The sequence below is a fragment of the Ascaphus truei genome, chromosome 12 (genome assembly GCF_040206685.1).
Source record: "Ascaphus truei isolate aAscTru1 chromosome 12, aAscTru1.hap1, whole genome shotgun sequence".
Taxonomy (NCBI): Eukaryota; Metazoa; Chordata; class Amphibia; order Anura; family Ascaphidae; genus Ascaphus; species Ascaphus truei.
In genome coordinates this window covers 45249168-45393346 of record NC_134494.1, presented here as the reverse complement: position 1 = coordinate 45393346, position 144179 = coordinate 45249168, and the positions used below count along the sequence as shown (strand labels likewise).

At 50.1% G+C, this 144179-nt stretch overlaps 3 protein-coding genes and 1 long non-coding RNA gene across 5 annotated transcripts in view; 2 read left to right on the top strand and 2 right to left on the bottom strand.

Moving 5' to 3' along the window:
- LOC142464209 (catalase) overlaps positions 1-15719 on the top strand; it is a 31208-nt gene extending 15489 nt beyond the window's left edge. Inside the window, exons 7-13 of the mRNA XM_075567575.1 lie at positions 7661-7852; positions 8386-8538; positions 8890-9028; positions 10136-10266; positions 10826-10933; positions 11223-11309; positions 14855-15719. Of these exons, the coding sequence (XP_075423690.1) occupies positions 7661-7852; positions 8386-8538; positions 8890-9028; positions 10136-10266; positions 10826-10933; positions 11223-11309; positions 14855-14920 (876 nt within the window). The 3' untranslated portion in view covers positions 14921-15719. The remainder of the gene's footprint in view (positions 1-7660; positions 7853-8385; positions 8539-8889; positions 9029-10135; positions 10267-10825; positions 10934-11222; positions 11310-14854) is intronic.
- Positions 15720-33588: 17869 nt separating this feature from the next.
- On the top strand, positions 33589-70786 carry LOC142464210 (catalase-like). The gene is made up of 13 exons (XM_075567576.1): positions 33589-33698; positions 45552-45723; positions 49046-49156; positions 50277-50407; positions 50876-50980; positions 59873-59998; positions 60981-61172; positions 62124-62276; positions 62691-62829; positions 67178-67308; positions 67566-67673; positions 68936-69022; positions 70221-70786. The coding sequence occupies exons 1-13, from the start codon at positions 33672-33674 to the stop codon at positions 70260-70262; spliced, it is 1524 nt and encodes a 507-aa protein (XP_075423691.1). The 5' UTR covers positions 33589-33671; the 3' UTR covers positions 70263-70786.
- Positions 70787-84977: 14191 nt separating this feature from the next.
- ELF5 (E74 like ETS transcription factor 5) lies at positions 84978-112092 on the bottom strand. Its single transcript, XM_075567574.1, has 7 exons — positions 111952-112092; positions 108064-108184; positions 101543-101776; positions 101299-101349; positions 96785-96853; positions 88922-89117; positions 84978-86489 (listed from the first exon to the last, which is right to left on the bottom strand). Exons 2-7 carry the CDS (start codon positions 108179-108181, stop codon positions 86405-86407), a joined length of 753 nt encoding a protein of 250 aa, XP_075423689.1. The 5' UTR covers positions 108182-108184; positions 111952-112092; the 3' UTR covers positions 84978-86404.
- Positions 92180-93421, bottom strand: LOC142464208 (uncharacterized). 2 transcript variants are annotated; one of them, XR_012787619.1, is made up of 2 exons: positions 93341-93421; positions 92180-92254 (listed from the first exon to the last, which is right to left on the bottom strand). It is a non-coding gene; the product is annotated as an uncharacterized LOC142464208 (long non-coding RNA). The 2 variants fall into 2 exon arrangements; XR_012787618.1 differs by lacking the exon at positions 93341-93421 and adding an exon at positions 92433-92497.
- Positions 112093-144179: the final 32087 nt, after the last annotated feature.

The window sequence follows — 144179 nt, the reverse complement described above, 5'->3', positions numbered from 1 at the left end:
TCGCCTTCGCTTCCGCAAGCGTAGGTCTTATCCAGATTTTAGATTTCGCGCTCATGGGAGCGCAGAGCCGGTCACGTGAGCGGTTCGCCCAATGAGGGCGAACCAGCTCCGTGACGTCACTGGCCCGCCCCCGGACGTCGTGCTAACCAAGGCCAGGGAAAGCACCCGCTTTCCCTCAGCCTCAGCGCGCCTCCGCACGGGCTGAGTCACGATGGACTCAGCTTTAGGTTCAGTACCTGGCGGCGACCCCTTGAGCAGCAATGACTTTAGCTAAGAGTTTCCTGTAACTGCTGGTCAGTCTCACACATCGGGTTTGGGGAATTTTGTCCCATTCCTCCTTACAGAACTGCTTCAACTCAGTGCCATTTGAGGGCTTACTTGCACGGACAGCTCGCTTCAGGTCCTGCCACACCATTTCAATGGGGTTTAGATCCGGACTTTGACTAGGCCATCCTAAAACGCAGATTTTCTTCTGCAGCCATTCTTCTGTAGATCTGCTTGTATGTTTAGGATCATTGTCTTTCTGCATCACCCACTTTGGCTTCAGCTCATGGACGGCTGGCCTGACATTCTCCTCTCGAATCTTCTGATACAAAGCAGAATTCATGGTGGTCAGTGATGGCAAGCCATCCAGTACCTGAGGCATCAAAGCAGCCCCAAACCATCACACTCCCACCACCATGCTTGATGGTTGTGATGAGGTTCTTCTGTTCGAATGCAGTTTTGGTTTTCTCCAAACATAACGTTTCTCATTGAGGCCAAAAAGTTCTACCTTTTGAATCGTTTGTCTAGAGAACAAGTGTTCCAGAAGTCTTGTGGATCATCTGTGCTTTTTGGCGAACTTCTGATGGCAGCAATGCTTCTTTTTTTTTTTTTTTTTCTTTTTTTAAAGAGCAGTGATTTCTCTTGGCTATCCTTCCATGAACACCATTCTTGTTCGTTCTCTTTCTGATAGTTTAGTCATGAACACTCACATTAGCCAGGGCGAGAGTGGCCTGCAGATCCTTGGATGTTACTCTGGGATTCTTTGTGACTTCCTGGATGATTTGCCGCTTTGGTCTTGGAGAGATTTTAGTAGGACAAACGCTCCTGGGTAGAGTGACTGGTCTTGAACTTTCTCCATTTGTCTGACAGTGGATTGGTGGGGCCCCAAATCGTTAGCAATGGTTTTGTAACCCTTTCTAGACTGATGAACATCAATAACTGATTTTCTGAGGTCCTTACATTTCTTTTGATCGTGGCATGACGTGTTTTCACACACCTGCATAGTGAAGACCAAATTCGCAAAGGTTCTGATCTGTATATAGGGTGGGGCCTCCCAAACCCACCTGAAGATCTACCTAATTATTTAAACACCTGATTCTAATTATCCCCTGTAATTTAGCTGATAAAACCAGGGTTTTACTTACTTTCTCACGTACCCTGACTTCTTAATAACTCATTGTTTGTCTAATATATCATTTTGTGTCAAAAGACATGAATTGTTTAATATAAATCCTATTGGATATTTAAGAAAAGACTGGTTTTTATTCAAGACTGTTATCATGGAAACTGACATTTCCATAATTATCATTGCGGTCACAAACTTTTTCTCGCCACTGTACAGCAGCGGCAGCTTTTATTCTTACAAATCACCGGCTTGTACCTGGCATGTTCCTGGAATGCCACGCTGTTCACCCGGAGCATGCCGCGCTCCTTTTGCCTTCCCAGCCAGGCGCATGCCCGGCTGACGCGCGGTTGATGTGTTAATTGATAATGGTTCAGGATTTACTAGGCTGCAATGCTTCGCGTACATGTATATATATCTATATGTGTGTGTGTGTTCGACAAACCTATACATTTGCTCGCCCCGGGCGAGTGGATTTAACCCCCGGCCGAGTAAATATTGGCCGAAGCAGCACACGTAGATTTGTCAACCAGTGTGTGTGTCATATATATATATATATATATATATTTATTTATTTATTTATTTAGGGAAATGACATGCAAATGAGCACACAGTGCTAAATGGTTATTGAGGCAAAAAGTGACACTGTGTGCTCATTTGCATGTCATTTCCCAGAATCCCTTGCTGCAGTGGAAGTGCTGTATGCTGGGTGATAATGGGGAAAGGCGGGGTTGCAGACCTGTCTAAGACATGCAGATGAGCATACAGCTATATTTGCATATTTGCTTTCCTGTGGAGGGTTTTTGTCACTTTTTTTACTCACCATAACTTAACTCAGTATTATGGTTTATATATATATATGTGTGTGTGTATATATATGTAGGGATGAATCTCCGGGAAGCGCAGGGATATGTGAAAACAAAAATGTATATAGATAGTGCAATATTGCTGTGACAAATTAAATAAATTGGCTGATCTAATGCAGATATACTCACAAGTGTGAGAAGGTTAAAGGCACATAAAGGTATCTTTCCCAGAGTATGGATGTCACACTGTATTCAGGAAATCAATCTCAGCCCCATATAGAATCCAAGAGACCTTAGAAAAGAAGACTGGACATAGCGCAGACTGTATACCAAGAATTTATAAAAGGTAAGTGAAAGGTATTACACTCACATGATTTCAAAAGTTTAAGAGCATTTCGATCACACGCAGTGGATCTCAGCAGCCGGATAGATGGTGTATCTGGTTCCCCTCCTTCCGTGGCGTGCGTGTCACTGGTTTGCGTTCCAACTGCACAGGAAGTGATGTCATCGGCTTCCAGGGGTTCCGGCCAGTAGTACAAACGTCACTCTACGCGTTTCATCTCATCGATTTCATAACTTAACTCAGTATTATGGTTTATATATATATGTATGTGTGTGTATATATATATATATATATATATATATATATATATATATATATATATATATATATATATGTATATATATATATATATATGTGTGTGTATATATATATATATATGTGTGTGTGTGTGTGTGTGTGTATATATGTGTGTGTATATATATATATATATATATATGTGTGTGTGTGTGTATAATATATATATATATATATATATATATATATATATATATATTGTGTATATATATATATATATATATATTGTGTATATATATATATGTGTGTATATATATTATATATAACAACAACCCCTAACATACACATACAGTACTGTATATGCACATCAATGATACTATAGGCCGGCGGGGGCGAGATGTGTTTGCAGCAGAGAGAGATCCGCTGCTCTCTCTGCGCAAACATCGGCACATTAAAAATTATTTAAAATACATTTTTATTCATAGTGTAGATGTGCAGGGGGTCTCCGGAGCTGAACCGCGTTGGTTTCAGGTCCGGGGACCCCCTGCTCCCCGAGATACAACCCCCTTTATGAGGTGCCGGTATCCCTCTGCATTTAAAGGTCCCGATCACGTGACCGCGGCATGTAAACAAAGCAGAGGGATACCAGCACCCCCTAAAGGGGCCTGTATCTCGGGAAGCAGGGGGTCCCCGGACCTAAAACCACAGCGGTTCAGCTCCGGAGACCCTCTGCACATGTACAGTATAAATAAAACACATATATAAATAAACAATCGTTCCTTACCTTAGCGGCTATGTGCTATGGTAACGAAGCAGCATTTCTGTATTTTAATAATATTGTACAGTGAGCAGGGGGTTCCCTGAGCCAGAAATTAATGCTCAGGGGACCCCCTGCTCCTGCACAATATTATTAAAATACAGAAATGCTGCTTCATTACCATAGCTGATAGCCGCTAAGGCAATGAAGGGGTTAACCCACCGTGCCCGCTTTATTGTGGGTGAAGGGGGTATTTGGCCCTTGGTGTGAGTTTAGGACTTGCGGGGGGGGTTGCGGGTGCACTTAACCCCTTCACGGCCGTAGCAGTTAATACCGCTACGGTCATGAAGGGGTTAACCCCTACCGCTACCCCCCCGCAAAGCCCTAAACAACCACCGTTGGGGCTAATACCCCCTTCACCCACCCCCACTACCCACAATAAAAAAAATTCACACACAGCAGCAGCACAATTAATAAATAAATCTAAATAAATACATGAATATAAATAAATACATTTAAAATACATTTTTATTCCTAGTGTAGATGTGCAGGGGGTCTCCGGAGCTGAACCGCTGTGGTTTTAGGTCCGGGGACCCCCTGCTCCCCGAGATACAGGCCCCTTTAGGGGGTGCCGGTATCCCTCTGCTTGGTTTACAGGCCGCGGTCACGTGATCGGGACCTTTAAATGCAGAGGGATACCGGCACCTCATAAAGGGGGCTGTATCTCGGGGGCTGTATCTGCACATCTACACTATGAATAAAAATGTATTTTAAATAATTTTTAATGTGCCGATGTTTGCGCAGAGAGAGCAGCGGTTCTCTCTCTGCTGCAAACACATCTCGCCAGGGGACGGCCTATAGTATCATTGATGTGCATATACAGTACTGTATGTGTATGTTAGGGGTTATAGGGGTTGTTGTTATACAGTATATACTGTATATATACAATATATACTGTATATATACAGTATATATATACTGCATTACAATTCATGAATTTCTCGGCTTCAAAGACAACAGCTCGCAAACGCCCCCATGCGTTTTTACACGGCATTGCAGTATTGCAGTATTGCAGTATTGCAGCCAGCGGGAATAAAATGCTTAAATCACGGGCGCGATATAACGCAATACACCCCGGGAGAAAACGACACAAAACCGCAGATAACCGGGATACTCCGAAATTCGCGGAGCTAGCCAAGTAAGAATAAAGTTGGTCGGTACTGTATGTTTTGCATGTCAGTGTAAGGTCTCCTGCAGAGGAGAGATGTTCTGCATGTCCGTGTAAGGTCTCCTGCAGAGGAGAGATGTTCTGCATGTCCGTGTAAGGTCTCCTGCAGGGGAGAGATGTTCTGCATGTCCGTGTAAGGTCTCCTGCAGAGGAGAGATGTTCTGCATGTAAGTGTAAGGTCTCCTGCAGAGGATAGATGTTCTGCATGTCAGTGTAAGGTCTCCTGCACAGGAGAGATGCTCTGCATGTCAGTGTAAGGTCTCCTGCATGTCCGTGTAAGGTCTCCTGCAGAGGAGAGATGTTCTGCGTCTCAGTGTAAGGTCTCCTGCACAGGAGAGATGCTCTGCATGTCCGTGTAAGGTCTCCTGCAGGGGAGAGATGTTCTGCATGTCCGTGTAGGGTCTCCTGCAGAGGAGAGATGTTCTCTACAAGTAACAGGGATGGGAGCCCACTCCTACGGTCAAGTTTATAGTCTGAATCTGGGCTTATAGATCGGGGGTTCCCAAGTCCAGACCTAAAGAGCCCTTAGCAGGCTCAGTATTAAGGATATCCCTGCTTCAGCACAGGTGGCTAAATCAAAATGACTGAGCCACCTGTACGGAAGTGTGAATGGCCTTAATACCTGACCTGTTGGGGGCTCTTGAGGTCTGAGTTTGGCCACCCCTTTTATAGATGATTGGATGGCACAGTCACCGTGTCACTACAGTCCTATGTAGGGCCTAAAAAGACTTGTGCCCAGACTCGCTGAGCAGTGATTCCTAACCCCGCGGATGTGCCATGTCTTCGCACCGTTTAGTCATTCTTTTCCTATTTTGTTTATTTTCCTGGGATTTTTCATCCCTACATCAGCCCGATACACATCTTGCTTGATCTTACACTGCTGTGTGTATGTACCAGGGCCACACCTCAAAGACTAAGTAAAACAAAATCTAGTCTCAAATGTTACATCACTGTTACATAAAACACCGTTCTATCTTTGTCACCAGTCACTCTGCTATTTAGTAGGTTTCATCCATCGGCATGAGACTTGGCGCTCAAAAGTTGCTGCTGGAAAAACTCAGTTGGACACGTCGCCACCATCTTTAAATGTCCCAGCTGCCGCTCCTAATGCGAAAGCGCCCGCTAACCAGGACCGTTGTGAACGCGCACCCGGAAATCAGGACACTAGACGGGCGCATTCACGTTCTGAGCAGCGGCGACCGGTATATTTAAAGATGCTCCCGAAATGGCAACAAGAAGCGGCAAGTTTTTCTGGTGGCGACTTGCAATGTGGCGAAGCACCGGTGGTGGTTTGGTCGTGGCGGAGCAACCGCCGTCCATTCCCTTTAAATGTAGGAGTATATGGTGGCTTCCCGTAGGGACTCGAAAGATTGGAGACAAACCGCAGATGTAATTCTCTGTTTATAAGTATCCCATCCACATTCCCACACGTGGGGGGGGGGGGGGTGGAGGTCGCCCCACTTTCCAAAGCCTTATACCCTAGGTTTTAATTAGCCGTTTTTAATAAGTAATTAGAGCTCAACCATTTACAAGTTCAATCTATCTTTCTGTGCCGATTTTGGAAGCAATACGACCGTTGGATGGGGGTCGTATTTATGAGTCTTGGAGAAAACCGCACGGTATATTGGACATGGTCCTGGGTGTTTTGTCTCATTGATTGGGACACAGTATTATTAAAACTTTCCCATATCTCGCCGTTGCCTTTGTATTAATCTTTGTCTGTTTCTATAAACAAAAAAGAAATGTAAAAGCTGTGAAAATGTTACAACAAAAATTTTAGTTATCAAATGAGTTTATTCAGAGTGGAGACGGCTTCAAAACAAAAAGCTCTCCCCCAGATAACACGGTATGCCATTATATTTATACCCTAAAAACTAAAGCTTCACCCCTTTATGGGGGGCTTGCACGTCACTAAATATGACATCATTTTGTAATGCATAACAATACTGGATAAATGTATGTAAGCTAAAAATCATTATGGGGTTAAATGTGATGTCTGTTCAGCCACCTGGCATATTAGTATGAGAAACAGTTTCACTGTAAGAATCTGAGCTTATCTTAGACTGCGCTAACAAGGCTTCTCATAACTTCTGGCCTGTTTACACTTTAATTTGGAATTGATTGGATGAGGAAAGATCAATAAAATCAGCTAGGAGCGAAAACCTTCCATTCCCTGTTTCACACGTTCGTTCACACAGATTTCTTCACATAGAAAGATGACATAAAAACTTACAAAGACAAGACAAGATGGCGGACTAAAATAGTCAAACAAAATGGCTTCTTAGATCCTAATGCTGTTACGTCAGACCCCCTAATGTCTCAACTTTGTCAGAAACCAGTTTAGTAAATCTGACTGTTTAAACCAAACCATTTAGTGCATTTTTTATACCCAGTTAAGCTCCATTAAATAAGGAAAAAAATAACATGTTACCTAAAACCCGTACCGGATGTAATTTTCACTGAAGGTAACTCCTATCCACAAAATACATTTTATGCACAGAACCAACAGCCGTTGTATCCTTCAATAGCAAACGCCTGTCCTGTTGCTGTAACATAGCGTGAGATCACAGTAACGTGGCATTGTCTCCCATCCAGACCCTGAGAAAGGGCTGTGCTTTGGGCCGTGAGCCTTTTCTGGCTCTGCAGTAACACCAAGTTCAATACCAATGTAACGTCCATACGTTAACCTCTTGCAGACTTTAGTGGATATGTGATATTGGGGTAAACGCCGCCTTTTTCCGTCTTACTCCGATTGTCCGTACAAAGGAACTATTGAGCTATTTCAACGAGTAAACTGGGTTAACGTTACATTGACTTTGGTGAATAGTGTTACTAATAACGTGTGTGTGTGTGTGTGTGTGTCTGTGTCACAAATTCTTTGCATGATTGTACTGTGTAATTTCAGACTGACCAAGGCATCAGAAACCTCACCGTGGAAGAAGCAAACCACCTGGCCGCCACTGTCCCCGACTACGGGATTCACGACCTGTATGAAGCCATCGCAACCGGGAACTTCCCATCCTGGTCTTTCTACATCCAAGTCATGACCTTTGAGGAAGCAGAGAAATTCGCGTTTAATCCGTTCGATATGACCAAAGTGAGTTGGGGATTTTTCTCCGGTGAAACCGGGGGCGCCGGCCTTTCTTATTCGGCAGAACATCGGTCTAGTGTTACTAACTATTCACCCGGTTATCCGGTCACACGAGAATGAATTGCAGATAACCCGTTTATCAGTCTCCTGGCACCAAACTCGTGCACAGGGAGAAAAACAATCCCGCTGTTTTCACACTACTTTTGTGATGAATCTGTTTTCTTTGCGCTAATTATTTTGGATATACATTAGCTGTCTTGTCTTTTTGCGGTGATAACGATGTTAAACTCTTATAGCAGTGAAGGGGTTAAGACAGAACAAAATTATGCATTTCTGAGTCTCGAGCATAACGTTTGCCTGCAGTTCTTGTGATTTCGGTTTTGATTGTCCGCTTTTGGGTCAGGGAGCCTCTTGCCTATCGCACTTCCACATGGGAACTGTGTGACTCGCACTGTGCCACGCTATGGAACGCGTTTGCGCCATATCAAGAAACATTGTTAAATGCCATATCGAACGGAACCTTCCTTTTTATGTCCCAGGTCTGGCCCCACGGAGATTATCCGCTCATCCCTGTGGGCAAACTGGTACTGAACCGGAACCCGGTGAATTATTTTGCGGAAGTGGAGCAGATGGCGTTTGACCCGAGTAACATGCCCCCGGGAATTGAGCCGAGCCCCGATAAAATGCTGCAGGTAAGAGGGGGGGTTTCGATGCTGTGGTTTGGGGAAAATAATGCAGAGCGAGAATTCTGTTCCGCAGCGGTGATTGCGAGCTGGCGTTACCCTGTTATAACACCTTAAATACAGCCCAAGTGTGGGAGCGCACGTGACTTATCAAGTGTTTGTCCCGCACTGATGGTAAAAGTAGCAGACCGCGCCCGGGGTTACGTGGGTTGAGTATATTCCACGATGTGAAGAGAGGGTACTTCTCAAAACGTTTAGGGGGTTATTCAATATGTTCTGAAAACGATAGACCCGATCCTTTCGCGTACCCCCTAATTTCTTGTTACATCCGCGCTGTACATAATCCGTAACCTGTTTCAGGGCCGCCTCTTCGCGTACCCGGACACGCACAGACACCGCTTGGGAGCAAATTACCTGCAAATCCCGGTGAACTGCCCGTACAAAGCTCGTGTGGCTAATTACCAGCGGGACGGCCCCATGTGCATGTTTGATAACCAGGGTAAGAACAGAGCTGTTCTGTCATACTGCTACATTATCACTGAGGATGCAATGTAAAACCCCGGAGCAAAGTGCGACGGTACAAGATGATGCAGAGTATCACTGCTTTGTATTCATATTTCTGGAGTATTTCTGCTTTTATACTTTAAATACCCTTTCTGTTTTCTGTTGAGTATAAATATTGCATAAACCGTTGTAAATGTCCCATTTTGTATTGGGTGTGGGGATTTCTTTAGGCTTTCAGTGACTTCGATACAGGTTGTGTTTCCGTTCTGTTATTAATGTAAAATTTACTCTCTTTCCTAAAGAAATCCTACGCCAGATTCCCTAATGAGACAAACCTGCAATTACTGGTCATATGCCCTATATTTTTTTTACACCCTTGGAGCTGAAGATAAATCTTCTATTTCCTTCACCACAGAGCTGCTGTGTGGCTTTGTTTTTCTTAACACCTGCCTGAACCCTCCCCCAAACTCCCCCCCAGCTCATTTCTGGTCCCCCGATTTCTAAAGTACCCCTCCTCCCCCCCACCCCCCAGACTTGTTAATTCGTTTAAAAAAAACAAAAACTTACAATCTGACCGCTGGGTGACATTAGACATCGCGGTCTCTGTAAGTTCTTCTCACTTAGATTGTAAGCTCTTCGGGGCAGGGAAGCCTTTTGCTAAAGTGACTTTTATGTCTGAAGTGCTTATGCCTATTATGTTGTGTATGACTGCTGTGTTTTTTTTGGGGGGGGGTGGCATTTTAGCGCTTGTGCTCTTTTAGTGTACTCTGTACTGGAACAAATTAGCAGTGGGGCACCAATTGCTGTCGGGTCTGATCCTGCGCTGGATCCCATTGTGTGGATAGTTTCAATAGTAGGAAGGCATCAGGCCAGCCGGAACCGAAACGCGTCGGAAATATTCAATTCAAAAACCTGCTGAAATCCTACTATTGAATCTATGAGTACCCTGCCACCCTACTACTGAACCTATACAACTATATACATTTTTTTTAAAATGCTTGGCTTGGGTTGGATTGCTGCTTTATTTCATTGAAGGGTAATGTTTGCTGCTATAACCAGAGCATGGATCATATGGTAACATTGTCTCCCCTTTTACACCTAGGTGGCGCTCCAAACTACTTTCCAAACAGCTTCACCGCCCCTGACAGCCAGCCGCACCTGAGGGAACATAAATTCAGGGTGTCTGCTGATGTGGCACGTTACAACGACAATGACCTTGACAATGTCATGCAGGTAACGAACAGCTTGATGTCGGGATCCACCGTCTAATGTAACATTACTCTTTAAGTCGGCGACGCCTTAATACAGAGGCAGTTCTAATCTTCGTTATACAGCTCGTTACATCATGAGCCAACTGGCTCTTCACTATCTGAGCTGCCAGCCACGTGGCAATCTCCATGATCTGAAGCATGTGCAGCCGGGGTGGAACATGGAAACATTAGCTGCAAGAAGTATTTCCAGCTGACTGTCCCCCTGCAGCAGGATTATATATCGGGCTCCCCAACTCCCCTTTCAATGAATGAGATATTAAAGCAGAAATAAGATGGATCACCTGGTTAACGGTTATATGGATGGGAGTAAAGACATACTACAGCGTAGCACTGGTTTGTGCGCCTGAGCCTTGGTGCTGGAGGCTTTCGTGCCTACAGCACAAAGGGTTAACACCGGAGATGTAGCTGGCAGTCATGTTACAATGTAACAGTCCTGCTGGTAGAACCGTTCTAGTCATTTTGCTCTAGAGGTACAGCCACAAAGTGCTATAAGTGGCTACAACTTCTATACCCTCCCACAGGTGCGGGACTTTTATACTAAAGTGCTGAGCGAGGAGCAGCGTCGGCGTTTGTGCGAGAACATCGCTGGACACCTGAAGGATGCTCAGCTGTTTATTCAGAAGAGAGCAGTAAGTATAGCAATGTTCTGCCTGACCTGAACACAGAACTTGTCATGTCCCCCCACTCCCCCCCCCCCCCCCCAGCGCCTGGGAGCTCCCCCCCTGCTACTTCCCCCTCATTTTGTATCATTGCTTATAAAGTGGAACAAGTAGAACAACAAAGTGGTGCATAAAAAAATATATATATTTGTGCATTTGGAAAGCTTGATAAGAGGCTCGCTGCCTGCATGAGGTGACTATGCAAGATATTCTTATTGCTGATACCATGTGACCCTCAAAATATTCCTCCTTCTCCTAGGTGAAAAACTTCAGTGACGTTCACCCTGAATACGGCTCGCGTATCCAGGCCCTGCTGGATAAATACAATGCTGAGGACCGAAAGAAGGTACAGTTCCCTTTAAATCGGATGCCTGCAACACGCTGCTTGTCATGTAATGCAGATGCCCGTGGCTCTGCAGGGTTACTGACCCTTCTAGCGGGGAAGGGGTTAACTTGATGTGACATTATCCATCTCATTTTTTCTTCTGCAATTTTTGCAGCTTACTTCAGCTCGCGCCGTATTTCCTATTTTCCCAATTCTTTTCCCGCCTTTTGCAAGTCTTCCTATAATAATATTTTGCACGTGAGTTCGGTCATTACGGTCCCTCCTGGCAGTCGTTGGACTCGGAGCAGAGTCTTGCACAGAAGTTCCATCTCGGGTTTCTTATCGCCGTCCCGAGAGATCCCCAGTGTGGCCCTGATGTGATTACAGCATTAAAGCCTGGGTTGGATGGGCTTGTGATCTACAGCAGCGGTTCCGAACTCCTGTCCTCCAGAACCTCCAACAGGTATTAAGGATATCCCTGCTTCAGCGCAGGTGGTGCAGTCAAAATTGACGGTGCACCTGTGCTGAAGCAGGGATATCCTTAATACTTGTTGGGGGTTCTTGAGAACTGGAGTTGGAACCGCTGCTCTAGACCGATTAACCTTCCTAAGGCAGCGTTTATAGTGCCGGCGACGCGACCGATGACGTCGCTGTCGCCACTGGCGAAAGTGGGTTTGGAGCAACGTCGTTGGCGACAAGGCCAGTAACGTCATGAAGGCGGAGTGCAGTAGGCGCTCTGTGATTGGTGTAGAGACGGTTACATGTGGCGACTGTCTCTCCCAAAATAAAATTTCAATGGCTTCAAAAAAATTTGCAGCTCCGGCGCACTTACTATAAGCGCTTGCGACAGATCCAATGTATATTGTTTAGTCTGGTATAGGGTGACCAGGTGTCCCGGTTTTGCCGGGACAGTCCCGTTTTTTTCTCCCTTGTCCCGGTTGCTGGTCCGTCCCGGTAATGTCCCGGATTTTCTCCCTGGTCCCGTTTTCTGTGTCGGCGCTGCACGAGTCGGCGGCGAGGAGGAGGATGCGGCGGCAGCAGCGGGTATTTTGAGAATACCTGGGGGTTGGGCTTCTTTAGTTAAACATGCTGGGCCGCAGGGGATTGGATGGGATGCTGGGGGCGGGGCTCTAGAATGCCGGGCCGCAGGGGATTGGATGAGATGCCGGGGCGGGGCTTTGTCAAAAAAAGCAGTCGCAGGGCCGGCCACGTGGCCTCCCGCTCTCCCTTGCCTTCCCTCCCCCGGCACTCTGGCTGCACGGCCTTCCCTCCCCCGGCACTCTGGCTGCACGGCCTTCCCTCCCCCGGCACTCTGGCTGCACGGCCTTCCCTCCCCCGGCACTCTGGCTGCACGGCCTTCCCTCCCCCGGCACTCTGGCTGCACGGCCTTCCCTCCCCCGGCACTCTGGCTGCACGGCCTTCCCTCCCCCGGCACTCTGGCTGCACGGCCTTCCCTCCCCCGGCACTCTGGCTGCACGGCCTTCCCTCCCCCGGCACTCTGGCTGCACGGCCTTCCCTCCCCCGGCACTCTGGCTGCACGGCCTTCCCTCCCCCGGCACTCTGGCTGCACGGCCTTCCCTCCCCCGGCACTCTGGCTGCACGGCCTTCCCTCCCCCGGCACTCTGGCTCCCCGGCCTTCCCTCCCCCGGCACTCTGGCTCCCCGGCCTTCCCTCCCCCGGCACTCTGGCTCCCCGGCCTTCCCTCCCCCGGCACTCTGGCGCCCCAGCCCTCCCTCTGGCTCCCGGGTCCTTCCTCTGGCTCCCCGGCTCTCCCTCCGGCACCCGCCCCCCGGCTCTCCCTCCAAGGCATCTCGGCTTTCCCTCCCCCTGGCTTGCTCTCCCCCTGGCACCCCGGCTCGCTCCCCCCCCCCCCCCCAAGAGCCCGCTCACACCCGTTTGCTAGCAGTGCTGCTAGTGAGCGCGTGCCGAATCAGCCGAACCTGCAGCAATCTGAGGTAGGATATGGGGGGAGAGGGCTGTAAGATGCAGGGGTGGGGGGAGAGAGATGGAAGATGCAAGGGTAGGGGAAGAGAGATGGAAGATGCAGGGGTGGGAGGAGAGAGATAGAAGATGCAGGGGTGGGAGGAGAGAGATGGAAGATGCAGGGGTGGGGGGAGAGAGATGGGAGATGCTGGGGTGGGGGGAGAGAGATGGGAGATGCTGGGGTGGGAGGAGAGAGATAGAAGATGCAGGGGTGGGAGGAGAGAGATGGAAGATGCAGGGGTGGGGGGAGAGAGCTGGAAGATGCAGGGGTGGGGGGAGAGAGATGGGAGATGCTGGGGTGGGGGGAGAGAGATGGGAGATGCTGGGGTGGGAGGAGAGAGATGGAAGATGCAGGGGTGGGAGGAGAGAGATGGAAGATGCAGGGGTGGGGGGAGAGAGCTGGAAGATGCAGGGGTGGGGGGAGAGCTGGAAGATGCAGGGGTGGGGGGAAAGCTGGAAGATGCAGGGGTGGGGGAGAGAGATGGGAGATGCTGGGGTGGGGGGAGAGAGATGGGAGATGCTGGGGTGGGGGGAGAGAGATGGGAGATGCTGGGGTGGGGGGAGAGATGGGAGATGCTGGGGTGGGGGGAGAGAGATGGGAGATGCAGGGGTGGGGGGAGAGAGATGGGAGATGCAGAGGAGGGGGGTAGAGACCTGTGCGGCACAATTTTTTAAAATATTTATGGGGAGTGGAAGTCTTTTAAAAATGTATTGGCGGGGTCGGGTATTTTTATTATGTATTGCGGGGTGGGGTTTTTTGGTATGTATTTTGTGGGGATTGAGTGAGCAGAGTGGGGTAATTGATGGAAGGTAGGGGTGAGTGAGAGGAGAGAGGGGGAGTGAGTGAGGAAAAGAAGGGAGTAAGACAGGGGAGATAAATACATGTGAGGCGGAAGTGGGGAAGAGTGAGTGAGACGGAGGGGAGAGAGAAATTCATGGGTAGAGGGTGGAAAATAAAGGGGGCTCGTGAGGTGTGAAATTAACCTAAGGCCTCGGACATGGTGATAAGAAGAGCGCTGAGCAGCACTGACGCTCATGCTCTCCTGCTCAAGCAGGAGCTTTTTTGTGTCCTTGCATGAGCGTCAGTGTGCGCGCTTGGGAGCCGGGGCTAGCGCGCCGACGTCACGGACTGCCATTGGCTTTTGGCAGTCACGTGACAGGCCCTGCGCTTCCCTCAGCGGAAAAACGTAAATTTGTCTGTCGGCTGCAATTCCACACGCCTGCGGAGGCGCCGTCTAAAGCCATGTTGATGGGGATAATGTTTCCCCTCAGCGCGGTTCAGCACGGTCTTTTTGACCATGGCCCCCCCGCCGGGCGCGCGTGCCACAGTGAAGACTGGGGACTCAGCCTTATGGTGATGAGGCATCACGTGATGCCTCATTGTCGTGGCAACATGTCACCGCCTGACGTTAGTGTCTTGTTGTCATGGCAACGGGGGCGTGATGTACATTGTTTTATAAATAATTTTTTTAAGTGTCCCGGTTTTTCATTTTGAAAATCTGGTCACCCTAGTGTGGTACCACGCACTAAAGCCTGGTACCACGCACTAAAGCCTGGTTTGACTGTTTTCCTTTATTTTATAGAGATCTGTGAAGACCTACACCCAGCATTCCTCTTACGTGACTGCCAAGGACAAGTCCAACCTGTGATCTTTTGCTGGAATAATCATCCGTCCACAAGCTTACATTTACCTCGCCTACAACTGTGGCGCATAGCTCCGAAAATGTACCAAAAATCCGCGCCAGACCGCATCTTCCGGCTAATTCTTCTGATGGCAGACTAATTAATACGATTTGTACTAGATAAGTGTTCAAATGCTACTAATGGTCACTAAATGGTTCTGATGAGACGTTTTTGCTACTTGCATGTTCAGTGATTTTATGGGGGGTTTTTTGTTTTAGAAAATAACGAGTTGTAATATTCAATGTCAACACTAAAAAATGCTTAACTGTGAAACTGATGGTTAAAACACTTCAGTTCTATAATTTCATCTGACATTAAAAAAAAATCTTTTTTAATAACTAGCCATGCTTATCCAACCGTGGATAAATGGAAAGCAGAATATGCCGTTTTTACATTTCATAAGCATCAGATACGTGGAATTTTTTTGCGCCTGTAGGTGTGACCTTCCAGTGCCTTATAATAAATAAATAAATCTCGCTAATGGCAAGAAGTGCAGGTCAGAAGATGACATTGTTATGTTTAGTTTTCCAATGTCGAAGTGCGACAGGGAAACTCTTCTCCTGCTCTGTGTCAGAGGCGTGTGACACATGCAGAGGCTTCTGGGACTGCAGGTTCATTAGAGACGCAGAACGGTGGGTATAGCTGCCCGGCCGTTTCGGTTTGGGATGTATGATGTATGATGTGTGACGCAGAGCGTTGGGAGATGCTCGCACCCGCGATGCTGTGATTTCTTTGCTGCAATAAACCGGCCTGCAGTTAACACAATCTGTGTCTTTATTTATAAGCACAAATACATTTTCTTTTCCGCATTCGGTGAAGGTAATATTGTTTTGCCCCTGGGACAACTAGCCACGGATGTTTCGTGGCTGCCGCAGGTAATCGTTACCCTGACCTTTAACTCCTAGCTATGTCACTGGAGGCAAGGACTAACACCAGGGATCAATATCGCCAGACAGAAACACGAGTTTATACAATTAATTGGAAAAGTGTATCCACAACAGTACAAATACAGACAACACCCATAACTAAACTGGGGATACCCTGCAGGCGTAGTTACTTCTTGCATAGGTTTCCCCCTGTTCTGCTTCCTGCACAGGGCCTACTTGTCAGGCCTGAGACCAGCACTGGAGCTTTCCACCTGAACTCGGAACTAGAGCCAGAGCTACAGCCAAGATAAACTAACCAGGGGTCTCTACCCCCCCCCCCCCACATGTTTACCCCAGCCCACCAGATTGCAACACTCAGGGCCAGGTGCTGCCTACATGTCCAGGCCCTGATTGGTGGATAGGAACTGCAACATAACATTTGCAACATAAACTTACAGGAGAAGGTCCCAGCCAACATCTGCCACACATTAACCCCCTGATTCCTGAGGTGCTGGAACCAAGTAAAATACAGAACATGAAATACAATACCAATGTATTACTGACAGGTAGGGGTAATGGCAGACTTAACCGTTTATTAGCAGCAGCCATATTTACCCCCTACTGTCACACCATAACACCTACATCAGGGCTGAAACATCATCTAAATGGCCCTTTCTGATATTGGATCATGTTTGGTGTCCTGTGGTGCTGCAGTAACTCCTTTACTGGCCTTGCTGGGACTGTTGGACACAGCTGTACTGGCTTTCAGGGTGATAGCTAGTTCTTTCTCACTCTGGTGTCGGCGCCTCCGTCTTCTGCAGGCCCCAGGAGAGCTGGAGGCAATCCGCGCAGAAGAACTCTCTCCTACTCCCCCTGATAGGCTGCAAACTCAGGCAGGCGTATGTTTATAACAGGAACAGTCTTTATTCTTGCAGCATACACTGGATACACCGCATACTCTCTGGTCTCCAGCCTCTGGGTGGTACCTGGACTCACACTCCCAGCCTTGGGCACCAAGGGCTGCCTAGCTCTTTCTTTACTCCCTGATAGAGTAAGTGGTATAGTCCTCACACCCACTTACGGTTGCCAGGTGTCCGGTATTTGGTTACTCTGTGCGTACGTGCGTACGTACAGTACATGCAGTACTGACAACTTTGTTTAATTGCTCACTCGCCCTCACTTTTCTTTTACTATACTAACATTCTTCCCATTTTCAAGATCTATTAAAAATAACCCGCATTGTAAATTCTCAGGAAGGTTCCATAACTCAGCTCTCATCCCAGCAGCATTGCAATCTCTGCAGCACCCTTACTTACTGATCTCATCCCAGCAGCATTGCAATCTCTGCAGCACCCTTACTTACTGATCATCCCAGCAGCATTGCAATCTCTGCAGCACCCTTACTTACTGATCATCCCAGCAGCATTGCAATCTCTGCAGCACCCTTACTTACATATCTCAGCCCTCATCCCAGCAGCATTGCAATCTCTGCAGCACTCTTACTTACTGATCTCAGCTCTCATCCCAGCAGCATTGTAATCTCTGCAGCACCCTTACTTACTGATCTCAGCTCTCATCCCAGCAGCATTGCAATCTCTGCAGCACCCTTACTTACAGATCATCCCCAAGAAGGCAGAGCAGGTTACTTATTCACTGGAATGATTTAATATGCAATTTAATGCTGGATTTTGAAGTCTAAAATTGAAAGCCACTGTACTGATAAAGAGGGGAGAGAGAGAGGATGAGGAGGTTTTCAACAATCTTGGAATTTGTGGGAGCAGCAGTAAGATCAGTATTGCTCGCCATGTACAGTATGACTGCAGGTCAGTTATGTATAAATGATCTGACCATTACGTCATTTGTTCTAAATTTCACTCCAACCATGCACTTAATTTGCACCATTTCATATTCTATTTCCTAAAACAATCCTCGGAAGAGCGCTCCCTCCCAAAACTCCACCCCAGATTTTTTACGAAATAGAATATAAATTGGTGCAAATTGGTGAATACTTGGAGTGAAATTTAGAACAAATAACATAAGTCGGGTCATTTATAAATAACATTCTTCCCCACCAACGATTCTCGAGTGCGTCGCACCTTTCACCATTGTGTCCAGTATTTTTGGACAAGCCACCTGGCCACCCTAGTCACACGCCATGTTTCCTGAACATTTACTCAAACTGATTCCCTTACATTGTTCTTCCTCCCCCTTCTCTTCACCCTTCCATCCTCTTCCCCCCATCTCTTTTCCCCCTCCCCTTCCTCCTCTTTCACCTCCCTTTCCTCCTCCTCTTTCACCCTTCCTTCTTCCCCCCCCTCCTCTTTCACCTTTCTTCCTCCTCTTTCCCCCCTCCCCCTCTTTCACCCATCCTTCTCTTCCCCCCTCCTCCTCTTTCACCCTTCCTCCTCTTTCCCCTTCCCCCCCCTCTCCCTCTTTCACCTTTCCTTCTCCTATTTCCCCCTCCACCTTCCCCCCCTCCTCATCTTTTCCCCCTCCATCTCTTCCCCCCTTTTCCTCCACCCCTATCCCTCCATCTCCTCTTTCCCCCTCCTCTTCCTCCCCTCTTTCACCCCTCCTCTTCCCCCCCTCCATCTCCTCCCTACCCATCTCCTCTTCCTCCCCTCCTCTTTCACCCCCTCTTCTTTCCCTACCCTCCACCTCCCTACTCCAGCTCTTCTTTTCCTCCCCCTCCTTCATCCCTCCCCCTTCATCTCCTCTTTCCCCCTTCCCCTTCCCCATCTCCTCTTTCCTCTTTGCCTCTCCCCCCCCCCGTCTCCTCTTTCCTCTTTGCCTCTCCCCCCCCCATCTCCTCTTTTCTCCCCCCCCCCCCATCTCCTCTTTTCTCCCCCCCCCCCCCATCTCCTCTTTTCTCCCCCCCCCCCCCCCATCTCCTCTTTCCTCTTCTCCCTGCCCCTCCTCTTTCCTCCTGGCCCTCATGTGATGTTCAGTTACTCCCCAAGTAGCCAACTGATAAATCAATCATTTCTCCCCAGCAATGTGTGTGTATTCCTTGGCAAACAGTTACAGATGTAGGGGCCTATGCAGAGAGCAGCGCTAGTATAAATTGGAGAGTTTAAGAAAAAGTAGCTTTAATGGAGAGTTTTATTCTCCATATGCAGAAATGGGCAAAATCCGCTATTTTTAGCATTACTGCATGTGGAGAATTGTAAATGAGGAGATGCGCGCAGCTGAAAGGGAGAAAAAAAAAATCGCGCATTTTTTTTTTTTTCCCTATAGCCGGCGAGCTCCTGCTTCTTGCCAACTTTAGTTGGCGGAGAAAATTGAAGAAAATCGCGCCAAAAACAGCCGCTAGATGGCGAGCGCACCTTTCTGAATTTGGATATTTTTCAGACTGGCGAGATGTAGTTTCTCGCCAGCCGCGCGGCGAGATTTTCAAATAGAAAAAAAAAATGGCGCTTTTTTCCTACCTCGCTATTTTCAGCTGTTTTTTGCGCGATTTTCGCCGGAAAATGGCGAGATTGTAAATAGGGCCTCATGCAGAGAGCAGCGCTATGTCTCGCATAAACTTGTCAACGAAAGCCCAACGGAGTCTAACTGGCTTTGTTTGAGAAAGATTGTGTTCCCCTCATATATTTATTTGTATCCTGTGACGATGAACACGCTGTTTGTTCTCTGGGTCTGCCGAATTCATACTTATCAGATCATTCTTTTATTTTATAATGATGACTTTAGAATAACTTTGCAAACCAAAATAATGTACCTATGGATTTAAGGGCTGAGTCTGATCAAAAGAAATGGCATACGGATTATTAAAAAAAAAAACCTGAGTTTTGTTTACAATAGAAATGTTAAATGTTATATATATATATATATATATATATAGATATATATATATATATATATCTATATATATATATATATATATATATATATACAGTGTTCGACAAACCTATACATTTGCACGCCCCGGGCGAGTGGATTTAACATCGTGGCGAGCTCCTTGGTTGTCGACCACTGTATATATATATATGTAACGGGTATTCCACCCCACCCAATCTCATATATAGTGTGGGTGAGTAGAACATGCGGTGTTACCGGTGTGGTGCGTATACCTGCAGGCTCACAGGAAGTCTGAGCCTCCGCTAGTGAGAGCCTGGGGTGAATCCTCTGGAACGAATCTTCTTTCAGCGCCTCTTCTTTCAGCGCCTCCACCTGTGTAGGATTCTATGGAAGTGTAGAATGACCCTACATAGGAACCCAATCAGAAACCACACACACAGTGATTATATAACTAAGGACTTTACTAACGAATAATAATGATAACCTGTGTCTCTCTCACGGTGAGACACTAACAGTGACGTCTCGCAGGACGATTCCCAAACACTAGGTGATCCCACCCAGTGTCCCAAGAACCCCACCCAATGTCCCGTACTCCTACAGAGATAGTCAATGGGTGACTGCGCAGTCACTAAGAACCTCTAGGCCTGTTGGTGCACATGTGATGGTATAATACCTGCCGAGCACTCCGGTGCTCGGGTCAGCAACAAACTTCTCAAAGGGTCAGACGTGTGATGAGCCCGTCTGATCCTCCAACCGAACTCCTTACACGTGCGGACCACTAGGGCGGTCCCACTCTGGAATCGTCTCTGTGGACCCCAACGTGGGTCTAACCGCTTCCACAGGAACAACAGCAGCCGCTGTGTCCCTATCTATATAAATGGTACTAACGTGACAGGAACCCTAACCTAGGGCCTGTCCCTGTAGTACAGCAACCTGTAGTGGCTTGGGGAACTCCTAGGGCCTGCAGGGGTAATGACCTGTCCCACTCCCCCAACTACCCAAGTCCCTTCGGTAAGTGATCTGGAATGGACTAGAGTACTCTTCCATGCAGTACTTGGGCGTCTACCTACTGTTGGCTAGCCTAGTGCAGATCCTCTCCAGAATTCCTGACCTCGTTAACAGGCTATCCCTTCAGGCATCCTACCCCTAACGCTACCTCAAGGTGACTAGAACAGCTATAGCCCTTCTCCAGACCCACTACTCTCTGACTAGTCCCAGCGCCTACCGCAGCAAGCTGTAACTCACTGGAGGCTGCAGCCAACGTGCTGCGCAACAAGGTGCCTGCCTATCAGACCTCACAGCACTGCTCGCTGTGACCCTGACAATGCAGCACTCTAAACAACACTAAGGGCAGCGTCCCTATCTTGGGCCTCCCTCAGTACTTAACCCACTACGCTAGCGGGGGGGGGTTGGGGCCTACCTGGGGTGTGGGTACCTATGGGGTGCAGGAGCTGCTCTCACTCCCCGCACCCTTCTTCCCTCACAGCTCCCTAGCTCCAACTCTCTATCACCTTCTGAACAGTTACCCACCCAACTAGTGGGGAGTTGGGGTCTACCTGGAGTGTAGGTACCTATATGGGGCAGAAGCTGCACTCGCTCCCTACACCCTACTTCCCTAACAGCTCCCTGACTCCAACTCTCTAACTGCAGACTCCCTTCTCTCAGCTCCCACTAATGTAAGTGGCAGGGTCCCTAACCTGAGGGCTGCCCCTGGCAACACTCACCTTACTGGGGAGCTGAGCTATCCTGGACCAAAGGGGGTGCTGGCCTAATACAGGGGAATCCCTCTCTCCTGTACCCTACCTCCTTCCCTTGTCTGCCTCCTTGCTCTGCTTCTTCCTGACTGACGTGACTCATGCAAAGCCCGGGAAATGTATCTCTTTTCCTCCAGGGCAGTCCTACATCTCTATTGGCTCCTATCAAGCACCTGGTGCCTGCCTCGCTATGCCTCATGGGAATTGTAGTCCCGAGGCCCCTACAATAACATTGGGACCGCGTGCGTTCCTCCCCTCTGCCTACACTAACTCCTAATGGCCGCCTCAAGCTCTCCCTATGCTTCCCTACTCTCGCGCGACCTCCTAAGAGCTGCCTTAGCTCCCTACCCCTATCTGCGCATGCGCGACCTATCTGGGGCTCTCCTGCCCTCGCGCGATCACTGCGCATGCGCGACTTGAAGCGCAATGGCGGCGCTCTCCTCGCCGGCCGCCGGGACCTTAGAGACGCGACCGCGGCCTTAGCAACGGCCCGATCGCGTCCCCGGCAACCGGCCTGCTCGCGGAGACAGCGCACCGCTCCCTGCAACGGCCCCCACCCTTGGGATGGCCGTCGGGTCTGCCGCTGGCCTCCGGCAGTACCCAGCATCGCTTGTGCCCACGGAGGCTCCCGAGGGGGTTGCAGGGGGCAAAGGGTGACTTGGCTACACTCTCCCCCTGGTGAAACACCCAACGCCCTCGCTTGGGGAACGACATAACAGGGCACAATTTCACACACTGACAAATGGCATGGCATACCCCGTACACTTAACAGATCGGCTTTAACCTCACCAACACATGTCACATCACACCCCATAATTCCCGAGGCTAGCTGAGACCATTTGTGGGGTGCCCCTAACTGATCAGGTGGGGGTACCTCACTTTTGCGTCCGTGAGCCTCTCCCAGAAAATTCTCTTGAAGAGCACACTCTGGGGTGACAGTCACTGGTTCAGTACTACTTCCTCCCCCTGGTGGAAGGAATAGCACAGTGTCTTTCAACCCGGTCTTTACCTGGTCATCCACGCCTTGGAAACAGCAGGCCAGGCGGCCAAGACCTTTCCCACGGTCCACTACTTGGCGGATGGGCCGCTTCTCTTTCAGCAAAGTCTCTGTTTCACCTGGCAGGGGGTAAAGGGTAGATACCTTACCACTGCGGTGATTCACGGTGTCCAACAGGTCCTCGGGGACGCTGTCAGTTCCCACCTTGGTAGTATCGGGACCTGTCCCCAACTCTTCTGGGACAGTCCACTCACTGACTCGAACTTCGGGAGCGTTGGATCCCAGTCCTGGGACCACTTGTGTCGGAGCACACGGGCTCACACTCCGCTCAGAAGCCGCAACTCTGGCCTTCTTCACGGCCACCTCCATCGGAGCCTGGGGGGGGCAAGGGGGTTCCTTACCACTCGGCTGGCTTGCGATGGGTTTCTCTTCTTCTGGCACGATAGGCAGTGGGTACTGGTCCACTCGCACCACTGGACAGCTATCTTCTAATGAGGACACCTCCGCCAGGACGCGATGCAGAGGGGAGCCCTTCGCCCGGGCGACCAGACTTAAGGAGCCATCGTGCTCCGCGGTCACCTGGAGGCTCACCCCCAACACCCCTGGGGCAGTCAACTCACCCTTGTTGTCTGTAGGTACTGGTCCCAAGCCTAGGACCGATGGTACCTCTGCAGTAGGTCTGACTGACCATCGAAGGGCACACGGGCCCACAGCAGGGTCCGCAACATCGGAATACACCTCTTCAGAGATCAAACAGTCTAGCACGGCGTCAACGTATGGTTGCAGATTACAGTGTTTGCTCCCCCTGGTGGAATCTGTAGGAAGGGCACTTTCTACAAGTGAGTAGTTCTGGCTCTGCTCTGAGTCACTCACATCACTGGGGAGGGGCTCTGATTTTCGCGCCAATCCCGGACAGATTGTTGCAACATCTTGCTGTGCAGGTTGGCAGTCAGCAGCACGTGCGCTCTCCTGATTTGGCGGGAAACGCCATCCTGCTTGGTCTGCGTAGACTAGGGGGTACCCTTCTGAGGGGCCCCCGGGCATGAACAGTGCAGACGGTGCCTTTGCCAGGCATATATTCTCAATGTGGGTTACTACAAAAAGAATGGTCTTCCATGTGGACGTGGGATCTTGCTCCTCATCTAAGACACATGTCCATGGCCACTCAAGAATTTTACACATATACTCCCGAACCTTCATTTTGGGTATAGTTACGGGAATGCCTCCTACCGCCACTACCTGTCCAGGGTCTAGGTATTGCCTCAAAGCCCAGGCCAGGACCTCGTCTCCGGACTTCACAAACATGGCGACAAAAATAGGGACGGGACAATTTGTAAAAATGGACAGGGCACCCCAGGTGTATCTCAGCAGCGCCTCCAAATGTAACGGGTATTCCACCCCACCCAATCTCATATATAGTGTGGGTGAGTAGAACATGCGGTGTTACCGGTGTGGTGCGTATACCTGCAGGCTCACAGGAAGTCTGAGCCTCCGCTAGTGAGAGCCTGGGGTGAATCCTCTGGAACGAATCTTCTTTCAGCCTCCACCTGTGTAGGATTCTATGGAAGTGTAGAATGACCCTACATAGGAACCCAATCAGAAACCACACACACAGTGATTATATAACTAAGGACTTTACTAACGAATAATAATGATAACCTGTGTCTCTCTCACGGTGAGACACTAACAGTGACGTCTCGCAGGACGATTCCCAAACACTAGGTGATCCCACCCAGTGTCCCAAGAACCCCACCCAATGTCCCGTACTCCTACAGAGATAGTCAATGGGTGACTGCGCAGTCACTAAGAACCTCTAGGCCTGTTGGTGCACATGTGATGGTATAATACCTGCCGAGCACTCCGGTGCTCGGGTCAGCAACAAACTTCTCAAAGGGTCAGACGTGTGATGAGCCCGTCTTATCCTCCAACCGAACTCCTTACACGTGCGGACCACTAGGGCGGTCCCACTCTGGAATCGTCTCTGTGGACCCCAACGTGGGTCCAACCGCTTCCACAGGAACAACAGCAGCCGCTGTGTCCCTATCTATATAAATGGTACTAACGTGACAGGAACCCTAACCTAGGGCCTGTCCCTGTAGTACAGCAACCTGTAGTGGCTTGGGGAACTCCTAGGGCCTGCAGGGGTAATGACCTGTCCCACTCCCCCAACTACCCAAGTCCCTTCGGTAAGTGATCTGGAATGGACTAGAGTACTCTTCCATGCAGTACTTGGGCGTCTACCTACTGTTGGCTAGCCTAGTGCAGATCCTCTCCAGAATTCCTGACCTCGTTAACAGGCTATCCCTTCAGGCATCCTACCCCTAACGCTACCTCAAGGTGACTAGAACAGCTATAGCCCTTCTCCAGACCCACTACTCTCTGACTAGTCCCAGCGCCTACCGCAGCAAGCTGTAACTCACTGGAGGCTGCAGCCAACGTGCTGCGCAACAAGGTGCCTGCCTGTCAGACCTCACAGCACTGCTCGCTGTGACCCTGACAATGCAGCACTCTAAACAACACTAAGGGCAGCGTCCCTATCTTGGGCCTCCCTCAGTACTTAACCCACTACGCTAGCGGGGGGGGGTTGGGGCCTACCTGGGGTGTGGGTACCTATGGGGTGCAGGAGCTGCTCTCACTCCCCGCACCCTTCTTCCCTCACAGCTCCCTAGCTCCAACTCTCTATCACCTTCTGAACAGTTACCCACCCAACTAGTGGGGAGTTGGGGTCTACCTGGAGTGTAGGTACCTATATGGGGCAGAAGCTGCACTCGCTCCCTACACCCTACTTCCCTAACAGCTCCCTGACTCCAACTCTCTAACTGCAGACTCCCTTCTCTCAGCTCCCACTAATGTAAGTGGCAGGGTCCCTAACCTGAGGGCTGCCCCTGGCAACACTCACCTTACTGGGGAGCTGAGCTATCCTGGACCAAAGGGGGTGCTGGCCTAATACAGGGGAATCCTTCTCTCCTGTACCCTACCTCCTTCCCTTGTCTGCCTCCTTGCTCTGCTTCTTCCTGACTGACGTGACTCATGCAAAGCCCGGGAAATGTATCTCTTTTCCTCCAGGGCAGTCCTACATCTCTATTGGCTCCTATCAAGCACCTGGTGCCTGCCTCGCTATGCCTCATGGAAATTGTAGTCCCGAGGCCCCTACAATAACATTGGGACCGCGTGCGTTCCTCCCCCCTTAGCAACGGCCCGATCGCGTCCCCGGCAACCGGCCTGCTCGCGGAGACAGCGCACCGCTCCCTGCAACGGCCCCCACCCTTGGGATGGCCGTCGGGTCTGCCGCTGGCCTCCGGCAGTACCCAGCATCGCTTGTGCCCACGGAGGCTCCCGAGGGGGTCGCAGGGGGCAAAGGGTGACCTGGCTACATATATATATAGGAAAGAGGTGTCAGTGAGTTTATTTAACCATTTGATCATGGCTCTGTCCTTCACTCACCTTGGTCCCATGAGGGGCTACTGTCCAGGACAATTCAGGGGGATCAAGGCACCAGACAAAGGCGTAAAATAAAGGATATTTATTCCGCCCGGAGCCAGCAGACATGGCTCAAATCATAAACAGAGCTTACACTCGCCCAACGGGATTACGAGGGGGAATCCTAGCTAACTGTGCTGGGCGCTGCTTCAGAAGGCTTAGTCCAGATCTTTAGTAAGCGCGTGACGTCACACGCACCTGTACTTGACGCGATCAGTGGCCTGCGGGGATTGCGCGATGGGGGGCGTGCCCGTGACGTCACGTGAGCGGTGCGCCCTCATTGGCCGAACCACGGACGTGATCCGGCCGTCGCGCTGCAAATTCAAACAAATTTGTCTCGCCGTGCATCGCCCGCCTCGGCGCTCTCGTGCACGCGTACGCACTATGGACATCATTGCCTTCCTGCCTTTTGTTTTCGGCAGCTTTTGCTATGGCCGCGGCCTTACCCAGGAGTACTTCCATGTCCGCTGGGGTTTCATGTCTCCCAGACCTCGGGGATGATCTTTGCACAGTAGCTGTTTCCAATGTCCCGCTCTCAAGTCTCGTTCTCGGTATCTCCGGCAAAGCTCCTCGGAGATACTCCAGCCAGCCCAAAGTCTCAGGGCACAGAGCAAGTTTCAATCTCCCGCTTGGATCGGCCCCCGAGCCTCGTTCTGGGGTGTCTCCGGCAAAGCCGCGGAGCACGCTGCTTACACGCTAACTCCAGGACAGTCTCTGGAGCTCGGAACAGCTCACCGTTCCTGTTTTCCTGTCTTTATAGGAAAGCATGGAAGATGGAGCTATGACCAATCACAGCGCAGATGCGAGGGCTCACCTTTGGTGCCCAATCCTGGTTGGGGATGTGCCTGTGCGGCCAGGTTGTCTCCAGGGGCGGGATTACAAGATAGTGGGAATTTGTCATACCTTGCTGTCTTCACCACAGTGTATCCTGCAGGGTGTGGATTTTCCAATAGATATTTTTGGCATATACCTCTTGTCCATATCTTTCTTATATTAGAGTGCTGGGAACCCAGTTGGGTGTTCTATTTATATATTGGGAGGGTTAAGGGTCCCTCCATTGTTCTCTTGGCACCTACTCCACCTTTTCGTTCATTGCAATATACCCGGAGTACTGCAAATACACTATACTTTTAGTACACAGGAATATATTGAATAAAGGTTTCCCCATACAGTGATACATAGTAGCACACAGAGGTTAGGGGCCAGATGAGCCACATGATATGGATCTGCAGATCCAGATGGATAGGGTCAATGGCTAGTCTTATCCTTTAATATGCTGGCCATTCTGCCCCTACCCTCACAGCCGCCCCGTCATGTAATACAGGAAGGCCGCAGTGGAAAACAGAGAAAGCATTATTCACATTTCATGTCAAACCACCACAATTTTGCAATAATTTCCCCTCAGTGTCTTCCTGCGCAACGAGACGGAGAAATGACCACGCGCTATGTACAGACCCCTCCTTCCCTGGACACACGTAACGAAGGTGTGTGACAAGAGTTCACCAGCTCAGAAACCGCTGCTAAAGAGGAAGAGAAACCCCGTTCCTCTTCCTGCTGCTGTGACTATGACCAAACTGCTCTAAAAGGGATCTGACCGGGTCGGAGGGTAAAAACCCGCACAGAACTGCGCTTAACCCCTTCCGTGCTCGAGGGGCGAACACGTTGTGACATTTGAGCAATTATAGGTGCGATGCGTGAAAGTAAAACTTTGCTTTTCCAAGATACCGACTCCACACCGCGTGCTCCACCCAGAGATATCGAACCGCGCCGAAGATATCCCGCCGTCAGCGAGGGGCGGCATTTAATGTGGGTTATGTCTATCCTTGCTTTTCATATCCCGCAGGCAGGTTATTCGCTAATTAGATACCTCGTTTTGTTGAGAAGGTGATCTCGTTAACGTTTGCTGAGTCACTCGTGAGTAAGAGGGTTAAAAACTGGAGCTGATCTTCAAGGCCAGCCATGTGCTGCTCAGCTGTGTATGTGCGCCAAGCGGCTGTTAGAAAACAATGAGGTTTTATAAGAACATTAACCCTGGGGCAATCCTGTATCCACGCCCGGCGTGCGGTTTGTGAGTACGGCTGAGCGGAATGAGCTTCGTGGGCACACATGATGCGCAGAAGGGTACCGCATGACTAAGAGTGTGACCCCCCTGGAGTGATGCCAGGAAAGTCTCTAGGGGATAAATCAGAGGGGGAATGGGATGAAAATTCAGATAAGTGGAAATCAGAACGGTGCTAGGATTGGTGCGATTAAAAAGCTGGGAAAGGAATTCTGCCCACTGTGAGACCCGGGTGGGAAAGTATGATACATCAATGTAAGAACCATGTAACCCCTTTATACCAGATATCTGTGATAACGAAAATGATGTGCAAATGGTTATTCCAGCAGGTGTGGTTAGAGGTGAATGAGGTCTGAAGACCTCAAATGTGCTTGTCATGTAGAAAACTTGCTGAGGTTTTTAGATGTTTTCTTACCTTTACAATCCATGTTTTGGTGCCTGAGGCACAGGGAGATAAAGTGACTTGCCCAAGGTCACAAGGAGCCGACACCAGGAATTGAACCAGGTTCCCCTGCTTCAAACTCAGTGCCAGTCAGTGTCTTTACTCCCTGAGCCGCTCCTTCTCCCAGGCTGCCCTGCTTCACACTCAGTGCCAGTCAGTGTCTTTACTCACTGAGCCGCTCCTTCTCCCAGGTTCCCCTGCTTCACACTCAGTGCCAGTCAGTGTCTTTACTCAATGAGTTGCTCCTTCTCCCTTATATATATATAATATAGTATTTCTGAAAAGCTGCCTAATTTACACCTCTGGTTGTAAACGTATTATATACTATTATATATAATAAGGCTCTACTGTACAGATCATCAAATCAGGTTGCTGACTGCCTGGGCTGTCTCACATTCTCTCCCACTTCTTATCTAGGGTTTCATTGTTTTATACCTTCTGCAGTGAATATTCCATGACATGCTTTTGCAATCACAGTCTGGAAACATCTGCTTGTACATTTTCAGAGCCAGCTTTGACGACACACACTGTTTCCTATCGTAGATGTCTTACGTATGAGGCCTGCATGATGAAATGTTGGTTCTAGGTTGGAGGTGGGGAACGGGGTACTAGGATCTGGTCGCAGAGATTATAATAGCGGTGTGGAAATCCGCTCGGCTCTGGGCTCTTCCCTGACTGTAGCCCTTTAATTACTTTCTCTATCTCTTCTATAGTGATGGGTTTCTCCAATGCAAGTTTGGCTTCAGCCCCCCATGTGCTAAGTTTCACTTTGCTTACAAAATCACCAATGGCTGTTGTGTGTAAGTTTGTGTTCTCCTTTTGGTCTGCATCCAAGTTACATAGTTTTTCGTAACATTTCCCAAATTGTTCTCTTATTTTGATAGGGTCGTAAGTTCAGCAAGTGAGCGATTTCCCTTCTCAGGCAATTTATATTAAATAGGTTCTGTTTACTTTTAAGCCTGACAGCTAAGCTAGCGTTTTGTCTATATTATTCCTCTTCTCATAACATTTGTGTTTGAGCCGTGATAGTGATTTCTGGATTTTATGCGAGGTAACCACATTTATTTGCCTCTAGCATTAGTCAGCTCTAAAAGTTTTGATGCATCTGCTGTAGGCTTATGTTTTATCTCTTCTTCGTACAGTTGCTTACGGTATTATGTTATGAGCAGCCCACAGCGTAGCGGGTGCTATATCCTCCACATCATTTTCCATGAAATAATTTCCTACGGCCTCTTTATCTTTTAATGTAACATTGCTATCTTTCTGTATATGGACTAATTTAGTTTCCAGGACCATTTTTACGAGTGATATCCCCTCTCATCTAGTTTAATCTAGTCTGTCCATGTGATGCTACCAATATTAACTTTTTTTTTGTGATTTTATTAAAATTGTATCGATCTATAAAAATACCATCGATTCTCGAGTACTTACAGTATTATGTGGGTGTGAGTAGAATGTGAAATCTTTACCCGATGGATTCGTAACTCTCCACATTTCCGTTAGCGGTATGTGACTCAAAGTGGTGTTTACTGTACATATTTGCTACATTTAACGTGACCACTTCATGTATCCATCACTGGGTTTAGTGCGATATTGAAGTCACATCTCAGGAATATTGCTCCTTCTCGGAATACATTCAGTTGTTTTAACATAGTTTCCATAAAGCCACTTGACCCTAGTTTGGGGCATATCTGTTAGCAAAGGTCATAGTTTATGCTTTGCCTGTTACAACGACGGATCTGCTCTCTGTATCTCTTCACAATTACATTTTGGAGTTAAATGTTCTTATGTGATAATATTCCACCTCCATTTTTTTTCGTGCAGGAGGAACTAAATTACGTCTCGGTGTAATGTGTGTCGAGCATCTTGGGCTTTTTACCCTTTTTGAAACTAGTCTCTTATATAAAGATAACCTCACCCTTGAGTTGTTTGAATTTTCCCAGAGCTGTTTTCCTTTTAGCAAAGGAGTTTAACCCTCTACTTTCGGTGACATGTCTGATGTAGAAGGTGAAAAAGAAAACTTATCAAATAGTGGCGCTCTAAATAAATCAAAGTGTACAGAATAGTATAGTGATAATTAAATGATTAAATGGTGATACTTATACAAACACATGTGGAAATGCTGCTGTAACCCGGTGCAGGATTGCTCTGTCAATCCTCGTGGTAAGTAGAAGGAAATGGATCATCGGGAAGCGCAAAATATGTGGAAACAAAAAATATTGATAGTGCAATATTGTATGTGTTAGGATCAAAAAATGTGTTGACTGGTCTATTTAGAGAATACTCACAAACGTGAGAGAGTTAAAGGCACGTAAGGGTATCTTTAGGTGCTGTAGATGCCACAAAACGATCAGGAAATCAGTCTTTGCCGCAAATATGTAGACTCCAAAAGACCTTAAGTTTTATTCTTTATTAAGGTCTTTTGGAGTCTACATATTTGCGGCAAAGACTGATTTCCTGATCGTTTTGTGGCATCTACAGCACCTAAAGATACCCTTACGTGCCTTTAACTCTCTCACGTTTGTGAGTATTCTCTAAATAGACCAGTCAACACATTTTTTGATCCTAACACATACAATATTGCACTATCAATATTTTTTGTTTCCACATATTTTGCGCTTCCCGATGATCCATTTCCTTCTGATGTAGAAGGTGAAGCACTCACATACTGGTATATTCTGGGACATTCTGTGCTCTGAGGTCAGGGGGTCCCTGCTTTCTTAGATTTGTCATAAGGACTCTGACCAAAACCAGATCATCGTATGGTTTGAATGAATCTTACTACTGTGAAGCGCTATGTACATTAATGGCGCTATATAAATAAATATAAATAAAGACATACAATACAATACAATATCTTCAGTTATTGTGACACTATCAACAGTCTCCAGGCTTTTTGCTTCAGAAACAATGGGTCATGTCGCCGTTTTCTTTTTCTGGATTTTGCATATACTCCTGCGAGTCCGTTAGATTAGTTTTTTTTAATATAGTTTAATATCTGTATATTTGCTTATGATTCCCCCGTTGGAGCGGAGCGCAGACCTCAGGCGGCCATCTTGTTTGCCTGCTACCCACGCCACCATGATGTCCTTTTCTAACGTTCCTTTGGTATTGTGTTAACGCATTCATCCAACTTAAAACACATCAACCCAGATTCTGACTCTTCGGCCCTCCTATTAACTCAGCCCTGATCTCTGCATCCTTCTCTTGCTCAGTTTGATGAAAGACGTAGGTGTCACCATGATCCCCAAAGAGAGGCAGGAGGGACACTCAGCGATACTTACCCCGAACATCCACATCGATCTATACATCTCTGTGTGTGAGGCCTGTCTCTCCCTAGAACCACATGCCAGCTCGGAGCGGTTTATTGGGACTGAGCGACTCATCGTTGGAATGTAAAAGGCAGCAGGTCCCCCCATACGTGAAAACACGCCTGTGTTTAGCAGCCAGCGGTTAAGGGCCTGTCAGAGCTTGTGCAGATTATCAGGAGCAGGCTGCAGCGGGGAGACCCGTACAATGGGGCACAGGAGGTTCTGGCACCACGGTGGCAGAGAACCCCTAGGACCCTCGCTGTGAGCGGGCAGTAGTACTGTAATGGGCAGGAGGGAAACACACGGCGGGCATCGTTTAGTTTGTATCTCACTCTGTCTCCTGTGGGCAAAGAAATGTCGGGCGCTGTTATTACAACCCGCCCCCCCCCCATTGCCATTAACCGCCCACTCAGTGCTGGACGGAGTGCCCACTCCTTGGGATAAGAGGAGGCAGTGAAGGGAATGAGGGAAAGTACAGATCCACATTAACCAGTTACTGTCCCTTGTATCAGCGGAGATGAAGAGGTTAAACCTGAAGCTGAAATAGCTGCAGTTGGTAGGGTAGGCAGGAAGAGACTCCTTGGTGTGTGCAGGAAGGGAGGGAGGTCTGGGGGGATAGGGAGGGAGACCTGGGGGGGGATAGAGGAGGGAGGCATGGGGGGGGGGATTGGGGGGAAGGTCTGGGGGGGATAGGGAGGGAAGGAGGTCTGGGGGGATAGGGAGGGAGATCTGGGGGGGGGGGATAGAGGGAGGCATGGGGGGGGGATAGGGGGGAAGGTCTGGGGGGATAGGGAGGGAAGGAGGTCTGGGGGGATAGGGAGGGAGACATGGAGGGGGGATAGGGGAGGAAGGCATGGGGGGGAGGTCTGGGGGGATAGGGGAGGGAGGTATGGGAGGAGGTGAGGAGGGGGGGGGGTGATAGGGATGGAGGTTTGGGGGGTGATAGGGAAGGAGGTCTGGGGGGAACAGGGGGGAGGTAGGTCTGGGGGGTGATAGGGATGGAGGTTTGGGGGGTGATAGGGAGGGAGGTCTGTTGGGGGGAATAGGGGGGAAGGTCTGGGGGAGGGAGGAAGGTCTAGGAGGTAGGGAAGGGAGCCATGGGGTGGGCAGTTGGCAGTGAGAGAGCTCTGGGGCGGGAGGAAAGTGAGTGCTGAGAGGGGGCAGTTAGAGAGCTCTGGAGTGGGAGGGAAGTGAGGGAGCCCTGAGGTGGGAAAGCAGTGAGTGGGGGGTGGGGGCAAGGGGGCAGTGAGTGCTGAGGAGAGGGGGGTGGGGCAGTGAGGGAGCCCTGGGGTGTGAGGGAGGAGTGACAGAACCTTGGAGTGGGGGGCAGTGAGGAAGCCCTGAAATGGGAGGAAGGTAGGGACTGGGTGGAAGGAGGGTAGGATGAACAGAGAGATACAGGCACACGGACTTAAACAAATGAGTTTGCAGCAGGGGAACTGGTTCAATTCCTTGTGTCGGCTCCTTGTGACCTTGGGCAAGTCACTTTATCTCACTGTGCCCCAGGTACCAAAATAATGGATTGTAAGCTCCACGGGGCAGGGACCTGTGCCTGCAAAATGTACATAAAACTAGCAGGCTATACAAGAACATGCTATTAATAAATTATATTTAATGTGCCAAATAGACCGAAGTTGGCAGAATAGTCCTGCCTTTCTCCTTTGTGTACGTCCATGTGCCTGCATCTCTCTGCTCATGCACTGCATCTTCTGGGACCCTTGGACTCTCTTTGACACAGTGCACTGGCAGCTAAGTACCCCCCTAGCACCCTTATTATTGAGTGCTTGCATTCCCCCTTGTGTCCGTGGGAGGAGGGCAGGGACGGGGTGGGAGGAGGGCAGGGACTGGGTGGGAGGAGGGCAGGGACTGGGTGGGAGGAGGGCAGGGACAGGGTGGGAGGGGGCAGGGAGGGACTTTATTCTACTTACTGTACTATAAACTACAAACCCTCCCCGCCCGGAGATCACATCACAGCGCCTGCCTTTACATCCCAGACAGAGCATCAGGATGTCCCGGAACCGCAGCTCCCCACAGGTACCCCTCTTCCTGGCAGTAGGTGGGCACTCTTAGTGGGGGGGACAAGCTCATACAGGGGGGATCCCACAGAGAGGATAATTCTATCATGGGAACTTCACAGGGATGGAGAGGATCTCTGGGAAGGCTTGGCAGAGCATTGCCGCCCATGCAGAGCATTGCCGCCCATGCAGAGCATTGCCGCCCATGCAGAGCATTACACCCCATGCAGAGCATTGCCGCCCATGCAGAGCATTACACCCCATGCAGAGCATTGCCGCCCATGCAGAGCATTGCCGCCCATGCAGAGCATTACACCCCATGCAGAGCATTGCACCCCATGCAGAGCATTACACCCCATGCAGAGCATTGCCGCCCATGCAGAGCATTGCCGCCCATGCAGAGCGTTACACCCCATGCAGAGCATTGCAGTCCATGCAGAGCATTGCAGTCCATGCAGAGCATTACACCCCATGCAGAGCATTGCACCCCATGCAAAGCATTGCACCCCATGCAGAGCATTGCCGCCCATGCAGAGCATTGCACCCCATGCAAAGCATTGCACCCCATGCAGAGCATTGCACCCCATGCAGAGCATTGCAGTCCATGCAGAGCATTGCACCCCATGCAGAGCATTGCACCCCATGCAAAGCATTGCAGTCCATGCAGAGCATTACACCCCATGCAGAGCATTGCACCCCATGCAGAGCATTACACCCCATGCAGAGCAGTGCAGTCCATGCAGAGCATTGCACCCCATGCAGAGCATTGTACCCCATGCAAAGCATTGCAGTCCATGCAGAGCATTACACCCCATGCAGAGCATTGCATCCCATGCAAAGCATTGCAGCCCATACAGAGCATTGCACCCCATGCAGAGCATTGCACCCCATGCAGAGCATTGCACCCCATGCAGAGCATTGCACCCCATGCAGAGCATTGCCGTCCATGGAGAGCATTGCATCCCATGAAGAGCATTGCCGTCCATGCAGAGCATTGCATCCCATGCAGAGCATTGCATCCCATGAAGAGCATTGCCGTCCATGCAGAGCATTGCATCCCATGCAGAGCATTGCATCCCATGAAGAGCATTGCCGTCCATGCAGAGCATTACACCCCATGCAGAGCATTGCCGCCCATGCAGAGCATTGCCGCCCATGCAGAGCATTACACCCCATGCAGAGCATTGCAGTCCATGCAGAGCATTGCAGTCCATGCAGAGCATTACACCCCATGCAGAGCATTGCACCCCATGCAAAGCATTGCACCCCATGCAGAGCATTGCCGCCCATGCAGAGCATTGCACCCCATGCAAAGCATTGCACCCCATGCAGAGCATTGCACCCCATGCAGAGCATTGCAGTCCATGCAGAGCATTGCACCCCATGCAGAGCATTGCACCCCATGCAAAGCATTGCAGTCCATGCAGAGCATTACACCCCATGCAGAGCATTGCACCCCATGCAGAGCATTACACCCCATGCAGAGCATTGCAGTCCATGCAGAGCATTGCACCCCATGCAGAGCATTGTACCCCATGCAAAGCATTGCAGTCCATGCAGAGCATTACACCCCATGCAGAGCATTGCATCCCATGCAAAGCATTGCAGCCCATACAGAGCATTGCACCCCATGCAGAGCATTGCACCCCATGCAGAGCATTGCACCCCATGCAGAGCATTGCACCCCATGCAGAGCATTGCCGTCCATGGAGAGCATTGCATCCCATGAAGAGCATTGCCGTCCATGCAGAGCATTGCATCCCATGCAGAGCATTGCATCCCATGAAGAGCATTGCCGTCCATGCAGAGCATTGCATCCCATGCAGAGCATTGCATCCCATGAAGAGCATTGCCGTCCATGCAGAGCATTGCATCCCATGCAGAGCATTGCCGTCCATGCAGAGCATTGCATCCCATGCAGAGCATTGCCGTCCATGCAGAGCATTGCATCCCATGCAGAGTATTGCACCTATACAGTTTAAGGTTGTTGATTGGTTGTGAACATTTTCTGCAGTTCCTTGGTATGTTTTGGGGGAAGGAATGAATTAGTGAAGGAAGGAGGGAGGATGAATGCAGAAACATGAGACCCCTGTGTGCGCTGTGTGGAGGAGGAAGCAGAGGGAGCTGAGTGTGTGCCAAGTATGTGTTTCTGTGGAGCTATGTGTGTGCTAAGTGTGAGTGCATGTCGAGTTATGTGTGTCAAGTGTGAGTGCATGTGGAGCCCAGTGTGTACCAAGTGTGTGTGTGCGCACATGTGGAACTGTGTGTGCCAAGTGTGAGTGTGCATGTGGAGCTGAGTGTGTGCCAGGTGAGTGGATGTAGAGCAGAGTATGTCAAGTGTGACTGTGTGTTGATCTGAGTGTGTACCAAATATCACAGATCTGAGGTGACATTCTGTAAGCGCTCTCTGTCACAGGTCTGAGGTGACATCCTGTAAGCGCTCTCTGTCACAGGTCTGAGGTGACATTCTGTAAGCGCTCTCTGTCACAGATGTGAGGTGACATTCTGTAAGCGCTCTGTCACAGGACTGAGGTGACATTCTGTAAGCGCTCTCTGTCACAGGTCTGAGGTGACATTCTGTAAGCACTCTGTCACAGGTCTGAGGTGACATTCTTTAAGCGCTCTGTCACAGGACTGAGGTGACATCCTGTAAGCGCTCTCTGTCACAGGTCTGAGGTGGCATTCTTTAAGCGCTCTGTCACAGATCTGAGGTGACATCCTGTAAGCGCTCTGTCACAGGTCTGAGGTGACATTCTGTAAGCGCTCTGTCACAGGACTGAGGTGACATTCTGTAAGCGCTCTCTGTCACAGGTCTGAGGTGACATTCTGTAAGCGCTCTCTGTCACAGATGTGAGGTGACATTCTGTAAGCGCTCTCTGTCACAGATCTGAGGTGACATTCTGTAAGCGCTCTGTCACAGATCTGAGGTGACATTCTGTAAGCGCTCTGTCACAGATGTGAGGGGACATTCTGTAAGCGCTCTGTCACAGATCTGAGGTGACATTCTGTAAGCGCTCTGTCACAGATGTGAGGTGACATTCTGTAAGCGCTCTGTCACAGGTCTGAGGTGACATCCTGTAAGCGCTCTCTGTCACAGGTCTGAGGTGACATTCTGTAAGCGCTCTCTGTCACAGGACTGAGGTGACATCCTGTAAGTGCTCTCTGTCACAGGTCTGAGGTGACATCCTGTAAGCGCTCTCTGTCACAGGACTGAGGTGACATCATGTAAGCGCTCTCTGTCACAGGACTGAGGTGACATCCTGTAAGCGCTCTCTGTCACAGGTCTGAGGTGACATCCTATAAGCGCTCTCTGTCACAGGTCTGAGGTGACATCCTGTAAGCGCTCTCTGTCACAGGACTGAGCTCTCTGTCACAGGTCTGAGGTGACATCCTGTAAGCGCTCTGTCACAGGTCTGAGGTGACATCCTGTAAGCGCTCTGTGTCACAGGTCTGAGGTGACATCCTGTAAGCGCTCTCTGTCACAGGTCTGAGGTGACATTCTGTAAGCGCTCTCTGTCACAGGTCTGAGGTGACATTCTGTAAGCGCTCTCTGTCACAGGTCTGAGGTGACATCCTGTAAGCGCTCTGTCACAGGTCTGAGGTGACATCCTGTAAGCGCTCTCTGTCACAGGACTGAGGTGACATCCTGTAAGCGCTCTGTGTCACAGGTCTGAGGTGACATCCTGTAAGCGCTCTAGGTCACAGGTCTGAGGTGACATCCTGTAAGCGCTCTCTGTCACAGGTCTGAGGTGACATCCTGTAAGCGCTCTGTCACAGGTCTGAGGTGACATCCTGTAAGCGCTCTAGGTCACAGGTCTGAGGTGACATCCTGTAAGCGCTCTGTGTCACAGGTCTGAGGTGACATCCTGTAAGCGCTCTAGGTCACAGGTCTGAGGTGACATCCTGTAAGGTCTGAACCCCCTTTGTTTGATGCCTCTGTAAGCACAATACATTGAGTTGGGTGTGTGGCACCCAATGAGTTGCATCCTCTGTTTTCCTCCCAGTTGTTGCTGCGCTGTATCCTGCGTGTGAAATGTAATGTGCTCACACGCCGCTGTGTGTTATCACATATAACATCCCACATCATGTCCATGTCAGCACAGTGTGTGTGATAAGGAGTGACACCCTGCTGTGTCACCCCCCGGAAAGGCAAGACATTAACCCCTTCGTTGCTGGAATGTCCTGTTATTCTGGCTTCCCACCTGCATTTGTCTAGACGATCACATTAAAGATGGCTACCTGTATGATAGTTTTTCTTTCTGTATATCCTCATAAACACTCACAATAGCCTCCCCTCTGTGTGTTTAATAGCCTCCCCTCTGTGTGTTTAATACACGGCTTCTTATTTTATCGTGTGTTTTTATTCTGGCTTTGCTTGGGGGTTATTGGGGGTTAGTGAGGGCGTTTTTGACCTGGGCACAGGTTCTTCCTGCACAAATCCCCAGATTAGCTGCATTTACATACATTACAGTAATCATATGTATCGGCCTGTGTGTGATCTGCCATCCGACCTTCCCATAAAGGGATGGGCGGGAAGAGGGAATGTTCCATTAACACAACACACACACACACAGCAGACTGGCTCAGATACACACACACACAGAGCAGACTGGCTCGGATGCACACACACTGATACACACTCACACACAGACACACACGTAACCCTCCTTGCCCATCTCTAATTTTACATGGAGTTGGATATATATACATGGCATTGCTCAAACTCTCACACCTCCTCAGGGTGCTCGGTCAGCGCAGGCTGGGCTCAGGCTCTCACACCAACGGGGTGCTGGGTGCAGGCTGGGCTCAGTCTCTCACACCTCAGGGTGCTGGGCAGGTGCAGGCTGAGCTCACTTTCTCACACCTCCTCAGGGTGCTGGGCAGGTGCAGGCTGAGCTCACTTTCTCACACCTCCTCAGGGTGCTGGGCAGGTGCAGGCTGAGCTCACTTTCTCACACCTCCTCAGGGTGCTGGGCAGGTGCAGGCTGAGCTCGCTTTCTCACACCTCCTCAGGGTGCTGGGCAGGTGCAGGCTGGGCTCAGTCTCTCCACTTCCTCAGGGTGCTGGGCAGGTGCAGGCTGGGCTCAGTCTCTCCACTTCCTCAGGGTGCTGGGTGCAGGCTGTGCTCAGTCTCTCATACCTGGTCAGGGTGCTGGGTGCAGGCTGGGTTCAGTCTCTCACACCTGGTCAGGGTGCTGGGTCAGTGCAGGCTGGGCTCAGTCTCATACCTGCTCATGGTGCTGGGGAAGTGCAGGCTGGGCTCAGTCTCTCAGACCTGCTCAGGGTGCTGGGTGCAGGCTGGGCTCAGTCTCTCATACCTCCTCAGGGTGCTGGGTCAGTGCAGGCTGGGCTCAGTCTCTCAGACATGGTCAGGGTGCTGGGTCAGTGCAGGCTGGGCTCAGTCTCTTAGACCTGCTCCGGGTGCTGGGTCAGTGCAGGCTTTGCTCAGTCTCTCATACCTCCTCAGGGTGCTGGGTCAGTGCAGGCTGGGCTCAGTCTCTCAGACATGGTCAGGGTGCTGGGTCAGTGCAGGCTGGGCTCAGTCTCTTAGACCTGCTCCGGGTGCTGGGTCAGTGCAGGCTTTGCTCAGTCTCTCACACCTCCTCAGGGTGCTGGGTCAGTGCAGGCTGGGCTCAGTCTCTCACACCTGGTCAGGGTGATGGGTGCAGGCTGGGCTCAGTCTCTCACACCTGGTCAGGGTGATGGGTCAGTGCAGGCTGGGCTCAGTCTCTCATACCTGGTCAGGGTGATGGCTCAGTGCAGGCTGAGCTCAGTCTCTCACACCTGGTCAGGGTGATGGGTGCAGGCTGGGCTCAGTCTCTCAGACCTGGTCAGGGTGCTGGGTCAGCGCAGGCTGGGCTCAGTATCTCAGACCTGCTCAGGGTGCTGGGTGCAGGCTGGGCTCAGTCTCTCATACCTCCTCAGGGTGCTGGGTCAGTGCAGGCTGGGCTCAGTCTCTCAGACATGGTCAGGGTGCTGGGTCAGTGCAGGCTGGGCTCAGTCTCTTAGACCTGCTCCGGGTGCTGGGTCAGTGCAGGCTTTGCTCAGTCTCTCACACCTCCTCAGGGTGCTGGGTCAGTGCAGGCTGGGCTCAGTCTCTCACACCTGGTCAGGGTGATGGGTCAGTGCAGGCTGGGCTCAGTCTCTCACACCTGGTCAGGGTGATGGGTCAGTGCAGGCTGGGCTCAGTCTCTCATACCTGGTCAGGGTGATGGCTCAGTGCAGGCTGAGCTCAGTCTCTCACACCTGGTCAGGGTGATGGGTGCAGGCTGGGCTCAGTCTCTCAGACCTGGTCAGGGTGCTGGGTCAGCGCAGGCTGGGCTCAGTCTCTCAGACCTGCTCAGGGTGCTGGGTGCAGGCTGGGCTCAGTCTCTCATACCTCCTCAGGGTGCTGGGTCAGTGCAGGCTGGGCTCAGTCTCTCACACTTGGTCAGGGTGCTGGGCAGGTGCAGGCTGAGCTCAGTCTCTCACACCTGGTCAGGGTGCTGGGTGCAGGCTGGGCTCAGTCTCTCATACCTGGTCAGGGTACTGGCTCAGTGCAGGCCGGGTGGGGATATGCAGATAGACTAAGGATGGGCGCCAGGAACTTTCCTAGTACAAACAAGAGCTTTATTCACAGCCGTTCCTAATTCTCACCGTATAACAGACAGACATCACACCATAAATTAACCAGTGTCACACAATACGCCCTCTCTGTGCTTCTTCCCCTGGCAGCTCTCCCTCCTACGCTGGGGAGGTACTTATGGAAGTTTCCCTTAGTATTGGTTAGATTGGCAATCTCTTGCATAGTGTCCGTAATGCCCCGTCTCAGGTGGGCCTATGTGGGGGGACACACTTCTCTGGGATCACTATCCCGTTTTGGTGCACGACATTCTTAGTCTTTACTTGTCGGATCGGGAGTTTACTTAGGGGCGTCCGGTGGTGCTGATCCGATTATGCTCCAGAGCTACTTCTCTGAGAAACTCCCTGCTGAGCACACCCTCGCTCCTCTTCAGGCCAGAAAACATTACTATGAGCGCTAACTATATAGGGCTCGTTCCTTAACTGAACACAATAAAGGGTCACAAGACATCCTTAATACACATAACTATACACAAACTAAGATACAGGACTCACAGTGAGGAACTTACCAGAACTTCAAAGAACCTGCTTCTAGAACATTGGGTCGAGCTACATATACCCTTCTATCTCCCTAAGGTGACATCACTGGTCACCAGACATTCTGCGTAACATGACTGGGAGGGGAAAAACCAGAGTGATCCCACCTGGTTAACCCATTAATGCCGTTTATCCCTTATATTAACTAGTAGTACCCAGAGGGAGGGCAACACTCTCCTCTATCGAAACATGATGTCCCCAACATTCTCTACATTTATAACGGGGACAACATTACAATATTTAAATATATACAGTCTAAGCACATAGCATAGTACATGCAGACACATGCATTCGCTTTATTCCTCTGTGCATAAGGTAACCACAATTACGCAAGGTGTAATACTAACAACATACAGTACCCACATATTCAGCAGATACAAAATGGCAATACTTAAGCCATACCCTTCGTAGGCCGTGATTATACCTATAAACGCCGGCGGGGTCGCGTTGTGCAACGCCGCGCGGCTCAAAACCAAGAAAAATGAATGTACACATACCTGTAGTGAGGTGCGCGCCGCCTGGCGCTGCCGGGCGCCAGACCCCTGAAGAGTTTTTCAAAATTGTTTCTGGCAGTCACATGAGCGGTTCAGCCAATGATGGCGAACCGCTCACGGCCACGCCTCCTTGTCTCCTCTCTCTACATCCTCTCCTTGATCAAGATGCCGCTCGGCGGCTGCGTGACAGTGACGTCATCGGATCGCGCTGCCGCTCAGCGGCATCTGGTATAATCGTAGCCTTAGGCCTGGGACATAGACACTTTGTCCGTGCGGATGCGCGCTGAGGCTCAGGGAAAGCGGTGCCTTCCCTGGTCTTAGAGCGAGCGCCGTCCGTGGGCGTGTCTGGGGGCGGGCCAGTGACGTCACGGAGCTGGTTCGCCAACATTGGGCAGGATCAGGATTCCGACACATCCCCCTTTTCCATCGGGCGCCTCCACATAATTGGCCCCTTTAAACCCCGAATTGTACACATATCTAACCCGATCTTTATAGCTACTGCATTAGTTGAACCACACGGCCTTCCATAGTAGCAGTGGATGCATGACCATGGCGGGTGATATGTGCTTTCCACTGGCCCCGGAAACATCGGAAACATACTGTATCAACCACATCCATAACCACGCCTGCCACATAAGGATAGTCAGGTACAGTTTGATCCACAGCTTTCTCCACATGACTTGGGTAGGGGCCTGACCACAAGAGTCGGTGCCTCCAGCGTGCCCAATCTCTTCTGGGGATTGACCCACAGACCCGACCGCACAGCCAGAGCCTCTCTACCTTATATTTCCCGGCACCCTTAGGCTGGCTGGTGTGACGCATTAAGGCCACTTACTGGGGCAGAACCCCCCACCCAAGCATTGACCCTGCACTCCCCTAGATGGATGGATTACGTCTGGCTTACTCTGGCTTGTGCCGGGATTGGCAGCAAGTCTACCCGATGCATTCCTCTCTCACCCGGCCATCGTACGTTCATTCTTGCTCTATGCCTCGTTGCAGACCGCAAAGTCTGTCCCGATCCCGGTGAATAAAAGACATATTAGCCAAACTTTGTGCCCTTTGCTAGTTTTTTGTAGAAAGAAAAACCTGTCAGTATGGTACTGTACACAAGTCCATCACTTCCCTGCCCTGACCCAATATCCCTTCTGTATGAGTTATATTTCCACCGCCCCAATTCCTTCATCTGCGCCGCCGGTCACCCTTTCTCTGCCACTGCTGTTGTGGGGCCTAACTTAAGTCGGCGCTTAAAGATGCGGTGAAATTGGAAGCGTGTTAGTGGGGTAACCTCACCCTTGTGGCTGTGGATCGGCCATCGCTTTGCCGGCCTTACCGGGCACCCCCTCTTATTTTGTGCTTTAGATACACCCAGGGCCCTTCACCCCCGGATCAGTTTTTGATGTGTGTATTCAGCGTACTATCGAGTTGCTGCTAATGATCCCGTTTCTGAGCAGCATGTCCCTGCCTGCGACGCTGACACTTATTCCCCGAACGCCCTGAGGCAGAAACAAAGGCAGCTTTTATATAACAGGATTTCGGAAAGCCCTGTGCATATTGACTCTGCTGCTTCTTTATTTAGCCCAGCAACGGTTTCTGTCTCCCTTTGTCCCCCTTGTTTGCGTTGCCCTCCGCCCCTCCCCAACACAATGCACCCGATGCCAACATCTTTATCTATGTATTTCTGTCTCTGAACCCGCGTGCCACCTGCTTCTGCGCGGGACATTCCTGCGAGATTTGGGGTCATTAGGAAGTTAATGAGTGCCGTCCGCCTGACCCGATTTGAGCCGGCGTGACTGGCGCTGCCGGCCTTACCGCTAAATAATTAAAGCGGGACAGTGCTTCAGCCATTTTGTTTGTCGCAGGGACATGCTGCGCCTTGCTTCGGTCATGCTGCTTTCCGTGCAGGACCCGCCAGCGCAGTAACCTCATCTGTTGCGGTGATTTTGCCGATAGGCCATTTATCGCATTGTCTGCCCCTATTATCTGACCAGAACTTGCTGTGTTTGTTCCTAAGTTTGCGGGCCCATAAAGTCACTGCCACTAATATATTTTGACCCTTTGGAGAGACTGACAACATGTCACTGCCATTAGGGTGACCATATTTTCCCTGGGACAGATTTCGCGCATGCGCAACGGCAAGTGTCGGGAAAAAATGGGACAATTTAAAAAAAAAAAAAGTCAGGACCTAGGACAAAGTCCAAAAAAACAGGACTGTCCTGGCTAAACCGGGATGTCTGGTCAACGTACAATTAGTTCAGTTTGCTTCTAGGAGGGACTGACCCCTTAACCATGTCACTGCCATTAGTACACTTTGTACGTAGGAGGGACTGACCCCTTAACCCTGTCACTGCCATTAGTACACTTTGTACGTAGGCGGGACTGACCCCTTAACCCTGTCACTGCCATTAGTACACTTTGTACGTAGGCGGGACTGACCCCTTAACCCTGTCACTGCCATTAGTACACTTTGTACGTAGGCGGGACTGACCCCTTAACCCTGTCACTGCCATTAGTACACTTTGTACGTAGGCGGGACTGACCCCTTAACCCTGTCACTGCCATTAGTACACTTTGTACGTAGGCGGGACTGACCCCTTAACCCTGTCACTGCCATTAGTACACTTTGTACGTAGGCGGGACCGACCCCTTAACCCTGTCACTGCCATTAGTACACTTTGTACGTAGGCGGGACTGACCCCTTAACCCTGTCACTGCCATTAGTACACTTTGTACGTAGGCGGGACTGACCCCTTAACCCTGTCACTGCCATTAGTACACTTTGCTCCTGACCTTTGAAAGTTTTGGAAACGATTTAAATATATTTACTCCCACAAATGTCAACATGTAATCATCAACACATCTGAGCTATAAGATATATATGCAATATATAACAGATCAGCGCCAGAGACTAATACACCATGAAAACAATCACAGGGCAGGTGATCCAGTATTAAAACCAGCAGACACGGAGACACGCACCGACATCAGGCAGCTTTATATGGAGGGAAGGATATACAGCTGTGTATAAGACACAATTCATGACAAAACATATATTTATGACCGTTATTAAACCGTTAATCCAAAGGACGGCAAAACAAATATTTTCTAAAACCTAGAATTATAAAAGGCCCCCGGGTATCTCCTGCAACCCCAGAAGGAGCGGTAAGGATCACTGCAGACATCGTGACAAACGGTTTCTGTTGTGTTGCAAAAGTTAACAAATAAAAACAACAAAAAATAGATTTTTTACAAATGATGGATCATGGATTCAAAGGCCTGGTCCCGCACGGAACCAAGATAAAAAAGGCAGGCACTTACAGCTGGGTTTTGTTCTCCGAAAGGACATATCCAGACATAGTTTAAATAATGTTTTAATGTTGGTTGGACCCAGGATTTTCGGAGACTTGGGCGCAGTTTGCTTTCTCTTTTCTCCCTGCGGGCCATATTTGCTAAGTGATGCTACTATGCTATTAGACACCCTACAGCCGATTGACTTGAATGACCCATCCAGTGTATTCTGGTGCTGGACGGGGTCTTATCGGAACAGCGCTCAGTAACTATGACCCTATGTGCGGCTCATGCGTTTGCACGGGCAAACCCCGCTATGCCCCCTGTATAAGCCTCAGACAGGGGGGCTGGAGACTGAGTAGAACGCTGCCCGCTAGCCCCTCTCACTCAGAGGCGCAGAGGAAGCGCAAATCTCTTTTCATTTGCATGGAAACTAACACAGCCGTGTGTTTGCCAAACGCCCCTCGCCAGCCGCCCAAGTCACCCTTTGAAGGCCCGTGGCACTCGTCTGGCAGACAATGGCATTTTTTTGATAACTAACCTTTAATTGGACCTTTCACCCCCCCACCAAATCCAACTGACTACCCCAAATCCTGCTGGGCACCCCAAATCCTGGTGAGCACCCCAAATCCTGGTGAGCACCCCAAATCCTGGTGAGCACCCCAAATCCTGCTGGGCACCCCAAATCCTGCTGAGCACCCCAAATCCTGCTGGGCACCCCAAATCCTGCTGAGCACCCCAAATCCTGCTGGGCACCCCACATCCTGCTGAGCACCCCAAATCCTGCTGGGCACCCCAAATCCTGCTGAGCACCCCAAATCCTGCTGGGCACCCCAAATCCTGCTGGGCACCCCAAATCCTGCTGAGCACCCCAAATCCTGCTGGGCACCCCAAATCCTGCTGGGCATTGAGCATATGTTTTATTTATTTTGTAGGGTCCCTCTGTCCTGACCACAGCCGCCGGGATCCCTACGGGGGACAAGCTGAATGTCCTGACGGCCGGTCCCCGCGGCCCGCTGCTGGTGCAGGATGCGGTGTTCGCCGACGAGATGGCGCATTTTGACCGGGAGAGGATCCCCGAGAGAGTGGTCCACGCTAAGGGGGCCGGTGAGTTTTTGGGAGATGGGATTATTCGGAGATGGTTGATAACAGCCATTTTTTTAACCCCTGCTGTGCCCCCCTCCTCTCTGTCAGTATCCCCCCTCCTCTCTGTCAGTATCCCCCCTCCTCTCTGTCAGTATCACCCCCTCCTCTCTGTCAGTATCACCCCCTCCTCTCTGTCAGTATCCCCCCTCCTCTCTGTCAGTATCCCCCTCCTCTCTGTCAGTATCACCCCCTCCTCTCTGTCAGTATCACCCCCTCCTCTCTGTCAGTATCCCCCCTCCTCTCTGTCAGTATCACCCCCTCCTCTCTGTCAGTATCCCCCCTCCTCTCTGTCAGTATCCCCCCTCCTCTCTGTCAGTATCCCCCCTCCTCTCTGTCAGTATCCCCCCTCCTCTCTGTCAGTATCCCCCCTCCTTTCTGTCAGTATCCCCTCCTCTGTCAGTATCCCCCCTCCTCTGTCAGTATCCCCTCCTTTCTGTCAGTATCCCCCCTCCTCTCTGTCAGTATCCCCCTCCTCTCTGTCAGTATCCCCCTTCCTCTCTGTCAGTACCCCTCTCCTCTGTCAGTATCCCCCCTCCTCTCTGTCAGTATCCCCCCCTCCTCTCTGTCAGTATCCCCCCCTCCTCTGTCAGTATCCCCCCTCCTCTCTGTCAGTATCCCCCCTCCTCTGTCAGTACTCCCCTCCTCTGTCAGTATCCCCCCTCCTCTCTGTCAGTATCCCCCCGTCCTCTCTGTCAGTATCCCCCCTCCTCTCTGTCAGTATCCCCCTCCTCTCTGTCAGTATCCCCCCTCCTCTCTGTCAGTACCCCCCTCCTCTCTGTCAGTATCCCCCCTCCTCTCTGTCAGTATCACCCCCTCCTCTCTGTCAGTATCCCCCCATCCTCTCTGTCAGTATCCCCCCTCCTCTCTGTCAGTAACCCCCCCTCCTCTCTGTCAGTATCCCCCCTCCTCTGTCAGTATCCCCCCTCCTCTCTGTCAGTATCACCCCCTCCTCTGTCAGTATCCCCCCTCCTCTCTGTCAGTATCCCCCCTCCTCTCTGTCAGTACCCCCCCTCCTCTCTGTCAGTACCCCCCCCTCCTCTCTGTCAGTATCCCCCCCTCCTCTCTGTCAGTATCCCCCCCTCCTCTCTGTCAGTATCCCCCCTCCTCTCTGTCAGTACCCCCCTCCTCTCTGTCAGTATCCCCCCTCCTCTCTGTCAGTATCACCCCCTCCTCTCTGTCAGTATCCCCCCATCCTCTCTGTCAGTATCCCCCCTCCTCTCTGTCAGTAACCCCCCTCCTCTCTGTCAGTATCCCCCCCTCCTCTGTCAGTATCCCCCTCCTCTCTGTCAGTATCCCCCTCCCTCTCTGTCAGTATCCCCCCTCCTCTCTGTCAGTATCACCCCCTCCTCTCTGTCGGTATCACGCCCTCCTCTATGTCAGTATCCCCCCTCCTCTCTGTCAGTATCCCCCCTCCTCTCTGTCAGTATCCCCCCTCCTCTCTGTCAGTATCCCCCCTCCTCTCTGTCAGTATCCCCCCTCCTCTCTGTCAGTATCCCCCCTCCTCTCTGTCAGTAACCCCCCCTCCTCTCTGTCAGTATCCCCCCATCCTCTCTGTCAGTATCCCCCCTCCTCTCTGTCAGTAACCCCCCTCCTCTCTGTCAGTATCCCCCCTCCTCTCTGTCAGTATCCCCCCTCCTCTCTGTCAGTATCCCCCCTCCTCTCTGTCAGTAACCCCCCCTCCTCTCTGTCAGTATCCCCCCATCCTCTCTGTCAGTATCCCCCCTCCTCTCTGTCAGTATCCCCCTCCCTCTCTGTCAGTATCCCCCCTCCTCTCTGTCAGTATCACCCCCTCCTCTCTGTCGGTATCACGCCCTCCTCTATGTCAGTATCCCCCCTCCTCTCTGTCAGTATCCCCCCTCCTCTCTGTCAGTATCCCCCCTCCTCTCTGTCAGTATCCCCCCTCCTCTCTGTCAGTAACCCCCCCTCCTCTGCCAGTATCCCCCCTCCTCTCTGTCAGTATCCCCCCCTCCTCTCTGTCAGTATCCCCCCTCCTCTGTCAGTATCCCCCCCTCCTCTCTGCCAGTATCCCCCCCTCCTCTCTGTCAGTATCCCCCCCTCCTCTCTGTCAGTATCCCCCCTCCTCTCTGTCAGTACCCCATATCTGTCAGTAAACCCGCCTTCACTCTATCAGTATCTCCCCCCCCCACTCCCCTATCATTACCCCCCCCCCCCCCAACCCTGTCAGTATCTTCCCCCCGCCTGTTTCCGGTCCCATTCCTAATAATCACTAAACTCGGTTGCTTGTTCATTTAAACTCCCCCCCCCCCCCCCCCGCCCCCTGCTGGAATCAGTCGCCAGAAACGTGATCAAACCTGCAGACAGGTAACAGTGTTACAGTATATGCAACCTCTCCCTAATCCCCCTAATCTGGCAGCCCCAGTAAGGGTGCACTCTGTTTGCTCATCTTATTCAATTTCTGGGTGTAACCTAAGTGTAACAAAGAGGCACAATAATGGATACCACAGCGGAGTAACGTTACTCAGGTAATGAGAGCAGAATGTGGAACTGAAGCTGCCACTACGAGCACATAGCAAACACATCGCTTCCTATCGCCTGTAGTATAGAAAGTATTACACAACTCACCCGCCCTTCCTCTCATTAACCCCTCCATTCAATGCGGGGAGAAGTCGTTAACACGCCGCTAACAAGTGGTACCGAGTCCGTGATGTCACACTGTCCGTGATGTCCCCCTGTCCGTGATGTCACGCTGTCCGTGATGTCACACTGTCCGTGATGTCACCCTGTCCGTGATGTCACCCTGTCCGTGATGTCACCCTGTCCGTGATGTCACCCTGTCCGTGATGTCACACTGTCCGTGATGTCACACTGTCCGTGATGTCACCCTGTCCGGGATGTCACACTGTCCGTGATGTCACCCTGTCCGTGATGTCACCCTGTCCGTGATGTCACCCTGTCCGTGATGTCACGCTGTCCGGCATGTCACCCTGTCCGTGATGTCACGCTGTCCGGCATGTCACCCTGTCCGTGATGTCACGCTGTCCGTGATGTCACACTGTCTGAGGTCTGCGCATTGCATATAACTTTAATACCTTCTTATATAAACTGGCAGTGTACTTACCAAGCACATAAAGCCCTGCCCCAAAGAGCTTACGATCTAATGGAGATAAAACACGTAGCCCTACGTCATGTGATCGCTGACACGGGTTATAAAGCAGGTCCCCCCACTTCAAAGACCAGTGATTTTTGCTGATTGTCCCCTGCTCCTCTGTTCTTCGGGCCACGCTGACTGGTCAGTGTAATTAACACGTTTCCCCTATTTCAGGAGCCTTCGGATACTTGGAAGTCACTCACGACATCACAAAATACACCAAGGCCAAAGTGTTCAGCCAGATCGGCAAAAAAACCAACCTCGCCGTGCGGTTCTCCACAGTAGGTGAGAGCGGAGTATCTCATCTCCGCCCCTTCCTGTGCGTGCGATATAGCCGCGGGATCATTTACCGACGGACTGTGACACACAGGTTTCAGGGGTTTGTTAGATAGTGAAGTGTGTCGCTGCAGGCTGTAATGTATTGCAGTGTATTACAGTGCATTGTTGTGCGTTGCTGTGGGCTGCAGTGTGTTACAGTGTGTTGTGTTTTGCAGTGCATTAGTGTGTTGCAGTGCTTTTGTGTTTTGCTGTGTGTTACTGTGCATCAGTGTGTTGCAGTGTTAGTGTGTTGCTGTGTGTTGCAGTGCATTAGTGTGTTGCAGTGCATTAGTGTGTTGCAGTGCATTAGTGTGTTGCAGTGTGTTGCACTGTATAGTGTGTTGCAGTGTGTTGCAGTGCATTAGTGTTTTGCAGTGCATAGTGTGTTGCAGTGTGTTGCAGTGCATTGCTGTGTTGCAGTGCATTACTGTGTTGCAGTGTGTTACATTGCATTGCGGTGTTGCAGTGCATTACTGTGTTGCAGTGCATTAGTGTGTTACAGTGCATTGCTGTTTTGCAGTGCATTACTGTGTTGCAGTGTGTTGCAGTGCATTACTGTGTTGCAGTGTGTTGTTGTGTGTTGCAGTGCATTACTGTGTTGCAGTGTGTTGTTGTGTGTTGCAGTGCATTACTGTGTTGCAGTGCATTACTGTGTTGCAGTGTGTTGTTGTGTGTTGCAGTGCATTACTGTGTTGCAGTGGGCTGAAAGTTGTTGACAAATTGTCACAAAACTAGCAATGAAAAAATCTGCAAATATCTCCCATTTCCCACAAAGGAATCCAGTTGTCGCCTGGACCCGCACAGCCGGGATTCTCCTTTCCTCCTTATACGCCCGGTACCACCTTACCCACATTGAACCCAAAGAACTTACAATCAGATGTTTATTATCCGAGTCACAGGGAAATAAAAGTGATAGTTTAGTGTTACAAGAAGTGAGTGGCAATGGGATATGGGCACTGCCACTTATCTCCGCTCCATGACACCAGGAGCGCAGATAATATTCCTCAATTCCTCAGCTCGGGTGTGGGACGTCACTGCCAGTGTCCCTGCCTTTGTGCGTCACTGTCACGTCGCTCTCTCTCTGCAGCCGGAGAAGCTGGATCAGCTGACACTGTCCGTGATCCCCGAGGCTTCGCGGTGAAATTCTACACGGAGGAGGGAATCTGGGATCTGACGGGGAACAACACACCCATATTCTTCATCAGGGACCCCATACTGGTCAGTTCTGGGACACTTTCCCCCGTACTGCGGCCCCAACTGCTTGCGACTTACCTCGGTGTCATCAGCAAAGTTTGCATTTTGTGGGTCACCGCGTCACTAAACGGCGCCGTCTGTGTGGTCCCTCTCCCCGTGAGGAGTCGCAGTGCGGGGGGTCGGGATGTAGCCGATGTTTTTTGTTCTTCTGTGAATATTCGGAGGTTTTGTAAATATCGGGGTAATTTCCCCTAAACCCCGGATCCCAATACTGGGACGTAACTCCTTCACTGCCACTGAGGTGTGCAAAGAATGTTGTTATATCGTGAAACAATGTGCTTGATAATAACCCCTAACCCCCTCAATCCCCCTGAAATAAATGACATTACCGCCCCTGAAGTAAATGACGATACCCTGCCCAGTGTGCAGTTATGACTAATAACATGTGCTGCTCCGATAAGACTGAGACGTGACGAGCTGTTTTCTGTGCAGTTCCCGTCCTTCATTCACAGCCAGAAGAGGAACCCGCAGACTCACCTGAAGGACCCGGACATGGTGTGGGATTTCTGGGGTCTCCGGCCCGAGAGTCTCCACCAGGTGAGTGTTATATCCCTAATATTACCCTGCCAGGCGGGCCAGCAATACGTTATTATATCGCTCGGCGTGTTAGTATATATATCCCTAATATTACCCTGCCAGGCGGGCCAGCAATACGTTATTATATCGCTCGGCGTGTTAGTATATATCCCTAATATTACCCTAACAGGCGGGCCAGCAATACGTTATCATATCGCTCGGCGTGTTAGTATATATATCCCTAATATTACCCTGCCAGGCGGGCCAGCAATATGTTATTATATCGCTCGGCGTGTTAGTATAAATATCCCTAATATTACCCTGCCAGGCGGGCCAGCAATACGTTATCATATCGCTCGGCGTGTTAGTATATATCCCTAATATTACCCTGCCAGGCGGGCCAGCAATACGTTATTATATCGCTCGGCGTGTTAGTATATATATCCTTAATATTACCCTGCCAGGCGGGCCAGCAATACGTTATCATATCGCTCGGCGTGTTAGTATATATCCCTAATATTACCCTGCCAGGCGGGCCAGCAATACGTTATCATATCGCTCGGCGTGTTAGTATATATATCCCTAATATTACCCTGCCAGGCGGGCCAGCAATACGTTATTATATCGCTCGGCGTGTTAGTATATATATCCCTAATATTACCCTGCCAGGCGGGCCAGCAATACATTATTATATCGCTCGGCGTGTTAGTATATATATCCCTAATATTACCCTGCCAGGCGGGCCAGCAATACGTTATTATATCGCTCGGCGTGTTAGTATATATATCCCTAATATTACCCTGCCAGGCGGGCCAGCAATACGTTATCATATCGCTCGGCGTGTTAGTATATATATCCCTAATATTACCCTGCCAGGCGGGCCAGCAATACGTTATTATATCGCTCGGCGTGTTAGTATATATATCCCTAATATTACCCTGCCAGGCGGGCCAGCAATACGTTATCATATCGCTCGGCGTGTTAGTATATATATCCCTAATATTACCCTGCCAGGCGGGCCAGCAATACGTTATCATATCGCTTGGCGTGTTAGTATATATATCCCTAATATTACCCTGCCAGGCGGGCCAGCAATACGTTATCATATCGCTCGGCGTGTTAGTATATATATCCCTAATATTGCCCTGCCAGGCGGGCCAGCAATACGTTATTATATCGCTCGGCGTGTTAGTATATATATCCCTAATATTACCCTGCCAGGCGGGCCAGCAATACGTTATCATATCGCTCGGCGTGTTAGTATATATATCCCTAATATGACTCTGCCAGGCGGGCCAGCAATACGTTATCATATCGCTCGGCGTGTTAGTATATATATCCCTAATATTACCCTGCCAGGCGGGCCAGCAATACGTTATTATATCGCTCCGCGTGTTAGTATATATCCCTAATATTACCCTGCCAGGCGGGCCAGCAATACGTTATTATATTGCTCGGCGTGTTAGTATATATATCCCTAATATTACCCTGCCAGGCGGGCCAGCAATACGTTATCATATCGCTCTGCATGTTAGTATATATATCCCTAATATTACCCTGCCAGGCGGGCCAGCAATACGTTATTATATCGCTCGGCGTGTTAGTATATATCCCTAATATTACCCTGCCAGGCGGGCCAGCAATACGTTATTATATCGCTCGGCGTGTTAGTATATATATCCCTAATATTACCCTGCCAGGCGGGCCAGCAATACGTTATTATATCGCTCGGCGTGTTAGTATATATATCCCTAATATTACCCTGCCAGACGGGCCAGCAATACGTTATTATATCGCTCTGCGTGTTAGTATATATATCCCTAATATTACCCTGCCAGGCGGGCCAGCAATACGTTATTATATCGCTCGGCGTGTTAGTATATATATCCCTAATATTACCCTGCCAGGCGGGCCAGCAATACGTTATCATATCGCTCGGCGTGTTAGTATAACTATCCCTAATATTACCCTGCCAGGCGGGCCAGCAATACGTTATTATATCGCTCGGCGTGTTAGTATATATATCCCCAATATTACCCTGCCAGGCAGGCCAGCAATACGTTATTATATCGCTCGGCGTGTTAGTATATATCCCTAATATTACCCTGCCAGGCGGGCCAGCAATACGTTATCATATCGCTCGGCGTGTTAGTATATATATCCCTAATATTACCCTGCCAGGTGGGCCAGCAATGCGTTATTATATCGCTCGGCGTGTTAGTATATATATCCCTAATATTACCCTGCCAGGCGGGCCAGCAATACGTTATCATATCGCTCGGCGTGTTAGTATATATATATCCCTAATATTACCCTGCCAGGCGGGCCAGCAATACGTTATTATATCGCTCGGCGTGTTAGTATATATATCCCTAATATTACCCTGCCAGGCGGGCCAGCAATACGTTATTATATCGCTCGGCGTGTTAGTATATATATCCCTAATATTACCCTGCCAGACGGGCCAGCAATACGTTATTATATCGCTCTGCGTGTTAGTATATATATCCCTAATATTACCCTGCCAGGCGGGCCAGCAATACGTTATTATATCGCTCGGCGTGTTAGTATATATATCCCTAATATTACCCTGCCAGGCGGGCCAGCAATACGTTATCATATCGCTCGGCGTGTTAGTATAACTATCCCTAATATTACCCTGCCAGGCGGGCCAGCAATACGTTATTATATCGCTCGGCGTGTTAGTATATATATCCCCAATATTACCCTGCCAGGCAGGCCAGCAATACGTTATTATATCGCTCGGCGTGTTAGTATATATCCCTAATATTACCCTGCCAGGCGGGCCAGCAATACGTTATCATATCGCTCGGCGTGTTAGTATATATATCCCTAATATTACCCTGCCAGGTGGGCCAGCAATGCGTTATTATATCGCTCGGCGTGTTAGTATATATATCCCTAATATTACCCTGCCAGGCGGGCCAGCAATACGTTATCATATCGCTCGGCGTGTTAGTATATATATATCCCTAATATTACCCTGCCAGGCGGGCCAGCAATACGTTATTATATCGCTCGGCGTGTTGGTATATATCCCTAATATTACCCTGCCAGGCGGGCCAGCAATACGTTATTATATCGCTCGGCGTGTTAGTAGATATATCCCTAATATTGCCCATGCAGGCGGGCCAGCAATACGTTATTATATCGCTTGGCGTGTTAGTATATATATCCCTAATATTACCCTGCCAGGCGGGCCAGCAATACGTTATCATATCGCTCGGCGTGTTAGTATATATCCCTAATATTACCCTGCCAGGCGGGCCAGCAATACGTTATTATATCGCTCGGCGTGTTAGTATATATATCCCTAATATTATCCTGCCAGGCGGGCCAGCAATACGTTATCATATCGCTCGGCGTATTAGTATATATATCCCTAATATTACCCTGCCAGGCGGGCCAGCAATACGTTATTATATCGCTCGGCGTGTTAGTAGATATATCCCTAATATTGCCCATGCAGGCGGGCCAGCAATACGTTATTATATCGCTTGGCGTGTTAGTATATATATCCCTAATATTACCCTGCCAGGCGGGCCAGCAATACGTTATTATATCGCTCGGCGTGTTAGTATATATCCCTAATATTACCCTGCCAGGCGGGCCAGCAATACGTTATTATATCGCTCGGCGTGTTAGTATATATATCCCTAATATTACCCTGCCAGGCGGGCCAGCAATACGTTATCATATCGCTCGGCGTGTTAGTATATATATCCCTAATATTACCCTGCCAGGCGGGCCAGCAATACGTTATTATATCGCTCGGTGTGTTAGTATATATATCCCTAATATTACCCTGCCAGGCGGGCCAGCAATACGTTATCATATCGCTCGGCGTGTTAGTATATATATCCCTAATATTACCCTGCCAGGCGGGCCAGCAATACGTTATTATATCGCTCGCCGTGTTAGTATATATCCCTAATATTACCCTGCCAGGCGGGCCAGCAATACGTTATTATATCGCTCGGCGTGTTAGTATATATATCCCTAATATTACCCTGCCAGGCGGGCCAGCAATACGTTATCATATCGCTCGGCGTGTTAGTATATATATCCCTAATATTACCCTGCCAGGCGGGCCAGCAATACGTTATTATATCGCTCGGCGTGTTAGTAGATATATCCCTAATATTGCCCATGCAGGCGGGCCAGCAATTCGTTATTATATCGCTTGGCGTGTTAGTATATATATCCCTAATATTACCCTGCCAGGCGGGCCAGCAATACGTTATTATATCGCTCGGCGTGTTAGTATATATCCCTAATATTACCCTGCCAGGCGGGCCAGCAATACGTTATTATATCGCTCGGCGTGTTAGTATATATATCCCTAATATTACCCTGCCAGGCGGGCCAGCAATACGTTACCATATCGCTCGGCGTGTTAGTATATATATCCCTAATATTACCCTGCCAGGCGGGCCAGCAATACGTTATTATATCGCTCGGTGTGTTAGTATATATATCCCTAATATTACCCTGCCAGGCGGGCCAGCAATACGTTATCATATCGCTCGGCGTGTTAGTATATATATCCCTAATATTACCCTGCCAGGCGGGCCAGCAATACGTTATTATATCGCTCGGCGTGTTAGTATATATCCCTAATATTACCCTGCCAGGCGGGCCAGCAATACGTTATTATATCGCTCGGCGTGTTAGTATATATATCCCTAATATTATCCTGCCAGGCGGGCCAGCAATACGTTATCATATCGCTCGGCGTGTTAGTATATATATCCCTAATATTACCCTGCCAGGCGGGCCAGCAATACGTTATTATATCGCTCGGCGTGTTAGTAGATATATCCCTAATATTGCCCATGCAGGCGGGCCAGCAATACGTTATTATATCGCTTGGCGTGTTAGTATATATATCCCTAATATTACCCTGCCAGGCGGGCCAGCAATACGTTATTATATCGCTCGGCGTGTTAGTATATATCCCTAATATTACCCTGCCAGGCGGGCCAGCAATACGTTATTATATCGCTCGGCGTGTTAGTATATATATCCCTAATATTACCCTGCCAGGCGGGCCAGCAATACGTTATCATATCGCTCGGCGTGTTAGTATATATATCCCTAATATTACCCTGCCAGGCGGGCCAGCAATACGTTATTATATCGCTCGGTGTGTTAGTATATATATCCCTAATATTACCCTGCCAGGCGGGCCAGCAATACGTTATCATATCGCTCGGCGTGTTAGTATATATATCCCTAATATTACCCTGCCAGGCGGGCCAGCAATACGTTATTATATCGCTCGGCGTGATAGTATATATATCCCTAGTATTACCCTGCCAGGCGGGCCAGCAATACGTAATTATATCGCTCGGCGTGTTAGTATATATATCCCTAATATTACCCTGCCAGGCGGGGCCAGCAATACGTTATTATATCGCTCGGCGTGTTAGTATATATATCCCTAATATTACCCTGCCAGGCGGGCCAGCAATACGTTATTATATCGCTCGGCGTGTTAGTATATATATATATCTCTGTTATTATATCGCTCGGCGTGTTAGTATATATATATATATATATCTCTGCTATTATATCTGTCTGTTATTATATCGCTCTGTGTGGTATATCTCTCTGCTATTATATCTCTCTGCGTGTTATTACAGTATATCTCTCTGTTATTATACTGTTCTGCATGTTTTTATATCGCTCTGTTATTATACTGTTCTGCGTGTTTTTATATCGCTCTGCGATTATATCTCTGTTATTATATCGCTCTGCGTGGTATATCTCTCTGCTATTATATCTCTGTTATTATATCTCTCTGTTATTATATCTCTGCGTGTTATTATATCTCTCTGTTATTATCTCTCTGCGTGTTATTATATCTCTCTGCGTGTTATTATATCTCTTTGCGTGTTATTATATCTGCGTGTTATTATACAGTATCTCTCTGCGTGTTATATCTCTGCGTGTTATTATATCTCTGCGTGTTATATCTCAGCGTGTTATTATATCTCTCTGCGTGTTATATCTCTGCGTGTTATATCTCTGCATGTTATTATACTGTTCTGCGTGTTATTATATCTCTGTTATTATATCTCTCTGTGTGTTATTATATCTCTGCGTGTTATTATACTGTTCTGCGTGTTATTATATCGCTCGGCGTGTTATTATATCTCTGAGTGTTATTATATCTCACTGCGTGTTATTATATCTCTCTGCGTGTTATTATATCTCTGCGTGTTATTATATCTCTCTGCGTGTTATTGTATCTCTCTGCGTGTTATTATATCTCTGCGTGTTATTATATCTCTGCGTGTTATAATATCTCTCTGCGTGTTATTATATCTCTGCGTGTTATTATATCTCTCTGCGTGTTATTGTATCTCTCTGCGTGTTATTATATCTCTGCGTGTTATTATATCTCTCTGCGTGTTATTATATCTCTGCGTGTTATAATATCTCTCTGCGTGTTATTGTATCTCTCTGCGTGTTATAATATCTCTCTGCGTGTTATTATATCTCTCTGCGTGTTATTATATCTCTCTGCGTGTTATTATATCTCTGCATGTTATTATACAGTTCTGCGTGTTATTATATCGCTCTGCGTGTTATTATACTCTGCACGTTATTATATCATCAATCGTCTTATTATAACGCTTGAGTGTTATTATATCACTTTGCGTGGTTTTATTTCGCTCTGCGTGTTACTGTATCTCTCTGTGTGTTATACATAAATATAATATCTTTATATAGCACACACAGCGGTACTTAGCGCGGTACAAGAGAGACAACACAGTACAGGGAATTACAGTCTAATAAGTGCAACAAATAAGATCAGACAATAGGGAAGGAAATCCCTGCCCCGGAGAGCTTACAATCTAAGTGGTATGATGGGAGAGTTACAGAGACAGCAGGTGAGGGGGGCAGCAGGTGGCAGTCGTTGGTAGGGGTCACTGTGGGTGTGGGACAGCAGCTATGGGTCTGGCCTATTGGGAGGCTTCATTTAAGAGGTGAGTTTTTAGGGTTAATCTTGAAGGTGGGGGGAGATGGTGCTCGGCATATACGGAGTGTGAGGGAGTCTCACAGGGTAAGGGGCAGTGAGGGGGAAAGGGATCAGGGTGAGAGAGCAGTAGAGGTGAAAGGAGACATTTGTGGGTAGAGCGCAGGAGACGAGCAGGGGAATAGCGAGAGATCAGAGCGGATATGCAGGGAGGAGCAGGTGAGAGGAGAGCTTTGAAGGTAAGGAGGAGAACTTTGTGGGTGAGGAGGAGAACTTTGTGGGTGATCCGAAACTTGCTGGGAAGCCGGGAGAGGGATTTAAGGAGGAGATGAGCAGAGACTCTTCTGGGAGAAAGTGACATTATTCTAGCAGCCGTATTGTGAATAGATTGGAAAGGAGAAAGCTGTGAGGCAGGGAGGCCTGTTAGCAGCATGTTACACTAATCCAGACGGGAGAGGATAAGGGCATGTGTTAGAGTTCTAGCAGTAGTGTGACAGAGGAAACACTGCTTTTTATTATATAGCCCTGCGTGTTTTTATATCACGCTGCGTGTTGTATTATGCTGCAACGCATTACAGATCCGTCTCGCAGTCCTTCCCCTCCCTCTGGCAGTGTCCCCCCTCTGGCAGTGTCCCCCTCCCCCCTCTGGTAGTCTTCCCCCCCTCCCTGGCAGTGTCCTCCCTCTGGCAGTGCCCTCCCCCCCCTCCTCTGGCAGTGTCCCCCCCCCCCTCCTCTGGCAGTGTCCCCCCTCCCCTCCTCTGGCAGTGTCCCCCCTCTGGCAGTGCCCTTCCCCCCTCCTCTGGGAGTGTCCCTCCCTCCCCCCCTCCCCCTCCTCCTCTGGCAGTGTCCCGTCCCCCCACTCCTCTGGCATTGTCCCCCCTCTGGCAGTGCCCTCCCTCTGGCAGTGCCCCTCCCCCTCTGGCAGTGCCCCTCCCTCTGGCAGTGTCCCTCCCCCTGGCAATTGTCCCTCCCCTCTGGCAGTGCCCCCCCCCCCCCCTCTGGCAGGGCCCCTCCCCTCTGGCAGTGCCCCCCCCCTCTGGCAGTGCCCCCCCCTCTAGCAGTGCCCCCCCCCGGCAGTGCCGCCCCCCCCCCCCCGGCAGTGCCGCCCCCCCCCCCCCCCCGGCAGTGCCGCCCCCCCCCCCCCCCCGGCAGTGCCGCCCCCCCTGGCAGTGCTGGGGTTACACTGGCAGTGCTGGGGTTAATGTTCGCTCCCTCACCTTGGCACGGATGGATACGCTGGGTGTTTTCTGGCTTGGATGGGTGTGTGATGGGATGAGGCCAGAATCCACACCCAGGCTTAGAAACCGTATCAGATACAAGCACCTGTCTCCGCTTAAAGGGACCACCCCACATAGCAACATTTACTAGCGCTCCAATAAAGCCAGAGCACTCATCCATGTAACGGCTTCTCCTCTAACTATAACATTCGTTCCATCGTTTCAAACTGGGGGGTGCAAGATTTCCTGGGGGGGGGGAGCGACGGTTACAGAGGCCCCGCGCCCTATTGCTGGCCCGCCTGGCAGGGGAGGCGTGAGGCCTCTGTAACATCACTTACCTGCTGCTAGCCGGGTCTTCAGCGACGCGTCGCCATGACAAAGCGCGTCAAATGACGCGGCGGGGTCACGTGACGTCACATGACCAGCGCCGTCATTTGACGCCGGGTTCTTACCGAGGGGGGGGGGGCGAAAGCTTTGCGCACCTCTGCTCTAGATAATGGATAAGTAAGGGGACAGTAACCCCATGAAATATTTTAGGGCCACATGTAGCCCCCCTCTCCCCTCACTACATTGTTCTGGGCCCAGACTAAGCTTGGGGTAGTTACGGGATACTAGAGTCGCCCTGTAGAGCGATACATCGCCCGGTTAACCCCTTCACGGCTGCCTGTACTTATCTGCTCCATTTCCCAGGTCTCGTTCCTGTTCAGTGATCGGGGGATCCCGGACGGACACAGACACATGAACGGGTACGGGTCCCACACCTTCAAACTGGTGAACGCGGAAGGAAAGGCCGTGTACTGCAAGTTCCACTACAAGGTGCGTGCGGCTGGGGGGGTTCCTCTACTCGCAGTGTGTGTTACCGGGGGGGGGGCTCACGCAGTGGGGGCTCACACGGGGGGCTCACGCTGGGGGAAAGGCTCGCACGGGGGGCTCACGCAGGGGGGGGGGCTCACGCTGAGGGAAAGGCTCACACGGGGGGCTCACGCAGGGGGGGGGGTCACGCTTGGGGGGCTCCCGGAGGGAGAGGGGCTCACACAGGGGGGCTCACGCTGGGAGAAAGGCTCACACGGGGGGCTCACGCAGGGGGAGGGGCTCAGAAGGGAGGGTTCACGCAGGGGGATGGGCTCAGATGGGGGGGGGAGGGCTCACCCAGTATCTCGCTTCCTTTCTGTTCTCGGAGAATGGATACGCGGAACGGGTTAAATACTGGGGCAGCGACTTCAATCTGATACATTTATACAATGTATGTAAATGCGGAAGCACTGGTTCTCTGTTCTCCCCAGTAACATCGCACGCTCAGTGCTGGGTGAGAGGTGTTTGGGGCAGGGAATGAGGGGGGTTGTAGTAGTCTTGGGGGAAACAGAAGACTTAAAATGAGTAAATAGTTTGAAGTCAGTTTTACTACAGGTGACACAGCCCCAGCCTTAGTCTGGGAACACCCAGTGTGGGGTCACTCGCTGTGGGGTCACGCTATGGGGTCACTTTCTGTGACGTCACTGTGCGATTACTCTGTGAGGTCACTATGGGGTCACCCGCTGTGAGGTCACTCAGTGCGATTACTCTGTGAGGTTACCCGCTATGAGGTCACTTGCTGTGAGGTCACTGTGCGATTACTCGGTGAGGTCACTATGGGGTCACCCGCTGTGAGGTCACTTGCTGTGAGGTCACTTGCTGTGAGGTCACTGTGCGATTACTCGGTGAGGTCACTATGGGGTCACCCGCTGTGAGGTCACTCTGTGCGATTACTCTGTGAGGTCACTCGCTGTGCTGATCTTCGGCTGTTATACTTTTGTGGTAGACGGATCAGGGCATCAGGAACCTGTCTCCAGCAGAAGCAGACAGACTGGTGGTCAGTGACCCCGACTATGGCATCCGAGACCTGTTCCAATCCATCGCCAAGAAGAACTTCCCCTCCTGGACTCTCTACATCCAGGTCATGACCTTCGCGGAAGCCGAGAAATGTCCGTTCAATCCTTTCGACTTAACCAAAGTGAGTGAGTCCTACACCGGCCCTGCTTAACCGTGCTATTAACTCCTTAACAGCCAAGAGGGCCCACAATGCATTGCAGCATTAACCCGTTGCATACTTTGTGCTCTCTCCAGTGTGAAGAGGAGAGATACGCTGGATCCTGGCACATATATCCTGGCACACATATCCTGGCACACACATCCTGGCACACATATCCTGGCACACACATCCTGGCACACACATCCTGGCACACACATCCTGGCACACACATCCTGGCACACACATCCTGGCACACATATCACAAGGTCAGGTCTAGTACATAGTCATCCTTGGTTATGGGAAAGCACGAGGGGGCTTAATAGATATTATATGGAGAGAACTCTTCAGGACAGACAAGACCGCTCTGTACATACCCGGTCACAGGGACTTGTGAGGTCTGGGTAGGGCATGTGCAAAATACACCTAGGACTCTTACGCTGATCCACAAAAAGGTATCACAACTTGCAACAACCATACATTTCTTCAGGAATATATATATATATATATATATATAGATGTTAATGGATTTCTGGCTTGATGATAGCTTGTAAGTAAGATCCTTGCAGCTGCTTATTATATATGGTTTTTATGATATTCCCAGCTCGTCCCTGGGGATTAGTATCACAGCAGTGCAGGAGTTAAACATTTATTGCAGTATTTAGGGGTCGGGTGTTTGGAAACTTTTCTCCTAAAGGTTTAAGTTATTTCGCTCTGTGAAGGGGGCATATTCATCTCTCTCTCTCTCCCCCTCTCTCCCTCCCCCCTCTCTCTTTCCCTCCCTTCCCCTCTCTTCTATTTGTTCCCCTCTAGCTCTCTGAACGGGGCGCCTCTTGTGCTGAAATAAGACCGCGCTCAGAGCTTTTGATTGGCTGTTCGCTTGCCCCTGGTGTATAGTATGCATGGAAGTTACCGTATAATGTGTGACACCCCCAGGTCTGGCCCCACGGAGATTATCCGCTCATCCCCGTGGGCAAACTGGTGCTGAACCGGAACCCGGAGAATTATTTTGCGGAAGTGGAGCAGTTGGCGTTTGACCCGAGTAACATGCCCCCGGGAATTGAGCCGAGCCCCGATAAAATGCTGCAGGTAAGAGGGGGGGGGCTTATTTTACAGACGCTTGTCTACCTATCTGCCCCATGTGTTATACATGGCGTTAAAAGAAGAATTTCACAGGTTCAGAACTAAGGTCCAGTTCTCCATGCGAGAGGCGCAGTTTCCCGCCGTTCGCAGACTTATATACCTAATAACACCGGCTGTCTCCTTCTCTAGTAAAAGGACAAGAACATTTATTTATTTATCTTAACAATGGTTTCACCAGTAAAGATCTCCATTGGGATCTTGTGTGTTATGCCGCAGGGGTGCACAAACTTTAGGCGCTGCGCCCCCTTGCCAGCACTCCTCCCGTGTTCGCGCCCCCTTCCTAGAGCGTCATGTGGTGCTACGTGGCGCCATTTGTGAGATTTGTTTTTTTTCTGACTCTGTATTATAACTCTGTTCCAGGGTCGCCTCTTCTCGTACCCGGACACACACCGATACCGGCTGGGAGCCAATTATATGCACATCCCCGTCAACTGCCCCGCCGTGGCACATGTGGCCAACTACCAGAGAGACGGCCCCATGTGCATTTTTAGTACTCCAGGTAAGGGTTAAACTGTCAGTGACATGTGAAGGGGATGCACGTTGTATATGCATAGTGTATAGTCATGCTATAATATACCGTCGTTTTTTCCTCCGTAACATTGCAAAGATTTGCCCTTTCCTCTTCCCTTCTACAGCTAAAACTCTGACTCAGGCCCTCATTCTCTCCCGTCTTGATTACTGTAACCTCCTGCTGTCCGGCCTTCCTGCCTCTCACCTGTCTCCCCTACAATCTATCCTAAACGCTGCTGCCAGAATCACTCTACTCTTTCCTACAGTAAATCTGTCTCAGCGTCTCCCCTCATGAAATCCCTCTCCTGGCTTCCAATCAAATCCCGCATCTCACACACATTCTCCTCCTCACTTTTAAAGCTTTACACTCCTCTGCCCCTCCTTACATCTCAGCCCTAATTTCTCGTTATGCACCACCCCGACACTTGCGTTCTTCTTAAGGATGTCTTCTCTCTACCCCCTTTGTATCTAAAGCCCTCTCCCGCCTTAAACCTTTCTCACTTACTGCCCCACACCTCTGGAATGATCATATTCACGCTGTATATTCACACTTTACATGCACGTTGTATATTCACACTTTACACGCACACTGTATATTCACACGTTACACGCACGCTGTATGTTCACACGTTACACGCACGCTGTATATTCACACTTTACACGCACGCTGTATGTTCACACGTTACACGCACGCTGTATATTCACACTTTACATGCACGTTGTATATTCACACTTTACACGCACGCTGTATATTCACACGTTACACGCACGCTGTATATTCACACGTTACACGCACGCTGTATATTCACACTTTACATGCACGCTGTATATTCACACTTTACATGCACGCTGTATATTCACACGTTACACGCACGCTGTATATTCACACTTTACATGCACGTTGTATATTCACACTTTACACGCACGCTGTATATTCACACTTTACATGCACGTTGTATATTCACACTTTACACGCACGCTGTATATTCACACGTTACACGCACGCTGTATATTCACACTTTACATGCACGCTGTATATTCACACTTTACATGCACGCTGTATATTCACACGTTACACGCACGCTGTATATTCACACGTTACACGCACGCTGTATATTCACACGTTACACGCACGCTGTATATTCACACGTTACACGCACGCTGTATATTCACACGTTACACGCACGCTGTATATTCACACGTTACACGCACGCTGTATATTCACACGTTACACGCACGCTGTATATTCACACGTTACACGCACGCTGTATATTCACACGTTACACGCACGCTGTATATTCACACTTTACACGCACGCTGTATATTCACACGTTACACGCACGCTGTATATTCACACGTTACACGCACGCTGTATATTCACACGTTACACGCACGCTGTATATTCACACGTTACACGCACGCTGTATGTTCACACTTTACACGCACGCTGTATATTCACACGTTACACGCACGCTGTATATTCACACGTTACACGCACGCTGTATATTCACACGTTACACGCACGCTGTATGTTCACACGTTACACGCACGCTGTATATTCACACTTTACACGCACGCTGTATATTCACACGTTACACGCACGCTGTATATTCACACGTTACACGCACGCTGTATATTCACACTTTACACGCACGCTGTATATTCACACGTTACACGCACGCTGTATATTCACACTTTACACGCACGCTGTATATTCACACGTTACACGCACGCTGTATGTTCACACGTTACACGCACGCTGTATATTCACACGTTACACGCACGCTGTATGTTCACACGTTACACGCACGCTGTATATTCACACGTTACACGCACGCTGTATGTTCACACGTTACACGCACGCTGTATATTCACACGTTACACGCACGCTGTATATTCACACGTTACACGCACGCTGTATGTTCACACGTTACACGCACGCTGTATATTCACACTTTACACGCACGCTGTATATTCACACGTTACACGCACGCTGTATATTCACATGTTACACGCACGCTGTATATTCACACGTTACACGCACGCTGTATATTCACACTTTACACGCACGCTGTATATTCACACTTTACACGCACGCTGTATATTCACACATTACACGCACGCTGTATATTCACACGTTACACGCACGCTCCCTGTATATTCACACGTTACACGCACGCTGTATATTCACACTTTACACGCACGCTGTATGTTCACACGTTACACGCACGCTGTATATTCACACTTTACACGCACGCTGTATGTTCACACGTTACACGCACGCTGTATGTTCACACGTTACACACACGCTGTATATTCACACGTTACACGCACGCTGTATATTCACACTGATGTGCCTCAGTTTGCACCAGATGTTAAGATGTTAATGGTGCAATCTCTCTCACGAGCTGAGGTTGCAATTCGCTGGACCCGGTGTCAGTGAAATAAATAAATCCCTCGAGGGTTTAACACTCGCACTACCAGTGGCAGCAGTCATGGGCGTCAAAGGGTTAACACGCGTACAATTTCTGAGCAGATTTTCACCCGCCCCCAAATCTGTGCCATTCCTCCCGGAGGTTTTCCCTGCGCCTCTGATCTCTGCCCAGACACGCTCCCGGGCGTGAAGCAAATTCTCTGTAACCTACTTCCACAATTTATATAATTATCACAAGACTCCTCATTAAATAAACAATTAGGGCTTATTATTATTATTATAATTATTAGGGACTCGCCTGCGCTTTCCTTGGCAGACTGTGAGCGCTCCTGTCACAGGTTACATAAGGGCAGCGGTTCCGTACACTTATTACACTGCGCACCCTGCTAGCAGATATTATTTCGGCGAACCCCTAATTAATCTTCTTGACTACCCATCAGGCTATCGCTAGCCGAACGTGTGTGACCGTTCCCAGGCAGTATAGGGTGCTATAGTAAGTAGCTTCTGTCCTGCTGTAATGGGGGTTACTGCAGCCCCCTGTGCACCATATATTATATAGGGCAGGGGTTCCCAATGTTTGTTACACTGCTCCCCACCTGCTAGAGTTCAGTGAACCCCTAATTATGAAATCTTCGCCAACAAACCCGTGTGACCGATCCCAGGCAGTGTAGTGTCCTGAGCCCGTGGGGGGAAAACACGCTTAATAATCCCCCAAACTGCCCCTCAGTGTGTGCAGGCAGCATAAGGGGGGGGGGGGGGCGGGGGGGGTGTATCCCTGTTGGGAATCCCTGACATAGATGCAGTTTAACAAAGTTAACACAGATTTAACAAGGAGAAAAGTCCAGTTGCTTTCCCGTGCTAAATCTGGTCCTGTTTGCGGTTTCCCCGCGGGGAGACGTCAGTGAGCAGCCCCCACTCTCTCAGCATTGCCAGTGCTGGTATACACAGCGCTTTGCATTGTAAGACATGACAAGCAGGGGACATCGTGCTTACAATCTAAGGCAGGGATAGCGTAAACTGAGGGGGGCGTGATTTTTTTTTAGGGTGGGGGCGTGGCGGTTACAGAGGCCTCTGCAACTCACCTGCTCACTGACAGTTCGGGCATTGTGTCGCCATGGCAATGCGACATCAAATGACGCCGCGGGGTCACGTGACGTCACACTACCCCGCGGCGTCATTAAACGCCGGAACAAAGGTAACGGGGGAGAGCAGGCGGGGGGGGGGGGGGAGAGCAGGCTGGGGGGGGCGCAGCGCGAAAAGATTACGCATCCCTGATCTAAGTCACGGAGTGATCAGCAATATCATGCTGGGTCCTGCACCAAGCTCTACCACTTCAGAGGTCAGCATCGTAACCATAATTCTCTTCCTTAAATAAACACTTTTGCTCTTGAAACGCTTAATATATCCACGTGAGGCTCTTACACTCGGAGGAGTAGAAGTTAAACTGAAGAGATGATACTGCCTGGGAGAAGCCCCAAAAGCAAATGTTTGTGTACTGTACGACTGTTAGCTCTTCAGACAAGGGATTCAGTGAAATGATTTACTATAATGTACACAATTGAATCTGGTATAAAAAGAATCAAACGCTTCTCAGTAATAGCAAAACTAAATCAAAGTTACATGTACTGGTACCGGTATACCTAAGGCTCTTGTTCCCCTGGCGTAATACTGTGCGATACTGTGTGATATTCTGAGAAACGGTGTGATATTGTGATATTTAGCGATATTTAACGATATTCTGCAATCGTGATATTGTGCAATATTGTGAGATTCTGCGATATTGTGCGATAGTCAGAGATATTGTGTGACAGAGATATATTCAGCGATACAAGCAGGTAAATTAAAGTTTGCTTAATCTGTACTGAAACAGTTTGGTAACTTATTGGTCCTCTTAAATATTTAGGCAACGTCCCAAATTATTACCCGAACAGCTTCACGTCTCCCAGGGATGAGCCGCAATGTAAGGAGCACGTTTTCACCGTGTCCGGAGACGTTGAGCGATACAACAGCTGTGACGAGGATAACGTCTCTCAGGTGAGGAGGCCTCTGGGTAACCTGCTGACTTTAGCCCTTGTCCTGCTAGAGGGACCTACGGAGACACGGGAAAATAAATACATACCAAATAAAGAGTTTGCCGTTGGTAAATCTGACAGCCCTTTTTGCGGACTCCATGGATATCTCCCGCACGCTACTCGGCCATTTCTCAGGGTGTGACGCGGGTTTGAACAAGGGGACAGGGATTGAGAAATAACGTCTTTTCTTTTTGTCTGCGTTCTTCACAATGACTGCAGGTGAGAGCTTTCTACGCCTGCCTTCTGAACGAGGGGGAACGGCGGAGGCTGTGTGAGAACATCGCCAGGCACATGAAGGACGCTCAGCTTTTCATTCAAGAGAGAGCCGTGAGTGCGCAAATTGGCACATGGAGACCGCCGCTCCTCATCTGCCGGGTTCTTACTGCTTTCAATCACACGCCCAGCTTAAGGTTGAGCGTGTTTTCCCCAATTCCTCACCCAGGAGGGTTTCCCGACGTGTACCCCAAGTTTTTTTCTTCTTCTATTTTACTTTCCCTGCGGCGTCTCACCCGAGCTGCTGCTGTGTTTCCCTACCTCATCTTTCTCATACTCTATGGACATATAAAGGTCTCATCGTGTCTCCTCTCTCTCTCCCCACCCCCCACTTCCTTCGTGTCTCTCTCTGTGTCTCCCTGTCTCTCTCGTCTCTTCCCCTCCTTCCTCCCTCTTTCTCTTCCTCTCTCTCACCCTCCCTATTCCTCCCTCTCCATCTCTCTGTCCCTCCCTCTCTCTCACACCATCTCCCCTTCATCCCTCTGTCTCTCCGTCTCTCCCCCTCCGTGTCTCTCTCTCTCTCTCCCTCTTTCCTCAGTTCCTTCCCACAAAAGGCGTCACATAAGTTTGTTAGGTGGGATTACTGGTTGGGACATCCCCCCCTCTACTCCCCCATCCCAAATATATCCGAGCACTACATAATTTCCCCTGAAACTGCAAGTCATTCATTATTATTTATACAGTAAAAGCACCAAGAAGTTGGGTTACCATCTGGTCATGCACATCTAAAGTTACTAAACAGATATCGCAATAGAACAATGTGAGAGGGAGGACAATAACACGCCAGGTAATATTATTAGCGATGATTTGTAAAAGCGCCAACATAGTCCACAGTGCGGTACAATGGGGGTACAGAGTGACATCCATTACATAAATACATATATGTTGTTGCACATGTATTTTAAGGCAAATCCCTGCCCCTAAGAGCTTACAATCTAGAAGGAAGTGATGGAGACACAAGGGGTAGTGAGTGAGTGTCCCGGTGAGGGGTTTGGCTGTCTGTATCAGGATCCGGTGAGAACGCCAGCCTTTAAGGAATACGGTTACAGAGTGGGAGGGTGACTCACTTACCCGTGCAATGGCAATGCAACGTCAAATGACGCCACAGGTCACATGACCCCACAGCGTCATTTGACGTCGCATTAGAGGTAAGGGAGGGGGGGGGGGCGCAGCGCAGGAAGATGGCGCAGACTCCAGTCTGTGTGTATGAAGTTGTTGGTTCGCATTAACCTAATAACACTGGTAACCAGCGGCTTTTGTGCCGCAAACTCCGTGCAGCAGCGCAAAGAACGCCCTGTTATTATACCTCCTCCCAGGTGAAAAACTTCAGTGACGTCCACCCCGAATACGGCTCCCGTATCCAGGCCCTGCTGGATAAATACAATGCGGAGGACGGACCGAAGGTACCTTTCTCTTTGTAGCACAATATTCCCGGCGCGCGTGTCAGGACGGGTGGAAGAAGCCGATTAGATTGTGTCGCTCTTTGCAGAAGGTCGTCCTTTTTGCCGTCTGTGTGGGATTGCACCTTCCATTTTTTCATCACATTGTATGTATCGGGGCTGGCCAACTCCAGTCCTCGAGGGCCACTACAGGTTAGGCGTTCAGAATAACCCTGCTTCAGCACAGGTGGCTATATCAGTGGCTCCCTGCTTCAGCACAGGTTGCTCAATCAGTGGCTCAGTCTTCGACTGAGCCACTGATTGAGCAACCTGTGCTGAAGCAGGGAGCCACTGAAAACATGGCCTGCTGGTGGCCCTTGAGGCCTGGAGTTGGTCACACCTGCTCTATATTCTCGGGATTGTGACGTCTTGGCGAGTTTCCAGGGCGCCAGCGTCCCGCAGCGGGAGATGGGTTTCCTGGAGTGTGAGGAGACATCAGATATGTGTGTGTTCCTTAGCAGCGAAGGCGCTGTGTGTGAAGCGATGCGCCGCCCGAGAATACAATGACAATGGGATTAAGGACTGTAGGGTTTATTCTCGCAGCTCCCAAGCTGTCGCTGCCAAAACCCTATTCTCTGCTGCAAATGGCTTCTTCTAAACCGCGTCTGTAAAAAGCGACAGCCCGGCCGGATTGTACGCGCTTTACAAGCGGAGTGACCGGAGCGGGTGCGAACGCCACCACCAGTCTCACTTCTGGGTTTTTGGTCTCTCGGCCTAACCCATATCCCCGGCTCTGGATGTAACTCGCAAAACGCCGATCTCGCCAGCCTTGAGGTGGCGTGAAAAAGCGGTTTTGCATAACGGAGCTACGGGAATGGCAGCGGTCATCAAAAAAACCGTGAGTTTGAGGCTTGTTTGGCAATCCGCTTGGATTGGCGGAACCGGAGTGACACCATTTCTCAAAAAGCCTTTTAGACGCGTATTGGACACGCGAGAAGCGCTTATAGAATAGAAAAGCGTGTCCAACCGATGGAAGAGGGCTCATTAGAAGTGGGTTGTCACACTTTGGAGCTATGAGAATAGGACCCATTGAAATCTATGTAACCGTATACCTAACATTCCAATGAACACGTGATTTATTTTTAAATACTCCCGAAAAAAAGCACCTTTTTCCTTTGGTGTGAATTTTGGTTAATATTAATTTGTCCTTTTCTCCTTCAAGGTGCCTGTGAATAATTATACTCGATACACGGGTCCCATGTAAGGGGAGAGGTGAGGAGCTGCTGACCCTTCATCACCCCAGACTGGACCTGAGGACATCACCAGGCGGCCTTAACCCATTCACTGCTGGAACCTTTTCCCTAATGGGGCACCTTTTTTTTGTAATTTTTTTTACAGCAATCCTATGAAGAAGAAATGCTACTTTCTCTGCTGCCTATTTAGGATTAGATGTTGCTTTTATAAGATATTCTCCCTAGTGTAAGATGCCCATTAGCACTTTTATAATACTCACATTTTTGCTGTAATTGACTCTAGGACTTTGGTGGGAAATACCCAAAATAAGTGAATGGGAAGGAATTTAAATATGAATGACTTGTGTTTTCCTGCCATTTCCCTCACAGCAAATATGTAGGTACTATAAATAAAAGAAAGCAGTGAAAGTTTGAGGTTAAAAGGATGTAAATCCCATTTTGTATCTCCGATGCAGTATTCCCATTTCCTTCTGATATTCCTGGCTGTTTACCATTGACCTGGAAGCTTTTTTTATTAAATATTTCTTAATGCTGATTTTTGAGATCTTCCCTCCGCACACTGAATCCCACAGAGACACGGCAAGGAAAACACAAGCTTCTCCATGTGAGTTGGTGAGCGTGTTCTGCGGGCGGGATGCTTCGGTTAGAGCCGGGAGATGGAACTGGTAACATGCCGCTGCTGGTTAGAGCAGAGCAAACACAGACAAGGATATCCGCACTGTGTTAGCGGACTCCTGCTCGCACCACGGGTCCAAGGCATGTGATCGGGCTGAAATGTCCGCCGGCGCTTTGCCACGACTCACCCCACCGCCGGAACCCTTCCGCCGCCGGCCACTTCTAAGGTAAGTGCCTAAACCCCCTACCATAAGCTCTTACACTAAAAACCCCTAACCTCAGCGCTTACTCTATGACTACGCTTATAGCGCCAGGCTACGTTCGCTGGAAAAATCAAATTGAGATGACTTCCAGCGATCGCGACCAAGCCGTCGCTCCGAGCGGCGGCAATGCATTTGTTTTGACGTCGCTGTCGCCGGCACTATAAGCGCAGCCTAAGACCCCCTACCCTAAACCCTTACATTAAGGCCCCTACCCTAACAGCTAAAACCCATAAACCCCCTACCGTAAACAGCAATAAAACTTACCTTAGAAGCGGCCGGCGGCGGGGATTTCTGCGGGGGAGGGTTCGTCTGCGGTCGAACGCCGGCAGTCATTTGGTTGCGGTGAAATGGCCGTGACCACGTGTCCCATTGCGCTGACTCCTTGTGTTTTCCTGAGCGACTATAATCCAGATCCGTATCGGGAGATGCGCAAAGAGAATGGGGAGGAGACGTAACACCATAAGGAAAGTGCGGAGAGGAGTTTGATTTGACGCATCGCTCCATTTTCTGGTTGTGTCAGATGTATTAAAGAGGTTCGTACATCTGACGCAAATTGTTGGGTAGAAAAGTTTCCGCCTCTCATACCTGGCGGGTTCGTGAGAGTTTGCGGCATCTCATTATAATCTGGGCGCCATGTAACGCCTCCCTAACTCCTCCTACTGTCACGCCGCAAATCGCAAGGTGATGCACGCGGTGCAAAACGTGGAGCAAAGACCTTAACGCATTGACACAAAGACGCGAGATGAAAACGACGCAATTTGCGTCAATTTTGCTCCAACTTTGCTATAATCCATCAACATGTTTTCGGCAGCAAAGGGGTTATCTGTTTTATCTCAGGACCTTGTACCTGTGATGGACCCCCCCGCCCCTACCCGCCCCCCCCACCCCGTGTGTGCGAACCCTATAATCTATACTATAATTCTAAGTTGGATTCCGGTTTGTATGTCAGAAGCATCGAAATCTCACAAACGGCGCCACGTAGCACCACGAAACTGTCACTGCACGTTCTGCGGCGGATTTGTAGGTCAGCGCAACTATTTTGAGCTTCCAACGTCACTCACCCCCCAAGTTATGGACATTCTAAGTGTCACTCGGCTGGACAGCAGTAAAAGCAGGGGGCGGGGCTACTAAGGGAGGGGGCGGGGCTACTAAGGGAGGAGGCGTGGCTACTAAGGGAGGGGGCGTGTCCTCACTCACTGCTCCCCCTCCCTCCCCCCCCGAGGCTCCGCAGTCCCATGGCCGACCCGCACTCACTGCTCCCCCTTCCCCCCCCCCGAGGCTCCGCAGTCCCATGGCCGCCCGCACTCACTGCTCCCCCCCCCCGAGGCTCCGCAGTCCCACGGCCGCCCGCACTCACTGCTCCCCCCTTCCCCCCCCCCGAGGCTCCGCAGTCCCATGGCCGCCCGCACTCACTGCTCCCCCCCCCTCCCCCCCCGAGGCTCCGCAGTCCCATGGCCGCCCGCACTCACTGCTCCCCCCCCCTCCCCCCCCGAGGCTCCGCAGTCCCATGGCCGACCCGCACTCACTGCTCCCCCCCCCCCCCCGAGGCTCCGCAGTCCCATGGCCGACCCGCACTCACTGCTTCCCCCCCCCCCCCCCGAGGCTCCGCAGTCCCACGGCCGCCCGCACTCACTGCTCCCCCCCCTCCCCCCCGAGGCTCCGCAGGCCCATGGCCGACCCGCACTCACTGCAGATAGGGGTTCCCCAAAATGTTACTAAATTCTTAAAGGGTTCCTCCAAACAAAAAAGGTTGGGGATCACTGGTCATGTGAGATGTGTGGGGGAGATGTGGCAGCGGGGGGGGCGGGGAGAGGTGCCAGCAGGGGGGGGGGGAGGAGAGATGTGCCAGCTAGCGGGGGGAGATGTACCAACGGGGGAGGGGGGCGGGAAAATGTGCCGCCAGTGGGTTGAGATGTACCAACGGGGGGTGGGGAGGGGAAAGGGAGGAAGAAAAGACGGAGAGAAAAAAGCGCAGAAGGACTGGGATACGCGCCGGAGCAGCCGCCGCCGGTCTGACCTTCCCTCGAGTATCTGTTTTGTTAGAGCAGCAGCCGCCACCATGAGTGACGTGGATGAGACGCAGTTCGAGGGCAGAGGGAGTGCACCGAGCAGGGACCCTCCTGTACAGCAGCACGTATTGCATGTGTATATGTTCTCGTTGGCCACTCCCCGGCGCGGTGACTGGCGCAGCCCTGTCCCAGTAATAAATATGACTGTAAAGTAGTGCGAATCCGGATTAAACACCCTTTTACGGGTGGCAGGGGGGTTTGTTGTAAGGCGATGGTCGGTGGCTATGAGGTGATGGCGTGTGTGTCTGTCACAAGATGGCTCCTGTCTGCCACACAGAGGAGTGGGGGCTCAGATATATATCCTTATACACCCGGTAAATATACCGCAAAACAAACCACCACACGTCGAACATAATCCGTTTAGTGCTATCACTATTGTGTATATATTCATCTCTACAAATAAACTTTCCCTATAAATGCTGCCAACAGGTCCTCTATCCCAGAAATATATATCCCTGAGTGTTTGATTTATATATACACACACGTACACGAGACTTGCTTCCCCTGGAAAAGTGTGTGTGTGTGTGTGTGTGACACTGTGTGTGTGTGACACTGTGTGTGTGTGTGTGACACTGTGTGTGTGTGTGTGTGACACTGTGTGTATATATATATATATATATACACACATATACACATACATACATACTATAATTCTACGTTGGATTCCGTCCGTCTGATTGTATGTCCGAAGCATCGAAATCTCAGAAACGGCCCCACGAAACTTTCACTGGGCATTCTGCTGCGGATTTGGCAGGGGGGGACATGCCACAGCAGTGCGGGGAGATGTGCCGCCAGGGGGGGGACATGCCACAGCAGCGCGGGGAGATGTTCCGCCAGCAGGGGGGGGACATGCCACAGCAGCGCGGGGAGATGTGCCGCCAGCGGGGGGCAGGGGGGGACATGCCACAGCAGCGCGGGGAGATGTGCCGCCAGCGGGGGGCAGGGGGGGGACATGCCACAGCAGCGCGGGGAGATGTGCCGCCAGCGGGGGGCAGGGGGGGGGACATGCCACAGCAGCGCGGGGAGATGTGCCGCCAGCGAGGGGCAGGGGGGGGACATGCCACAGCAGCGCGGGGAGATGTGCTGCCAGCGGGGGGCAGGGGGGGGACATGCCACAGCAGCGCGGGGAGATGTGTCGCCAGCGGGGGGACATGTTCCGGCAGCCGGGGGAAACACACACAGACAGAGACAAATCTCACCCCACACTACATCCAACAGAAGGGGGGGAGGCAGGGAGATGGGCTGCGAGGGGGGGAGGCAGGGAGATGGGCTGCGAGGGGGGGAGGCAGGGAGATGGGCTGCGAGGGGGGGGAGCATCTATTCAATATTACATTCCCCGGGCGAAGCCGGGTACAGCAGCTAGTACTATATATAATAAATAAACACAAACAACGGACTGGAGGTGCAAAGGTCGCGGCTTTTATTAAAATACATCACGTAACCCCGATAAGTGCCAACCCTGCCAGAGTGCTCAACCAATGGGTGAAGGCCAAAGGTGCTCAAACCATGGCCTGCACCCACCACGCCAGGCACCGCACCGCCCCATCCGATTAGTGAGAATGGGAACGAGGGACTCACGTTTTAAATGAGCCCTGCCAGTCCGCCACTCCCAGCCACCACCGGGCTTTACCAACGGGTAAATGCCAATGACAAACCATGGCCGGCAACGCCTTCCGAGCCAGCCACCCCAGCTGTAGGTTCTTGCAGTTCAACCTTCCAGTTGTCCCAATTATAACCTCCCTCCGGCTGAGATTGGAGCCAGCCTTTGGCTACACCTGTTTGGTGCAACATTGCCAACCGGCCCCGTGAGCAACAAGCTCATCCTAACTTTCCCAGGTGCCCAGTTCTCTCCTTCTTGCTGAGACTGAACCCCACCTTTACCTCAACTCATCTGGAACAACACCTCCAACCAGCCCTACGAGCTACCCGCTCCACCTAACCACCTTGTAGTGAGATACTACTGTACCACCGCTCTCCTGAAATCCGCTGAGATACCACAACCTATGCCCTCCCTGGCTCTTCTGCTTCGTCTAGCTTGTCAATGCCGCCCAAGCAGCTGTTAACGCATCAACTTAGTCCATGTCAGCCGGGCCCGCCGAGGAGCCAGGCCACGTAACTACAACCACCCCCCCCCCCCCCGGGGGCAGGTGCGGGCAAAAAACTGACCACCGCCTACAAGACGGCCCCATATCCCCTGCAGCTGCCACAGCCCCAAGTATGGGTACTGTTGACCGCGTACCCCTTTTGACAGCATATGACCCCCCAGCAAGTTCACATAGCTGCCCTCATTTCCTCTTCCTCTGGCTGAGCCTGAAATGAGCCTTCGCTGCATCTTGCCTGGTGCATCTTGCTAACGGGCTCTGTGAGGAGCAGCCTGTCCTGTCCTGCTAGGCTCCACCAACGCACGTGAGGTCACCGCCCCCCCATCCCCCAGATATAGACAAGTGGGGCCTCTGCACCCTCCCCACCCCCATGTGTGCCATTCCGGTGGTGGCACAAGTTGAGTTTCAACCCCCCCCCCACATGTGACCCCCCCACCACGGTGGATGGGCACACATGGAGTTTCTGCCCCCCCATCCCGGTGGAGCTAATGGGGGTGTCACCCCCCCCAACTCAGTAGGGGCACAAATGGGGCCTCTGTCCCCTTCCCCATTCAAGTGGGGGCACAAATAGGGTCCCTCCCATCTCAGTGGGCTCTTCCCCATTCTCACCCAATCCCAGTAGGGAGGGGGAGGAGGTCCATACAGCTGGAATTGGGGAGGGACACAGGGGGCGAGGCCCTCCACTTACCCCCCTCCCCGCCGTCCCTGTGCGAGCACCTCCTGGGGGGGGGGGGGCCCACGTGGGTTCCCGCACCTCCACCGGGGCCCTGACCCCTCCAGCACCTCTCCCACCTCCTCACAGGGACAGGCAGGCCCACCAGCCACCACGTGGGAGCAGGCATCAGCCTGACCAGCAGCTCCAGCCTGATAACGTACCTGGCGTGGACTGACTCCCCCCCCCCCCAGACCAATGCGGGGAGGGAGCAGGGAGAAAGGGGGTAGGGGATCACATGCCACAGAAGGGGGAAGGTAGGAGGGCCCTCTCCCCGCAGTCATTGCGTTCTGTCACCGAGGGGCTACTTTCTGTGTCCTCACATATATATATATATCGGTTAGTATATACGTTTTTCTGTGTTCTCACATATATATATATATATATATATATATCGGTTAGTATATACGTTTTTCTGTGTTCTCACATATATATATATATATATATATCGGTTAGTATATACGTTTTTCTGTGTTCTCACATATATATATATATATATATCGGTTAGTATATACGTTTTTCTGTGTTCTCACATATATATATATATATATATATCGGTTAGTATATACGTTTTTCTGTATTTTTCCAATAAAAGCTTTGCAAAGGAATAAACCCTGATGTTCTGCGCTGTACTGGGGAAATAAACCAGCAGTAGAAATGTTCTTGCCTTAATAGCGGATACAAATCCTATTTGCTAATGTATGTAAGGCTAAGTCCATACTGCCACAGAGGAAGCCCCTCACAGCCCCCATACTGCCACAGAGGAAGCCCCTCACAGCCCCCATACTGCCACAGAGGAAGCCCCTCACAGCCCCCATACTGCCACAGAGGAAGCCCCTCACAGCCCCCATACTGCCACAGAGGACGCCCCTCACAGCCCCCATACTGCCACAGAGGACGCCCCTCACAGCCCCCATACTGCCACAGAGGACGCCCCTCACAGCCCCCATACTGCCACAGAGGACGCCCCTCAGCCCCCATACTGCCACAGAGGAAGCCCCTCACAGCCCCCATACTGCCACAGAGGAAGCCCCTCACAGCCCCCATACTGCCACAGAGGAAGCCCCTCACAGCCCCCATACTGCCACAGAGGAAGCCCCTCACAGCCCCCATACTGCCACAGAGGAAGCCCCTCACAGCCCCCATACTGCCACAGAGGACGCCCCTCAGCCCCCATACTGCCACAGAGGACGCCCCTCACAGCCCCCATACTGCCACAGAGGACGCCCCTCAGCCCCCATACTGCCACAGAGGAAGCCCCTCACAGCGCCCATACTGCCACAGAGGAAGCCCCTCACAGCCCCCATACTGCCACAGAGGAAGCCCCTCACAGCCCCCATACTGCCACAGAGGACGCCCCTCAGCCCCCATACTGCCACAGAGGACGCCCCTCACAGCCCCCATACTGCCACAGAGGACGCCCCTCACAGCCCCCATACTGCCACAGAGGAAGCCCCTCACAGCCCCCATACTGCCACAGAGGAAGCCCCTCACAGCCCCCATACTGCCACAGAGGAAGCCCCTCACAGCCCCCATACTGCCACAGAGGAAGCCCCTCACAGCCCCCATACAGCCACAGAGGAAGCCCCTCACAGCCCCCATACTGCCACAGAGGAAGCCCCTCACAGCCCCCATACTGCCACAGAGGAAGCCCCTCACAGCCCCCATACTGCCACAGAGGAAGCCCCTCACAGCCCCCATACTGCCACAGAGGACGCCCCTCACAGCCCCCATACTGCCACAGAGGACGCCCCTCAGCCCCCATACTGCCACAGAGGAAGCCCCTCACAGCCCCCATACTGCCACAGAGGAAGCCCCTCACAGCCCCCATACTGCCACAGAGGAAGCCCCTCACAGCCCCCATACTGCCACAGAGGAAGCCCCTCACAGCCCCCATACTGCCACAGAGGAAGCCCCTCACAGCCCCCATACTGCCACAGAGGAAGCCCCTCACAGCCCCCATACAGCCACAGAGGACGCCCCTCACAGCCCCCATACTGCCACAGAGGACGCCCCTCAGCCCCCATACTGCCACAGAGGAAGCCCCTCACAGCCCCCATACTGCCACAGAGGAAGCCCCTCACAGCCCCCATACTGCCACAGAGGAAGCCCCTCACAGCCCCCATACTGCCACAGAGGAAGCCCCTCACAGCCCCCATACTGCCACAGAGGAAGCCCCTCACAGCCCCCATACTGCCACAGAGGAAGCCCCTCAGCCCCCATACTGCCACAGAGGAAGCCCCTCAGCCCCCATACTGCCACAGAGGACGCCCCTCACAGCCCCCATACTGCCACAGAGGACGCCCCTCACAGCCCCCATACTGCCACAGAGGAAGCCCCTCAGCCCCCATACTGCCACAGAGGACGCCCCTCACAGCCCCCATACTGCCACAGAGGAAGCCCCTCACAGCCCCCATACTGCCACAGAGGACGCCCCTCACAGCCCCCATACTGCCACAGAGGAAGCCCCTCACAGCCCCCATACTGCCACAGAGGAAGCCCCTCACAGCCCCCATACTGCCACAGAGGACGCCCCTCACAGCCCCCATACTGCGACAGAGGAAGCCCCTCAGCCCCCATACTGCCACAGAGGAAGCCCCTCAGCCCCCATACTGCCACAGAGGAAGCCCCTCACAGCCCCCATACTGCCACAGAGGAAGCCCCTCACAGCCCCCATACTGCCACAGAGGAAGCCCCTCACAGCCCCCATACTGCCACAGAGGAAGCCCCTCACAGCCCACATACTGCCACAGAGGAAGCCCCTCACAGCCCCCATACTGCCACAGAGGACGCCCCTCACAGCCCCCATACTGCCACAGAGGACGCCCCTCAGCCCCCATACTGCCACAGAGGAAGCCCCTCACAGCCCCCATACTGCCACAGAGGAAGCCCCTCACAGCCCCCATACTGCCACAGAGGAAGCCCCTCAGCCCCCATACTGCCACAGAGGAAGCCCCTCAGCCCCCATACTGCCACAGAGGAAGCCCCTCACAGCCCCCATACTGCCAAGGAGGAAGCCCCTCACAGCCCCCATACTGCCACAGAGGAAGCCCCTCAGCCCCCATACTGCCACAGAGGAAGCCCCTCACAGCCCCCATACTGCCACAGAGGAAGCCCCTCACAGCCCCCATACTGCCACAGAGGAAGCCCCTCACAGCCCCCATACTGCCACAGAGGAAGCCCCTCACAGCCCCCATACTGCCACAGAGGAAGCCCCTCACAGCCCCCATACTGCCACAGAGGAAGCCCCTCACAGCCCCCATACTGCCACAGAGGAAGCCCCTCAGCCCCCATACTGCCACAGAGGAAGCCCCTCACAGCCCCCATACTGCCACAGAGGAAGCCCCTCAGCCCCCATACTGCCACAGAGGAAGCCCCTCACAGCCCCCATACTGCCACAGAGGAAGCCCCTCACAGCCCCCATACTGCCACAGAGGAAGCCCCTCACAGCCCCCATACTGCCACAGAGGAAGCCCCTCACAGCCCCCATACTGCCACAGAGGAAGCCCCTCACAGCCCCCATACTGCCAAGGAGGAAGCCCCTCACAGCCCCCATACTGCCACAGAGGAAGCCCCTCAGCCCCCATACTGCCACAGAGGAAGCCCCTCACAGCCCCCATACTGCCACAGAGGAAGCCCCTCAGCCCCCATACTGCCACAGAGGAAGCCCCTCACAGCCCCCATACTGCCACAGAGGACGCCCCTCACAGCCCCCATACTGCCACAGAGGAAGCCCCTCACAGCCCCCATACTGCCACAGAGGAAGCCCCTCAGCCCCCATACTGCCACAGAGGAAGCCCCTCACAGCCCCCATACTGCCACAGAGGAAGCCCCTCAGCCCCCATACTGCCACAGAGGAAGCCCCTCACAGCCCCCATACTGCCACAGAGGAAGCCCCTCACAGCCCCCATACTGCCACAGAGGAAGCCCCTCATAGCCCACAGTACCCATCTCCTGGGCTTTGGAGGACTTGGGCTCCCTCTTGTGGTAACACCAGGTGTTCTCATCCCTCTGATTACAGATAATCTCTTAGGAGCCAAAGTGATAAATGCAAATCCCCTCTAGTGGTGAGAAGTGAGAAGTACATTAAAGGCTTAAAGGTTTAGTTCATAGTTATAAAGCAGGGGGTCTTCGGAGCTGAACAGTGTTAATTTCAGCTTCGGGGACCCCTGCTTCCTGAGATACTTAACTCTGTACGGGGTGCCATTATATCTCAAGTTTAAATGACCTTGTCACACGGGCCAATAGGAAGCCACAAGGGATGACATCTTGGCCGGCGGGACATTTAAACCGCCATTACGAGAACCCAAACTAAGCCCATCCAGAGCTGTTACCGGCCCCCCTTCCAAGGTAAGTGTCTCCGGAAGCAGGGGTTACCCGGAGCTGAAATCAACGCTGATCATCTCTGGGGACCCCATGCTTCAAACCTAGTACAAAAAACTAACTCGCGGGGACTGCTCCTTTATGTGCTGAGACCCCTCGTATTAGTAACCACCTAAAATAATAGTGACCTTTTTTATTTATCATTACAAATGACCATTTGTAACCCTAAAAGGCTCACCAGTCACATCGCAAATACACTTCAACAACACCTGTGTGTTCTGGAAAAAGTGTATGCTTAGGCCCAATCGGACTGCTGGGACCCAGCTGTTCCCTCTGATTTTTGGGCAGCACCAGCCCGACCTCACAGTCAGGGCCTCCAGCCTGCCAAATCTCTTCTTGGGACTCAACCATTGGCCCAAATGTACATTTTAGTGTTTCCCAGTATCCATAACCTGGCTGGCGTGGCCATTCTGCCACTCGGAGGACTCATTAAGGCTTCTTTACTGGGGCGAACCCCTCACCCAAGATCGGACCCTGTGTTGCTAAACAGTGACCTGCTTTCAAGCAGCACCTAACCACGCTTTGGAACTGGGGTTAGATCCATGTGGATCTGAAAAATGTCCCCTCCTGGTCTTACTCAGCACATTTCCCTGTTATCTTCGCTGGGCATCTTTACCTACTTCTGCTGGGATTTTTACGTGTTCCCAGACGCCTTTCCCTGCTTGGCCTGTTTGATATATGGAAGTATTTTGTATGCTATCGTCGCTTTGGCGATGGTCACATCTTTAAAGAGAAAGCCAGCGTCAGCGCTTGATTTATTTGGTGCTACCAACTCCCGCATCCTCAAAGCCCCGCAGGCCAAAACGAAGTCTGCTCTAAATAGCGAGACTTCCTCTGCGCCTGCGCAACCCGATTCAGCAACTTTCACTCTGATTTTCCACGTTACTGGTTCCCTTTAATCCAATCGTTTTACCTCTGCCCCAGCCGACCAGGATCGCCCAATCATTTAATCTTTAGCCTTTTTTACGGTCTATTTTTAGGATGAAGGCCAGCATGGGACCTGTCTTGGAGCGGGTGACCTCTGCTTCTTTTTGGGCTACCCTGAAACTGATTAGCTGCTCCACCCCATTCGCCGTACCCCTTAGAGCTGCGGCTTTTCGGTAACGTGTCATTGCCGCCATGCATCGCTATATGTTTTCCACGTGCATGGCGCTAGCGAACTTCAGATCAATGTTGTCAATCCGCGTGCCCTCTTTCCAAAGGTGAAGTGGGCACGTTAGCCCCCGTGCCTGCGCTTCTGGTGACGCCCGCTTGAATGCCAACCAATTGAACCTGGGTCAAAGTGCCTGTTATTTTGTTCAGCTTACCTGGGAGGTGTTTTGCGTTGTATGTTTTTGTGCGTACAAAGGAGCGTGAGCCTGCGCAGTAATCTTATCACTGGTGGGGAAGTGGCCGATAAACTTTTTACTGCGTTCCCTACTCCCAGATTGTGCCCAAAATATCCCATGCCTGTTGCTAAGCTTGTTTGCCAAGAGTTCTCCAGCAGCTATTATTGGGAATACCATGTTCTTTGTTAAAGGCTGCTCGCCGTTCCGTCTGTCGGACCGGTGTTGTCCTGTGGTAAGGACCCACCATTTGTGGGACTGGATTGTGCGGGGAGAACTTGCGACGCCTGCGTTGTCTTCGGAGGAGGCGGGAGGTTAGTGACCTGGTGGCGGACAATACGGTCAGTGCGGGCGGAGAGCGCAGGTTGCGGAGAGAGCCAGGTGATAGATGATCTGCTATCCCCTCTCCTTTGATAACCCAATTAAACTCCACCGATTAGCCTGGCTATGCGGGAAGACTCCTCAGGCTACCTGTACCTCCCCAAGTAGTCCTGCTGAACCCAAATTGCCCCCACCACGTGATTATGTCTTTGTTAGATTACCATTTGAATTTGGGGGGGCACCAGAATCCCCAAAGTTTTGTCATGGGCTGGCTCGCAGCGGTTAGGATGGCGGTGGCCTCATGCTGGGGTCCCTGCCTTTGTAGTCCCATGGATGGATGCATGGAGGGAAGGATGCATGGATGGATGGATGGATGGATGGATGGATGGATGGATGCATGGATGGATGGATGCATGGATGGATGGGTGGATGGATGCATGGATGGATGCATGGAGGGATGCATGGATGGATGGATGCATGGATGGATGGGTGGATGGATGCATGGATGGATGCATGGGTGGATGGATGGATGCATGGATGGATGCATGGATGGATGGATACATGGATGGATGCATGGATGGATGGATGCATGGATGGATGGATGCATGGATGGATGGATGCATGGATGCATGGATGGGTGGATGGATGCATGGAGGGATGCATGGATGGATGGATGCATGGATGGGTGGATGGATGCATGGATGGATGCATGGATGGATGGATGCATGGATGGGTGGATGGATTCATGGATGGATTCATGGATGGATGGATACATGGATGGATGCATGGATGGATGGATGCATGGATGGATGCATGGATGGATGGATGCATGGATGGATGGATGCATGGATGCATGGATGGGTGGATGGATGCATGGAGGGATGCATGGATGGATGGATGCATGGATGGATGGATGCATGGATGGGTGGATGGATTCATGGATGGATGCATGGATGGATGGATGCATGGATGGATGCATGGATGGATGGATGCATGGATGGATACATGGATGCATGGATGGATGGATGCATGGATGGATGGATGCATGGATGGATGGATGCATGGATGGATGGATGGATGCATGGATGGGTGGATGGATGCATGGAGGGATGCATGGATGGATGGATGCATGGATGGGTGGATGGATGCATGGATGGATTCATGGATGGATGCATGGGTGGATGGATGGATGTGTTGCTCAGATATATTAATTCCTTGACTCTTTTGGTGCGAGCTGAGAAATGCTAAGGTGTGCCTCAAAAAATATCATAAGCAGAGGTCGGTTCACGGGTGCACCTTTACATTGCTCTGCATGGTATAAATCAGGGGTGCGCAAACTGGGAGGCGCAAGTTTGTATTGGGGGGGTGCGGCGCTTACAGAGGCCCCGCGCTCTTCCCCAATGCATTTAAATTAAATGCCGGGGACAGCGCGAGGCCTCTGTACTCTAATCCTAGCTTGGCTAAGAAGACGTGACATCACATGACCCAGCTGGGTCATTTGACGCTGTAGGAAGGTAAGGGGGGGGGGCGCGAACACAGCAGGAGTGGTGGTAGGGGGGCGCAACGCCAAAATGTTGTGCACCCCTAGTATGAATATATAAGACTCTGCTCAGAGGACTGCTTCTAAAATAGTTATTCTGCAGCTTTCTTTCCCTATACAGGAGACAACCCCTCCTAGGAGCAGAGTGATCTAATTCCAGTGACATGTTTAAGGGGTCTCCTCTGGGTACCTGATAACTTCGTTACCAAAATCTTATGTATTATTTAAAGTGAGACTTGGGAGGGGTTTGGTTTCCTCTGACTGCTCCCTTTGTGTGATGTCACTGTGTGATGTCACTGTGTGATGTCACTGACAGGCCGTCTTAACAGCATTACAGGCCCCCGGGCAAAGCGGTGCACTGGGCCCGGCCTACACAACCACTCACAGGAATAAAACTGTAAATTATCGATAAAATAAACTTATATTTTTTGGTACCTCCAATAAAACCATTAATTGCCTCCCGCGCATCCGTTACAATATTCTGCTTCCATAACATTGTAAGCAATAAAAACGGCAACATTTCTCTCGCGAACGCAGACACGCCAACTCTCCGCTACAAGTCGCCATTTTTCTCCTTCTACCGAGTTAGCGGGAGATTTGAATGTTGAGGCGGGGGATTGGAAAATTAGGGTTAAATTCTGGTCTGTGCATAGATTAGCGTGGGGCCCCTAAGCTCGTGGGGCCCCCGGGCAACTGCCCAGCGTGCCCATGCGCTAAGACGGCAGTGGTCACTGAGTGATGTCACTGTGTGATGTCACTGAGTGATGTCACTGTCTGTGCGAGCGCTTGCACAGTCAGAGCCCTCCCCACCTCCCCTTATCTTTATTGGTTCTTTGACGAGGGGAAAGAAAACACTTGAATGACAAACACTTCCCCAATCTGGGCCCCGAAGAAATGGAACTGGCCGCCTGTGCGGGACGGTACTAGAGACGAGCGGACTTGTCTGAATAAAATCCGCCGCCGCATTGCTTCATTGTAAGGCCTTGGTTGGGTCGTGGCCGCACGGACTTCAAACAATCCGTAGACAAACTCAACTTTAATCCGAACCCGGGAAATGTCCTTACATCGATATTTATATACTTCTCCTTCCATAATAATTCCGTTTGCAGGTTCGGGGTCAGAATCCGTCAGACGGATTTTTAATAATAGGGGAAAAAACACGAATAAGCCTTTTTGAGACGGATCCGCGGCGTTCCACCGACGACAAGAACCGGAAAATCCGCGGCGGGTAAAAATTCCGTAAAAAACGTCACCCATCTCCAGATTGCCCCCTATAAAGCCCCGGGTGTGAAGATCCGGTGCTTCTGGATAAACCATAAGCTGCCCTGCGTGCGCTGGAGGTGGGACGCAGAACCGGACCTCACGGCAGAAGTGTAAAAGTACTGGATAAGCGCTCGGTTGTTGAATACTGTATATTTTATCTGTCAGGTTTACAAATGGCTGTAATACTAAGAACATTTCTAAAAAATAGGTCCTCTGAATTCACATTTTTACACACAGTTATTTACAGAAAGGGGTTGTATTTGGGAGGGGGGACAGGAAGAGAGGTGTTTTCCCTTTGTCCAGCTGTGAAGCACATTTCACTCTTAGGACAAATTCCAGATGTTTTTTTCTTGAATAAATCGGGCGCCGGCTTTGGCCCCAAGTTTTGCAGCTCGGAGACGCTCCCATAATGATATTGTTAGATGTCCTGAATAATAGTCTTTTTTTTAACTTTCTTCTTTAATGAGCGACAGGACGAGCAGAGAGAAATACTCAGCGTTTCGGGAGAGGGAGTGGAGTTGCCCAGGGTTAGTGGGAAGCTGAGTGGCTGGGATCGCACACGTTAACCAGCAGAACGCACACGAGTCGCGCCTTTATTTTCACTGCGGGTCCTGATTAAACAGATGGAAAGTGAGGAAGGGTTTTACTGGAAGACACGAGCTTGGTCTCGGCTGCGAGTGGATGCACCTCTTATAAAACCTGTTGGCCGCTGATAGTATCTGATAAGTACTTTACAAATGACCCATTACTAATGAGTAATAGTTAGCTGGTAACACTGGTGATATCGGCCATGTCAGAGTAGTGTACTTCAGAAGCCCGAGTGCAACAAAGACTCCATGAGAAGATGTTTGCTGCGCTGGTTCTCTCAGTGAGTGTGCTGGTTCTCTCGGTGAGTGTGCTGGTTCTCTCGGTGAGTGTGCTGGTTCTCTCAGTGAGTGTGCTGGTTCTCTCAGTGAGTGTGCTGGTTCTCTCAGTGAGTGCTAGTTCTCAGTGAGTGTGCTGGTTCTCTCAGTGAGTGTGCTGGTTCTCTCGGTGAGTGCGCTGGTTCTCTCAGTGAGTGTGCTGGTTCTCTCAGTGAGTGCTGGTTCTCAGTGAGTGTGCTGGTTCTCTCAGTGAGTGTGCTGGTTCTCTCAGTGAGTGTGCTGGTTCTCTCAGTGAGTGTGCTGGTTCTCTCAGTGAGTGTGCTGGTTCTCTCAGTGAGTGCTGGTTCTCAGTGAGTGTGCTGGTTCTCTCAGTGAGTGTGCTGGTTCTCTCGGTGAGTGTGCTGGTTCTCTCAGTGAGTGCTGGTTCTCAGTGAGTGTGCTGGTTCTCTCAGTGAGTGTGCTGGTTCTCTCGGTGAGTGCGCTGGTTCTCTCAGTGAGTGTGCAGGTTCACTCAGTGAGTGTGCAGGTTGACTCATTGTTCTCTGTTATATACATTGTATCCACCTCCTTGTGATAGTGACACGCCAGCGCTGTGCGTTCTCAGTCTGCCGCAGACCAGGACAGCCTCTCAGAAGGTCCCAGTGTGAAGTGCCCGGCTTTGTCTGGGACACGCTCCGGAGCAAATCCTTAGTGTCCTTCAGTGCCACCCATGCGCATTCTTCCCAAATTTGTACACCAGGCGCCTGTCCACGCGCTCCAGGATCCCCGTCTTATAATAGTGCCTGCAAATACATTGCAAATGGAACAAGGCGTTAATATGGACTTCATTTCCATAGGGGCCTTACAATGCAACACACGCGTTTGGCAGCAAGAGGGTTAAGGTTGTAGTAACTTTATACTGAACATTGTGGCAATGCAATGACCCTATCATATTTGTAGGGGTATGTGGGGGAGTAAGGGGGCTTTACACGTGATAATAACAGGGTGGGGGACGTTATCTTATCTCCTTGATATTTGCTGATACTTTTGTGTTATAGAATTGCCGGGTCTGAGCGGGCGCGAAGCTTTGTCCGGTTGGGAAACGCACATCAGCTGTGCCAGAGGCGTCATTACATCTGTGGCAGGCGCTGAATAAAAGAAATGTCTAAAGGTGCGCACTGCGTGGAATTAAAGGTGCGCACTGCGTGGAATTAAAGGTGCGCACTGCGTGGAATGGATGACGCGCGCTGCATGGAATGAATGGAGTGCGCTCCGTGGAATTAATGGAGCGTGCAGCTCTGTTCCCCCCTCCTTTACAGCTTCATGCAGTGTGTGTGTGCGCGTCAGTGTGTGTGTGTGTGCGTCAGTCAGTGTGTGTGCATCAGTCAGTGTGTGTGTGTGTGCATCAGTCAGTGTGTGTGCGTCAGTCAGTGTGTGTGCGTCAGTCAGTGTGTGTGCGTGCAGCTCTGGCGCGCGCACACATACACACACAGACTGGCGCGTGCACACACACATACTCTGACTGACGCGCGCACGCACACACACACCCACTGACTGACGCGCACACACACACAGACTGACGCACACACACACACACACAGACTGACACACACACACAGACTGGAGCACACACACACCCACTGACTGGCGCGCACACACACACAGACTGACGCGCACACACTGACTGACGCGCACACAGACTGGCGCGCACACACACCCCCCCACTGATTGACGCGCACACACACACCCACTAACTGACGCGCACACACAGACTGACTGACGCACACACACACACACACACTGACTGACGCACACACACACACACACTGACTGACGCGCACACACACACGCACACGCACACGCACACAGACGCACACACACACTGACTGACGCACACACACACACACACACACTGACTGACGCACACACACACACACACACACACACTGACGCACACATAACACTGACTGACGCACACACACACACTGACTGACGCACACACACACACACTGACGCACACACACACACACACTGACTGACGCACACACACACACTGACTGACGCACACACACACACACACTGACTGATGCACACACACACTCTGACTGACGCACACACACACACACTGACTGACGCACGCACACACACACACACTGACTGATGCACACACACACTGACGCGCACACACACACACTGACGCGCACACACACACAATCACGCGCACACACAGACTGACTGACGCGCACAGACACCCACTGACTGACGCGCACACACACCCACACACCGGCGCGCGCACACATACACACACAGACTGGCACGCGCACACACACATACTCTGACTGACGCGCACACACACATACACTGACTGACGCGCACACACACACTGACTGACGCACACACACTGACTGACGCACACACACACACACACACACTGACACACACACACACACACACTGACTGAAACACACACTGACTGAGAAAAAGGGAAAAAGGGAAACACACTTCCCTTTTTCTGATTCACTTTTTAGTTCACTGTTTGCACCCACCATTTGATTACCTATTTATATACCCAATTACTTTCCCCAATTAGTATGGTCTTGTGATCACTCCCTATCTCTTTTGTTGTTTCTTTAAGTGACACACTGACTGACACACACACACACACACACACACACACACACACACACACACACACACACACTGACTGGCACACACACACACTAACTGACGCACACACACTGACTGACGCACACACACTGACTGACGCACACACACTGACTGACGCGCACACACACACACTGACGCGCACACACACACACTGCATGAAGCTGTAAAGGAGGGGGGAACAGAGCTGGAAAGGGGTCGGGGGACCGGACCGGTAAATGGGGGGAGGGACCGGACCTGTAAAGGGGGGGGGAGCTGGATTGATGGGAACGGGGGACAAACAGAGAGGGGGGAGACAGGGGAAGAGAGAGGGAGTAGACAAGGGAAGAGAGAGAGATAGGGGGGAAGAGAGAGAGAGAGGGGAGAGGCAGGGGGGAGACAGGGAAAGAGAGAGAGGGGGGAGGAGAGAGAGGAGAGCAGGAACATTACATCCCGGGCAACGCCGGGTCTCTCAGCTAGTTGTCTATAAAATTCTATGTACAGTGTCAGCACGTCATAGAAAATATTATTATTACAAATACACAGACCCCTCGTGGGATATCGGATCCCTAGATCAATTCTTGACACCCACCGCAGAGCTCTGCTGAGCTTTTCGTACGTCATCCTGTCGTTCCTCTTTCTCTTTCCCCACACCCGCGCCAGCGCCTCCGATTTCACCACGCGGAAGATTCCCTGCTCCTGATCCTCCCAATCCAAGACCCCCTCATTATCTTCGGGGGAGAGGAGCAGATCCCGCAGGAATTCCCACAGGTGAGAACTCTGCACACCTGAGGAACACAAAATATCTGTTATCTGGGAGCCAGGCAAACTCACTTTTCTCTTCGGGAGAAATGGAGTATCCTAAAGCTAAAGGCAGATGAGGAAAAACCTTCTTTGATTCGTAGTGTCCGCTCCAGCCCAAAATTCTGGTCTCCAGAATATAACTAGTTGTGGTCTGACCAGTTATCCATAAAATGGCATCACTAAGCTTCTCTTTCTGCTGCTAATACCTCTCCCTATACACCCTGCTACTAATACCTCTCCCTATACACCCTAACACCCTCTGCTAATACCTCTCCCTATACACCCTAACACCCTGCTGCTAATACCTCTCCCTATACACCCTAACACCCTGCTGCTAATACCTCTCCCTATACACCCTAACATCCCACTGCTAATACCTCTCCCTATACACCCTAACATCCCGCTGCTAATACCTCTCCCTATACACCCTAACACCCTGCTACTAATACCTCTCCCTATACACCCTGCTACTAATACCTCTCCCTATACACCCTGCTACTAATACCTCTCCCTATACACCCTAACACCCTGCTACTAATACCTCTCCCTATACACTCTAACACCCTGCTACTAATACCTCTCCCTATACACCCTAACATCCTGCTGCTAATACCTCTCCCTATACACCCTAACACCCTGCTGCTAATACCTCTCCCTCTACACCCCAACATCCCGGTGCTAATACCTCTCCCTATACACCCTAACATCCCGCTGCTAATACCTCTCCCTATACACCCTAACACCCTGCTGCTAATAGCTCTCCCTATACACCCTAACATCCTCCTACTAATACCTCTCCCTATACACCCCAACACCCTGCTACTAATACCTCTCCCTATACACCCTAACATCCTGCTGCGAATACCTCTCCCTATACACCCTAACATCCCGCTGCTAATACCTCTCCCTATACACCCTAACATCCCGCTGCTAATACCTCTCCCTATACACCCTAACACCCTGCTACTAATACCTCTCCCTATACACCCTAACACCCTGCTGCGAATACCTCTCCCTATACACCCTAACATCCCGCTGCTAATACCTCTCCCTATACACCCTAACATCCCGCTGCTAATACCTCTCCCTATACACCATAACACCCCGCGGCTAATACCTCTCCCTATACACCCTAACACCCTGCTGCGAATACCTCTCCCTATACACCCTAACATCCTGCTGCTAATACCTCTCCCTATACACCCTAACATCCCGCTTCTAATACCTCTCCCTATACACCCTAACACCCCACTGCTAATACCTCTCCCTATACACCCTAACATCCCGCTGCTAATACCTCTCCCTATACACCCCAACACCCTGCTGCTAATACCTCTCCCTATACACCCTAACATCCCGCTGCTAATACCTCTCCCTATACACCCTAACATCCTACTGCTAATACCTCTCCCTATACACCCCAACACCCTGCTGCTAATACCTCTCCCTATACACCCTAACATCCCGCTGCTAATACCTCTCCCTATACACCCTAACATCCCGCTGCTAATACCTCTCCCTATACACCCTAACATCCTGCTGCTAATACCTCTCCCTATACACCCTAACACCCTGCTTCTAATACCTCTCCCTATACACCCTAACACCCTGCTACTAATACCTCTCCCTATACACCCTAACACCCTGCTACTAATACCTCTCCCTATACACCTTGCTACTAATACCTCTCCCTATTCACCCTAACATCCCGCTGCTAATACCTCTCCCTATACACCCTAACGTCCCGCTGCTAATACCTCTCCCTATACACCCTAACATCGTGCTGCTAATACCTCTCCCTATACACCCTAACATCCCGCTACTAATACCTCTCCCTATACACCCTAACATCCCACTGCTAATACCTCTCCCTATACACCCTAACATCCTGCTGCTAATACCTCTCCCTATACACCCTAACATCCCGCTGCTAATACCTCTCCCTATACACCCTAACATTCTGCTGCTAATTTCTCTTTCTATACACCCTAACATCCCGCTGCTAATACCCCTCCCTATACACCCTAACATTCTGCTGCTAATACCTCTCCCTATACACCCTAACATCCCGCTGCTAATACCTCTCCCTATACACCCTAACATCCCGCTGCTAATACCTCTCCCTATGCACCCTAACATCCTGCTGCTAATACCTCTCCCTATACACCCTAACACCCTGCTTCTAATACCTCTCCCTATACACCCTAACACCCTGCTACTAATACCTCTCCCTATACACCCTAACACCCTGCTACTAATACCTCTCCCTATACACCCTGCTACTAATACCTCTCCCTATACACCCTAACATCCCGCTGCTAATACCTCTCCCTATACACCCTAACATCCCGCTGCTAATACCTCTCCCTATACACCCTAACATCCCACTGCTAATACCTCTCCCTATACACCCTAACATCCTGCTGCTAATACCTCTCCCTATACACCCTAACATCCCGCTGCTAATACCTCTCCCTATACACCCTAACATCCCGCTGCTAATACCTCTCAGTATACACCCTACTGCTAATACCTCTCCCTATACACCCTAACATCCTGCTGCTAATACCTCTCCCTATACACCCTAACATCCCGCTGCTAATACCTCTCCCTATACACCCTAACATCCCGCTGCTAATACCTCTCCCTATACACCCTAACATCCCACTGCTAATACCTCTCCCTATACACCCTAACATCCTGCTGCTAATACCTCTCCCTATACACCCTAACATCCCGCTGCTAATACCTCTCCCTATACACCCTAACATCCCGCTGCTAATACCTCTCAGTATACACCCTACTGCTAATACCTCTCCCTATACACCCTAACATCCTGCTGCTAATACCTCTCCCTATACACCCTAACATCCCGCTGCTAATACCTCTCCCTATACACCCTAACATCCCGCTGCTAATACCTCTCAGTATACACCCTACTGCTAATACCTCTCCCTATACACCCTAACATCCTGCTGCTAATACCTCTCCCTATACACCCTAACATCCTGCTGCTAATACCTCTCCCTATACACCCTAACATCCCGCTGCTAATACCTCTCCCTATACACCCTAACATCCCGCTGCTAATACCTCTCAGTATACACCCTGCTGCTAATACCTCTCCCTATACACCCTAACACCCGCTGCTAATACCTCTCCCTATACACCCTAACACCCTGCTGCTAATACCTCTCCCTATACACCCTAACATCCCGCTGCTAATACCTCTCCCTATACACCCTAACATCCCGCTGCTAATACCTCTCCCTATACACCCTAACACCCGCTGCTAATACCTCTCCCTATACACCCTAACATCCCGCTGCTAATATCTCTCCCTATACACCCTAACATCCCGCTGCTAATACCTCTCCCTATACACCCTCATCCTGCTGCTAATACCTCTCCCTATTCACCCTAACACCCTGCTGCTAATACCTCTCCCTATACACCCTAACACCCTGCTTCTAATACCTCTCCCTATACACCCTAACATCCCGCTGCTAATACCTCTCCCTATACACCCTGCTACTAATACCTCTCCCTATACACCCTAACATCCCGCTGCTAATACCTCTCCCTATACACCCTAACATCCCGCTGCTAATACCTCTCCCTATACACCCTCATCCTGCTGCTAATACCTCTCCCTATACACCCTAACACCCTGCTGCTAATACCTCTCCCTATACACCCTAACACCCTGCTTCTAATACCTCTCCCTATACACCCTAACATCCCGCTGCTAATACCTCTCCCTATACACCCTGCTACTAATACCTCTCCCTATACACCCTAACACCCCGCTGCTAATACCTCTCCCTATACACCCTAACACCCTGCTGCTAATACCTCTCCCTATACACCCTAACATCCCGCTGCTAATACCTCTCCCTATACACCCTAACACCCTGCTACTAATACCTCTCCCTATACACCCTAACACCCTGCTACTAATACCTCTCCCTATACACCCTGCTACTAATACCTCTCCCTATACACCCTAACATCCTGCTGCTAATACCTCTCCCTATACACCCTAACATCCTGCTGCTAATACCTCTCACTATACACCCTAACATCCTGCTGCTTATACCTCTCCCTATACACCCTAACATCCCGCTACTAATACCTCTCCCTATACACCCTAATATCCCACTGCTAATACCTCTCCCTATACACCCTAACATCCCGCTGCTAATACCTCTCCCTATACACCCTAACATCCCGCTGCTAATACCTCTCCCTATACACCCTAACACCCCGCTGCTAATACCTCTCCCTATACACCCTAACATTCTGCTGCTAATACCTCTGCCTATACACCCTAACATCCCGCTGCTAATACCTCTCCCTATATACCCTAATATCCCGCTGCTAATACCTCTCCCTATACACCCTAACATCCCGCTGCTAATACCTCTCCCTATACACCCTAACATCCCGCTGCTAATACCTCTCCCTATACACCCTAACACCCCGCTGCTAATACCTCTCCCTATACACCCTAACATTCTGCTGCTAGTACCTCTCCCTATACACCCTAACATCCGCTGCTAATACCTCTCCCTATACACCCTAACACCCCGCTGCTTATACCTCTCCCTATACACCCTAACACCCTGCTGCTAATACCTCTCCCTATACACCCAAACATCCCGCTACTAATACCTCTCCCTATACACCCTAACATCCCGCTGCTAATACTTCTCCCTATACACCCTAACATTCTGCTGCTAATACCTCTCCCTATACACCCTAACATCCCGCTGCTAATACCTCTCCCTATACACCCTAACATCCTGCTGCTAATACCTCTCCCTATTCACCCTAACATCCCGCTGCTAATACCTCTCCCTATACACCCTAACATCCCGCTGCTAATACCTCTCCCTATACACCCTAACACCCCGCTGCTAATACCTCTCCCTATACACCCTAACATTCTGCTGCTAATACCTCTCCCTATACACCCTAACACCCCGCTGCTAATACCTCTCCCTATACACCCTAACACCCTGCTGCTAATACCTCTCCCTATACACCCTAATATCCCGCTGCTAATACCTCTCCCTATACACCCTAACATCCCGCTGCTAATACCTCTCCCTATACACCCTAACATTCTGCTGCTAATACCTCTGCCTATACACCCTAACATCCCGCTGCTAATACCTCTCCCTATACACCCTAATATCCCGCTGCTAATACCTCTCCCTATACACCCTAACATCCCGCTGCTAATACCTCTCCCTATACACCCTAACATCCCGCTGCTAATACCTCTCCCTATACACCCTAACACCCTGCTGCTAATACCTCTCCCTATACACCCTAACATTCTGCTGCTAGTACCTCTCCCTATACACCCTAACATCCGCTGCTAATACCCCTCCCTATACACCCTAACACCCCGCTGCTTATACCTCTCCCTATACACCCTAACACCCTGCTGCTAATACCTCTCCCTATACACCCTAACATTCTGCTGCTAATACCTCTCCCTATACACCCTAACATCCCGCTGCTAATACCTCTCCCTATACACCCTAACATCCTGCTGCTAATACCTCTCCCTATTCACCCTAACATCCCGCTGCTAATACCTCTCCCTATACACCCTAACATCCCGCTGCTAATACCTCTCCCTATACACCCTAACACCCCGCTGCTAATACCTCTCCCTATACACCCTAACATTCTGCTGCTAATACCTCTCCCTATACACCCTAACACCCCGCTGCTAATACCTCTCCCTATACACCCTAACATTCTGCTGCTAATACCTCTCCCTATACACCCTAACATCCCGCTGCTAATACCTCTCCCTATACACCCTAACATCCTGCTGCTAATACCTCTCCCTATTCACCCTAACATCCCGCTGCTAATACCTCTCCCTATACACCCTAACATCCCGCTGCTAATACCTCTCCCTATACACCCTAACACCCCGCTGCTAATACCTCTCCCTATACACCCTAACATCCTGCTGCTAATACCTCTCCCTATACACCCTAACATTCTGCTGCTAATACCTCTCCCTATACACCCTAACACCCCGCTGCTAATACCTCTCCCTATACACCCTAACACCCTGCTGCTAATACCTCTCCCTATACACCCTAACACCCTGCTGCTAATACCTCTCCCTATACACCCTAACACCCCGCTGCTAATACCTCTCCCTATACACCCTAACACCCTGCTGCTAATACCTCTCCCTATACACCCTAACACCCCGCTGCTAATACCTCTCCCTATACACCCTAACACCCTGCTGCTAATACCTCTCCCTATACACCCTAACATCCTGCTACTAATACCTCTCCCTAACATCCCGCTGCTAATACCTCTCCCTATACACCCTAACATCCCGCTGCTAATACCTCTCCCTATGGACCCTAACATCCTGCTGCTAATACCTCTCCCTATACACCCTAACACCCTGCTGCTAATACCTCTCCCTATACACCCTAACACCCCGCTACTAATACCTCTCCCTAACATCCCGCTGCTAATACCTCTCCCTATACCCCCTAACATCCCGCTGCTAATACCTCTCCCTATGGACCCTTACGTCCTGCTGCTAATACCTCTCCCTATAGTGTCTATGTATGGCGTGTGTGTATCTGTGTATGGTGTGTGTGTCTGTGTATTGTGTGTCTTTGTATGGTGTGCATCTATGTAAAGCATGTGCGTCTGTATATGGCGTGTGTGTCTGTGTATGGTGTGTGCGCATCTGTGTATGGTGTGTGTGTGTATGGTGTGTATGGTGTGTGTGCGTCTGTGTATGGTGTATATGGTGTGTGTGCGTCTGTGTATGGTGTATATGTTTGTGTGCGTCTGTGTATGGTGTATATGGTGTGTGTGCGTCTGTGTGTGGTGTATATGGTGTGTGTGGTGTGTGGTGTGTGTGTGGTATGTATGGTGTGTGGGCCACCTGATTCTTGTGCTGGTTGGTTGGGTTTACCCCCAGGCCAATTTTCCAGCCAGCCCCTGTCCACTCTTGAGTGTGCGAGTGTGTGCGAGTGTGAGTGTGTGCGAGTGTGAGTGTGTGAGACTGTGAGAGTGTGTGTGTGAGACTGTGAGAGTGTGTGTGTGAGACTGGGTGAAACTGTGAGACTGTGTGTGTGAGACTGTGTGAGACTGTGTGAGACTGTGTGAGACTGTGTGAGACTGTGTGAGACTGTGTGAGACTGTGTGAGTGTGTGTGTGTGTGTGTGTGTGTGAGTGTGTGAGTGTGTGAGTGTGTGAGTGTGTGAGTGTGTGAGACTGTGTGTGAGAGTGTGTGTGAGAGTGTGTGTGAGAGTGTGTGTGAGAGTGTGTGTGAGAGTGTGAGAGAGTGTGTGAGAGTGTGTGAGAGGACTGCCAGCAGCTGGGGGCCACAGGTAAAGCCCCTGAGGGCTGCATGCTTCAGGCAGAGCCACCTGTTGCCCATCCATGTGTTATCTCCATGATATAATGCAGATAATAATCCAAATGGAAACGACATTACCGTTTCCTGTCCCGGGTCTGCTGGCTCCGAAGCTCATACATGGCACAAGAATGAATCATTTCCCCTGCACTGTGGGCGCCAGCAGCTAGTCTCAGGGTCACATCGTGTATATTTATACCTGGGCGGTATATTCTTTTCTGCTGCTCTTACCTGGCCGGCTTTGGTTTGGAGATTTGTGTCTTTTCACAGCGTCTGTTTTCAATAATATTGTTTTCTCGCCTAAAATGTGAGCAAATAAAGCGGGGAATTGGTTAAGAAGCTGCGTGTTCCTGTGCAGTCACTGCGGGTTCATGTCCATTCACCCAGAATACCGTATGCTTCCCTAGGAAAGCGGCACAGAGAGGGGCACATACTGACTAAGAGACACTCTGCGTACTCCGTACCACCAACTTCTTATTCTACAAACCTAAATAGCTACTTATTATCTTTTATTTGTATAGCCAGAGGGAGCAGCAAGACATCGCGGGACCCGGGCAAAAGACATTTCAGGGTCCAATTAATATTAATACTGACTGCAATATTTTCTCCCTCCCCCATCTTCTCCATCATCCTCTCTCTCATCATTCCTCATCATCTCTCCCCCTCCTCCTCATCTCTCCCCCTCCCCATCATAATCATCTCTCCTCCTCCTCATCTCTCCTCCTCATCATCTCTCCCCTCATCCTCCTCATCAGCTCTCCCCCTCATCACCATCACCAGATCTCCCCCTCATTATCATCACCATCACCATCTCTCCACCTCATCATCATCACCATCTCTCCCCCTCATCATCATCTCTCTCCCTCATCACTATAATCAGATCTCCCACTCATCATCATCATCATCATCAGATCTCCCCCTCATCATAACCATCATCAGATCTCATCATCATCGGATCTCCCCCTCATAATCATCAGATCTTTCCCCATCATCATCATCATCATCATCATCATCATCTCTCCCCCTCATCACCATCTCTCTCCACCTCATCATCAACTCTCTCCCTCATCATCATCAATCTCCCTCTTCATCATCTCTCCCTCATCATCATCTCTCTACCTCATTATTATCAGCTCTCTCCATCATTATCATCATCATCATCATCATCATCATCATCATCATATCTCCCCCTCATCATCACCATCATCAGATCTCCCCCTCATCATCACCATCATCAGATCCCCCTTCATCATCAGATCTCCCCCCTCATCATCATCTCTCTCCCCCTCATCATCTCTCTCCCCCTCATCATCACAAGCTCTCCACCTCATCATCACAAGCTCTCCACCTCATCATCATCATAAAGCTCTCCCCCTCATCATCATTCGCTATCCCCCTCATCATCATTCACTATCCCCCTCATCATCATCATCAGCTCCCCTCCTTCTCATCATCATCATAATCATAATCATCATCTCCCACTCATCATCATCATCTCTCCCATCATAATCATCAGATCTCCCCCTCATAATCATCAGATCTCCCCCTCATAATCATCATCTCTCCCCCTCATCATCATTCGCTCTCCCCCTCATCATCATCAGCTCCCCTCCTTATCATCATCATAATCATCATCTCCCACTCATCATCATCATCTCTCCCATCATCATCATCTCTCTCCCTCATAATCATCAGATCTCCCCCTCATAATCATCAGATCTCTCATCATCATCATCTCTCCACCTCATCATCATCTCTCTCCCCCTCATCATCATCTCTCTCCACCTCATCATCTCTCTCCCCCTCATCATCAACTTTCTCATCATCTCTCTTCCCCTCGTCATCATCTCTCTACCTCATCATCATCTCTCTCCCTCATTATCATCAGCTCTCTCCCTCATCATCATTACCATCAGATCTCCCCCTCATCATCACCATCATAAGATCTCCTCCTCATCACCATCATCAGATCTCCTCCTCATCACCATCATCAGATCTCCTCCTCATCACCATTATCATCAGATCTCCCCCTCATCATAATCAGATCTCCCCCTCATAAGATCTCTACCCCTCATCAGATCTCTCCCCCTAATCATCTCTCCCCCCTCATCATCTCTCTCCCCATCATCATCTCTCCTCCTTATCATCATCATCATCATCATCATCATCATCTCTCCCCCTCATCACCATAATCTTCCCCCTCATCATCATCAGCTCTCATCATCATCATCAGCTCTCCCCCTCATCATCTCCCTCATCATAATCATCTTCATCTCTCTCCCTCATTATCATCAGCTCTCTCCCTCATCATAATCATCTTCATCTCTCTCCCTCATCATCATCATCAGATCTCCCCCTCATCATCACCATCATAAGATCTCCCCCTCATCAGATCTCTACCTCTCATCAGATCTCTCCCCCTCATCATCTCTCTCCCCCTCATCATCTCTCTCCCCCTCATCATCATCTCCCCCCTCATCATCATCACCATCAACAGCATCATCATCATCATCATCATCTCTCCCTCATCATAATCATTTTCATCTATCTCCCTCATTATCATCAGCTCTCTCCCTCATCATAATCATCTTCATCTCTCTCCCTCATCATCATCATAATCATCAGATCTCCCCCTCATCATCACTATCATAAGATCTCCCCCTCATCATCTCTCTCCCCATCATCATCTCTCTCCCTCATCATCATCTCTCCTCCTTATCATCATCTCTCTCCTCCTCCTCATCATCATCATCATCATCATCATAAGCTCTCCCTCTCATCATCATCAGCTCTCCCCCTCATCATCATCATTATCAGCTCCCCCTCATCATTATCATCATCATCAGCTCTCCCCATCATCATCATCATCTCTTCCCCTCATCATCATCATCATCATCATCATCATCATCCGCTCTCCCCCTCATCATCATCATCATCATTAGCTCTCCCCATCATCATCATCAGCAGCTCTCCCCATCATCATCATCTCTCCACCTCATACTCATCCGCTCTCCCCCTCATCATCATCATCAGTATCAGCTCTCCCCTCATCATCATCATCATCTTATGCTCTCCCCATCATCATCATCATTATCATCATCATCAGATCTCCCCCTCATCATCATCATCATCATCATCATCATCATCATTATCTCTCCCTCTCATCATCTTCAGATCTTCCCCTTCATCATCATATCTCCCCCTCATCATCAGCTCTCCCCCTCATTATCATCAGCTCTCTCCCTCATCATCATTATCATCAGATCTCCCCCTCATCATCACCATCATCAGATCTCCTCCTCATCACCATCATCATCAGATCTCCCCCTCATCATCATCATCATCATCAGATCTCCCCCTCATAAGATCTCTACCCCTCATCAGTTCTCTCCACTAATCATCTCTCTCCCCCTCATCATCTCTCTCCCCATCATCATCATCATCTCTCCTCCTTATCATCATCATCATCTCTCCTCCTCATCACCATAATCTATCCCCCTCATCATCAGCTCTCATCATCATTACCATCATCAGCTCTCCCCCTCTTCATCATCATCATCAGCTCTCATCATCATCATCACCATCACCATCATCAGCTCTCCCCTCATCATAATCATCTTCATCTCTCCCTCATTATCATCAGCTCTCTCCCTCATCATAATCATCTTCATCTCTCCCTCATTATCATCAGCTCTCTCCCTCATCATAATCATCTTCATCTCTCCCTCATTATCATCAGCTCTCTCCCTCATCATAATCATCTTCATCTCTCCCTCATTATCATCAGCTCTCTCCCTCATCATAATCATCTTCATCTCTCTCCCTCATCATCATCATAATCATCAGATCTCCCCCTCATCAGATCTCTCCCCACCATCATCTCTCTCCCCACCATCATCATCTCTCCTCCTTATCATCATCTCTCTCCTCATTATCATAAGCTCTCCCTCTCATCATCATCAGCTCTCCCCCTCATCATCATCATTATCAGCTCCCCCTTCATCATTATCATCACCATCAGCTCTCCCCATCATCATCATCTCTTCCCCTCATCATCATCATCATCCGCTCTCCCCCTCATCATCATCATCATCATCAGCTCTCCCCATCATCAGCAGCTCTCCCCATCATCATCATCTCTTCCCCTCATCCTCATCCGCTCTCCCGCTCATCATCATCATCAGTATCAGCTCTCCCCCTCATCATCATCATCATCATCATCTGTTCTCCTCATCATCATCATCATTATCATCATCATCAGATCTCCGACTCATCATCATCATCATTATCATCATCATCAGATCTCCCCTCATCATCATTATCTCTCCCCTTCATCATCTTCAGATCTCCCCCTTCATCATCATATCTCCCCCTCATCATCAGCTCTCCCCCTCATTATCATCAGCTCTCTCCCTCATCATCATTACCATCAGATCTCCCCCTCATCATCACCATCATAAGATCTCCCCCTCATCACCATAATCAGATCTCCCCCACATCATCATCTCTCCCCCTCATCATCATCATCTCTCCCCCTCATCATCATTTCAGCGGGCTCCCCGAGAACGTGAGCCCTCGGGCATTGCCATGGCTATAGCCCCTGTGTATAGCGCCAACATCTGCCGCAGCGCATTATGTGCCAGGGAGGGACAGTAACATTGTGTGAAGTCCCTTAACCCCTCTGATGCTGGAGGGTTTTGCAGAGACCCTTTTTTAAGTACAGTGCCGGGCTCTCGTGTACTCACTTTCTGGACTGAGCGGTTTCTTCTCCTCTGTGCGGCTAAGAAATGAAATCCCTGCAGAAAACAACAAGACAAAACCCAAGATATAATTTTCTGCCTGTCAGGAAAGTGACACTAATTAGTGGCAATCCCCACATTCGTGGCAGAGGGTCCCGCATGGTATTATTTTGCCATGCAGGCCTCTCTGGCAGGGAAGGGGTTACAGGTACCAGTCCTGTGTAGGATGTCCTGTCTCTCTCAGACTGACCATGTGTCCGGATGTTCTGCAGGAGGCTGTACAGATACTGCCCGCACCCCCCTGCTGCCTCTGTGAAGTCCTCCCTCGTCATACTGCACAGCTGCGGACCTGAGACATTGAAGTTGGAGAAGGGGATGTAGGTAGCGTCCAGCTTGTAGCTGTCACAGCAATACTGCAGCCAGTCACAGACATGATGCTTGGTCCAGTGCTCCGGGGGCAGAGACGTCCACAGAGGCGACACACCTGGGACAAACAGGTGAGACAGGAGAGGATTAGCAGGTTTACCATGTCTCAGTCATTAGGATGGAAGTGTCACCATTAGAGGACAGTGCCACTGATTGAGAAGCACTCACTTATTGGAAGGCAGTCACTCATTGGAGGGCAGTATTACATAGTAGATGAGGTTGAAAAAGACGTACGTCCATCAAGTTCAACCTATGCTAAATGTAGCCGACAGATACTTTATCCTATATCCGTAAAAAACAGAAAAACAAGGCGCACAACGCACATAGTGTAATAGAGTATAAAACGTGACTTTATGGTTAAAAATAAATAAATCTGCGTACATCAAGGTAATAGTTACAAGCAGTTGGTTGTTTGGTTTACCACACCATGTGATGACCGGAGGTAGCACCCTTGGTAAATACCAGCAGGGGGTGTAACAGCAAGCGTCTCGTCTGTTTCTTACTTTACAGTTGCGGGGATCACAGCAGGGGATGTGTCAGCAAACGTCTCATCTGCTGTGGGCTCCAATGTTGTGTGAATGTCCTGTAGTAGGAGTCCCAGAGCACACGGCTCCAAGCGGCGTGTTGCTTCTTGCGGGGCTTCTTGCGGGGCGCCCGGCGATGACGTCACAAATCGCCCAACAGCTTCCGGCAACCTTCTCCTGGAACGCACAGCGTGCGTGTCAAGTTCCCAACCGATCGGAGTGTACAGCGCACATGCGTCAAGTGATTCAGCTTACTGACAGTGTCCAGAGACGCTACAAAATACTTTGGGGAAACGAGCAAAGACACCCTTCTTTCCAACGTGTTTCGTAACACTAGGTTACTTCTTCAGAAGAAGTAACCTAGTGTTACGAAACACGTTGGAAAGAAGGGTGTCTTTGCTCGTTTCCCCAAAGTATTTTGTAGCGTCTCTGGACACTGTCAGTAAGCTGAATCACTTGACGCATGTGCGCTGTACACTCCGATCGGTTGGGAACTTGACACGCACGCTGTGCGTTCCAGGAGAAGGTTGCCGGAAGCTGTTGGGCGATTTGTGACGTCATCGCTGGGCGCCCCGCAAGAAGCAACACGCCGCTTGGAGCCGTGTGCTCTGGGACTCCTACTACAGGACATTCACACAACATTGGAGCCCACAGCAGATGAGACGTTTGCTGACACATCCCCTGCTGTGATCCCCGCAACTGTAAAGTAAGAAACAGACGAGACGCTTGCTGTTACACCCCCTGCTGGTATTTACCAAGGGTGCTACCTCCGGTCATCACATGGTGTGGTAAACCAAACAACCAACTGCTTGTAACTATTACCTTGATGTACGCAGATTTATTTATTTTTAACCATAAAGTCACGTTTTATACTCTATTACACTATGTGCGTTGTGCGCCTTGTTTTTCTGTTTTTTGTATAGTTTCTGGGGTGTCGAGCCACCCCCAAGAGAGGCTGCAGACCCACGCCAAGTGTCACCCTCACACAAGGTTAACAATATTGTTTCCTAATCACGGTGCACAGGTCACTTTTTGTAAATTACTAGGTATTAGCTGCGCACTAACTTCTTTTGTCTTCATCCTATATCCGTACTTGCAGTATATAGATCCAGAGGAACACAAAACCCAGTGATACATTACCCAATGATATCTCATAAGGGGAAATAAATTCCTTCCTGACTCCAAGAATTGGCAATCGGATTAATCCCTGGATCAGCGTCCTTCCCATGCATACTTATTTGGTATATCCCTGTATACCTTTCCCATCTAAAAAGATGTCCAACCTTTTTTTGAACAAATCTATTGTATCTGCCATCACAGTCTCCATGGGTAATGAATTCCACATTTTAACTGCCCTTACTGTAAAGAACCCTTTCCTTTGTTGCTGGTGAAATCTCTTTTCCTCCAACCTTAAGGGATGGCCCCGAGTCCTTTGTACTGCCCGTGGGATGAATAGTTCTTTTGAAAGCTCCTTGTATTGTCCCTGAATATATTTGTATATAGTTATCATATCCCCTCTTAGACGCCTCTTTTCTAATGTAAATAAATCTAATTTAGCTAGCCTCTCCTCATAAGTTAGATTGTCCATCCCCTTTATTCATTTGGTGGCTCTCCTCTGCACTCTCTCTAGTTCCATAATGCCTTTTCTAAGGAGTGGTGCCCAAAATTGTACTCCATACTCAAGGTGTGGCCTTACTAATGCTTCATAAAGGGTCATAATTATGTTTACGCCCCGTCCATCCATTGCCCGTTTAATGCAAGATAAGATCTTGTTTGCCTTTGCAGTTACTGCATGACTTTAGGCCAGTGATTCACACCTCACGAGCCACCTCTATTTCCCACCATCTACCCATTTATTTCTCTCCCATCCGTCTCACTAACTCTCCCCCCTCCCGCCTCGCATGTATTTATCCCTTGTGTCTCACTCTTACTCCCTCTTTTCCTCACTTACTCCCTCCCGCCCCCTCCCTTCTCTCACTCGCCCATACCTTCCGTCAATTACCCCACTCTCACTCAATCCACCGTACAAAATACATACTAAAAAACCCCACCATCAGGGAGGATGGGGGGGGGGGGGGGGGTCTGTGGTCCATAGGAGGAACCCCTGAGACTGCTTCAAGGAGCCCCAGGGTTGGGAATAACTGCTTTAGGCACTATTGCTAAGCCTGCTGTCTACAAGAACTCCTAAATCCTTCTCCATCAAGGATTCCCCCAATTTATCCCCATTTCATTTGTAAGTCACCTGTTTATTCTTGCTTCCCAAATGCATAATCTTACACGTATCTGTATTAAACCTCATCTGCCATTTACCTGCCCAAGTTTCCAGTCTCTCCAAGTCCTTCTGGAGAGAAATGACATCCTGCTCTGATTCTACTACATTACACAATTTAGTGTCATCAGCAAAGATGGAGACTTTGCTCTCGATGCCAACCTCAAGGTCATTAATAAACAAGTTAAAAAGCAGGGGTTCCAATACCGATCCCTGAGGTACTCCACTCACGACTTTAGCCCAACCTGAAAATTTCAATTTATGACAACCCTCTGTTGTCTATCCTTTAACCAGTTTTCAATCCAGGTGCATATATTATTACTGAGTCAAATTTGCTTTATTTTGTACACCAAGCTTTTGTGTGGAACCGTATCAAAAGCCTTTGCAAAATCTAAGTAGACCACATCAACTGCATTACCCTGGTCTAAATTCCTACTTACCTCCTCAAAGAAACAATAAGGTTAGTTTGGCATGATCTATCCTTCATAAATCCATGCTGACTATTACTAATAATTTTGTTTTCCATTAGGTATTCATGAATATTATCCCGTATTAAACCTTCAAGAAGTTTCCACACTATTGAAGTCAGGCTTACAGGTCTGTAATTCCCCAGTTGTGATCTAGCTCCCTTTTTAAATATAGGCACCACATATGCTTTACGCCAATCTTGTGGTACTGAGCCTGTGGAAATTGCGTTTTTTAATATTAAATGTAATGGTTTGGCTATTACTGAGCTTAACTCCTTGAGAACTCTTGGATGTATGCCATCGGGGCCAGGTGCCTTATTTACTTTAATTTTATCAAGCCGCCTATGAACTTCTTCCTCAGTTAACCAATTGTTGGTTAATGTAGACGTTGTGGCTTCCTCTTGTGGCACTACTATTGCAAATGATTATTCTCTGGTAACACAGAGGCAAATAATTGTCACTTATTGGGAAAAAGTCTTACTAATTGGAGGACAGTGTCACTCATTGTTAGTAGTGTTACTCATTGGAGGGCAGTGTCACTCATTAGGAGTAGTGTCACTCATTGAAGGGCAGTGTCACTCATTAGGAGTAGTGTCACTCATTGGAGGGCAGTGTCACTCATTGGGAGTAGTGCCACTTATTGGAGCGCAGTGTCACTCATTGGGATTAGTGTCCCTCATTGGAGGGAGGTGCCAATCATCGGGAGTAGTGTCACTCGTTGGGAGTAGTGTCACTCGTTGGGAGTAGCGTCACTCATTGGAGGGCAGTGTCACTCATTGGGAGTAGTGTCACTCATTGGGAGTAGTGTCACTCATTGGAGGGCAGTGTCACTCATTGGGAGTAGTGTCACTCATTGGAGGGCAGTGTCACTCGTTGGGAGTAGTGTCACTCATTGAAGGGCAGTGTCACTCATTGAAGGGCAGTGTCACTCATTGGAGGGCAGTGTCACTCATTGGGAGTAGTGTCACTCGTTGGGAGTAGTGTCACTTATTAGTGGGCAGTGACATTCATTGGGAGGCAATCTTACTCATTGGAGGGCAGTTTCACTCATTGGGGGAGCCAGTGTCACTTACATATTGGGAGGCAGTCATGCTCATGGGAGGGCAGTGACTCTATGGCTTTAGTGTAACTTATTGGGGCAGTTTTACTCATTGGGGGGGGCATGGTCACATTGGGGGCAGTGTCACTTATTGGGGGTCAATCTTACTCATTGGGGGGGCATGGTCACATTGGGGCAGTGTCACTTATTGGGGGTCAATCTTACTCATTAGGGGGCATGGTCACATTGCGGGCAGTGTCACTTATTGGGGGTCAGTCTTATTCATGGGGGCATGGTCACATTGGGTCAGTGTCACTTATTGGGGGTCAATCTTACTCATTGGGGGGCATGGTCACATTGTGGGCAGTGTCACTTATTGGTGGTCAATCTTACTCATTGGGGGGCATTGTCATATTAGGGGCAGTCTTACACATTTGGAAGAAGTAAAACAAATAATTGTAGAAGTATAGAAATATTCACGCTGCCTCCTGGTTACTCGGTCTGCTTGCACTAGCCTGCACGGCTTATTTGCCTACCTGGAAGAGGGAAAATCCCAAATATGTTTCTTTGTTTGCAAGTACGGGCACAGTGGTGATTAATACCCGGGAGCTTTGATGTGGCTGACAGGCTGGTAATTAGAGATGTGTGGCGGATGCAATGGGAAGGGCCTGTTTACTTCTGCTGGTTTCCCAGTAACAATATACAGATGTCACCAGCACCAACCAATCCCAGCTTATTACCATGAATCACCAACTCCCCACAATATCCAGAGGAGCCACAACTGGACACAACACATGATGGAAAATGTTACTATTCCTTCCCATCAGCTACAGAGTCATTATTATACTCTAATTATTTGTCCTGATGGATCCAGGTATCCAACAGGTGTGCAATATTTCTTGGTGCAGGGACTTTTATTAGTTAACCACCTAGCTGCCAGAAAAGTCCTCGGGCACAGAAGGAGTTAAGGACGTGGAGTGGTTCTTATAGACTGGTCTCCAGTTTCAGATGTTTTTTTTTTTAGGAGGTTAAAGTTTTCTCACTTGATATTGAAGTTAAAGTACAGTACAGGCGGGCCCTGCTCGTACGGCGGGTTTCGTTCCCTGGCGCCACCGCAAAGCGAAAATCGCCGAAAAGAGGAACCGGCGATTTTTGGCTTCTGCGCATGCGCAGACTTCCAGTCCACCGTTCTGTGCATGCGCGACCTCAGCCGTCTCCGTTCTACGCATGCGCGACCTCAGCCGTCTCTGTTCTGCACATGCGCAGACATGGCGATCTCCTTCTCGTCACCGCCGGATACTCAGCTGTACAATACTCAGCACATGTATCTCCTCTACCACACAAGGCAGGACAGAGAGATCCACGTTCCTTATAATGTGACTAACCATCCATGATGCTCAGTTGGCCCATTAATAATTAATCAGGTGTTATCAGTCTTAACAATAATCTTACAGCTCTTACTAATTAACAGCTGCTCCCACTAATGAATCTCCCGTCTTACGTGCTGATACAGGAATCTCAGGTATTCAGGGCCATGAGCACACACTGTAGGAGACGTGAACCTTTGCTTTGCGTTAAGTGATGAGATAGATACACTTCATTGTATGTGTCATGGCAAAGAGCGCCAGTTTCAGCTCGCACTTTATTTGCCCCCAAGGTGATCCAGCCTCAGATTTAGGGAGTTCGAGAGGCGTTACGTGACAATATGTGCTACATTATGTACCTTTAAACGTTACATTTTCACCCTTTTTAATTTGCTGCAACAAATCCACCACATTTAAACGATGCAACTCTCCATCTTCTAACGTGAGCGGGACTGGCAGGGACACCATGTTGCGGTGATTCCCAAGACACAGTGACCAGGGTTGAGCTATGAAGCAATTCTATCCCAAAATCACCATTGCTGAGAGTCCTGGAAAATATTAGTCGCCCTCAACATTTCCCTGGGACAGGTCACAGAAAAGGTATCACAGAGATGTGATCTTGCATTGTGTCCCGGACACGGAAACCTAATCCCCGTTACTTGCATCAACGCATACTCCTTACCTGGTGGCGGCGGATCGAAGTATGTGGGGTAAATATCACTGCTGAACAGGTCCGTCCAAGCATAGAGCGGTTCAGAGAACGATGGCATGATGGAGCTGTGTGCGACGGAGTCTATCATACCCTACAACACGCAAAGATAACGTGAGTGACATGGTGACATCCCACACGCAGACATCATGTGACAATGTAACATCCCACATACAACATGTGACCGTACCCCATGTACAACACGCAAACGTCATGTGGCAGTGTAGCATCCCACATGCAAAAATCAGGTGACAGCGCAATACCCCACAGAACATGTAAACATCATGTGACAGTGCAACATGTCACATGCATGTGATTGAGAAGGAAATGCTATGATATTTTTCAGCTTGTGAAAAGCGTGCACAAAAAAAGATGTCCCAGGAATTTGACACCGCGACACCTCCCTCTCGTATAATTAATGGGTGTCTCATGCAGACGATTCCTGGTAAATGTGCTGTGACCAGGAATTCTGTGGAACACACACAGCACGAGGAAGGTGACACTAACAGGACAGGCGGTCCTCGGTATCCGATGGTCCATATTACGTCTAAACGGCTTATCCTACGCCGCATTATGCAGTCCGCTGGACGCATTACCCAACGTCGGAAACGCTTAGCCGATGCTCACCGCCGTGAATAAACATGGACCCCCAATCCGACATTGGGTTCACTATCCGACGGCTTTTTGCCGGATGGATTCCGGCGGATAAGCGAGGACCGCCTGGAATAACGTATGAATCTGTTCTCCATTAAAAAAAAATACTAAAAGCCAGAAAGACAGCAGTTCAGAAGAACAGAAGGACAGAAGGACAGAAGGACAGAAGTTCAGATGGACAGAAGGACAGAAGGACAGAAGGAGTGTTGTGCGTGAAATTTACATTTCGAATTGTGGACCAAGGCCTCTGTGTTTCACACGGTTTATAGCACACTGTTTGTACCATGACATCGACCCCTGATGTTTAGGCCAAGAAACCGTCACTATATATTGTTTGTTATTGCTAAATAAGAGGAGTCCTTTTCTCTCACCGCAAGGACATCTCAGGTACAGCCGGCGCCAGCCTAGCTTGTCACATAAATATAGCATTTATCTACTGTACTACATGTTAATGATGAATTTGGAATGTTCCAGAGTCTATAAACAAGGGTGGGTTAGAGGGTAAAAGTTTAATTTGAGGTGATGACTCATCCTGATCCTCCCTGTGATTATCCACTAGAGGTGAAACGTGCAAACATTCTGCTGTTCTCCAGATCAATCCGACTGCGGAATCTCAGCTCTTTATTTGCACGCCCCCTCATCTCATTGAGAAGGTGACACCTACACTGTCACCGTACTTCCCCACTTACACACAGCAATTTCCCCCCATTAAATTACATGGGATCAGCCTTTTTAATGTTCGGATTAACCTGTAACAAAGAAAACAAACCCCCGGCTCACTCTCATATACAGATTCATAGGCTCAGTCTCTTACACACATTGGCATCGCCAATAGAAATCAATAGGGTGTAATTGATAAGTGAGTCAAGAGGTCAGAAGATCTCATACAACAAGAGGGTGCATCAATCCCTTGTAGGGACAGAACATTAATGTCTAGATCAGAGGACCCATTATAAACAGGTACAACTTGGAAATGTCACAAGGTCTCTTTGCTTCTTGTTGTGAGAGATGTGTGTGACTGTTACAGGGTGTGTGTCCTACAGGTATAGACACTGATCTGTGATGGGTGAGGACACAGCAGCCCAGTTACCCAAATTACATGATAAGATGTCCAGGGAGTCAAATTGTGTCCTGTCTGAATAGCAACATTAATTTGATTGCCAAAAAAGCAAGAGCACCGAGCCATGTGACACCTTGTCTGGCAGTGTTTAGGGACCGTTCCCTAGCTCTATATAATTGTAAAGATGTTGAAGAATCTGATAGTAATGGAAGGGATTAGGATTCACATTTGTTTTTGTGTCACAGAAGTGGGATTGTGGCTTTCTGGGTTTGCCCCTGTCCCGTGAAACTATCCGGGAGTTGTATGCTCAGGCCTGGAGATGGATATCACATCCTAACCTGATAGTGTCCTCTTTCTATCCTGTATAAAACCTGCAGGGATTCAAAGGTACAGTGCACCAGATGAAGGAGAGAGAGAGAGAGAGAGAGAGAGAGAGAGAGAGAGAGAGAGAGAGAGAGAGAGAGAGAGAGAGAGAGAGAGAGAGAGAGAGAGAGAGATATGAGAGAGAGAGAGAGAGAGAGAGAGAGAGAGAGAATATGAGAGAGAGAGAATGAGAGAGAGAATGAGAGAGAGAGAGAGAGAGAATGAGAGAGAGAGAGAGAATGAGAGAGAGAGAATGAGAGAGAATGAGGAGAGAATATGAGAGAGAGAGAGAAAGAGAGAGAGACTGAGAGAGAGAATGTATTACTTATGAAGAACTCGCATCCAGCCGGGGAATGAATGATACAGTAATCCCAGTGCAGTGACTGAGCAAGGATGATTTCATCTATCACAAATTCAAAATGGCGCCTTTGTAACCACTTAATGAAAACAGTAACTGGCATTATCTCCCCAAATTAGAAAATAACGTGAGGACTTTACATGTGGCATTTCTTAAAGAGAACTCAATGCAATGAAAAAAATGTGTATATATATATATATATATATATATATATATATATATATATATATATAATACAATCATTATTTATATACACACACATTGCTTTAGTTAATTGCCACCTTAAAGCACCATCCCCGGTTATATGTTCCCAGGTACATAGCACATTAAATGGCCCAAAAATATCTCCATTGTATTATTGTATATATGTACAATATCATTTTACTAATATAGCACTAACAGTGTACTCAGTGCTTCACAAAGAAAAGGCAATAGAGTCTATAGGCGGTGATTTCTCCTTATCCCAATCTCTGCTCACACCAGTCTCTGCCAACACATTGTAACGTATGAAAGTCACAGAACTTTTATTCACAGTAAGCCTTTCACATCTAAATCTAAAGCAAATACGTCATTGGCGTTATTAGATTATCAGCTACTAGAGTTTCCTATTTATATAGAAGTACAGTAAGAACCGACAGTGACACAGAAACTGATACAAATCTAATTTGTACAAAGCAAGTTATCCACAAATCCAAACACACACCCATCAGAAACCAGCGGTGGGTGCACAAGTGGGGAAGGCCCCCCCGAGATAAATACACAGCGGACTTCGTCAGACAGCAACAAAGACTTACAGGGAAAGTGGAAAAGGATGTGTGGTCCAACAGGACCCTATAATAAATTGTGCCAGACGCAACCAGCAGTAACCCAATACAATACCAGGTATTTAAGGCTGAATGACAACAATATATATATATATATATAATATATATATATATATATATATATTATATATATATATATAATATATATATATATATATATATATATAAAGAGAGAGAGAGAGAGAATATGGACAATGCACTTCGGTAGGGAGCAGCTAGGATGCTAGATGCCTCCGCAGGCTTGTGTAATGTCTATGTGAGTGCTGTTTACTCGCTGTGTGTATGTAAAGAACTCAGGAAATAATGCATGTTTTGTAATGGTGCACAATGGAGCAGGTGTGTAATAACAATGTATCACCTGGTTCCTTGACCAATTTCAGCACCGATCCCTTACTGGGGATGCTGGGAGTTGTAACTCTGCTTCTGACATAACACACCTGTACCTGTACAGGACCCCCAGATCCAAGAGTTTGGGAGGCTGTGTGTGTTTGGGGGAATATTATCAAACTGTTTCACAACCCTCACACATATAGATCTTCATGTTCACTATATACAGGGAGCTTGGGGTTTAATTGGCTCAGTCTTGGACAGTGGATGCTCACCTTACAGAAGTCTGTGCAGGTCACTGAGAGCTGGTGGGCTGGCAGCGGTCTGGCAGTAGCACACTGAAGCCTCTGGTGGCATCTGATGTACACACACAACTGATTTGTACCTGAGACAGGTTGGGTCTGTTTTTCAGGTTGGAACACACCCCCTCATGTGATGAGACAGGGAGGAGGGATGAGGCGGGAATCATCCCGTCTCCAGCTCAGACTTTGTGGGACTCATATAATGTGCTTTATTGCATTACCGGTGCCTCCTACATGGGCACCGACTACCCCACTCACTGCCCCTTCCTTTGTCCAAGGGGGCCCGACACAAAGAAGATTAATGGGGGGTTGCTATCATTACTGTGATCCTACTCCCATTACCTGTGTATTGTATGAATGAAACATTCAGCATCCACCAGAATGTACCAAAACACAAAAAGAAAGCGCACAGAGGGACAACATCGGTAAAATAATGGGATACTTTATCTAAAAAATAAACAGGTCAAAACTTACATGGCATGGAACGGTTCTGGTCTCCCCCACATCAGGCTCTAGATGGTAACCAGGACCCTAATCTCACACCCGGAGATCTACCAGAATATACCCTATTATTTTTGCAATATTTGGGGAGAATGGAACTGCCATACATATGCCATCCTGCAGCCCCCCACTGCTGAAGGGTCATTTGTAGGGTCAGTAATGTGACCCCTCCTATATTCCTACATCCATCTCCCACTGCTTCCAATTCTAAAAGCTCAAGAACATCTCACCCATTTGCTGAAATTCCCTCTTATAAAACACACTTACTCACCCTCTGTCCCGTACACCAGGGCACTTAGAGCCATATTTACCAAACGGAGCAAAGCCATAAGACGCCTTCAGCTGAACAGGCCTAAAGGTATCTTATGGCTTAGCAGCGTTTAGCTAATGTGGCCCTTATCGTGCCTCTGTCTCCAATCATACAATTAGATGGTAAGCTCTTTGGTACGGGGAAACCCTTTACCCCTCTGTCTGTAGCTCTTACCCCCGTTTTGCACCCGTTCTCTTGCTATTTATTAGTAAGCCCTCTCATGACATGTGCTGACAGGTCAGTTCTCAGTTACAGGTCAGTAGGTTAATGAGACCTGTGAATCGGACCGCACATGCCTTTGCATCAGAAAGGTTAAACACTGGTGTGGGACGGGTTACAGGATAATGAAATCCCAGCTCTGGAATGTGACCCGCAGAGCCAGGTATTTGCATATTACTACGATGGAATGAAGTACTTCCTGACATTACAAACTCATCCCACAAATTATTGCACAAATCAGATGCATTACGTGGGTTAATGTGTTGGCAGCTTTGCCTTCCGGCTGTTTAGCACCGGGGCGGCCAACTCCAATCTTCAAGGGCCACCAACAGGTCAGGTTTTCAGGATATCCCTGCTTCAGCACGGGGGGTTCAATCACGGGCTCAGTTGAAGACTGTGCCACTGATTGAGCCACCTGTGCTGAAGCAGGGGGCAGATTGAGCCACCTGTGCTGAATCAGGGATATCCTGAAAACCTGACCTGTTGGTGGCCCTTGAAGACTGGAGTTCGCCACTCATGGTTTAGCCCAACAATCTGTGGGACAGACCCGGTGTTTTATGAATGTTGCCATATTAACGCTGCCTCTGCCCAGCGCGTTACTCGGTATCCAGCTGGGAAAACATTGGCATGGCTCAAACAGCGTTTGTAACACGACTCTCTTATTCATGAAACTGTAATAGTGCCGATCGGGGCGTTATCCCCCGTAAAATACCATTGACTTGACTGTGAGTTTCCATGCGATAGTGCTGTCGAATGGCACTATCGCAGTATAATGAATAAACCGTTTTAGGCCTGAAGCCGCTTAACGTGTCATGAATCTGTTTTAATAGTAACGCTGTATCCACCCAGGACAATAACATGATGTTAAGGCGTATTTTCTCCGGTAAAGGGCATGGCGTTAAACTATAACGTACATTAGTGATAACGACACGCAGACTAGGTGTCACCATATCATTCCACACCCACTGAACACGATTAATGTTACCTTGGTTAGCTTATACCGAAACGTGCCGTTATCCCATCCAGGCACTGCAATACCGTATGACCGTTACAGGGAAAGGACAGGTTTAACACCAATGTATAATTTAACTCAGAGTCCTCAAGACCCGCTCCCCAACAGGTCAGTTTTTCAGGATATCCCTGCATCAGCACAGGTGGTTCAATCAGTCCCTGCTTCAGCACAGGTGGCTCAATCAGAGGCTCAGTCTTTAACTGAGCCTCTGATTGAGTCACCTGTGCTGAAGCTGGGATATTCTGAAAACCTGACCTGTTGGGGGCCATGAAGTCTGGAATTGAGCCCCCCGATTTAACTACCATAGCATTATGTTCAACATTACTTCCCCCTTTTCTCCAGACAAAGCCCTATATCACTCAGTAGGAGTTATCTATAATAACGCAATTAAAAGTCAAGCTAATGCATCCATTTTTTTAATTAAGTGTAGCCCCTCTTCCCGGGGCCAATCGCAGATTGGGCCCCCCCCTCTGTACTAAGGTCTGGCTACGTGTATATGGGTGGTGCATACCTGCTGGCAACAGGAGGGCCTGAGACTCCCGCGATGGTATGGGGGATGACAGGACCAGGTTACTGGGGTGAATGCTTTCGTCTCATTTAATGGTGCAGCGCCTCCATCTCTGATAAGCCCTAAGAACGTAGGGTGAAATCCTTCCAGAGAGTCCCCCACTCGGATGAGAGATTTCAGTCTCACACAGTCTTTACTTAAAAGCAGCAGCTCTTTAGTCACACAGCACAGCAGAATAGCAGCAGGAACACAGGCAGGTACAGTTGGTCTCTCTCCTCCAAACTGCTCTCCTTCAGGATGGTCTCTTGGTTCCCTGCTACCACCCCAGGTCAAGGGCACCCAGGGTGGGGCTAGCTCTTCCCTCACCCCCTAAACAGGATGAGAGGAATTGATCCACCTATCCGCTGTCTCACTAGGCCCTCCTCCTCAGGAACCTAGCTCTAACTACTCACACACTGTGCTGACAGTACAGTCAGACACTCTAACACTAACTGAACAGGACTGAACTCTCTAAATAGGCTGTGCACTGCCCTTTATGACTTTGGCAGGCCCCACCCCTGTGTCTCTTGCCTTAGACACAGAGTCAGGTGGCCTACCTCCACCACTCAGAGCAGTGCTTGAAGTGGGGGAAACCCATGATAACTACTGGCAGCCTGCCCTTACCAGGGCTTATACCAGCAGGAGGAAAGACATATAGCCCAATTTCTTACCAGGGCTACATAAGCAATGGTAAGTAATGGGAGTAAAGGTGGGCTGATGCTTAGCACCATTTTGTGGTTTGGTGCCCTTATACTTTTATAGCAGGGTTCTCCCCCTTATACCTCCACAGTGCTGTTAGTCCCGTCGCTCGGGAGGATTCAGGTGAGTTGCGTTAGCCATCTTGTGGTTGGCGCAGCCACTTATAATGGCACTATGTGTGGCGTGGCTGCCATCTTGTGGTTGCCGCCGCCGGAAGAGGATGTCCTCGCGGTTCAGGATTTCCTCCGCAGTACTGGAGACGGCGTGTCAGTCCTGATGGAGCCTTGAGAGGGAGAGGTAGTGTCCGGGGAGCTAGACAAGCTTCCTGGACTAGGCCAGAGCTATTCCCCCTGGGCCCCAGGCAGCCCCTGCACCTCAGTGGAGTTTGTATGGCCCGGCCACAGCATAGGGATTCCCCTGTAGTAAGACGCTCCAGCGGAGAAGGACCCGAGCTGGGAAAGGAGTTCTGCCGGTGGGAGGTATCATCGCGTTGTTGCTGGACGTGAGGCGTGTGGGGTTATTGTCGGAGACCCCACGGTGTGGGATCCGACCGTTATCTCTCTTCTGGAAGCATCCCCTGGTTACAGGCCTATAACCAGGAAGGTAGAAGTGCACCACCACAAGGAGGGGGAGGGTAGCGCTGCCCTCACACATACATCTGGGAAGGGGTTGCTCTGCTGGACACCGGGTTCTAGGTGCCCAGGGCACCCTCAGTACCGTTGGGGAGAAGCATCTATTTTGTTGTTATTGTTATTACTGTGTTTGTGTTATTGTTATTATTGTTATTACTGTGTTTGTGTTATTGTTATTATTGTGCCTACTGTGGGACCCCAGTGACGAGTTGTTGCACACACTGTTGTTATTGTGATCATTTGGGGGTATACAATATATGTATACAGGTTTCCGTGAGGAGTTATCCCGCCTACGCTGGGATCCTCACGGGTGGAGGCGCTGCACCAGACGCACCCCAGGCTCCCAATGAGCGGAGGCCCGGGCCTGCTGTAAGCCTAACAGTTAGCACCAGTAACACTAACTATAGGCTATTTCCCCTAGGGGTAGGGAAAGGGTGTTACACTTTGAATTCTGCTTTAAACTGGGGATTCTCCGGACTTGAGTGTAAGGAAAAGATTTGGGGGCTGCCGCTTGATTCATGTGAGGGCTGGAGGGACCACACCCCATTACCTCGTCTGTCTCCCCTCTCCCCCCTTTTTTTTTAAAGTGATGCGGGAGCAGCCTAATACACATTGCCCCTTCTCCAGGAGCAAAGGGGTTAAGACACCATCACATTACCAAGGTACAGAGAAGATGCAAATAGCTCCACCAAGGAACACCTACAGCACTATACTGAGTTAACAAGAATAAGGCTTACTCCAGGGGTCCGCGTGGAAAACAGATCATTGCATTTGATCACAGATTGCACTGTGTCATTTTTTTTCTATTTGCACCGTAGGTTATTTTCTTCTTATACAATGAGAACATTCCGCATGAAGGAGGAAAAACAGCGCAGTGATTCCAACGATGCGGCAGGATCCCACCTTGTTACATTCTCCTTACCAGAAGCTGTAACCTCACTTCCTATGCAGACGTTAACAAGACACCTGAGAGTTCATCAGCAGAACAGGGATGGTAACACCTTTATATGTCTACCTTCCAGCATCCCCTTCCTCACCTGTGTACTATGAGAGACCGCTACTGAACACCTCTTCCTATTTATGGGAGAGGATCCCTTATAATGCATTGATATATCCAATCGGCCAGCACTCCTCACCACGTATAGCCCAACTAAAATGGACTGTGCACGTAGCATATTGTAAACGTTAGAAATATACACTTTTCACCCACTGATTGTTGGGGCGAAAATAATAACGCACACAGAAACAAAAAAAGTTAGAAAACATTAATATTTTAATAAAGTTCTAACATGGCCAATGTTTTGGTTCCCTACAGAATCTTCATCAGGGTTAAAGGGTATGGAGGACCAGTGTTCATATAAATATTGATACTAGAAGAGACAATATTAAAGTAAAGGTGTCGCTAACCACAATATCAATAAACAGGGAGAATACAAAATAACAAAGCGATGATACAACATCATTTATACCAACACATGACCATCTGAGAGAGGAGGAAAAAACAAAAGAGGGAAAAATAAGTGTAATAAAAATAATAATAATAATCGATTCATAATCTGAGACATAACAATAAACAAGCTATGGTTTAATCACAGACCGTACATAGCCATATAAAGATCTATATAGCAGTAGCGTTTAATATGCAGCCACATACAGCGCTGAGGAGGGTCCCAAAACCTAAGCTTAGAATCTAAGCTAATCTCCCAGAGAGGGGGAAGGCGTGGGGGGGGGGGGGGGGGGGGGAACAGTGCTACATTTGGAGGCGCTGCTGAGATACAGGACAGGCTTTTATTTCAATTTATTTTTTATTGTTTTAGAGAGACATAACAAATATATTGTCCATACAACAAAGAGCATTAACAGTTTGTCATCTGAAATAAAATAATTGATATAACACGCGTCTCTCATGAGCTTAACAAAGGATAGAGAAGAACGTAGAAAAGAAGAAAAAGAAGGGTGGGAGGGGTGGAAGGGGGGGGGGGGTAGGACGAGCCCATTTGTCTGGTATTTCTGTATTTATTTATATAAATGATATATATTTATATATATTTCCTTAGTTTCCTGGCCATATTTCCCAAATTTTGTGAAATTTGTCAGTTTTCTGGTTCAACTGTGCTGTGAGGAGCTCCATCATCTTTATTTCCCTTAGTCTCCGTAAGACAGTCTGCCTAGAAGGCGCATTCACCTTTTTCCAGGCAGCCGCAATAGCACAGCGGGCAGCTGTCAGTACATGAGTGATCATCTTACTTTCTGCCGTTCCTAATTCATCTATTGGTTTGGCCAGCACCATGGTCAGCGGTTCCACCTCAACCTCCACCCCCAAGTACTCTCTGATCAATCTTTGTATCATGACCCAGAATACCTGAATTTTTGGGCAACTCCACCAAATATGAACCATATCTCCTTTTTGCCCGCATCCCCTCCAGCACAAATCCGGGAACCCGGGGAAGATCTTAGCCAGCCTACTCGGAGTTAGGTACCAATGAAATAGAATTTTATAAATATTCTCTTTGATAGTGGTACAGATTGACGTTTTTGCAGCTACCTCCCAAATGTCCTCCCAGTCTTCTCTATCGATCTCTGTATTCAAATCTTCTGCCCATTTGATCATATAGCTATGTTGGGAACAACCCGTTAATCGCGCCAGACCCAGATATATCTCCGAAATCAGTCCTTTACAGTAATATCCTTTCCTACACAGTCTTTCAAAATTTGTTAAATCTTTGAATGCCGAATCTTTAGAGACTGATTGCAGGTAATGCTTAATTTGGAGGTAACCAAACACTGGTATATTTATGATTTTGTGTTTCTTCTCCAGCGCTTGGAGTGGTAGAATTATACCGTTATCTACAAAGTCGTCAGCTACCATCAACTTTAACGTCTTAAATTTATTGAGTCTCTGTGGAAGCCAGCCTGGGGAGAATTCAGGGTTATAGAATATAGGGGTTAGTAGTGTTGGACTGGCTGTCAGACCATATTTATTTTTATTACAGGCTTTTAGTGTTACCAGAGCAGATGCCATACAGGGCGAGCTCTCAGATATGTGAGACTCAGTAAGGAGGGAATCTAGGGGTAGTCAGGGGGAGAGTTACCTCGCAAAGATGGCCTAGAAGTCCCTAAAGTATGCTGACAGTAAGAGTACCAGTAGCTTAACAAAAATCAAACGCAGGATCGAATAGATGTCCCCAGAACCCCCTGGAATGCAGCATGACCTCGTACTCGGACTGTCATTGGTGATGCCGTGTACACTCTTGAATTGAGTCACACATTATATACAGACATCCCATCCATGATACATGTCCCAGCTACTTCCACTCCATGCTCAAATCGTTATCTGAGAAAACAAGCCAACTTAAAGTCATTATTAAGTCCATTGGGGATAATGCTCTTAGTTTAAAGAACATTTACACTTTCAATTATTAAAAGTTTAACTCTATATCCCCCTCTGCACGGCCCATGTGCTTGTGCCATTGGCTTACAACGTAGGGTTGCCAAACTGTGACCTCTTGATTGAAAATGCCATGCAACAGGTGATCATTCACATCAGCCGACAGGTAAAGGGCTCTCCTGATTGGGAAGCAATGCTGATTCATTCTCTCTTTAAACATCGTACTTATCTTTCCAGTACAGTCCACATGGACCTTTTTTTTTAAGACAAATCTTTATTCCCAATGAAGAAAATACTTGCAACAATTGTATTATAACCCCTTTTGGGCATATGTGTGGGTACTACCACTAATCAAGTATTGCAAAAATATACATTCATGGCATTGAAAGACCCCCATAAGTTGCATGACCCAATGGCTCTGGATGTTGTATTTGTCTACTGGTTCATTTGGAAAAAGCAAATCCAGAAAGTTACTAAATCATTCATAACAAAACCACATTGGGGATTTGCACACAGAGCCTTCAGACATATCACTTGTGTAACAGGGTATGTCCCATATTACCTTTCTTTCCCCCTGTTATCTCTGTTACGTAAGTCCTGTTAGCTTCAGGCAGTAACAGGTTAAATCTACGGGCTCTTGAACCCCCCTTATGCCCCTCTTGTGAGTGATGGAACTAAGGTGGTGACTCATGGCCTGTGTAAGCATATCAGGGATAGGTACAGTCCATGAGCCTGCCCCTTCTTGAGTCTTCCAAGTGGGTGTAGCAAAGTTAGTTAGTCTGCTTCCTGCCCCGGTGAAGAGAGGAAGATAGAGCTATGAGTCTCTCCCATGGCGGGATGAGCGTGCTCACCTTCAGTCTTTGGACTGAAGGAACATCAGGCTCAGCCACCAAGGCCTGTAAGACCAAGGCCTGCACCATCTAGAGGAATGGAACCTCTAAGACTCTGCACCACTGTAGAGAGAACAGTGCTACATATGTATGAATATGCTTAAGTACACATCCTTTAACAAAACATGAAGCTGTGTGCATGTACTTGTGACACAAAAATGTGAATTGATGACTTTGTTTAGGAGAAAGCTGTGGGTGTCTTGTCAAAGGTACAGAGATAGCTCGCTCTACCTGTAAGGCTGCGCTTATAGTGCCGGCGACAGCGACGCCGCTTCAAAACAAATGTAAGTGTGACGCAGCAGCGCGACGGCTTGGTCGCGGTCACTGGAAGTTAAGTCAATTTGATTTCTCCAGCGACCGCAGCGTGACGTCACCGTCGCCAGCACTATAAGCGCAGCCTTAGGGTGCTACCTAAGGTTAATAGCTTCCTAGGAAGCCGATAGTAATTGGAGCGGGAGAGAGGACAGAGAAATATAAGTCTTGTCAAGCATTAAAACCTTATTGATAACCTCAGCTACCTCCCCCGGTAATACGCTGTGTCAGGGCACCCAGAAGTTGTGCATTGCTACTGCTAGTCTGTAATACTCATTATTATTATAAGATACATTATACTAATAATTTGGAGTTGCGTAACCCTCTCTTCAGGGGTGTTGGGTGGTTACCGAGCCTTCACCACTAATATTTAGTTATACATTTACTGCTGTGCGGCCTTTTCAATGAAAAATATATATTTTTAAAAGACTTTCCCATTTTGTCTTTAAAGCAAAAATATGGTCTAAATCTTTCTTAAATTAATTTCTAAAATAGGTTTAGCATTCCTTGAAATCTGACACGGTACTGCTACCTTTTAGAGAACTTTAACCACTGAGATTAGGGAAATGTTTCTTGCTCCTAATCTCCGGCATCTCCTCCTGCTCCTAATCTCCGGCATCTCCTCCTGCTCCTAATCTCTGGCATCACTTCCTGCTCCTAATCTCCGGCATCTCCTCCTGCTCCTAATCTCCGGCATCTCCTCCTGCTCCTAATCTCTGGCATCACTTCCTGCTCCTAATCTCCGGCATCTCCTCCTGCTCCTAATCTCCGGCATCTCCTCCTGCTCCTAATCTCTGGCATCACTTCCTGATCCTAATCTCCGGCATCTCCTCCTGCTCCTAATCTCCGGCATCTCCTCCTGCTCCTAATCTCTGGCATCACTTCCTGCTCCTAACCTCCGGCATCTCCTCCTGCTCCTAATCTCTGGCATCTCCTCCTGCTCCTAATCTCCAGCATCTCCTCCTGCTCCTAATCTCGGGCATCACTTTCTGCTCCTAACTTCGGCATCTCTTCCTGCTCCTAATCTCTGGCATCTCCTCCTGCTCCTAATCTCCGGCATCACTTCCTGCTCCTAACCTCCGGCATCTCCTCCTGCTCCTAATCTCTGGCATCTCCTCCTGCTCCTAATCTCCAGCATCTCCTCCTGCTCCTAATCTCCGGCATCACTTCCTGCTTCTAACCTCCGGCATCTCCTCCTGCTCCTAATCTCTGGCATCTCCTCCTGCTCCTAATCTCCGGCATCTCTTCCTGCTCCTAATCTCTGGCATCACTTCCTGCTCCTAATCTCCAGCATCTCCTCCTGCTCCTAATCTCCGGCATCTCCTCCTGCTCCTAATCTCCGACATCTCCTCCTGCTCCTAATCTCTGGCATCTCCTCCTGCTCCTAATCTCCGGCATCTCCTCCTGCTCCTAATCTCCGGCATCTCCTCCTGCTCCTAATCTCCGGCATCTCCTCCTGCTCCTAATCTCCGGCATCTCCTCCTGCTCCTAACCTCCGGCATCACTTCCTGCTCCTAATCTCCGGCATCTCCTTCTGCTCCTAATCTCCGGCATCTCCTCCTGCTCCTAATCTCCGGCATCTCCTCCTGCTCCTAATCTCTGGCATCTCCTCCTGCTCCTAATCTCCGGCATCTCCTCCTGCTCCTAATCTCCGGCATCTCTTCCTGCTCCTAATCTCCGGCATCTCTTTCTGCTCCTAATCTCTGGCATCTCCTCCTGCTCCTAATCTCCGGCATCTCCTCCTGCTCCTAACCTCCGGCATCACTTCCTGCTCCTAATCTCCGGCATCTCCTCCTGCTCCTAATCTCTGGCATCTCCTCCTGCTCCTAATCTCCGGCATCTCTTCCTGCTCCTAATCTCCGGCATCTCTTCCTGCTTCTAATCTCTGGCATCTCCTCCTGCTCCTAATCTCTGGCATCTCCTCCTGCTCCTAATCTCCGGCATCTCTTCCTGCTCCTAATCTCTGGCATCTCCTCCTGGTCCTAATCTCCGGCATCTCCTCCTGCTCCTAATCTCTGGCATCTCCTCCTGCTCCTAATCTCTGGCATCTCCTCCTGCTCCTAATCTCCGGCATCTCTTCCTGCTCCTAATCTCCGGCATCTCCTCCTGCTCCTAGTCTCCAGCATCTCCTCCTGCTCCTAATCTCCAGCATCTCCTCCTGCTCCTAACTTCCGGCATCACTTCCTGCTCCTAATCTCTGGCATCTCCTCCTGCTCCTAATCTCCGGCATCTCCTCCTGCTCCTAATCTCCGGCATCTCTTCCTGCCAATAATCTCCGGCATCTCCTCCTGCTCCTAATCTCCGGCATCTCTTCCTGCCAATAATCTCCGGCATCTCCTCCTGCTACGTTGTGTTGATGTGACATTGCAGCGTTACATTGTCATGGCGACGCGTCGTCACAAGGAACTCCTCTGTTTGGCTCCTGTTACCAAACCATTTAACCATAAACTTGGGAGCCCGTGAAGAAGCTCCCCCGCCAACTCTCAGTTACCCCATACCCGCTGGCATAATATCAGCAGATATGATGTATTTTAATCAATCTGGTGCTACAGGGATTAATGAAGTTACAGTTTGGGTTAAAAAATACAATATATCGGGTTTATGACATGTCAAGACTTTTACCTGGATCTGTGCTGGTCAAAGAGGACTTAATTGGGGGGGTCATTTTTTTGTGTGTCCCGGTTTTTACTTTTGGAAATCTGGTCATGCTACTCTGCAGAATACTCTCTGAGTGTGTTTAATTGCTGAGCCAGAGGGACATTTTTATCCAAGCTTAAAGGAAATGCAAATTGTATTATTGATGCAAATTGAGCAATAAGAAAGAGGTGCAGGCTGGGTGAGTCTGTCTGTTGTAATCAGAAACAACTGCACACAAATGTCATTGCTGAGTAATTAAAGTAGAAGTGTTTGTTTTGCCTGCCCTAAAATCTCTGGCGAAGTCACACCCTTCTAATGGATACTGTCCCGGAGAAGACATTTCTGTGCACACAACACTCCCCGTACAAGCGTTATATACAGTACGATAACTGGCTGCTCTCCTCACTGCCACCTCCTCTGTTATAAATATTAAGGGCAGAATGGAAATTCTATTTTACAGACACTTACACACTATTCCTTTTTGTGTTAAACATGCATACACAAACACACACACACAGTTTTTGCTCATTAGTGAAGATGCTGCATTTTATATCAAATATGTGAATTCCCATGTTGAATTAACACTTGTCTCTGAATGGGTCCGTGGGATTCACAGCTGCATTTACTTCTATATGCACTGAAACCTCTCCAAGGAAACACTGTGGCTTTTATTTAAGATGGCTGCCTTTGAAACTTGTCCACTGTACGTCATGAAAAAAATCCACATTTGTGTGAATGATTTCTGAAGAAGCTGGGGAATATTGGGGAATATTGGTAAATATTGGGGAATGTTGAGGAATAATGGTGAATGATGAGGAATATTGGGGAATATTGGGACAGGGTCTTGCTACCCCAATGGAGGCCTCCTCTGGAAAATCTCCCGTGGGACCTCTAATAGAGAAGATTAGGGGGTTTATGTATCAAGTCAAAAGTGGAGTAATTGTGGCCGAAAAATGTATCAAAGAAAACTTATTGATTGATTTCAATGTGACAGTTTTCTTTGATGCAGTTATTTTGCCCCAGAATTGCCCCATGTTTGCACTGATACAGGGACCCCGGGGTGTTTATAGACCCCCCTGTTATTTGTGCTGGTGTCGGGTTTAAACGCATGTTATTAAAGGCTTGACGTGCAAACCCTTCGATTGAATCCCACCTGCGAATGGAGACCGCGACGTTTCACGTGGAAGTAAAATGACAATCACAGTTTCATTTATCTTGACAACATTGGAAATAACCGGCCAGCTTGCCCGCGGGCCCCTGTGCGCAGGCGGCGCCGCGCGTCCTCCAGGTAGGCTGAGTCCCCAGTCTTCACTGTGACACGCGCGCCCGGTGGGGGGGGGCGGCGCGTGCACAGCGCTACACCGCGATCTGCGGTTTGGGGGGAGAGGGAAGGTTTACGACGGGAGGGGGCGTGGCTGTGGGTTTGCGGGGGCGTGGCCATGATGTCCCGCGGCTGGTTCGCCCTTATTGGCTGAACCGCCAGCGGGGGCGTGGCCACGCCCCAGTCGCAGAGGTCGAGGTCAAATTCCCCAGCCTCCCTGAAAACCTGTCGCGCACAGCTGGGGAAAGGTGCGCGACAAGGTAGGGACTGGGACCGGCCGGACTGGAGGGGCGGGGCTTGATAGCACAGCCGTAGTATGCGGGAGACCCGTGTGCTGCCTCCGGCTGACCTCACCGTCCGCTCGGGAAAGCGCCACGCTCAGTCCCACCGCATGGCTGCCAGGGCCTAACCGCAGAAGTTATTACGGGCAAGGGTGCAGCCTGGCCTGTGCTGAAGCAGTGGCTCAGCAAGTCGACACTGACTCTGTAAACAACGACACTGAGTGTGAATCGGGGGGACATGTGAAAATCCGGCTGCTGGGCCCCTGTTCTCCCCTCTACAACGGGGGCTTCTCTCTCCCCGCCTGCAGCGGGCCTGGCCTCACTCTCTCCTCGCCAGCAGCGGGCCCGACCTCTCCCCCGCTACAGCGAGCTCAGGCTTCCTGTGCAGGCCCCGCCCCCACCGGAAGTCAACTGTTCGGCGCGGCACCGAGGTCTCCCCTAAGATGAAGTGTGTGTGTTATTGTGTAATGGTGGGAGTGAGGGGATATTGTGTGGAATGAGGGGGGAGGTAGAGAGAGGTGGTGGAGTGGGAGAGACGGGAGGACAGGTACAGAGGCAGTGGAGAGGGAGAGGGGAAGGGAGAGAGAAGTAGGGGGGGCATGAGGGAGGGAGAGAGGCGGGGGAGGGAGGGAGAGAGGCGGGGGAGGGAGGGAGAGAGGCGGGGGAGAATGGGAGAGAGGCGGGGGAGAATGGGAGAGGTGGGGAGAATGGGAGAGAGGCGGTGAGAATGGGAGAGAGGCGGGGAGTGGGAGAAAGAGGTGGGGGAAAGAGGGTGGGGGAAAGGAGAGAGGTGGAGGCGTGAGGGAGAGAGTGGTGGGGGTGTGAGGGAGAGTGGTGGGTGTGGGAGGGAGAGGTGGGGGTGTGGGAGGGAGAGAGGTGGGGGTGGGGGAGGGAGAGAGGTGGGGGTGAGGGAGGGAGAGAGGTGGGGGAGGGAGAGAGGTGGGGGTGGAGGAGGGAGGTAGAGGTGGAGGGAGAGTTGCGGGGGAGAGAGAGGGGGAAAGGGAGTGGGGGGGGAGAGAGAGGTGGGGGAGGGAGAATGAGATGAGGGAGAGTTGGGGGAGGGAGAAAGAGATGGGAGAGGTGGGGGTGCGAGGGTGTTAGAGAGTGGTGGAGGCACGAGTGGGAGAGAGGTGGGGCATGATGGGGAGAGACAAGTGGGAGAGTGAGGTGGAGGGAAGAGGAAGGTTGGTGTGGGGGGTATGCCGGAGAGAGAGAGGTGGGAGTGTGACAAAGAGAGGTGGAAGAGGGGAGTGAGGGAGGATGAGAGGGAGGGGAGAGATGGGGGAGGTGAGAGATAGAGGGGGGTCTCGCAAGGCAGCTGACACTGAGGGAGTGGGGGGGCAGTGGAAACTCTAGTACTGGGCCCCGGGAAAGCTGTCTGCATCCCACACATCCCCCTCTTACCTTTGTGATATGCCTAGTCGCAGTTTGTTCTAAGCCCGCGCCTCGGCCTAGAGAACAAAATAGCGGCCTATCTGCCAAGCCTCGTGTGTTTTGCTAGATCTTTCCACCGGCGAGGAACATGTTAGCGCTGCACACAGTGTATTTCTGTAACCCCCTGTGTGACGCAAGCAACACACTCACACTGCCCCCTAGCAGGTTCCTCTCCAGTGGGCCACGGACATGTGACTTATGATGGACATAGGATCAGCCAATGACTAAGGCTGTGGAAGAGGTGGGACTAAGGCAAGAGGAGCCTTTAAGAGGGGTTGTCTGGGCACGTGAGATAAGATTTGTAAGGTTATAGAGCTCCCAACGGTGTACCGGTATCATTATTTATTTATAAATAGGCTAAAGCAGTAAAATTCAGGGCATTATTGAAAACCCTGCTCTCTGATTGGTTAAAAATCCGGGCATTATCCAATCAGTAATGCCCTGAATTTCAGCAGTTTGCAAAATACAGTTTTCAATCTGTTTATTTCCAGCCAATCAGCTTTCAGAACAGCTGAGACAGGGCAGGGGATTGGTTTGAATTAAGTAAAAAGCTCTGAGACACGGCAGGGGATTGGTCGAAAAGTATCAGCCACAGTTTGACTCCTCCCCCTCCCGAGCTGACTGAGATTTTCTGAGCAAATTCAGTTGAATTGGGGGGGGGGGGGGGGGGGGGGGAGAGAGACTACAAAGAAGTGAGTGTGTTGTGTATAGAGGTGCAGTGTTGTGTGTGTGTGTGTGAGTGTGGGGGGGGGGGGGTGTAGAGGTGCTGTGTTGTGTGTGTGTGTGAGGGGTGAGGTGTAGAGGTGCTGTGTTGTGTGTAGAGCTGAAGGGGAGAGTGCAAAGTTTAGTAAGTGGCTGCATTTTTGATTGTGGCTGCAGTGTGTGTGTGTGTGTGTGTGTGTGTGTGTGTGTGTGTGTGTGTGTTGTGCTGTTGTATGTGTAGCAGCAGTTTGTGTGAGTGTAGAGCTGATGTGTGTGTGTGTGTGTGTGTGTGTGTGTGTGTGTATAGAGCTCCAGTGTGTGTGTGTGTCAGTAGCAGTGTTTATGGGTGTACTGTAGCATATGTGTGTAGCAGCAGAGTTTGTGTGTGTAGAGCTGCTGCTGTGTGTGTAGAGGTGCTGTGTAGTGAGTGTAGAGGAGGTGCTGTGTTGTGTGTCTAGAGCTCCAGCGTGTGTGTGTATAGAGGCACTGTGTTGTGTGTGGTGTGCTGTTTTGTGTGTGTGTGTGTGTGTGTGTGTGTGTGTGTAGCAGCAGTTTGTGTGTGAGCTGCTGTGTGTGTGTGTGTGTGTACACAGAGGGGGCGGCAGTGTGTGAAGATAGATAGCTGCAGTGTTAGCGTATATAGAGGTGGTTTCATGTATTTACCATTTTATTTGAATAAAAAAATCTATTTAACTATACAAAAGTGTCTATTATTTATGAAATAAGTCTACATTTAGCCTATCATAGTAATAATCTCCTCAGAACAGGACATTACTGGCCAATAGTGCCCTGGCTGGGTTAAAGTCCCTCGGCTTCGTCTCGGGCCTTCAACTCTTCCAGCCAGGGCATTATTGGCCAGTAATGCCCTGTTGTGAGGAGATTATTACTTAATGATAGGCTAAAGCAGTAACATTCCGGGCATTACTGAAATCCCTGCTCTCTGATTGGTTAAAATTCCAGGCATTAGCCAATCAGTAATGCCCAGAATTTTTGCTGCTTGCAAGGTGTTGATATCCAATGTGTTTATTTCCAGCCAATCAGCTTTCAGAACAGCTCTGAGACAGGGCAGGGGATTGGTCTGGAGGCAGGAACAGCTCTGAGACATGGCAGGGGATTGGTCAGGAAGTATCAGCCACGGGTTGACTCCTCCCCCTCCCTCCTCGAACAGCTGACTGAGCAGATTCAGTTGAATGGGAGAGAAGGGGAGCGGGAGAGAGCAAAGTAAGTAAGTGGCTGGCTGCAGTTTGTGTGTGTGTGTGTGTGTGTGTCAGTAGCAGTGTTTATGGGTGTAGCAGCAGCAGTGTGTGTGTGTGGTGTGTGCTGTTGTGTTGTATGTGTGTGTAGCAGCAGAGTTTGTGTGTGTAGAGCTGCAGTGTTGTGTGTTGAGCTGCTTTGTGTGTGTGTGTGTGTGTGTGTAGAGGTGTTGTGTTGTGTGTTGAGCTGCTGTGTGTCTGTGTAGAGCTGCAGTGTGTGTGTGTGTGTGTGTGTGTGTGTGTGTGTGTGTGTGTGTGTGTCAGTGTGTCAGTGTCAGCAGCAGTGTTTATCGGTGTAGCAGCAGCAGTGTGTGTGTGGTCAGGTGTGCTGTGCTGTTGTGTTGTATGTGTGTGTAGCAGCAGCAGCAGCAGCAGAGTTTGTGTGCAGCAGCAGTTTGTGTGTGTGTAAAGCTGCTGTGTTGTATGTAGAGCTGCTGTGTTGTGTGTGTGTGTACACAGAGGGGGTGGCAGTGTGTGGATATAGATAGCTGCAGTGTGAGTGTATATAGAGGTGGTTTAATGTATTTACCATTTTATTTTAATAAAAAAATCTATATAACTACAAAAGTGTCTATTATTTATGAAAAAAAAGCCTACATTTAGCCTATAATAGTAACAATCCCCTCAGAACAGGGCATTACTGGCCAATAATGCCCTGGCTGGGTTAAAGTCCCTCGGCTTCGCCTCGAGCCTTCAACTCTTCCAGCCAGGGCATTATTGACCAGTAATGCCCTGTTCTTCGGGGATTATTACTCAATTATAGGCTAAAGCAGTAAAATTCCGGGCATTACTGAAATCCTTGCTCTGATTGGTTAGAATTCCGGGCATTATTCATTCAGTAATGGCCGGAATTTTTGGCAACTTGCCAACTCACCTTTCAGAGATGCAGGGGGAGCACGGCATCTCTGTTTCTCTCCTCTCACAGCACGGCAGCACATGCAGGCTTTCTCACAAAGCAGCACATGCAGGCTCTCTCTCACAGCATATGCAGGCTCTCTCACACAGCAGCACATGCAGGCTCTCTCACAAAGCAGCACATGCAGGCTCTCTCACAGCACATGCAGGCTCTCTCACACAGCAGCACATGCAGGCTCTTACACAGCACATGCAGGCTCTCTCTCACAGCACATGCAGGCTCTCTCACACAGCAGCACATGCAGGCTCTCACACAGCAGCACATGCAGGCTCTCTCTCACAGCACATGCAGGCTCTCTCACACAGCAGCACATGCAGGCTCTCACACAGCACATGCAGGCTCTCTCACACAGCAGCACATGCAGGCTCTCTCTCACAGCACATGCAGGCTCTCTCTCACAGCACATGCAGGCTCTCTCTCACAGCACATGCAGGCTCTCTCACAGCTGCTAATGCTGTCAGAAGCTGGTGGTCCCAATTAGTAACTTTGTTACTTGCAACAAAGTCATATTTCTTCCACCACTTGTATAGCTTCTGCTAAGGTAATTTGTATCTGTTTTTTCCCCGTTTGTAGTTAAAATCACTGCTCCCAACTTCTCTTCCCATTCTCCCCTTCACCCACCTCCCCCCCTCCCCTCCTCCCCCTCTAACTTCTAATCCCTTTTCTACCCTCACCCCCTACCCTCTCTCTCTCTCTCTCTCTCTCTCCCTCTCACCTCTCTCTCCCCCCTCACCTCTCTCTCACCCCTCACTTCTCTCCCCCTTCACCTCTCCCTCCCCCCTCACCTCTCTCCCCCACTCACCTCTCATCCCATCTCCACAACTCTCTCCCCCCCTCACCTCGCTCCCCCCTCACCTCACTCCCCATCTGTCTCTCTTCTCTCCTCCTCCACCTCTCTCAATCCCCCCTCACCTATCTCTTCTCCCCCACCCTTGCCTCTCTCCTCCTCCCTCGCCCCCTCGCCTCTCTCCCCCCCCCCTCACCTCTCTCTTCTCCCCCCACACCACCTCTCTCATTTTATACTTTACTTCTTTTTCCTACACAGGTGCATCAGTGTAGCTCCGAGTTATATAACTATACAAAAGTGTCTATTTTATGAAAAAAAGCCTACATTTAGCCTATAATAGTAATAATCCCCTCAGAACAGGGCATTACTAGCCAATAATGCCCTGGCTGGGTTAAACTCCCTCGGCTTCGCCTCGGGCCTTCAACTCTTCCAGCCAGGGCATTATTGGCCAGTAATGCCCTATTCTTTGGGGATTATTGCTTAAGTAATACATTGAGAGTTACCTCTCGTTCTCACGTATGTCCTGGGCACAGAGTTAAAACAATACTTGGTCACATTAAAGAACAGAGGTTATACAGTTAATTCACAGACATTGCATGGACAGATAAAGTTGGAAAATTGGGTACAGGGGATAAAGGGCTGGTGAGTTTCAGATTGAAATAGAGAAGCTGTAACATCAGCAAATGGCAGCAAACGGCTCATACCCTTTAGCTGCCCTTCGGCTGCGCCAAAGACAAAGGGGTTCAGATTGAATGCAGCTGCGAATACAAAGTTTTTTGTCCTCTTGGCTCATTAACATTCCAGTGGGTGGGGCTGACGTTCCACAAAGTACAAACAAATATTTACCCTTAGCACGCTGGTCCTGTGCAGAGGGGAGCAGCTCTTGGGGAGCCCCATCAGGCGTCCGTCCGCCTTTGGGGTGACGCAGATGTACAATGAAGGGGCTCAGATTGAATGCAGCTGTGAATTCAAAGTCCTTTGTCCTCTCGGCTCATTAACATTCCAACCCATAGGAAACACAAAAAGAAGGTGCTTTCAGGGGCTAACATCCCTTGGAAATGGGGATGTAACAAGGAATAAAATAATAATATAAAATAATAGTAATAGCAGGGCAGCCAGGAAACACTGGTAGAACAACACCAGAATGGCAACAAGGAACAGATGCAAACCGGCGCCGTATAGAAAATGTCCAATAGGTTCCAAATAGAGTCCAAAAGGGGGGATTCCAAATGGTCCAAACGAGGAAAGATCTCCAGTCAGGGGGTCTGTGGCATATGGTCCTGCTGTAAGTAGGGTTTTGGTTTTTAACCCCTTGATGACCCGCTGCAGCAGGCTCCTTTGTTTTAATAAATAGTTATTTTATTTTCAGCTTTAGTGTTTTTTGTGGTTTGTTCTCTGTTGTTTGTTTGTTTTTAACTGATACAAGTTACAGTATGATTTTCTTTTTTGTCTTTGTCCATATGCCACGGACCCCCTGACTGGAGATCTGTCCTCGTTTGGACCATTTGGAATCCCCCCCTTTTGGATTCCAACACATAGGATACCCAGGATTGGGTGGCTGTATCAGCACTGGCACTGCCATACACCCGTGCAGCGTTTCAGTGTAGAGTTATATGTGCTGTTATATAACTGTGGTGATATTAAGGATCACGATGTTCCCAAGTATCTATATTCTATCTTTAAAATCTGTTACATCACACTCGCTTTGTGTTTACTTCCTGTTGTCTGACTGCAAGTCACAGGTGACATATCACTTAGACATTAAGGACTCAGGCCCCCACCTCGGCAACAGGTGTTAGTCTGGGGCTTATAAATAGAGGAGTTACATTATCTTTCTTGCTTTGACCCAATATACATTCTGTATGGGTTAGATTTCCCCTTCCCTATTTTTTCCTTTATCTCCTCAGCCTTATCCTAAAGGAGCGTGTCCCATAATTGTGAGGATTTGTGCTCCCTGCCTGGGGGGCAGCGCTTACAGATTGTAAGGACCCATGACCCGCGGTGCGCTTGGCGCGGCCTCATGCTTACCCCAACCCGCGATCGGGTGTCCCGCTTCCTCCGCCTCCTGCAGCACGCAGCGTGTCGGCGAATGCCAGCCTTCCGTCTAGGGGCGCGCGCGGACCACGCGCTGCACTAAATGCCATCTCCAGGCTACGCCCGTGCGCTGATGTCACCACCGCGCAACACGAACCCGCAATGTGCGGCCGTCGCACGCACGCGCAAAACCTCCTTTGCTCTTCTGCTGATATCACCTGTTGCTGACTTCTCTCCAGCCAACCACAGCCAGGCATACTGGTGAGTCTACTCTCCTTTCATTGGACAACCCTCCTTTATATGCTCAGCCTGCCCTCTGGCAAATTGGCTGAGCATAACACTTCCTATGTGCGTAGTGGTCACTGCTATCCTTGCTTCCTGTGGGAAACCTTGTCTTATCGCTGTCTTGTCTTGTCTGACCCTGCTTGTTCTCTGGACTCTGCTCTTCTATACTCCTGACCCCGGCTTACCACAACGATCCGCACCTCTCCAACCCTGACCTCGGCAAAGAACCTGCAACGATCCGCACCTCTCCAACCCCGACCTCGGCAAAGTACCTGCAACGATCCGCTCCTCTCCAACCCCGACCTCGGCAAAGAACCTGCAACGATCCGCTCCTCTCCAACCCCGACCTCGGCAAAGTACCTGCAACGATCCGCACCTCTCCAACCCCGACCTCGGTAAAGTACCTGCAACGATCCGCACCTCTCCAACCCCGACCTCGGCAAAGTACCTGCAACGATCCGCACCTCTCCAACCCCGACCTCGGCAAAGAACCTGCAACGATCCGCACCTCTCCAACCCCGACCTCGGCAAAGAACCTGCAACGATCCGCACCTCTCCAACCCCGACCTCGGCAAAGAACCTGCAACGATCCGCACCTCTCCAACCCCGACCTCGGCAAAGAACCTGCAACTATCCGCACCTCTCCCACCCTGACCTCGGCAAAGTACCTGCAACGATCCGCACCTCTCCAACCCCGACCTCGGCAAAGTATCTGCAACGATCCGCACCTCTCCAACCCCGACCTCGGCAAAGAACCTGCAACGATCCGCACCTCTCCAACCCCGACTACGGCAAAGAACCTGCAACGATCCGCACCTCTCCAACCCCAACTACGGCAAAGTACCTGCAACGATCCGCACCTCTCCAACCCCGACCTCGGTAAAGTACCTGCAACGATCCGCACCTCTCCAACCCCGACCTCGGCAAAGTACCTGCAACGATCCGCACCTCTCCAACCCCGACCTCGGTAAAGTACCTGCAACGATCCGCACCTCTCCAACCCCGACCTCGGCAAAGAACCTGCAACGATCCGCACCTCTCCAACCCCGACCTCGGTAAAGTACCTGCAACGATCCGCACCTCTCCAACCCCGACCTCGGTAAAGTACCTGCAACGATCCGCACCTCTCCAACCCCGACCTCGGTAAAGTACCTGCAACGATCCGCACCTCTCCAACCCCGACCTCGGCAAAGTACCTGCAACGATCCGCACCTCTCCAACCCCGACCTCGGCAAAGAACCTGCAACGATCCGCACCTCTCCCACCCCGACCTCGGCAAAGTACCTGCAACGATCCGCACCTCTCCAACACTGACCTCGGCAAAGAACCTGCAACGATCCGCACCTCTCCAACCCCGACCTCGGCAAAGTACCTGCAACGATCCGCACCTCTCCAACCCCGACCTCGGCAAAGTACCTGCAACGATCCGCACCTCTCCAACCCCGACCTCGGCAAAGAACCTGCAACGATCCGCACCTCTCCAACCCCGACCTCGGTAAAGTACCTGCAACGATCCGCACCTCTCCAACCCCGACCTCGGCAAAGTACCAGCAACGATCCGCACCTCTCCAACCCCGACCTTGGCAAAGTACCAGCAACGATCCGCACCTCTCCAACCCCGACCTCGGCAAAGTACCTGCAACGATCCGCACCTCTCCAACCCCGACCTCGGTAAAGTACCTGCAACGATCCGCACCTCTCCAACCCCGACCTCGGCAAAGTACCTGCAACGATCCGCACCTCTCCAACCCCGACCTCGGCAAAGAACCTGCAACGATCCGCACCTCTCCAACCCCGACCTCGGCAAAGTACCTGCAACGATCCGCACCTCTCCAACCCCGACCTCGGTAAAGTACCTGCAACGATCCGCACCTCTCCAACCCCGACCTCGGCAAAGTACCTGCAACGATCCGCACCTCTCCAACTCCGACCTCGGTAAAGTACCTGCAACGATCCGCACCTCTCCAACCCCGACCTCGGTAAAGTACCTGCAACGATCCGCACCTCTCCAACCCCGACCTCGGCAAAGTACCTGCAACGATCCGCACCTCTCCAACCCCGACCTCGGCAAAGAACCTGCAACGATCCGCACCTCTCCAACCCCGACCTCGGCAAAGTACCTGCAACGATCCGCACCTCTCCAACCCCGACCTCGGCAAAGAACCTGCAACGATCCGCACCTCTCCAACCCCGACCTCGGCAAAGAACCTGCAACGATCCGCACCTCTCCAACCCCGACCTCGGCAAAGTACCTGCAACGATCCGCACCTCTCCAACCCCGACCTCGGCAAAGAACCTGCAACGATCCGCACCTCTCCAACCCCGACCTCGGCAAAGTACCTGCAACGATCCGCACCTCTCCAACCCCGACCTCGGTAAAGTACCTGCAACGATCCGCACCTCTCCAACCCCGACCTCGGTAAAGTACCTGCAACGATCCGCACCTCTCCAACCCCGACCTCGGCAAAGTACCTGCAACGATCCGCACCTCTCCAACACTGACCTCGGCAAAGAACCTGCAACGATCCGCACCTCTCCAACCCCGACTACGGTAAAGTACCTGCAACGATCCGCACCTCTCCAATCCCGACCTCGGCAAAGTACCTGCAACGATCCACACCTCTCCAACCCCGACCTCGGCAAAGTACCTGCAACGATCCGCACCTCTCCAACCCCAACCTCGGCAAAGTACCTTTGACTATTCTAACCTCTCCAACCCCGACCCGGCTACCTCGGCCAATCTACACTCCAGACGCACCCTCGCGGCTTGAGGTTGGAGTTGTATTAAATCCCCACCTCGGCCCCGCGGTCACGCCGTGTTTGTGGTGAGCGCTCCGTTACACAGATGCTGTGAAATTGGAAGTTTGTTAGAGGGATTAAATCCCTGGGCACCAGAAAATCCTTGCCCTTTTGTGGTAGTCGCTCGGTGATCACTTTGCCGACCTTCCGGGCACCCCCTCTTATTTTGTGCTTTAGATACACCCGAACCCTTTACCCCCTGATCAGTTTTTGATGTGTGTATTCAGCGTACTATCGAGCTGCTACTAATTATCTCGTTTCTGAGCAGCGAGTCCCTGTTCTGAACGCCCCCCACCCCCCGCTCAACAATACAATTTTGACTGGCCCCACGACTCTTCAGTAGCTACGGTTCTGATTTCCAGCCCTTCCCCGGTTACTGGCTCCCCTTTGTCCCCTGTGTCCCAAATAGCCTGGTGCCAAATCTTTGGTACTGACTTTCCTTCTCTTGAATTGTAGGAACACGGCTCTGCCGCCATCGTGCCACCTGCCTTTACGTGGGACCTTCCTGCGTGCTTTTGGGTCAGTAGGGAGTTAATGAGTTGCTGAGTGCGATCAACCGTACCCCTAATCTTTGCAGCCCTTTAAAAGCTCGCCATTGCTACCAGGTGTTGGTATATGCTTTCCCCGTGTGATGGGTTCGGGACTGACGGTCCCCTGGCGATTAGTCCCTCTGCCTGGTCTAACACCGATGATTTGGGTCGGTTAGACCTTGTACCAGAGGGTCTGGTGCTGCCGGTCTGACTGCTAAACAATTAAAGCGGGACAATGCGTCTGCCATTTTGTTCCTCATTGAGACATGCTGCACCTTGCTTCCGTTATGCCACCCTCCATGCAGGACCTGCCTGCGCAGTAACCTTATCCCTGGCGGTGATTTTGCCGACGGACCGTTTACGCTGTATGTCTATCCCCAGGTTGCCTGACCGGAATATGATTGTTGCTCATCTGGCTGTCCCATAGCTCTAGGAAAGCCGTGTTTTACCCTGTCTGGCGGCCATGGCTCGGCGCACCACTCCCCTCTGAGGTATGCCCCGAATCTGTGCACCCCTGCTGCGTCAGTAAACATCTGTTTTGCTGGCCTCTACCCATAACTTTTACAGATGTCCCGGCTGGGAACAGGGGCCACACTTTTAGATCTGCTCTTTTTGGAATTCGGATGCAGTGTTGGGGATTTTTTTACCCCTGCGGTAGACGGTTAGCACCGTCTCGGGGGTGGGGGGGGGGGGTTGGGGATCCCTAACCGCCATATTTCATATGTCTTGGAAAACTAATCTATGGCGCAAAGAATCAAAACATAGTGTTAATATGTAATAGAAAGGGACAACCCCCACTCTAATTGTCCAAATTCACAATAAATCTTCTTGATCAGACAAAAGGAAAAGATGTCAGGCATCAATACTCTCGGCTCTAGGTCCATGTCGGCTCTAGGTTATATGTCGTGGAGAAACTTCTGGAGAGAACAGTGATCTGGCACCAACACCGCTGGGCTTTAAATCCCTTCCGTCTGATGTCGTCTCAGAGACAGCTGCGGGTAATATGGAAAGATGATGTCCCTCCCCTTACCCCTGCTCTCGGGGGAACAGTTAGCAACCAGGCAGTGATTACATCTGTTTTAGGCTCACTTACTTATCCTCCCTGCCCTGCTGTAGGCTAGCTCTCAGTCCGCTTGACTATCTGAGGGCACGCACTATTTATTGGCCAAAGTGTCAATCACCAATGCCGTGAAAATACACTATTACTGCTGGGTCTTCCGTTTTGTCTTTGGCTATTGGGACCCCTAGCTCTTGCATGAGCTGCTCAATACTCTCTTGTAGCCCCCTGCCCAGCGGAGAATTGGAGGGTCCCACTAACAAGCAATGGTCTCAGCAGTGCGCTATTGTGCTAGTTGCGGTTTTATGGACTATGCACTGATGGAAAAGGGGTGCTGAACACCTCAAATATGGACATACTATGGTGCCACCCATTGGGAGACCTATTTCCCTCCAACTGAATACTGAAAAGCTGATTCTATGCCAACGTGTATTTAACGTGGGATCGGGCGTGGTCTATGGCATCATTTAATATGGCTGCCTTGCATGTGCTCGCAATAAGGAATCGTAACTCTTTGTACTCGATATGTTTGCGTACGTTGTACCGATTTTAGGTTATGATTAACTTGGTTAACATCTTATTTACATAACACGTTGCATTTGCCCCGTCACCCAGTAAGCACAGAAACCCCTGTGTGTTCTGCCGGGCACAATATGGGGGGGAATCCTTACCAGCCATAGCTCAGCTGACCTCCCTCCCCTTGCCCTGTTCTCGGGGGTACAGAAACCCCTGTGTGTTCTGCCCAGCGCTATCTGGGGGAGATCCCGTTGACCCCGGTTAAGCTGGCGGGTGTGGCCGACCCTCTTTAGATATCTCACATCTGTCAATATATTAACCGACTGGTTAATGGGCGTTAACTGTTTCCTCGCTGACCTAAACACGCGCCCCCGCTGTCTGTTACCCGCATCTGACCAGGAGGTCAGATTATCGCTATCACTTGAACGCTGGGCCTCAGAATGATACATTGTGTTTAACACATTGATATACTCACCTGACCCTAGTGACGGGTGACCTGGCTGACTGGACCCTGACTGGTGGTGGGGGCTCCATGGGGCATCGTGGGCCAAATCCAGCCGTTCATCTCACTGGGAGGGGGGTGCGGCTTTCAGCCCCTTGGGAGGAGGGGTGGGGGGCATCCTGCCATCTGGGGGGGGGGGGGGGGTGGCAGGGGGAAGCAGTTAGAGAGAGTCATAGTTTGGGATCAGGGGAGTGGGGTACTTAAATGTTAAGCCCTGCACCCTTTCCTTTGTATACTAAGTCTCAGTCGTCTCCCCCCATCCCCCGACCCCCTTCCTTCCCTTCCCCCCATCCACCTTCCCTCCCATCCCCCGCTTCTCTCCCTCCCCCCCCCCTCCACCCCGCTTCCTTCCCTTCCTTCCCTTCCCCCGCTTCCCCCTATTGGCACACGCATCAAAATTTGAATAACCTTGTGGGGAAGGGGACATGGAGAGCAGACCGAAACTAAGCCTAGTGAGGCCCTGCTGCAGCCCTTATGGGGGTGACGGCCCATATATATAACTAAGAGATGCCTTTTCTGTATATGGATCCCTGTGCCTTGTTCTTGTGGTCACTGGGTGGCGCTGTTTCTCTTATTACAAATCCAGGTAAGAAGCTGATAAGAGAGAGATACAGACAGAGTATAGGGGCAGAGACAGAGTTGTAGCCCAGGCTCCCCACTCACCTCCATGCCGGCTAGGGGAGGGCTGCATGGCGAGCGGGTCGCCGGAGCTCCGCGGCGGACCGCCGGTGCAGGGCGCCGCCATGTTGAATCGTCGAGCATGCGCAGTAGCAGAGGGAGTGCGGCAGCCATTACAGGCGGCTCCGCACGGGACTACCTGTCCCAGCAGCTCCAGGGGCTGCTCACCATGTGGGGGACGGCAGCCAATAGGGTTTCCAGATTCAAGGAGAAGGAGTTAGATACATTTGGCGCGCTAAGGACGGCAAGGGGGGAGGTTGTGTCCAAGGAGGAGGGTTACATAGTATCATATTAGATGAGGTTGAAAAAAGACGTACGTCCATCAAGTTCAACCTAGTCCAATTCCTCTGGACTAGGCCAGATATCCCCTTAGTTCCCAGCTAGGCCTCGACCACCTATAGCTTGTGGTGCTGCAGGGAAGGCCCCAGCTAGGCCTCGACCACCTATAGCTTGTGGTGCTGCAGGGAAGGCCCCAGATAGGGACGCTTCCCCAATAGCACTTAGTGTCATTAGTACCCCGGTGACCGGACGGCCACATGTAATCTACGTCCTGCGGTCTGGGACCAGACCACAGGCACATCATCAGAGACATTAAGGGACACGCTCCAGCTGGAGCACCCTCAAGAGGTGGATGCCCCCGGAAAGGAGAGGAAGAGGATCAGATGGACCCGCATCTTGGGATAACGTTTACGGCCTGCGGAACCATCATCTTCCATGTACCCTGGTCTGGACAGAGACCAGGAAGGTATACACGTGCACCAATGGCCATATACAGTAGGTAGCGCTACTGCACACACTTTGGGTGGGCTTGTCTCTGTGGACACCGGGTGGTTAGGTGCCCAGGGCACCTTAGTACTCTGGGGGGATCTCACTGGGGTGTGAACAGTGTATGGGGGCATTGCATTGTGGGAAGGTTGATTATAGTGTGTTATTATTAGGGTGTTTAAGTAAACTGTTAAACTATACCTGCGTGGTGTGTATTACTATTATTGTGTTGGTTCCTGTGAGGGGTTATCCTGCAGAGCTAGGATCCCTCCCAGGTGGAGGCGCTGCACCAAGAAGAACGAAAGCTCACCCCAGGCTCCCATTGGCGGAGGTTTAGACCTTCTGTGAGCCACATGTAATGGCAGCACACGTAGTTCCCTTAGTCACAGGGAGAGGGGGCTACAGAGAATAGGGGCAGAGACAGAGAATAGGGGCAGAGACAGAGTATAGGGACAGAGACAGAGTATAGGGATAGAGACAGAGACAGAGTATAGGGCATAGACAGAGTAAAGGGACAGAGACAGAGTAAAGGGACAGAGACAGAGTAAAGGGACAGAGACAGACTATAGGGGCAGAGACAGAGAATAGGGGCAGAGACAGAGACAGAGTAAAGGGACAGAGACAGAGTAAAGGGACAGAGACAGAGTAAAGGGACAGAGACAGAGTATAGGGATAGAGACAGAGAATAGGGACAGAGACAGCGTATAGGGACAGAGACAGAGTATAGGGGCAGAGACAGAGTATAGGTGCAGAGACAGAGTATAGGTGCAGAGACAGAGTATAGGGACAGAGACAGAGTCTAGGTGCAGAGACAGAGTATAGGGATAGAGACAGTGTATAGGGATAGAGACAGAGAATATGGACAGAGACAGCGTATAGGGACAGAGACAGAGTATAGGGGCAGAGACAGAGTATAGGTGCAGAGACAGAGTATAGGTGCAGAGACAGAGTATAGGGACAGAGACAGAGTATAGGTGCAGAGACAGAGTATAGGTGCAGAGACAGAGTATAGGTGCAGAGACAGAGTATAGGGGCAGAGACCGAGTATAGGGGCAGAGACAGAGTAATGGCCGCCCCCACACTCCTGATCATGCAAAGGAGAGGCATATGGGCTATGGGACTCAGTTACGATACCCGCTGTCTCCATCTCCTTCAGGATGTCCCTCACATCCTCCACGTCTCTGGGAGCTATGTGTCTGGAACGCTCCCGGAATGGAGTGGCGTCGTTCAATCAGATCATGTGTTGAGCACTCTTCCTACAGCCCACATCCATCTCACTGGTGGAGAACACTTCCTTGTGTTCTGCCAACTTGTCGTTTAGCCGTTTCTTCCACTCCGCTGGCAAGGACGATTCCCCGAAGTCGAACTGCAATCCGGGAGGGGCTTCTCACATGGTAGTCGTGTTGACATGAGTCAGGGATTCTATTTGAGTAACAGGTTATATCCGAGCCAGTGCGTGACCGACGTCAAACCGTATAGGATGAGGCGAGATGTTCTGGATGGTCACCTTGAACCGGCGAGTAAGTGAAGACTTCCACTCCTTCGTTTCTGGCCCTTCATTCAACCCTCTCTTGGCGTCCTCTGCGGCGTGGTCTCTAGTGAAAAGTACCAGTCGGCTTCGTCACGGCCCGGGTAGTTAGGTACAGCGGCCATGTGCCTCACTCCCCCTGGTGGGATCTCTGTCAACCCCTTCTCCAGGTTTGTGACGAGTGCTCACCACAAACAAGGCGGGACTGCGAGGCTGAGGTGGGGATGTTGATAGCCACCGAGCAGCCACGTCCGGTGTGCAGAGTGGAGGTGATATAGTCGGGTCAGGGTAGGAGAGGTCAGGTAGGTAGGAGAGGTCAGGTAGTTCGAGGGTACTTGCCGTAGTCTGGTGTTGGAGAGTGTAGAATCATCGTATATCTGTAGCTGTGGTCGAGGAGAGAGTGGAAGTCCAGAAGCAAGCCGAGGTCAAGGAAGCCGAGAAGTCAGGAGTCCAAGTACGAGGTGAGGTCACAACAGGAAGGCAAGAGAAGCCAAAAACCAATGAGCAGCTTGAGGTAAGCACAAGACACATAAACAAATGTTTATGCTCAGCCAGTTTGAGAGAGGACTAGCTGGGCATATATATGTCAGACAGCCAATGAAGAAGAGGGAGGAATGATGTCATCAGACATATGCCGTAAGCTGATCGGCTGGGACGAGATGTGGAGCAGGTGAGGAACAGCTGAGGAGAATTCTCTCCTTGTTGGTGCCTGCGCAGCATGTGGGTGGTGCGTGATGTGCGTCGCTCGCATTTCTAAGGGACGCATCACGGGCGGAGCCTGGAGTCCGTCCCCGCTGGGTTCTCCCTCCATGGTGTGCGGTGTTTGCGCGTTGGTGGTAAGTGGTGCGCGTCAGTCGTGAGGCCGCATGATGCCACACGGGGTGGGGCCAAAGCCAGGCCTTGACAAGGGTCAAGAATTGTCCAAATCCTTCTTGGGCAGAGATTCTATAGCACTTGTCTGAATACGGGGTGAATCCGCAGAGATGATAGGGGTAGTTAGCCGGCTTCTTGCAGATAGGCCCAGATCAGGGCTCATACCACATCCGTGTTGGTCCCCAATATGATGGGGGAATTTGGGTGTTCCCGGGGCTCAGGACATAACAAAGCTTCCACTTCCATGGGGTGGGTTTTGTTGGTATTGAGCTGTGGTATATCCAACGGCACTTGAATCAATGGGGTAGTCTTCGCTACTAAGACCCCATAATTTCATCTTTCGGCTTACTGCATAGGCAGATGCTTTAGATGCAGGTCGTAGAATGGCCGGTAGATGATGGTCACTTGCAACCCAGTGTCCAGCAACGCAGATGAGTAGATGCCCTCCACTAGAACACTTACTATGGCCGCAGGTCCTTCTCGATTGTAGGCATCCGATGGGACCTTATTTTTGGGACTAGGCGCAGGGGCACTATCCCAGGATGTGGACGTCTGTTCTGCCGAATGCATGGTGAATGCCATGACCCTGGGGGTGGATGTGTCTGATTTCGGGCAGTCCCGGGCGAAGTGACCCTCTTGGTGGCAGTTAAAGCAACGGTTGCTTTGGTTCACATTGAAGACAGGGTTAGGAACCAAGCTCCGAGGCGTCGAGGGGGTCTGTCTTGAAGGACCCTGGGGGGTATTGTCCTTAGGATTCACCTTCAACACTAGGCTTCTTGGAGGGAGTCGCTTTATTCTCCCCTTTGGAAGATTCCCGAGATGTCTTGGGAGTGTGGAAATGCAATTGAACCTCCTGCTTCCTTATGCGGCCCAGCAACTCCAGAAAGCTGGGGGGTTTCTCGGTCCGAGGGGCACCTCATAAGAGCGATAGGGTACGATGGTAGAGATCCTTTCATGAGTTACTTGCATCTGAACTCATTCACTACTGTGGCAGGAATTACTTTCTTGGAGAGTAATTCCCATAAGGATAGTTGTAAGCGTCGGACAAACGTGGACAGCTCTTTTCCCTCCTTCTGTCGGAGAGCACGGACTGAGCCAAGAGTTCACCTTCATCATCCTCGGCAGTGTAGGCCTGGTTGAGGAGTTCAACCAACTCTTGAGCGGTGGCTTCCCCCTCGGTCTCACGGTGCATTTGCACAAGTTGGGCTGCTGGGGGCCGTAGGCACTCGACGATCCGTTGCCTCTTCACGGCTTCGGAGCAAGAACATTCCTCGAGCACGTGCAGGGTATTTTCCCTCCATGTCCCAAACTCCTCTTCTCCAACAGGAGTGGGTGATATCCCGGAGAAAGCTTTGAGCTTGCTGTAGTTGTGGGACTATGAGGACAGCGCTGGACCGTCCACCAGTTGCTGTAGTTTTCCCCCCGCAGTCTGAGCCTCCAGTCTACTGGTGACTATGGTAGTCAGACCGGCCGCTGTGGACTGACTCCGGGCTAGCTTCATTCCTTCTGGGGATATCGGAGGGGTGTGGGATTTCAGCCCGCAAGGGTACCTCTGGTGTGTGTCCCGGACTGAAAGCTACCATTGGTATCGGTAGATCTGGGTATATCAACGGGCAACCCATGGGCAGGGCTTCCGGAAAATGCAGGGGCCCTCATCTTCACTTAACTCGTTGCCGGCGGTAACGATGACTACGCTCCATCGAAGGTAGGATCCCACTTGCGGCCTAGTGGCCAGGCTCCGGCTAAACCAGGAAACCGCCTTAGGGAGGTGCATAGTTGATGTGGGGGTGTGGCGGCCGGAACGTCCCCTACCACGGCCACATGGTGGAGAGATTCTTGGAACCTGACAAACCAACTTTAACTCACACAGAACTAGACAACACCTAATGATGAGTTATAAATAAGCTAATGTAATAACATTATAACAATAACAAAGTGTCTCATAGACAGGGAGTGAGGACATGAAAATTCTGCTCCAGTAAGGGAAAAATTGGATTCCTACTTAGAACAAGCACGATTCAGAAGGGCATTGTGGGTAGTCTCTATCCTGATTGGCAGGTCTCACGAGCGAGATGTCAGTTGCACTTGCACCAGAGTGTTGGTGTTGCCGTCGCCGGTACCGCCGCTCCGGTATCGCCTCCGTTGACACCACCACTCAGGCAGAGTTTACTCACACAGTCGTCATAAATGCCAGGTCCCGTATACTGTCCTCGTGTGTTTCCCTGGCGGCGCGCGCAAACAATTCTTACTCTCCGCTTGGCACAGCACTGTCCGTTCAACACACAGCAGTTGCGTCTAAACTCCCAGAATCACCCCGATGGGTCTATAGATACATACAGTGTAACACGGGGGGGGGTCTATAGCTACGGACAGTAAAACAGGGAGTCTATAGATACATAAAGTGTAATGTGTGGAGTCTAAAGATACTGTACAGTACATACGGTGTAACACATGGAGCCTATAGATACAGACAATGTAATTCGTAGGGTCTAAAGATACATACTGTACAGTGTACCATGTGGGACATATAGATACATACAGTGTAACATGGGGTCTAAAGATACATACAGTGTAACACATGGGGTCTATAGATACATACAGTGTAACACATGGGGCATATAGATACATACAGTGTAACATATGGGGCATATAGATACATACAGTGTAACACGGGGGAGTATACATACGGATAATGTAACATGCAATAATTAAAGTTACAATATATAAAGTAAATCAAGTTGTAAAGAAATGCTGGTATAATACAGGTATACGGCCACCACATATAAGAGTAAT

What these genes read in the sequence shown, in the direction of transcription:
- LOC142464210 (XM_075567576.1), top strand. Translation starts at nt 33,672, where the DNA reads ATGTCCCGGAACCGCAGCTCCCCACAG. An exon ending in TCATCAGGGACCCCATACTG is followed by an intron (nt 50,408 to 50,875) that starts GTCAGTTCTGGG and finishes TTTTCTGTGCAG; the next exon opens with TTCCCGTCCTTCATTCACAG. An exon ending in ATCCTTTCGACTTAACCAAA is followed by an intron (nt 61,173 to 62,123) that starts GTGAGTGAGTCC and finishes TGACACCCCCAG; the next exon opens with GTCTGGCCCCACGGAGATTA.
- ELF5 (XM_075567574.1), bottom strand. Translation starts at nt 108,181, where the DNA reads ATGATAGACTCCGTCGCACACAGCTCCATCATGCCATCGTTCTCTGAA. An exon ending in TCCAAACCAAAGCCGGCCAG is followed by an intron (nt 89,118 to 96,784) that starts GTAAGAGCAGCA and finishes TGTGTTCCTCAG; the next exon opens with GTGTGCAGAGTTCTCACCTG. An exon ending in AAGCTCAGCAGAGCTCTGCG is followed by an intron (nt 86,490 to 88,921) that starts GTGGGTGTCAAG and finishes ATGTATTTGCAG; the next exon opens with GCACTATTATAAGACGGGGA.